Raw genomic sequence first — 134,559 nt, 5'->3', positions numbered from 1 at the left:
CAGTTTGAAATTGAAATATTTGTATTGGCATCTGATTAATTTTCGAAAGAATTCGGATAGTTTCCAAAGATAAGTTTTTTGAATACAGATTACCTTAAAGGAATACGGGGAAAAAAAAAAATCGGATACAGAGTTTTGACTATCCATTTACATCCCTACAAATGGGCCAATAGTTTCATTGAATCGTATCTAAAATTTTCAACAAGCCAGGTTCTTTAAGACAACTAATTAAATTGACATTCATATTAGTTTGTTGTCACCAAAATAATGATGTGAGAAGTTGTAATCTTCTTTTGACTGCCCCTTGTCTTAATGGAAGAGTAAAAAAGGGAAAATGTTGGGTATGCTAGCCCTTAGTGGTATACCATAAGCTAGCACTCTATGTATCTACCTCTCTCTCTCTCTCTCTCTCTCTCTTCTTCTCTTTGAGAGGTAAGGGAGTCATTTCAAATGGAGGAAGAGAGAAATAGACACATAGCTAGGTGCTAGTTTAAAGTATACCGCTAGCATGCACATCCCTCTCCGATTATTAAAAAAAAGAGTTTCAAAATAATTTGAAAATAAGTTATCATTATTTCATTAGGCATGTGAAAAAAATAAAAACCACGGAGCCAAATTAGGGTCAGAACATTTTTAAATTTTGTTGATCGATGAATAATTCTAAACAAAGTCATAGTCATTGCTTCCTGTAAATTTCAGGTGGGCATGCTCTTCTTCCTCCATAAGTAACTTCATTTTTATGTGGGTTCTCTCTCTGTCTCTCTCTCTTTTTCTCTAACCTGTGAGAGGAGATTTAGGAGATCTAGTTGTAAGTTTAGTAACTTCATGTAGAAAAGCAAACAAATTAATCGAGGAAGACCAATAATAGTTATCTGATCATTCAATTCCCAAAACCCTGTTGTGGGGGAGTCTGGATCCTCTACTTTCGTCTGTCCTTACGTCTATGTGCATTCTACACACCATGGGGCACGTAAAGATCATCATATCCCTGCCCGAGTACCTTGCTTGAGCAGGGGTAAAGCAATCTTTGCGTGTCTCATTGTGTAAAGGGCACACACGGAAATAGAGACAGGCAAAACTGAAGGATGTCGATTCGTTGTGGGGAGCAAGTCAGGGAGGAAAATCAAGAATTATTCCAAGTAAAATAATAATATTATATATATCTATGTATCAATTATCTCCATGACTCCATACCTATACCATCATCCTGTATCACGAGTTCGACTGAGCTTTCATGCATAAATTCCTGCACAGATTAAGCTTGGAATCCTGGACCGGCATCCATTACTTTACCTTTTTTTTAATTTTTTGGTAGAAGCAGCCATTACTTTACTTAAATTGCAGTTATAATATAATATGTTGACTTGACCATTTGATTCTAGACAGCTTTAAATGATCAAATCATATCGCATCTTTCCACAATCTTTGGATTTTAGACTTTTAGGCTCTCAAAGTCGTGAGAATATAAAGGAGCCAGCCCCACTAATAAGCCAAAGATATTTATTGGATGTAATGCAACAGGTAAGCTAGGAATGGGCTTCTCATGATCGGGGTATTGGGTTGCATGTTCATACACTGCAGATCGTCGGATATACACTACACACCATGTCGAGTTACAGAAGAATCCCATCCTCTCCAACCGCCTTTGTATTAGTATTCAACGCTCATAAAATTTATTTTGGAAATATTTGAAAATAATTTTCTGTGGCCAATATTATCTTCTAGATGATGATCCCTTAAACTTGGAATGGTATCAAGTGGCATGCCATATTTTAATAGTGCCAAAAAAATCTATAAATTAATGTCCTTACCCACTCCCTATCATAGCCGTGTATTGATTCATTAATATTGTTTTAAGGGTCAACACTCATAAAAGGACGGCATTTTACTTTAACTGGTCTTTTATCTGATCCTTATTTTCTTGTACTTGGTTCCTTATTGTGCACTAGAACTCTTCTTCTAATTATTTTTTTGAGACACATCAATTCTGTTGCAGGGCGTGGTTCCCAAATGTCCCAACTCCCATGTCCTTTGATTTAATAAAATTTTTCCATTTTGCTAAAGTCTTGTAGAAACCTCTCTCCCTTTTTGTTTTTTCATCTTAACAAGGTCTGCCCTATTTTTGTTTTTAAATTCTGCAACAAGGACAATCTCCCTAGTGAAATTAATTATTCTTTAGTTCTTTATGAGCAATATGGGATAGGAACTAAAAATATATTCAAATAAAATGAAAAAAAAAAAAAAACTCAAATTCTTTGTTCATACTTTTAAAATTTTGTCAGTGCTTAAAACCTTAAACTATCCAACTTGAGGATTTTCCTTTTTTGAATAAAAAAATTTTATTTTTCATCAAAAGAAATTTTTTTAATTGAAGATTAAAATGGAGGCAAACAAGCCTAAAGACAGACTAAAGGCAAAAAAAACTAAAACTAAAAAAAAGGGACTCAGTCCTAAAACAAATTGGTGAGGACAACATGTCATTCGCTCACTCAAGAGAAATAATAAAAAAAAATACTACAGGGGATCTGTGAGGCACACCGAGGGGATCCTTGTCCTATTCGTTCATCGGGAGATCTCAGCATATAAACTAGGCCGATCAAGAGCCACACAGGAGGCCAAAAGAGCCTCCTCCTCTGTCGAAAAAGGAGATGGAATTTTTTGCAACCCCACTCTTAACTCCTTTTTAACATGATGATTTTCTATCGCCGCTTCTACAGCCTTAACACCAAAATTTGCATTCCATTGACTTCGAGTTTTACTAATAACTGGAGTTACCATATGAAAACCCACACGATCACCTCAAACAAAGAGACTTATGTGGGAAAACACAGATGACTTTATTAATTAAAATAAAAGGTTAACTAACATGAACAAGTAGAGAAGAAAATCGCCGAGATGATCGAATCCATAAAAAACAAACACTTTTATTGTTCAAAGTTCTTGCGACAAGAACAAAGGGTACCATGATCACCAACCAGTCATACATTACATCCACATGCCCCATTATTTGCCCATTATTTCTCCATTATTTACAAAGTATACCCTTACCTTAACTATTTTATTTCTTTTTAGAAAACTCACCTCAGCAATCTATCTACCACACGACACGGAGGGGAAGGGAAAAAAAAAAAACTCCACTCGATCAACAAGCTATCTGATCCCTAAATTGAGAGATTTCTTCGAAGATGGGAAGTCTCTTGGATCTGAAAGGAGTCCAATCGCTCAAAATCTGGTCAAGACCTTCTGTAAATATTTCTTCTAAGTTCTGACCCAATTGAGTTGATAAAAACTCGGCCGACTGCAGCGATTCCAACTCATGCAACAATTCTTCTGCACGACTTCTTGATTTTGAATCTTCTAAACCAGTAATTCTACATTGCAGGACATCTTCAAGAACAAATCGAGCTTCATCATATCTCCCCTGTTTGATTAGGCATAGCCCCAAGTTGCAGGCCTTGTTTGCGTCTGGTTCGATCAACTGTGCTTTTCGATATACTACCTCTGCAGCCAGATAGTTCATTTGTTGCATGTAAGTCCAACCTAGATTGCCCTGCATTTCAATTATACCAATGCAAAATATTAGGTACTTGATCGATACGTCAAAAGTTTCAGAGCCGTTAAATAAAACTCTTTAATCTATCCCATGTTAAGCTGACCAAATCTGGCACCCATACAACTCCCCGTGGATAGGGGGACGGCTTACTTTTTTAGCTACAGGATATATTACATTTTCTACATATATGAAAGCTAATTTGGTTAGCATCCGCACGGGCCTAGATCATGCATCAAGTATGGGGTTGAAGATTAAAGAAATATAGTGTTTAAATCAAAAGATCACTGATGTTCTTCCATCCCCAACCAATTTCCCGTGGCCGTGGGAACTTATTAAAGATTTAGTTTATTTTTCTGATTTTTATCAGGATATCTGCTTTAACAAGCAAGGAGATTCTTTTTGTATAAGCAGTCAATCTGGCTCAACATGCCCAGACTAAAAATATTGTATATTTCTTATATTTTGGTTTTTTCTCATCAAAAAAGAAAAAGAAAAAGATTAGACTCAAATTGTCTTGGTGAGCTTGCCCAAAGATGGGTTACTCGAATTTCTAATGTTGGGATTTAGGTAGAACTATCCTTAAATATTTACTTTCGCGCGTGAAACCCAATAATCTTCTTTGAAAATTAAGATCTTTCCCAAGGGATTTTTCTCAAAACCGAAACCCAACAATTTCTTTGGGAAATTAAGATCTTCTCTAAAGAATTTTTCTCAAATCCACATCGGTAGCTCAATTTGAAGACTAATAGGTACTTGGGCACCGTCTCTTAACTTAAGGTTGTGACAGACTACGATGTGACAACCACACCTTGAACGATGAAGTCTGAGAAGATCTCCAGTACCTCCCGCTGGAGAGTACAAGTATCGTCCAAGGCCCTACAGGCTACAGGAACAGTCACATGGAATCCACAGTGGGACCACTCATAGGTGCCCAAGTTCTACCCCTTTTCGGCTATGATAAAATTTTGCAAATTTGAGAGTCTACACAGGATAGAAGTAGAAGAGTAGAAATTAATACGTACAAGTATCCTGGAAGTCTCTTGCTTGATGGAAACCTGGAACTTCCTTCCATGAGAGCGTGCAGTCTTGGTGGGTTTGCCATTAAAGGCCTCCCCTTGATATATAAGCCTAAGCTTCTGCTTTAACAAGTCAATCTGTTCATCTAATCTTCCACATTTCTGTCAAGATCGATTATTTTCATCAACAACTCATTAAATAAAACCTCTTAATTGGGAGTATTGTGAGGGATTATTGATTTAGATTTAATACCTTATATAAGTCGATTAGAACATTATCCAATGACTCCTGTGCTTGTCTGGAACAACGATTCCTAAAGGATTTAATGGCTTCAATGGCTTCTTCAGCTCTTTCTTGCTGTTTCATCACCACAGCCATGTCTTTGAGTGCACTATCTACTCTATCTCCTGCGTTAATTGCTTTCCAGAATAAAACTATCGCACCTTCTGGATCCTTCAAGACCAACTGCAAATTCCCAAAACACCAAACCATAATCAGTAAAGAAAAGGTCAAAAGTGAAACCGTCAAAGAGAGATGAGATCCGAAAACTGGGTGGGCATCGCTGAGTCACGACTCAATTTGCAGAATTGTATTTGAGTTGAGAAATTAAGAAAAGGAAATCTTGAAATGGAATTTCTGATGAAATTCTGTTGAAACAAACCAAACAGCAAATACAAAACCAACAGAAAACTTTCTCCTTAAACAAAATTAAAGCTTTCGAAAACCCAACTTATAACTAATCGAAACCAAGATAGAAAGTTTCGGAAACAGGAAAACTGTGTTTCTTTTCTTCCCAGATATCTCTAACGCAAGAAAATCGCTTTTGAAAAAGAAAAAGAAAAAAACCCCAGAAAACCATTTCAAGAGTAATCTAGATATTCCAAAACCAAAAATTGTAGATCAAACGCAGAAAGGCAAAAAAAAAAAAAGAAAATGAAACTTTTTCTTGTTATAGAGAGGACCTGAGCATATTTGGCGCGAACGTAAGGACTATCTCCGGAAGGAACCTTGTGGATAACATGGAAAGGGTCCTTATTCCCTCCTTTTCTTGAACTCATCTTCCTATTCCCGCCTCCACCTTGCATCAATGCCTCTGTTTCTCTTTAGTGGAATCGAAAGGGAGAGTTATTAGTGAGAACAAGAGGGGATTCTCTGAGATGATCAAAGAACTAAATAAAAGCTTTTACGTGGATAAGTAGACAAGAGAGCGATGTGAGAATGGAAGAAAATTATATATAAGGAAAAATCTTGGAAAGTGAACCTAGACACTATCCCGTCCCCCTTCTATTTCTCTTATCTCTCTCTGTCTTTCTCTGTTTTCGCTAACTATATAAATAGTTCCAGCAAAGTCGTCCTGGCTACCTGGGGCTTCCTATAATAAAATTCGCCCGCCACCATTTTGTCTTGACACGTATCTCTCCTACTTCAGAATTCAGCCTTTACAATTCTACGTTTTCTATATCGTTCCATACACTTGGGTTGTAATTGGTATGCATTCTTGGAATACATATTTCATGTTGATTTCGTATTCTTTGATTATAAACATAGTTGTTTTTGTCGTCTGAGAATGTAAAATTGATCTGAAATGCATTCCAAAAATGCATATAAAACGCAGCCGAATTCATGTATTAAAAAATTCATATAAACATATGGAGAAAAGATCTCTCCTTGATCTATGACTTAAATGACATAATCCCCTATAATACAAAGAGTATTTGAAATATTCTTCAAGAGGAACCGTTAGATTAAGCCACCAGTCAGATTCGATCTCTAGATAAACCCAAATTTTTCTTGATAGTTAAACCAATTTTATTAAAAAATAACGGAAAAAAAATAAATATGGGAAAGGGTTCCTAAAGAAGTAGCGTGGCTCATACGTCAGCACAGGGTCAATAGGAGTACTTGTGAAAGCATTCAAAAGGGTAGGATGGTCATTTCACTCCCTTTTTATGTTTGGATGTAATTGTCTTTCAAGGCTTTTTTTCCAAGAAAACATATGTGAGAGTGTTCTTTGTGGAGGACCGTAGAGATCACGTGCGTATAACAACCAATGAGAGTGTCCAAACTAACATCTTACGGATGAGATTTCGACCTTTCACAGGGGCGAAACAATAATTTCACCCACACTGTGTCTAAGCGTGGCCCTTATGTCTCCCACAGATAACTTTTCTCCAAACATATTTACACGACCACAGGGGAGGGATCCCTAACCTCCTGATAAGGACAGAACCTAAAGGAGGAAAAGGCCCCAAAGTCCAACATGTGCAAGAAACCAAACTAAGTTATGTAGAACAAATCTAGAAATGATGCGCATCATCAATCTTTGTGTTAACTTGGACGCTAAAACGGGCAGATTCAGTGGAGCCCATCTGGACCAAACATCCATGTTGATATTTGGCAGGAAGGATATGTAAGTTGTTTTTAAGTGTATCTAGACACCCTTCTAGATCCTATACACACGAGAAGTCGATCTAATGTCAGAAAATTTGGCAATAAGATCATTAATGTATTTTACCATTTTATTGGGAAAAAGAAAAAAAAAGGTAAGATTTTTTTTAATTGATCGGTGTATATATGCATTTAGCTCGTTCGAGTGAGCTCAGCACGTTCAGGGTGTATACAGTCGTTGAGCTATGCAACACACATTTCTAGGCATGCACTAAGATGTGTGCGGCACAGCTCAACCATTAGATGTCCCCTGGGCACGCCATCGATACTGGGCTCCCTGGAGAAGATCTTGATACTGTATATATTGAGAATTAGATTGAACTGATAAAGAGCCAATTCATATATATCCTAAATTAATAAGTCCAGCATGGGATGGTGGGTCAGACCATGACTATTAATGGATACTCTAATTCAAAGAGTTAGGTGATCGTCTGGGACTTTAATGTGAAATATTGCTAGCTGATAGTTTTGATACTAGGGGCCGGTTACCTAATCCTTCTTAATTATTCAATGATTAACAGTAAATCCTGATAAGTTCAATGTTTCGAGAGTTATTACATCAGTGATTACTTACTCAATCAAATCAAATAATAGAAGAGTGTACCTAGGTAGTGGTATTTACATAAAAATGCTCTCCAATGTATTGTGTTACCATACATATGATGTGGAACAAAGAAAATTTAAAAAAACCATTAGGGAAAGATAACGCTATCTAGTCATGCAGCGCACGCAGCCTCTGCACCCTGACACAGAGGCGTGCGAAATGACCATTGCACCTCTTGGAACCTTGAAAATGATCAAGAGTGCAGTGGTCATTTTGCGTGCCCCTATGTCAAGGAGTATGGGCTATTACATGTTCTCATATGGGAGAGAATCCAAGTTCCCATATTTGAGTTGATTCCAATCTCTTTTTATTTTTATTTTATTTTCTTTCCTTATCTCAAAGGGAGTCAATCCCACCTCTTGTATTCATTATAAAATCTCAATTCATTCTCAACATTCTAGATTTATTATGGTGTGTCTAGCACGACCGGGTGGCATTCTTTCTCTCTTATTATTATTATTATGCATATCATGTCATTGAACTTTTACTTATGGTACATGATGTAGAGAAGATTTTTGAAGAATTTGTGGATTCGCTAAATCGGTAGAAATCCACCGATTAGGTCAAAATTACTGATTTTTCAGCCAAATTCCGAGGACCATAACTTTTGAATTGGGTGAAGTTATGGGAGCCATAATACTAATATCCAAATGGAAGCCAATGCTCTACGACACTTTGACAATCCAAATGATGAGTCATGCGACTAGACTGGGGGCAAATTCGAACGTTTAAGGGGTGCACTAGGCCTCCAAAGTTTTGTTTGTGATTTAGAGATACTAGTTTCCTATTTTATTTTGGGGCAAAAGAATGCACGCAGAGGCATTGGTATGGATGCGATTTTCGATTTCACTAGGGGTTGAACGGTCTCTTTGCGCACAAAGATAATAATTTAATTGTATTTAGGCGCATGAACCACGCAAATCACGTGACCGGTTAGTGTTCCTTCTTTTTTTTTTTTTTTTTTTTTTTGATGAAAGTGTAATCACACAATTCACACACTAATCCCAAAAAGTTAGCCGACTTTTAGGACCGTGAAATGGTGGATATACACAACTCACACCCGATGTGGGACTAAACCCACGCACCCAACACAGCTTCTTTTTTTTAATTTTTTATGAAAGTGTAATCACACAAACCACAAACCAATCCCAAAAAGTGAATCAACATTTAGGACCATAGAAGGACGAATATACACAACACACACCACACTCACACACACCCGATGTGGGACTCAACCCACGCACCCAGTTAGTGTTCTTTTTCCCTTTATTTTATTTCCTGTTTTATTTCGTTTTTCTTGCTTTGTTAATTGTATGTAACCTTCTTATATAAATGTCATTTTGAAAGACATCTAAAAGTTTATGAACAAAATACATTCTATTTTCATTCCCTATAGCACCAAAAAAAAAGAAGACATAACCCTACAATTGTGAAAGAAAAATAAGTCGATTACAATTTCAATGTAACCAACTTATGCACAAATAAAAAAGAGCGAATAAAAGCTTAAGCAAACAAATGGATGCTACTTCACCAAATCTTTTTTAACTAAGTCAAAAAGTGATTCTTCTGAACCTTGTTCCAACGTTAATAAATTTATTTCATCAAAAAGATCTTACAATGTAAACATATCTTCTTGGATAAGAAAAATGCCTATTCCACACAAGGTACGTACGTGTTTGCCTTTTTGAGTCTTAGTGACTTTGTGAATATTTTTAAGTCTCCCATGCAATAAAATCTTTGTTACTGTTTGCTACTCGGTGAGGACTGAGGAGCTCAATAGACTTCCATTGTATGTATATGGTTGGTAATCCAAGATCAATAAATCTTTAGGGATTGAGTTTTTCTTAAGCCACGGTGAATGATAACAGAGCCTCAGATGCATGTGGAGGGGTATTTTGGAGAATATATTAAAAAATCTTATAGGGATTTGTGAATCCTAGGTGAACCTTCACTGCGTGGTGAAGGAAAACGTTATCCAAACTTTAAATTGTGAACAAAGAAACACATGTTTTGGGTAGAAGCCACTAGCTACCTAGTTCCCTAGCTCTTGCATTGCATTATATTTTGCTTATTAGTGAGGCATCTTAATTTGCATCTTTACTATGAGAGTTTATATTAGTCTAAACTCTAAAATTTAGAAGAAAAAAAAGAGAAGACGGTATTGTCTGGCACAACTGGGTGGCGTTCTTTCTCTCATGACCACCACACATGACCACCACACCTATCCCTGGTCATTTGAGAGAAGAACGCCACCTAATCGTGCCAGACATACCGCAAAATGACCACCGAATCCCTGATCATTTTTGAGGTTCCAAGGGATGCGTCAGTCATTAATTTCGCATGCCCCTCGCTTCTGAGTTCTCTTCCTCTTATTTATTTATTTCTATTTTCTCTGGAATCATGGTGAAGGGTCATTTGTAGGTGAGTGTGGGTTCAGCTAACTAAGGAGATTTTTTCCACACAATCGGGTGACTTTTAATTTATAGTAATAGTCCTTAAAGGAACTGAGAAAAAGAGCTTTAATTAAATAGTTAATTAATAGAATTTAATATTAAGCATTGAATCTTCAGTAGTTCTTTTTTTTTTTTTTTGGGATTTTACACACCCTTGTGAGTAATACAGAACTTCTATGGCGCGCTGCCTTGTACTGCACAAACACAGGGCCATGCACAATGGCCACCTTACCCCTTCTCTCATAATATTGTCTTTCTAGACAATTTATCCTTTGACTTGTCGTTCTACCATTGCCGGCATCTGGGAGGCTAGGCAATTATTGGGTGTTTCCAACTCCCATGACAATTGGATATTAATGCTGACCGTCCAAAGTCGAATAATTAATGAAAACACTCTAAACAATTGCATAGAATAGATCATGCGTGCTAGTGGATGCCAATCCAATGATAAAATGAATGCATGTGTCTGATATGGCATAGTATTGACCATGTCCAAATATGAGATCTATATATTACTAATCTTTTTTTTAAAGGGAAAAGAAAGCTGACCACATTAATCAAAAGAGTTTTGTTTTTATTTGATAATAATAAATTTTATTGCAAAATGGGGCAAGAGGAGCACAAGGCATCTTGATTACAAAGATCAAGCAACCAAGGAATAAGAACATCTGTAGAATATAATTGGGAAATCAGGTTTTGACTTGTGTGAATTACTCGAGTCAAGTCAAATCAACATGAAACTTTGTCAAGAGTCATGAAAACTCGCATAGGTTTAAAAAATGAACATACCAGGTTTTAGTCGATCCAAATTTCGTTGATTCAATATTTTTTAATTTCCCAAGTCATGAGAAACTCATCGAGCCTTTTTTTATTGGATCATATATTATTCATAGATCATAAATTTGACCAACAATCCCTTAAACAAAAACATAGAACTTGTATTCAATATCTTCAATATTACCCTTCTTGTGTTTTTTTTCTCCTTTTCACCGGTGAAGCAACCATAGCCTTAGTCCTTCCTCACTCTGAGAAGAAGAAGTAAGATATTAATTTTTTTTTTTTTAAAACACGACTCACCCTAATCAAGTTTGACTCGGCCAACCCTCACCAGGTTTTTGAAAAAGGAGAATCAACTAAAAAAACATAGTTTTCCAACTATGATATATAATAAATTATAATGTAGATATTTTCACCCCTAAATAATCTCATTCAATTATGTATAGAGATCTATGGGACGATTTTTTTTTATTTTCTATTTTTTGCAAGGTGAGGGAGGGGTAGGGCATACATAAGTTGTCCAAGACTACCTAACAACGTAGAGTATATTATAGTACATGGAATAAGGTATATTACAAGAGATGGGAGGAAGAGAGGGCTTGGGAGACGCATCTTAATGCATGCTGTGAAGATTGAAAAGTCGATCATTTGACCTCTTGGGAGCCTTCCAAGGTATTAGCAGGAGTACCAACCAATTGCACTAGCAATTGTCTTCTTATCATCAGATTTTTCTATACTAGAAATGGATTAATATGTAGCCATTTGGCCACTATGTTAGACTGCCTATATTCATAAATCACACAGATGGAAAACAAAAAATCCCAAATTTTTTTTTTGGGGTGCAATTCAAGGGCCGATTGGCCATAAGGCCCCACAAAGAGGCAAGGAGGAGACCTACAAGGGATCAAATATGGTACCCATAGGGCTCCACTTCTTGGAAAGCAAGTAAATGTGGACTTGGTGCCACTAAGGAGACTTGAACCACCGATCAAGCTCTTGACGCAGTTCTCCCAAAGGAGTGGCGAACCACCAAGGCAAATCCTGAATCGGCGAGCCAGTGATGCTGAGATGGTCAGAGTTAAACAACCAATATTTAATTGGAATTCATCAAGACCATAACAAAAAAATAAATTTGAGTCCTATGGAAATATTTGGTGAGATGAATGGATTTACAAGTAAACTTGGTCTTATAACCTATTCAAAAGACAAATATTTTATAAGTAAGCTTCATTTATTCTAGGGTAAAGTAATAGAAATAATCTTCAAAAAAAAATAAAATTCATATGCTAAAGATGAAACATAGAATACCAAAGATTGGAACATAGAAATTGGCACCAACAGTGGCATTAAGAATGAACAACAAAGGATAACAACGATTTACAAAAGAAAAAATGAAAGAGAATCCACAATACCATCTCTCTCCTCCACAGCCCTCTCTTAATTATTTGTAATTGTTGCCATTTAGTCACAATTGTGAAAGCAAATTCTATAAAGTATTGATTGTTATAGGAACTTGTTTCTTTAGAGATATCGGCGGAGCCTTGACTTAGTGCATGTAATTCAGGAGTCTCTTCTTTCTGTTTTTCTGGATGTATCTCGTATGAATTAGATAAGCGGTGTTGTGTGTAGGTGTATACTTCCCAAACATAGCCCCAGTTGGTGTTATTTCTTCCATAATTTTTATTAAAAGAAAACAAAAATATACAAACTCCCCCCTTTTTTTTTTGTTAATAAAAAAATTATTAAACCCAAAATAAAAAATATAAAAAAAAGAATTACACAACACCAAGCTCAGAAAACAGCATCGACAGAAAAAAAAAATCAGCACCAAAGGTGCGAAACAAGAAATAGCCTGAGAATTAACACGAGCTATGGGAGAAGGCATAGCAAAAAGACATGACTAGCTAGCCTGAGAAGAGAAGTTAGAGGGTTAAGAGGGGGAGTCTTCTAAGCAGTGTTTGGTATGCATTCCTAACATGCATTCTAAGTCGATTTCGCATTCTTGAATGACGAGACAACCCACTAAATTTAATGGGTTATCTCGTCTTCCAACCTTGTCATGACAAAAGATTAAAGCTCTAATGAAAGGTTGGAAGACGAGATAATCCATTAAAATCCTCTACAGTACCCGATGGGGTGGTAGTGCACATCCGACAGCACAGCAGAGGCCATGTGTGCCATGTGTGCCACGTGAGCTCTGCTGTGCCGTCGGATGTATACTATCGCCCGCCGGTATTGCAGAGGATCCTGATCCCTAAATTTCTTATGTTCTCAATGTAGAGATTACTGTTTTTCAATGATAAATAAAAACTTGTCACATCAAGCCTCCCCATTGATTAAATCATCATCCCATTTTACCACTCCTGGTAACAAGACCGTTTAATTTGATATTTTGGGTAAAAGTTTAATGCCCAAACATATAGACATTTATTTTAGTATAATATGCTCATATCAGCAGGACTTTTATTAGATATACAACTTGATCAGACTCAGTACGAATTGAATCGGGTTTAGTAAAATCGGCCTTGATCCAACTTTAAAGAGAGAGAGAGAGAGAGAGTGTATTGAACATTGAATATACCCTTGAGTTGTTGCAGACTAATGATCGTTGAAACTTCCTCTCTATGTCTGAACTCTGAAGTCTGTACCTGAAAGTCCTAAAGTCAACTTAAAAATTCAGGAAGTGGGAGTTTTTTTTTTTTTTTGTTTTTTTTTATTGGATGAGAAGAAAGCGAGAACTTGAAGATTCGAACACCTGACCTGAACACCTGACCTCCAACATCTTACAACTGCCAGCGCCATCTGAGCTACTCGCTCAGCCCCAAGTGGAGGTTAATTAGTTAAAAAAAAAATAAAGGTTATCAGGGATTAATGAATAAACAAAGAAGAAAAACAATTAAAAATAACTAATAACAAAACACAAGGGAGAGAGAGAAAGAGAAGAAAAAAATTGGTTTAGAGGACGTTGCCCGTATTGTTTCTGCCACACGTCTGTTGACAAACGTAATGGACAGCAACTGCTGTCCTAGTACAAGGATACGATCCGGACTCGTTCTATTTTTACTGTCGTCATAAATAATATTCAGCAATGGAAATCATTTTTACCATCGTGGTTATGGCAATTGACTATCCAATTGAGGTCGGTTGAGAGTTTTCAATGTGAAATGGCTATTCATACTTAGATGTTAATTTCTTCTTAGTTACTAATCCAATATGAGCTTAAGTCACATGCAATCTTAAGGTCTATGCTTTGAAAATATACAATGAAGTTTTTTATTATAATATAATAATGATCTTTCTTAAATCTTAAGATGTACTTATGAATTAAACAAGAAAATTTGTATAGCTCATTCTAGAAGCCTAGGGGACTTTACAGGTACAGGTTCCATATCTTTATAAACTTTGAAGTTTCAATCTCTTTGTAAATAAATCACCACCCGTTAGGGTATTATCTGAATGGAGATGGAAACACAACAGAAGAGGATCTCGTATGGATTTGGTTATAAGCTTTCACGAACTCGAACAATCTTCTTCAATCTCTAGATATCTTAAAAGGTTTTTCCATAAAGAATTCTACACTATAAATCTTTGGGATCACAGTATTTGTTGGAAAACTTTGAAGAGAAACTTAAAGGGCTTGAACATTATCTCCTATCTTAAAGGAGATAACCCCGCACCACCGAATCAGGTAGTATCCTCGATCGAATTAAGACACAAGGGGAAGATCACTCGTTGAACGACTGACCTCCAGTGGTTTATAGCAAGCATGTGGCTACCCTCCAAAGGGATACCGTCAAACCGGGTTCAATTAACACTCTCAAATTAGAAGGTACTTGTAACTTGGGGTAGCTAAAAGGCACTTGAATCTCTTTTTATTGCTTCTTTTTTTTTTTCAATGAGAGAACTACTCAAGTATGTAAAGAAGATTGGTCAAAAAAAACAAGCATTTTTGATGATTTGATAATGGCCGCTAATAACTTATCCCATGCGCCAAGCAAAAAGTTGGGAGAGACTTTTCTTTTGCAGATAGTCAAACCAGCTGTTTAACCTTACATAAAATAAAAAATGGCAACATATTTCTTTTGTTATGAATCTGAAAAGACACATTTTGTGTATTTTTGGTTAGTCAAAAAAGAATTGAAGCTTTATATATAGACTTTTACTCTACCATTAATGGTTGATAGGTATAGTCAAGATATTATAAGATTTTGAATCTGAACATAACTATTGGTTATGGAGAGTGGAATAATTGTTGTTTGCTCTTTGCGGCTTCTAGACAAGGTTTATTTCGTACTGTTTTCTGGTTGGTCAAGAAGAGGATTTAGGTTTTGCATCTGGGATACTGCTTGTGGCAGTTAAAAGGCATTTGAATTTCTTTTTATGTCAAGAAGATTTGGTAAAAAAAACAAGCATTTTTGATGATTTGATTGATAATTGCCGCTAATAACTTATCCCATGCGCCAAGCAAAAAAGTTGGGAGAGACTTTTCTTTTCCACTTCTCCTGCAGATGGTCAAACCGGCTGTTTAACCTTATATAACATCAAAAAATGGCAACATATTTCTATTGTTATGAATCTGAAAAGACACATTTTGTGTATTTTTGGTTAGTCAAAAAAGAATTGAAGCTTTATATATAGACTTTTATTCTACCATTAATGGTTGATAGGTATAGTCAAGATATTATAAGATTTTGAAAATCGCCCGCCACGATTTTGTCTTGACACGTATCTCTCCTACTTCAGAATTCACCTTTTACAATTCTACATTTTCTATATCGTTCTATACACTTGGACTGTATTTGGTAGACAGTCTTGGAATGTATTTTGATAAAAATAGTTATTTTTGTCATCGGAGAATGCGAAATCGACTTGAAATGTATTTCAAAAATACATATAAAACACAGCCGAATTCATGTATTAGAAAATTCATATAAACATATGGGGAAAAGATCTCTCCTTGATCTATGACCTAAATGACATAATTATTTCTCCTATAAAACAAAGAGTATTTGAAATATTTTTCAGAGGAACCGTTTGGTTAAGCCACCAGTCAAATTCTATGGATAAACCCAATTTTTTCTTGATAATTAAACCAACTTTATTAAAAAATAATGGGAAAGGGTTCCTACAGAAGTACCGTGGCTCATACGTCAGCATAGGGGTCAAGAGGAGTGCATGTGAAACCATAAAAAAAGGTGGGATTTCTACCTTTCATAAGGGGTAGGATGGTCATTTCACTCCCTTTTATGTTTGGGTGTAATTGTCTTTTACGTTTTTTTCCAAAAATATATGTGGGAGTGTTCTCTGTGGAAGATCGTAGGAGTCATGTGCGTACGATAGCCAATGAGAATGCCCACACTAACATCTTGGGAGTAAAATTTCCACCTTTCATTGAGGCGATGCGATCATTTCACCCACAGTGTGTCTAAGGGTGGCCCTTATGTCTCCCAAAGAGAACTTTTCTCCAAAAATATTTATACAACCACAGGGAGGGATCCCTACTCTCCTGATGAGGACAGAAACTAAAGGAGGAAAAGGACCCAATGGCCAACATGTGCAAGAAACCAAACTAAGTTATGTAGAACAAATCTAGAAATGATGCAGCATCATCAATCTTTGTGTTAACTTGGACGCTGAAACGGGCAGATTCAGTGGAGCCCATCTGGACCAAACATCTATGTTGATATTTGGCAGAAAGGATATGAAAGTTGTTTTTAAATGTATCTAGACACCCTTCTGGATCCTATACATACGAGGATTCGATCTAAATGTAAGAAAATTTGGCAATAAGATCATTAATGTATTTTACCATTTTATTGGGAAAAAGGGCAAAAAAAAAAAAAAGATTTTTTTAACTGATTTTTGTATATATGCACTTAGCTCGTCTTCAGGGGTTCAGGGTGCATCCAGCCGTTGGGTTGTGGCGTACACATTTCTAGACATACGCTGAGATGTATGTGACACAATTCAACTGCTAGATGCCCCTGAGCATGTCGTGGGTGCTGGGTTCCCTGGAGACGATCCTGATCCTGTATATATTGGGAATTAGATTGAACTGATAAAGAACCAATTCAGATATATCCTAAATTAATGAGTCCAGCATAGGATGGTGGGTCAGACCATGACTAATGGATACTCTACTCATTTCAAGATTTAATTCAAAGAGTTAAGTGATCATCTGGGACTTTAATGTGAAATATCGCTAGTTGATAGTTTTGAATTTTGATACTGGGGGCTACCTAATCCTTCTTAATTATTCAACGACTAACAGTAAATCCTGATAAGGTCAATGTTTCGAGAGTTATTACAATACTGATTACGAACTCAGTCAAATCAAATAGTAGAAGAGTGTACCTAGCTAGTGGTATTTACATAGAAACGTACTCAATGTACTGTGTAACCATGTAAATGATGTGGAACAAAGAAAATAAAAAAAATAGGGAAAGAGAACGCCACCTAGTCGCGCAGTGCACGCGGATTATTATCCTCTCCAACTCCTAGAGTGTGGCAGTGCTAGGTGGAGATGTTGATACCTGACAACTGCCATATCCAACGGTTCGAGCTCATTGATATGGATGGTTGGATGTATCACTGCCACACTTTAAGGAATTGGAGATGATAATTTTTCAGCACACGTAGCCCCTGCACCATGACACAGAGGCTTGCGAAATGACCGCCGCATCTCCTGAAATCTTGGAAATGATTAGGGATGCAGCAGTCATTTCGCATACCCCTATGTCAGGGAGTAGGGGCTATTACTCGTTCTCATATGGGAGAGAATCCTAGTTCCCATATTTGAGTTGATTCCAATCTCTTGTAGTTGAGATTGGGTCAATCTCTATTTATTTTTATTTTTATTTTATTTTCTTTCCTTATCTTTCCCACCTCATGTATTCATTATAAAATCTCAATTCATTCTCAATATTCTAGATTGATTATGGTGTCTGGCACGACCGGGTGGTATTCTTTCTCCCTTATTATTATTATTATTATTATTATGTCATTGAACTTTTACTTATGGAACATGATGTAGAGAAGATTTTTGAAGAATTTGTGGATCGGTTAAATCGGCAGAAATCCACCGATTAGGTCAAAATTACCGATTTTTCAGCCAAATTCCGAGGACCATAACTTTTGAATCAGGTGAAGTTATGGGAGCCATAATACTAGTATCCAAACGGAAGCCAATGCTCTACGACACTTTGACAATCCAAATGATTAGTCATGCGACTAGATTGGGGGCAAATTCAAACGTTTAAGGGGTGCACTAGGCCTCCAAAGTTTTGTTTGTGATTTAGATATATTAGTTTCCTATTTTATTTTGGGGCAAAAGAATGCACGCAGAGGCATTGGTTTGGATGCGATTTTTTATTTCACTAGGGGTTGAACGGTCTCTTTGCGCACAAAGACAATAATTTAATTGTATCTAGGCGCATGAACCACACAAATCACGTGACCGGTAAGTGTTCTTTTTTCTTTTTTTTTTTGATGAAAGTGTAATCACACAATCCACAAACCAATCCCAAAAACTTAGCCAACTTTTAGGACCGTGGAATGACGGATATACACAACACACACCCGATATGGGACTAAACCCATGCACCCAACACAGCTTTTTATTTTTATTTTTTTTGATGAAAGTGTAATCACACAAACCACAAACCAATCCCAAAAAGTGAATCGACATTTAGGACCATAGAATGACGAATATACACAACACACACCCGATGTGGGACTCAACCCACGCACCAAGTTAGTGTTCTTTTTCCCATTATTTTGTTTCCTATTTTATTTCATTTTTCTTGCTTTGTTGTATGTAACCTTCTTATATAAATGTCGTTTTGATAGACATCTAAAAGTTTATGAACAAAATACATTCTATTTTCCTTCCCTATAGCACCAAAAAAAAAAAAAAAAAGACATAACCCTACAATTGTGAAAGAAAAATAAGTCTGTCTGATTACAATTTCAATGGAACCAACTTATGCACAAATAAAAAAGAGCAAATAAAAACTTAAGCAAACAAATGGAAGCTACTTCACCAAATCTTTTGTAACTAGTCAAAAATTGATTCTTCTGGAACCTGGTTCCAACGTTAATAAATTTATTTTATCCAAATAAAAAAACTAGTCAAAAAGTGGACTTTGAAAGATCTTACAATGTAAACATATCTTCTTGATTAAGAACAGTGCAAAAATAGTGTCTAGTAAGAATCTTTCTATTCCACACAAGGTACGTACGTACGTGTTTGCCTTTTTGAGTCTTACTGACTTAGTGAATATTTTGAAGTCTCCCATGAAATAAAATCTTTGTTAGTGTTTGCTACTCGGTGAGGACTGAGGAGCTCAATAAACTTCCATTGTAAGGGATCGAGTTTTTCTGAAGTCACGGTGAATGATAACAGAGCCTCAAATGCATGCGGAGGGATATTTTGAAGAATATATTAAAAAATCTTATAGGGATTTGTGAATACTAGGATCATGTGGTGAATCTTCATTGCGTGGTGAAGGAAAACGTTATCCAAACTTTAAAATGTGAACGAAGAAACATATGTTTTGGATAGAGAAGCCCCTAGCTACCTACCTCTCTTGCATTGCATTATCTTTTGCTTATTAGTGAGGCTTCTTAATTTGCATCCTTACTATGAGAGTTTATATTAATCTAAATTCTAAAATAAATAAATAAAAAAGAGGGTATTGTCTGGCACAATTGGGTGGCGTTCTTTCTCCCATGACTACCACACGTATCCTTGGTCATTTGGGAGAAAGAACGCCCCATACCGTAAAATGACCATCACACCCTTGATCATTTTTTATGTTCCAAGGGATGCGTCGGTCATTAATTTCGCATGTCCCTCGCAACTGAATTCTCTTTCCCTTATTTATTTATTTCTATTTTCTCAAAAATCATGGAAAAGGGTCATTTGTAGGTGAGTGTGGGGTCCGCTAACTAGGGAGATTTTTTCCACCACAATGGGGGGACTTTTAATGTATAGTAGTGGTCCGTAAAGGAACAGAAAAAAAAAAAAAAAAAGCTTTAATTATATAGTTAATTAATAGGATTTAGAGCAAGTGGAAGGCTAGGCAAGTGGGAGCTAGGCTAGACAGTTATTGGGTGTTTGGCACTTGTCCAACTCCAATTACATTGATTGAAAACGTAAATGCTGGAATTCTCAACTTGATCTTATTGTTTTCTTATGAATAATATATATACAATAACCGTTCAAAGTTGAATAATTAATGAAAATACTCTAAACAATTGCATAGAATAGATCATGCGTGCTAATGGATGCCAATCCAATGATAAAATGAATGCATGTGTCTGAGATGGCATAGTATTGACCTTGTCCAAATATGAAATCTATTTATTACTATTTTTTTTTTAAGGGAAAGGAAAGCTGATCACATTAATCTGAAGAATTTTTTTTTTTTTTTTTTTTTTTGAAAAATAACGAATTTTATTGCAAAACGGGGCAAAAGGGCATGGGGCATCCTGATTACAAAAATCAAGCAGCCAAAGAGTAAGAACATATGTAAAATATAATTAGGAAATCAGGTTTTGATTTGTGTGAATTACTCGAGTCAAGTCAAATCAACATGAAACTTTGTCAAGAGTCATGAAAACTCACATAGGTTTAAAAAATGAACATACTAGGTTTTAGTCAGTCTGAATTTCACTGATTTAGTATTTTTTAACTTCCCAAGTCATGAGAAACTCATCGAGTTTTTTTTTATTGGATCATATACTATTCATAGATCATAAATTTGACCTGCAATTAAACAAAAACATAGAACTTGTATTTAATGTCTTCAATATTAGCCATCTTTTTTTTCTCCTTGTCACCTGTGAAGTGACGATAGCCTTAGTCCTTCCTCACTCCGAGAAGAAGTAGATATTAATTTAAAAAACAAAAAAAACATGACTCATAGGAGCCTTCCAAGGTATTAGCAAGAGTACCAACCAATTGCACTAGCAGTTGTCTTCTTTGCATCAGATTTTCAATACTAGAAATAGATTAATATGTAGCCATTTGACCACTATGTTAGACTGTCTATATTCATAGATCACAGCCAATATTGGTCAGAGCTAAACAACCAATATTTAATTGGAATTCATCAAGACCATAATCCCTAAAAATACAAATTTGAGTCCTAGGGAAATATTTGGTGAGATGAATGGATTTACAAGTAAACTTGGTCTTATAACCTATTCAAAGGATAAATATCTTATAAGTAAGCTTCATTTATTGTAGCGTAAAGTAATAGAGATAATCTTCAAAAAAAAAATAAAAATAAAAAATTCATATACTAAGGAGAGAATACCAAAGATTGGAACATAGAAATTGGCACCAATAGTGGTATTAAAGAAGAACAACAAAGGATAACAACGATTTACAAAAGAAAAAATGAAAGAGAATCCACAATACCCTCTCTCCTCCATCGAAATGTTAGTCAAACAACGGTCCAGGGATCAAATCATGGTTCCGTAGGGAAACCAATTATAAATCAATTAGCGTATTGCACGCCCTAGGTTATCCCATGGTGTCCCATGGGTGCCCCATTTTAATTTTAGGGTGTCCCATGGTTTTCCATGGGAACCCCGGTGCATCCCTATTAGGGTTTCTCTTTCCCTATTGCGTCCCATAAAATTAATTATCACAATAGGGACGGAGAAATTCGTCTCTAGTCCATCACATGGCAAGAGGGATCCATCCCATACTCGAATGCGCGGCGGAAATTAATCGATTCGAGTTTCTTTCGCATCTCATAAATATTAATAATCAATGAACAGAAAGAATTAATAAAGAACTACTAACCTGGTGAGCCTCAAGTGTTGCTCCTCCAATAGACAGTGATTCTTCCTCCAGTGAGCGCTCCAAGCAAACAGATCTGAACCTCCAAAGGTGCTACCAAGGTTCTACACGCCAATCCCAGATGCCCTCAAACTCCTCAGCACATATCTAATAGGGAAAGTATTAATTAGATTCTTTATTTAATTATTAATGGATAATTACAATTAGCACCAAATCCATTAATTAAATAAAGAGCCAATTAAATTAGCAAATTCTAAATAACTCCCTATATGATAATAATTTATCATATACAACCCCCCCCCACTAATCAACACCATCATTATGGAATCTAGGGCATGTACACATGTATTGCCAAACCCCAATCCATAGTACATGTCCATATAAGAGCGTCTGTGCATCCGATCGGGTCCCGCAAAACTCGATAAAACACTTTATTTGAAATAACTATAAATAATGTATCATTATATGTAAAATAAATTTTGCAAAACCATTTCCAAAATGGTATCGGATCCGGTTCCGATCCGATCATACACGATACCTCTCTATCTTGGTGTTCCCCAATAGGGCGGTGACCGTGCGTGTTGGATAACTCCTTCACTCACAAAGTGTTCACGTATTCCCGAACACCGGCTTTGACTCGCTTGAGTCTCAGTCATTGATGAACCAAAGAATGCGATCACACTTTGCGTGACGAGGTTCCCTCGTGTGCAGTGGTGTCGCGGTGACACATGTCTATCCCTTCCTACATCCGGCAGAATACATGAGGGAATCAACAAAGTAGATTCTTCGCCAATACACACATCAAACATGTGAGCACTCGCATTCGCACTCTCGACATCACATGTCTAGGCATACCCAATGCGATGACCATATGATAAGGGTGCCCACCCAAACCCTAGTCGTGACTACCATTTTAAGTATAACTTACGGACACATAATGCTCAAAAAATTTATATCGCATGTGACAATATTAAACTAAAATGTATAAATGTTCAATACAAAGGTGAAACGGGTTGAACCGGACCGAACCAGGTTTGATGGACACACACTTGTCCAACACGAAATGCCTCAGTCAAGGGAGGATGAAGGAAAACAGCCGTCTCTTAATTATTTGTAATTTTTGCCATTTAGTCACGATTGTGAAAGCAAATTCTATAAAGTATTCATTGTTATAGGAATTTATTTCATTAGAGATATCGGAGCCTTGACTTAGTGCATGTAATTCAGGAGTCTTTTCCTTTTGTTTTTCTAGATGTATCTCGTATGAATTAGCTAATCGATGTTGTGTGTAGGTATGCACTTCTTCCCAAACATAGCATCGATTGGCGTTCTTTCTTTCATAATTTTTATTAAGAAAAACAAAATCATACAAACTCCCCACTTTCTTTTGTTAATAAAAAAATTATTAAACCCAAAATAAAAAAATATTAAAAAAAAAAAAAGAATTACACAACACCAAGCTCAGAAAACAACATCAAAGGTGCGAAACAAGAAATAGCCTGAGAATTAACACGAGCTATGGGAGAAGGCACAGCAAAAAGACATGACTAGCTAGCTTGAGAAGAGAAGTTAGAGGGCTAAGAGGGGGAGTCTTCTAAGCAGTGTTTGGTATGCATTCCTAGCGTGCATTCTAAGTCGATTTCGCATTCTTGAATGACGAGACAACCCACTAAATTTAATGGGTTATCTCGTCTTCCAACCTTGTCATGACAAAAGATCAAAGCTCTAATGAAAGGTTGGAAGACGAGAAAACCCATTAAAATCCTCTACAGTACCCGACGGGGTGGCAGTGCACATCCGACGGCACATCAGAGGCCATGTGTGCCATGTGAGCTCTGCTGTGCCGTCGGATGTGTACTATTGCCCCGCCGGTATTGCAGAGGATCCTGGTCCCTAAATTTCTTATGTTCTCAATGTTGAGATTACTGTTTTTCAATCATAAACAAAAACTTGTCACGTCAAGTCTCCCCATTGATTAAATCATCATCCCATTTTGCCACTCCTGGTAACAAGACCGTTTAATTTGATATTCTCTTCTTGTTTTTTTTTTGGGTAAAAGTTTAATGCCCAAACATATAGACATTTATTTTAGTATAATATGCTCATATCAGCAGGACTTTTATTAGATATACAACTTGATCAGACTCAGTACGAGTTGAATCGGGTTTAGTAAAATCGGCCTTGATCCAACTTTAAAGAGAGAGAGAGAGTGTATTGAACATTGAATATACCCTTGAGTTGTTGCAGATTAAGGATCGTTGAAACTTCCTCTCTATGTCTGAACTCTGAAGTCTGTACCTGAAAGTCCTAAAGTCAACTTAAAATTTCAGGAAGTGGGAAGTTATTTTTATTTTTATTTTTTTCTTAGGTGGGAAGAAAGTGGGGACTTGAAGAATCGAACACCTGACCTCCAGCATCTTACAACTGCCAGCGCCATCTGAGCTAATCGCTCAGCCCCAAGTGGAGGTTAATTAGTTAAAAAAACAAATAAAGGTTATCAGGGATTGAATAAACAAAGAAGAAAAACAACTAAAAATAACTAATAATAAAAAACAAGGGAGAGAGAGAAAGAGAAATAAAAATTTGGTTTAGAGGAAGTTGCCCGTATTGTTTCTGCCACACGTTTGTTGACAAACGTAATGGACAGCAACTGCTGTCCTAATACAAGGATATGATCCGGACTCCTTCTATTTTTACTGTCGTCATAAATAATATTCAGCAATGGAAATCATTTTTACCGTCGTGGTTATGGCAATTGACTATCCAATTGAAGCCGGTTGAGAGTTTTCAATGTGAAATGGTTATTCATACTTAGATGTTAATTTCTTCTTAGTTACTAATCCAATATGAGCTTAAGTCACATGCAATCCTAAGGACTATGCTTTGAAAATATACAGGGAAGTTTTTTTATTATATAATAATGATCTTTCTTAAATCTTAAGAAGTACTTATGAATTAAACAAGAAAATTTGTATAGCTCATTCTAGAAGCCTAGGGGACTTTACAAGTGCAGCTTTCATATTCGCAAAAACTTTGGAGTTTCAATCTCTCTGTAAATATATCACCAACCATTAGGATGTCACCTGAATGGAGATGAGAACACAACGGGAGAGGATCTCGTACGGATTTGTTTACAAGTTTTCACGAACTCGAACAATCTTCTTCAATCTCTAGATATCTTAAAAGGCTTCTCCATAGAGAATTTCACACTGTAAATCTTTGAGATCATCGTATTAGCATAAGGATTAAGGGGGGTATTATTATGTTTTATATAATTCAACCCCCCCTCCCCTCCACCCCTGGCAATATCCTGATCGAATTACGTGTTCTCATATGGGAGAGAATCTAAGTTCCCATATTTGAGTTGATTCCAATCTCTTGTAGTTGAGATTGGGTCAATATCTTTTTATTTTTATTTTTATTTTATTTTCTTTCCTTATCTTGAGTCAATCCCACCTCTTGTATTCATTGTAAAATCTAAATTCATTGTCTACATTCTAGATTGATTATGGTGTGTCTAGCATGACTGGGTGGTGTTCTTTCTCCCCCATTACTTTATTATTATTATTATTATTATTATTATTATTATTATTATTATGTATATCATGTCATTGAGCTTTTACTTATGGTACATGATGTAGAGAAGATTTTTGAAGAATTTGTGGATCGTGCAGTAGTCAATGAAAGTACGTGCAGAGGCATTGGTTTGGATGCGATTTTTTATTTCACTAGGGGTTGAACGGTCTCTTTGCACACAAAGATATTAATTTAATTGTATCTAGGCCCATGAACCACGCAAATCACGTGACCGGTTAGTGTTCTTTTTTCTTTTTTTCTTTTTGATGAACGTGTAATCACACAATCCACACACCAATCCCAAAAAATTAACCGACTTCTAAGACCGTGGAATGATGGATATACACCACACACCCAATGTGGGACTAAACCCATGCACCCAACGCAGCTTTCTTTTCGACGAAACTGTAATCACACAAACCACACACCAATCTGAAAAGGTTAACCGATTTTTAGGACCTTGGAATGGCGAATATACACAACATACACCACACTCATACACCCAGTGTGGGACTAAACTCACACACCTCGGTTGGTGTTCTTTTTCCCTTAATTTTGTTTCCTGTTTTATTTCGTTTTTCCTTCTTTGTTCTATATATGTAATTTTGTTATATAAATGTCGTTTTGAAAGACATCTAGAAATTTTGTGCACAAAAAAAAAGGACATAACCCAGCCTACAAGTATAAACGAGAATAAGTCTATCGATCTGATTACAATTTCAATGTAACCAACTTATGCACAAATAAAAACTTAAGCAAACACATGGAAGCTAGCTACTTCTATTTTCTCTGGAATCATGGAGAAGGGTCATTTGTAGGTGAGTGTGGATTCAGCTAAGTAAGGAGATTTTTTCCACCACAATGGGGTGAGCTTTTTTTTTTTTTTTTTTTTTTTTTTTTTATGGTTGGGGGGGGGGGTGGATTTTACACGCCCTTGTAAGTGAGTTGTCTCATACTATTGTCTTTATTTCTCTACATTTTTCCTTTGACTTGTAGCTCTACCATTGCCGGCAATTGAGAGGCTAGGCAATTATTGGGTGTTTGTCCAATTCCTTGACAATTGGATATTAATGTTGATAGAAAACGTGAATGCTGAAATTTTCAGTTTGATCTTATTGATTTCTTATGAATAATATACATATAATGATCGTCCAAAGTTGAATAATTAATGAAAACGCTTTAAACAATTGCATAGAATAGATCATGCGTGCTAGTGGATGCCAATCAAATGATAAAATGAATGCATGTGTCTGAGATGGCATAGTATTGACCATGTCCAAATATGAGATCTATTTATTACTAATCATTTTTTTAAAGGGAAAAGAAAGCTGACCACATTAATCAAAAGAGTGTTGTTTTTTATTATAATAACAAATTTTATTGCAAAACGGGGCAAGAGGAGTATGGGGCGTCCTGATTATAAAGATAAAGCAGCTAAGGAGTAATAACATATGTAAAATATAGTTGGAAAATCAGGTTTTGACTTGGGTGAATTACCTAGGGTCAAGTCAAATCAACATGAAACTTTGTCAAGAGTTATGAAGACTCGCATAGGTTTAAAAAATGAACATACAAGGTTTGAGTTAATCCGAATTTTGTTGATTCGGTATTTTTTTAATTTCCCACGTCATGAGAAATTCATCGATTGGATCATATACTATTCATAGATCATAAATTTGACCAACAATCCCTTAAACAAAAACATAGAACTTGTATTCAATGTCTCCAATGTTAGCCTTCTTCTTCTTTTTTTTCTCCTTTTCACCTGTGAAGTAGTCATAGCCTTAATCCTTCCTCACTCTGAGAAGAAGAAGCTAGTAAGATATTAATTTTTTTTTTTTAAAAAAACACGACTCACCCTAACCAAGTTTGACTAAGCCAACTCACCAAGTTTTTGAAAAAGGAGAATTGTCTAAAAAACATAGTTTTCCAACTATGATATATAATAAAATTAATGTGGATATTTTCACCCCCTAAATAACCTCAATCAATTATGTATAGAAATCTATAAGACGATTTTATTAATTTTTTATTTTTTGCAAGGTGAGGGAGGGGTAGGGCAGACATAAGTTGTCCAAGACTACCTAACAACGTAGAGTACATTATAATACATGGAAGCGAAGATTGAAAAATCGATCATTTGACCTCTTGGGAGCCTTCCAAGGTATTAGCAGGAGTACCAACCAATTGCACTAGTAGTTGTCTTCTTAGGATCAGATTTTTCTATACTATAAATCCAACTTTTTTTTTTTGTGCAATTCAAGAGCCGATTGGCCATAGGGTCTCACAAAGAGGCAAGGAGAAGACCCATAAGGGATCAAATATGGTACCCATAGGGCTCCACTTCTTGAAATGCAAGTAAATGTGGACTTGGTGCAGCTAAGGAGACTTGAACCACTGATCAAGCTCTTGACGCAGTTCTCCCAAGGGAGTAGCCAACCACCAAGGCAAATCCTGAATCGACGGTCCAGCTCATTCACCATGAAAAGGTAAAGTGATACTAAAATGATCAGAGCTAAACAACCAATATTTAATTGGAATTCATCATGACCATAATAAAAATATAAATTTGAGTCCTAAGGAAATATTTGGTGAGATGAATGGGTTTACAAATAAACTTGGTCTTATAACCTATTCAAAGGACAAATATTTTATAAGTAAGCTTCATTTATTGTAGCATTAAGTAATAGAAATAATCTTCAAAAAAAAAAAAAATTCATATACTAAAGATGAAACATAGAATACCAAAGATTGGAACGTAGAAATTGGCACCAACAGTAGAACTAAGAATGAACAACAAAGGATAACAACGATTTACAAAAGAAAAAATGAAAGAGAATCCACAATACCCTCTCTCCTCCATCGAAATGCCTCAATCAAGGGAGGATGAAGGAAAACAGCCCTCTCTTAATTACTTGTAATTTTTGCCATTTAGTCACACGATTGTGAAAGTAAATTCTATAAAGTATTGATTGTTATAGGAAGTTGTTTCATTAGAGATATCGGAGCCTTGACTTAGTGCAAGTAATTCAGGAGTCTCTTCTTTCTGTTTTTCTAGATGTATCTCGTATGAATTAGGGTTTCTCTCAAGTATTCGTATTTAGTATTTGAGTCTTTATCGGAACGTTAATCGGTGTTGTGTGTAGGTGTGTACTTTTTCTTAAACATAGCACCGTTTGGCGTTCTTTCTCCCATAATTTTTATTTAAAAAAAAACAAAAACATACAAACTCCCCACTTTTTTTTGTTAATTAAAAAAAAATTTTTTAAAAAAAGAAGAATTACACAACACCAAGCTCAAAACAGCATCGACAAATAAAACATCAGCACCAAAGGTGCGAAACAAGAAATAGCCTGAGAATTGAAACGAGCTATGGGAGAAGGCACAACAAAAAGAGATGACTAGTTTTGGGTTGTATTGTTTTTGTTTCTAAGCCTCTTGTACGTTGTCCTTGAGGCCTAGTTCGATTGGCCTTGGCCTTTGCTTGTAAGTATTTTGTTCTTCTTTTCAATAAATTGATTCTACCTGTCAAAAAACAAAAAACAAAAAAGAGATGAGGGGGAGTCTTCTAAGCAATGTTTAGTATGCATTCCTGGCATGCATTCCAAGTCAATTTCGCATTCTCGGATGATAAAAATAGTTGTTTTTATCGTTCGAGAATATGAAAACAACCTAGAATGTATACCAAACACAGTTTTAATCTTTTGTCATGTACAAGGTTTGAAAACGATATAAGCCACTAAATTTCATATGTTCTCAATGTAGAGATTAATTTTTTTCAATGATAAACAAAAACTTGTTACATCAAGCCTCCCCATTGATTAAGTCATCATCCCTGATTGCCTTTATTTTCCTTGGTTAATTTTCTTTTATTTTTTTGGTGAAAAAAAAATGGAAACTCAGAGAGTCGAACATTTGACCACCAACATCTTACGACAAGACCTAAAGCTGGCAGCGCCATCTGAGCTAATCGCTCAGGCCCAAATGAGAGGTTAACTAATAAAAGAAAAAATAAAGGTAATCAGGGATTGAATAAACAAAGAAGAAAACCAACTAAAAATAACTAATAACAAAAAATGAGGGAGCAAGAAAGAGAAAAAAAAAAAGACTCGGTTTAGAGGAAGTTGCCCGTATTGTTTCTGCTACGAGTTTGGCAACAAACGTAGTGGACGGCAACTGCTGTCCGAGTACAAGGATATGATCCGGACTCGTTCTATTTTTACTGTCGCCATAAATAGTATTCAGCAATGGAAATCATTTTTATCGTCGCCTAAAAAATGAGTTTTCTTGTCGTTATGGCAATTGACTATCCAATTGAGGCCGGTTGAGAGTTTTCAATGTGAAATGGCTATTCATACTTAGATGTTAATTTCTTCTTAGTTACTAATCCAATATGAGCTTAAGTCACATGCAATCCTAAGGTCTATGCTTTGAAAATATACAATGAAGTTTTTTATTATAATATAATAATGATCTTTCTTAAATCTTAAGATGTACTTATGAATTAAACAAGAAAATTTGTATAGCTCATTCTAGAAGCCTAGGGGACTTTACAGGTACAGGTTCCATATCTTTATAAACTTTGAAGTTTCAATCTCTTTGTAAATAAATCACCACCCGTTAGGGTGTTATTTGAATGGAGATGAAAACACAACAGAAGAGGATCTCGTACGGATTTGGTTATAAGCTTTCACGAACTCGAACAATCTTCTTCAATCTCTAGATATCTTAAAAGGTTTCTCCATAGAGAATTCCACACTATAAATCTTTGGGATCATAGTATTAGCATTAGGATTAAAGGGGGCAATATTATGTCTTTATATAATTAACCCCCCTCACCCTAGGTAGTATCCTGATCGAATTAAGACACGGGGGGAAGATCACTCTAAGCGACTGACCTCCCAGGTGGTTTGCGCCAAACATGTGGCTGCCCTCTGGGGGGGGGGGCACCCCGACCCGGTCAAACCCGGGTTCAATTAACACTCTCAAATTAGAAGGTACTTGTAACTTGGGGTAGCTAAAAGGCACTTGAATTTCTTTTTATTGCCTTTTTTTTTTTTTTAATGAGAGAACTACTCAAGTATGTCAATGTCAAGAAGATTGGTCAAAAAAACAAGCATTTTTGATGATTTGATAATGGCCGCTAATAACTTATCCCATGCGCCAAGCAAAAAAGTTGGGAGAGACTTTTCTTTTGCAGATAGTCAAACCAGCTGTTTAACCTTACATAACATCAAAAATGGCAACATATTTCTTTTGTTATGAATCTGAAAAGACACATTTTGTGTATTTTTGGTTAGTCAAAAAAGAATTGAAGCTTTATATATAGACTTTTACTCTACCATTAATGGTTGATAGGTATAGTCAAGATATTATAAGATTTTGAATCTGAACATAACTATTGGTTATGGAGAGTGGAATAATTGTTGTTTGCTCTTTGCGGCTTCTAGACAAGGTTTATTTCGTACTGTTTTCTGGTTGGTCAAGAAGAGGATTTAGGTTTTGCATCTGGGATACCTAATTTGTCTCTCTCCTACTTGTACAATAGCTTTTTGGTCATATTCAATCCATGCATGGTTATCAGCTTCCCTTACATATTTAAAATCAAATCCATCTTTTGCATTAGTGGGTTGATTTCGGTAAAATTCATGTATTAGGTTTTGCTATAAATTTGTACCGAGGGTAACATTCGTTTTCTAAAATGCAATTTGAGAGAGATGCGAGGACAAACGACTGTAACCCTATTCTCCATTGATAGTGAAATAGATCTCATCTTTGTCAACCGATCTTTAGAGTCCTTTTTATGAACACTCAAGATCGGATTCTCCTCACTTTGGAAAGTCTTTGGATATGATTAGGACTCAGGATTCACATTCGATATGAACTACCATATTTACAAGATCTCTATCCCATGTAATCTCACATGTGATATGAATTACCTAAACTCTATTCCTTGTAATCCTCTCGTCACCGAATAGAGTTTCTCATGTAATCACCTATATAACTCTACATTGTAGAGAGATGGAATAAGATTGGAAAACCAACTTCACCATATTAACATGGTATCATAGAGCCTTTTTTTGTTCAAACATAGGCAATTTTAACGAACCACGTAAAGCCTTGTGTGCACTGTGTGAATGTTTGTTTGTGATATATTGGGTGGTATAAAAAGTCGGAAGGACAGAGGTCTTAATAGTTTCAAAACATTTTCTTAATTGAGTTCTTTACTGTATGAAGCCTGCTCCTTACCATTATCACCATTTGAAGACAGGCTTCATTCAGTAGTGACTAGTGACATTATCCTAGTCAGTCTCTATCATGCTCTCTCTCTGTCTCTCTCTCTCTCACCGATTGGATACCAAGGTTGAAGGAGAAGCTGGTGGAGGAGGAGGTGAGGAGGGAGGAGGCAAAAGAGGAGAGAGTGGAAGAAGTTGGCGAAGGAGGAGTTGAGAGGGGAGACGAGTGGGTGAAGAAGAAAATTGATGCTATACAAAGGGGTACTACTCAACCGTTATAATGTCCTGGCGGGCACTTTCTGACACTCAATCAGGGAGCAACCAGGCAGCACACTTAGGGTTGTAAACGGATCGGATTCGGTTCGAATAGTGCTATATCTGCATCCGCATCCGATTAGTTTTCGGACGGATTCGGATAGTGCTAAACAGATAAGGACACGGATACGGATCGAATATTTTATCCGTTTACATATAAATTTCGGATAGCTATAGACTATCCGTATCAGCATCCGTTTAGCTTTCGGACGGATTCGGATAGTGCTAAATGGATACGGACATGAATACGGAAACTGATTTCGACTATTCATTTACACCCCTAAGCACACTATCCCTCCACACGATCTGCTTGTAGTGGCCGCACATTATGTTAGCCACGCACATGTTAGCAGTTCTATTGTAGTGGCACTGCTTGTCAACCTAGAGAGCCCCTACCAACATGGCCAAGTAGATGCTGCCCTCAGCCAAGCCAGTTCACTTCTGTCTTCCACCCAGAGAGCCACTACCAACGTAGGCAAGAAGATATTGCGCTCAGCCCAGAAGCTGTTCCCTTCTCTCGTCAGCCCAGAAAATGTTCTCACCGTGGGCTATGGGGGATCATTGGAGTGGTGATCTGGCAGTCAGCCATGCCCATTGGCCAATTGCTTGTAGGACCCTGTTATGGGCTACAAGCGTCGCACATCTAAATTCCATCCCGCTCCCATACTTGCCCTCTATCTATGTTTGGAAGCCAGGAAAAGAAAACAACAGAAAAACTCAACAAATTTTGAATTTAAGGAGAGAAGCCCAGCCCTGCTGTTCCTCTATGATCTTCACAATACGAAGCTGTAGATATTCAAAGAAAACCAAGATTCTACTAGTATTAGATACATGGCTAATCAGCGAGTGATTTATCTCTTCTCTGTCCTTGGTCTGCTGGTTCATATTGATATTCCAATAGCCTTTTCTATTCATGCCATGCCAGGAATCCATTCGTCGATCTATTAACCACCTCTGAATAGCTTGATCTACCTGAGACCATGAAGGTTCCTCTCCAACCCAATTTTTTAACCACATCTGAAATACAGCAGGAGCTATCCATCCTAGCATCAACCTCCACCACTATAACATTCAGACCTAATGCTTCATACCTAAATTGTAGTTAGAAATGCTGAACAAATTAAATCTCCTGAAGGTACAAAGTAAACTGGCCTAAAATAAACCCAAACTGACACGGCACATTTGTACAGGTAAACCTTGCATTAGGAATAGGGGTTTCCAAAGCAAATACATACACTAAGAAAATGGGATAAATACAAGAGAGGATTCAGGAGGCGGTGAGAGATGAATTACAGAAATTGAGTAATCACTTGAGAATCAACAACCATAAAGCAAGCCAGCCCACAATCCATATCAAAAAAAAATATGAACAAAAACTGCTCCAATAACCCCTTGAGAATAAGCCACAGTTTGATGCTGGAAATACAGTCCTCGAATACTTTTCCCTATATACTCCTCCCTATAAACGCCAAGGCAAGAACTTAGCTAGAGTAAAACAAAACATGCCAACCCAACAACTAGAACTGATTGCCACCACCCCTCCAACGGCCACCCATACGTCCGCCACCCATACGTCCCCGGCCACGACCATAACCCCTGCCTCCACCTCTGCCTCTTTCATATCCAGCACCTGTGAACAGAACAAGCAGCTTGGATGAACAACCCAAATGAATGTATATACTATATATATGGGAGAGGGATAGATACGCCACTCGCACACCGCAGGCTAGCAAGCGGCACCAATGAGGGCGCAGGATGGGGCATCATACAGAAGAGGCAAGAGGGCAGCACATGGGTAATTTGTAACCTAACCTTTTTGCCTTATAACACACTTCTTACAATGAAGGTAAATCTGTCAGTTCAAATAGTACTCAAAAAACGTGCAATGATAATGACAGCTCTTAAAATCTGTCTTGAAGTTTTAGTTATATTACCCAACCAAAGGCGGGCACCATTTTACAAGAAATAACAGTCAATGAATGGGTATCACTGGCATAACAGTTAAACTGTTTTACCCTTTGTATTCAGTACATAAAGAGCCAAAAACACAGACCCCTTTCTCTGCTACCCACCTTTTCCTCCGCCGAAACAACCAACGAAGATGGAGACTCGCTTCTGGAATCAAGGCAGTCAACAGAGAACAGAGAGTCTGAGATGCATGACCACCTGACTCTGAAATGGCAACACCAGCAGGCAAATCTCTCTCACACAATTTTGAATCTTAGGGAAGCCATTGGAGAGGAGCTTAAAATCCCTCTGTGATCTTGAAATTAAAATATTTCTTTTTGATCTTTAGGATTGAAAAACTATGGTGGCTAGTGCTCAAGGGAATTGCAACATGGTAGTGCAGGGCAAGAGAACTGACTCGGTTTGGGAAAAAGATTTGAAGACTCCAAAGATGTCAAGCAAATAATCTCAGAGATCCTATCATGAAGAGATGTTCAAAATCCAAATATGCGAGTAAATTGTAAGTTGGATGATCTAAATTTCGCCTAAAAGTCTCCTTTCCAGTGTCTTCTCCACCAATGCATGGTCATCCACCCAATTAAGTTAAATAGAACGAGAGAAATTGATAGGACTTGTCGAAGCAACATATACAACATTGGCACATAAAATAGACAACTGGCATGAGACAATAACTGGGAAAAAGAAGAGAGAAGAGATGTGATAAGAGTTGATTATGTGAAAATTTTGAGAAAAAAACAGGGGACCCAGATCAGGGAACTCATCAGGATTGAACCACCTAGCCCTTCCATCAGATGTTTGTTCTTTGAAGCGGTTCCATGGGAGAGGGCAGCTATTGTATACTGACCGCGACATATGATACGTATGGCAAAGGTGGTAGCATACGTAGGCAGACATTGTTTTAAGTGATTGGTAATACCCAACCTCAATTTGGGTAGTTTAGTGGTTTTGATATGGGTGGGTATATAGGTAAGTGCAAACTTGATTTTCTGTAATCTGGTAATTTTCCCATTTGTTTTTCTGTCTCAAATGGGTTTCCCAAAAATTAGCTCTTATTAACAACTGGAAAAAACTCAAGACTTCCACAAGGGTTGCATTGATTATCACTTTGGAATATGATCACTTACCACGATAGCCCCAACCTCTGCCTCGTCCGCCACCTCGACCCCAATAGCCACCATTTTCTGTCCCCGCCCCCCCAAAAAAAATTTGAATTACTTTCACAGGAACAGAAAAGATGCAAGATAAATCCCACCCCAAAAATATACACAAGCATTATATAATACCTTGGGTGTTGTTCCCACCTTGACCCCAATAGCCACCATTTTCTGTCCCAAAAAAAAATTGAATTACTTCCACAGGAACAGAAAATATGCAACATAAATCCTGCCCAAAAAAAACAACACAAGCATTATATAATACCTTGGTTGTTGTTCCCACCTCGACCCCAATAGCCACCATTTTCTGTCCTCCAAAAAACATATGAATTACTTCCACAGGAACAAAAAAGATGCAAGATAAATCCTGGTCCAAAAAAACAAGCATTATATAATACCTTGGGTGTTGTTCCCATATCCACCTCTCCCCCAACCCCTTCCTCTCCCTCTACCACGTCCTCGTCCCCGGCCATATGAATCTATAAAAAGAATACAATAATCATGTTGAGAATTTTTAAAAGGAACATCCAAGGCAACATTCCTTACCCATAGCAGAAATATGACCTTCATTTGCACCACCGATTGGAGCAGGAGCTTGTTTTGGTTGTAGCTGCTGCTGTTGCTGATACTGCTGCTTTGGCTGCTCTGCATATGACGGAGCTTGATACCTGTTAACGCAAAAAACTGCCTTAAATTATTCAATCTTAAAGAACAAAAGTCCCTAATGAAATTCTCAGGTCAATTGGACAATATTATATACATCATTAGGACCAGCATAACAGAACATAGAGCATTACCCAGGAGAGTTTTTGTTTAGCTCCCTTGTTGACAAAGAGATTGAAATCATTGAAACATGACGAGTCATCTCCAAGCTGTAAATCACATTTATACCCAAATGAATCAGTATATTCATTGTATAAGGAGAGAGGCAAAAAATGGACAAGAGACATACGGTACAAGGCCTTCCTCAATAGGCTCCCAGACATCAGTTATACTTGTAGAGCTGATGGTAGTTTCTTGATGCAACCCTGGGATTCTCTTCTGTATTTGTATGTAAACAGTTAAGAGTATGAATCTGTAGAGAATTACAATAAAAGAGAAGAATATATCTTCTAAGGTAACTAGAAAAACCTTTATAATCTCAGCAATGGCCACCGTCTTGCTGATTGCCTGTCCCATTGCCTTCAAGACAATCTCTCTCACCCTTTTCTCCTGAATAAAGCATCATATTAATTATAAATAGTAGCAAACAACTTTGAAAGGGTATGGTACCATTACATCTACACAAATCATGACCAGTTTTCAAGGGTGGGTGGAGGGAGGGGAGGAATTGATGGTAATAAAATAATTCTATCCAGCACTAGGCACGAGAAGAATTGTAATCAGAATCTTGAAATTTTAGAAACAGAAGATAAAATGTTGAAATTACTAAAAATAATAAAAATAGAATTACATTAAATATTATTTTAATGTAAGGTTGCTCCAACGGTAAGGTTTCTCCATTACAACCCAGTGGGGGTTCGAGTCGGGAAACAGCCTCTCCAAAAAGTGGAGGTAAGGCTGCATACATTATGAGTCTATGACCCTCCCTAGACCCCGCAGTGGCGGGAGCCTCGTTCACTGGGTACGCCCTTTTATTAAATATTATTTTACTAGAAACAGTAAAAGTTGGGCTCACAAAATTTGTAATCAGTGACATAAATACTACAAGAAGTAAATTCAATTTTCACGATGAAAGTTTTGCAGAATCCATAGGCCTCTGGGTGAGCTACTAAAGGAGCTTCATTCCATCGATCCTTATTTTTTTCAAATGAAAATCAATGCAATCTTGAAGAGGCCAGGGTAGGCATTAGGCCACTTAAATTCCATCACTGAGACTCCTGCTTTATCCCTCTACACTCCACCCAACCCAGTACATTAATAGTGGAAAGACCATGAAACCATTGAAGGGACTTCCTCAACAGAGAAAACCCCTAGACACCATTTTTCACTGAAAAACTCCCTTGATGCTTGTATTCCTTCATGATGTGGAACCCAGGTCACAAACCCTATTTAGGTTCACCTTGGAACCACCCAAATGCATGATAGCCAATAGTAAGAAGATGATGGCAATCTCATAAATATTTCCGAGTTTGTAAAGGGGAGTGGCAGAGCTGTAAACAATCAGAATACTAAAGGACAACTTGGTAGTTAAATTAGTGTTGGGATAAGAATGGAAGTAGGATTTATAGTTTAGGGACAGGCTTGGAATGAAAGTTAAAATAAGGACTAAGGGGAATAAAGGGAGAAATAAGGGGTAATTATGGAAAGTGGAAGAATAAGATAAACTCACAATATAAGGTTGTCTTCAACCACACCATGGGAGAAGAACACAGTTCAGTCAGGGATGAGTTCGTAATTCAGGAACCTCACCCAACCCAATAGAAGGTTGAATCACCAACTAAACAAGGAGTGTTCAGTTCTGAAATCAGACCTGGCGGTAGAAGCAAGGCCAGATTTGATCTCAGTCAAATGGGTCAGGAAGATACAAATGAAGATGAAACTCTGGGGGCTTGAATCGCCCTTGCCCATGACCAGCGATTGATATTCCAAAAATAGAGGCTGAACAAAACAAACAAAACAATATTGAGAGAGATCAACTCTCTCTTTTATTAACCAATTGCAGTGAAAAAATAGATGATGCCAAGGAGAGGGAAAAGAATATGGAAACAGGAAGAGAAGAAGAAAAATGGAAAGAGGGAAGCAAGAAGAAGGGCTCGCAGGGGAAGGGGGAAGATTGGAGGAGAGAAGGAAGGCAGAACTGGCCAGCAGGCCCACACCACAGCAAACTAAACTTTTCAATTCATTCTTCAATAGTGGGCATTGAGTTACAAGCATACAAATAAGAAAAGAAAATATGATAATATGATATCCACATTCTAAGAAGCTACATCACCAACCAAATTCGCCGAGCTCCACTAGATAACTCTAAGAGTATTACAAATTGTTGGCCAAATTCGTTATCTTCAATGAGTTGCCTTCATGCCAAAGGGCACTTTGAGTATTAAATAATGCTTAAATAAAATGAAATCTTGAAACCACAGTTAACTTTTTGCAACAATACAACAAGAAAAATATTGATCCTTATTTCCCAAATCCAGCCACCCAAACAAATGGGTAGTATATGCTACGCATATGATGCTTAAATAAAAAATCCATAAATATGCTAGCCATACACCCACATTTAGAGATGTCAGGTGGATGACCCTCCCTCATATAGGGAAAGTTATCATCCAAGGCCATGGGGCCTTCCATACTTATAGTTGTTACTACCCTTCAATGTTTCACCTTCCTCCGATGTGGGACTTACTACTTGCATGAGGAACCAACAAAAAAGGTCGTCAAATCAGTTTGTCCTTGGCTCCCAACTCCATGTATGACCACCTCATAGCCTCATGTCATGTCCTCCCATCCATCCTCATCCATCCATGTACAGCTCATCCATCACACCTCTATCACTCCATGCATCACTCATCCATCCATGTATGGTCGGTCATCAATCACACCTCTATCACTCCATACATCACTCCATATCTCTCTTAGTCTAAGCTTTCTTAAAGTCAAAGTTAGGGTTGGGGAGCAACAATGCAAGACCCCCAAATTTCATTATAAAAATTCAATATCCACCATAGAAAATTAATCGAAGCTATGTTCCAAATCAATGTGGGCGTTAGTTACCTTAAATTTTCTTCTTTTTTATGCTTATTTATGCAGTTCAGGAGAACAAGAAGGCCAGCAGCAAACCATGCCATCAAACAGGACCAAGAATGGACTAATATGTTTAATTTTGATGTCCAATGTGTTATATGGGCCATGTGCTTAATATTTTTGGCTTTACTATTGTAATGGGCCAATTCTATAAAGCCCAAACATTGGGGGTTTAAGTCCTATACGAGATTAAGTAGTTAGTTTCAATTTTGTTAAAATTCTAGAATAGTTTCTATTTTGAAGAAGACTTTGTAAGAGATTCTCCCTACCATACATAGAGGTTTCTTATTTTGCTAATTCCATTTAAGTTTAGATAAAGAATAGAGGATCGAAACACTATGAACGAATGAACGATTTGAGAAACAATTTAGCCGTGAGCTGGTTTGAGTTCTGTGAGAGAAAGAGCAAGATTCTGTGAGATTCAAAACTGCTCCACTGGAGTTGGTGGGATTCATTCTCCACAGTTAGGTGAGAGAACTAACATATTCTTCCTTCTTTCCTCTTCTTTTGAAGGTCATTTCTATTACTCTCATTCATGCACATCAGTTACTATTCTATTTTGATCTTCTGATTATTATTTCTGTCCTCTACCTTTGTTGAGTTCTACTCAGTTCTATAGAACAGGTTCGAGTGTTGATAGTACCATCTTTCTCTCCCATTGATTCCACACATTGATGGCAGTCCTTGCATTCCCCTAAGTCCTGGGGCAGCAGTATTTCACTTTGATTTCTAAATTTTTTGCTAGTTTCTATTTTTGCAGATTCTTTATACAATCGACCAGAATTTCAGAAAGATCACCTATACTGTTTGTGTCCCATGAACCTACCTGTTGGGCAGAATCTGAAACCTATTTCTAGGTTAAACCAGATTCTATTACACATATTGCCCTTTTTTTGTCCCATATTTTTCAAATCTAAACATTTAAAACCCATACCATCCATTTTATTTTTTTGCCGCTCTCGGATTGGTTGACCGTATTTCTGACCATCCCGTTCACTTCTGAACGGTTTTAAACATGCCATACCGAACAAATCCTTTTTTTGTTTGCATTTTAACTACCTATGCATAGATCAGGCCAGCTCAATGCTGATGGGTGAACTTTAAAGCATCCATCAGCATAAATTAGGAAACCAACCATGTCAAAGGGGCAGCGATGTCACATCATCCCCAGAATCAAGGTCATTGGGAAGGGAAGATGAGAGGGACTAATAGAGGACCACTGTTTCTGGGGTTTATCTAACTGTTCACTTGGAGGTAGATAATATCCAAGTCTAGTACCTTAGGTGAGAATTGACAGCTCCATCCTTCTATTCCTTTCTCATTCAAAGATCCCCTTATATAAATCAGACTGTAATCTAGCCATCTAGGCACCCCTGAGGGAAAAGGGGGTAGGGGAGAAGTAGGGAGGATCTTGTCATATGCTTTGGACAGATTTCAAGATCTATCAAATTCAACAATGAACAGTCATACCAAGACCTTTCTTAATGAGTTCTTTGAACTAATTAACTTTATTTCATTGTCAAGCACATACATCCAGGGTTTTAAGCATAGGTGTAAATCCAATCGTACTGGCCAATACATACCGGTATGTATCGGTGAGTATCAATACGATACTTACTGAAACGATAATTATTTTAAAAAAAAAAACAATTTGTATCAACCAATACTGGCCATTACGGTCTGATACAGGACTGATAGAGGTAAAATACACTTGAAACGTCTCATTTAAACCTGTACAAAAAAATCATGTGAAGTACAAAACCAAGAGCAACCGAAGGCCTTGGAAATGTGTTTTTCTCTTTGATTTGTGTTGGTAGAAATCATCTAACGTAAAAATAACCCTAATCTTCACCATTTCAACAAGTTTTTGGGATTTGCAGTTGCTCAAATCACAGATCAAAAGAGATTTCGGCAAAGAAGATGTAAAGCTGCAAATCAATTTTTTTTCTTACTTTTTTTTCCTTCTTTTCATCAATAAAATAGGTAAAAATGACTCAATCATTGCATTAAGCTGATATATATTTACATATTGCATAACAAGGTGTTTTATGCTTCAAATTTGTATTTTATATGTATCAAAAGTACATACATGCATTTCTGGACCATTTCCATGTGTACTTTTTGTGTATCTTGCATCTCCCTGATACCGATACATAAATCCTTGCATATATCTTATTTGTCATCGTAACCAGAGTACCAGACTAGCCTCAACAAACTATTCATCATCAAATCTACTATGAAATATTTCCTCAATGCATCAAGCCATGTCTTTTCAGCTTTCCATCATCTTTCTTGACAACCTCAACACCTGACCAGAGCTCTAAACTTTACTGGACAAAACTAAAACACCAAACTTGAGTTTACTTAGTGTATTCGCGTTGCAGCAATTCAATCATCAATCAAATTCCGTCAATAAGGACTATCTGTTTTTCTATTTTCAAAACCTGAATGTACAACAATATCCAGCTTACAAAGCTCAACTGCAAAATCTCTGGAGTAATACCTCAAAAGATATTTCTTATACCATCTTTGCTGGGTTAAATAAGAACAAGTTATAACAATTGCACCATACCCTAACTTCCCACTGGAACAGGAAAGCACAGGAAGAAAATACTTGTACACCACACCATCATTTTAGACACTTTCAGCAGGTTTGGGTCAACATTCGACCACAATTTCAGGCCCATCATCTGGCTGGATTAGAGGATATCCAAACTTTATTTTCTGCCCTTTAGCTAGTTAAGCTGTTTCACTGTGGTGGTTTTAGAATCTTCTTCTGATTTATTTAGAATTCATCAGTCTCTAGGGAGTGTGATGAAGTAAAATGAGGTTCAGTGGAATGGAATAAAATGACACATTTTCCCATGCTCATGTATGGTTGTGCTAAGAAAACACAAGAAAATAAGTGAGACATAACCCTTTTAAAGGTTTCACACAACCTCACAAAAAACTAACCGTCTTTGTTATTTGGTCAGACTCACTTCTTGGGAAACTGAGAAAGTGGGTTAAGAAAGCACTATTCCAAACCAATAAACGGAAGTGTAGAGAAGTGATCAAAAACTTCTCACACTTTCCACTCTCTGGACAGCCAAACACAGCCTAAGGCTCTATTTGGTTGGAGGTTAAATATTGTTGAGTAACATAAAACATTTTAAGAAGAAGAGACTGATAGTATAATAGATAATATAACATTTTTAGATAAGTTGAAAATATGTAGTGAATTATTTCTAGTTCCAAATTTAAGTATCGAGTGCATCTGTTGAAATTATTAATTAATATACCTCGTGAGTTTCCAAATAGGAATATTCTCATTGTAACCAGCAGGCGTGGCCCGATTATGACAAAAAGGAAATTATGCATATGACGTCATGAAGTTTTAGTAATGGAGTGTAATACCTTTTCTGCCCCCTACATGTACGAATGAGGGCAATTCCAACTGGTTACAATCTCAGTGTAACCAACCGTGGTTACAGAGAGTAAACCCTCCCAAATAAGTTGAAATTATAGAAAGTTTATATTTATTTTCTGTTGTTTGAACTTCACAACATTCTATTACCAACCAGAAAGCCAAAACAAAAAAGAAGGAAAAGGAAAAATACCAAATTAGAGCAACAATAAACAATAATTGTGTAACTCAAAACACCAATGAGTGTATAACTAACTCGAAAACTTATTAAAGATAGTTACCAAGACTTTCAACCAGATTCCTCAGACTCTTGTAGAAAATATCGCACACGACATACTGATCTCTGTTTCAACCATCATCTGAAATATTACCATTTCCTGATAAGCAATGTTCTTCTGTTCTTAGAATAATTTTCTTTACACATACAACATTTGACACCCAACAGACGGAACCATGGAGAGAGAGAAAATGTTTTACCAATGCCAACAAAACACAGTAGCGCAGTGCAAAAAAATTGTGTGCAGACTGCAGATACAAAAAAAAAAAAAAAAAAAGAAGCCAACCCAACAAGAGAGAAAGAGAGAGAGTGGAACGCAAGGAAAAACCAAACATAAATAAGTAATAAACAGGCACATGCATGCATAAGTATTGATAGAGAAAGAGGGACAAAAGTAAAAAACCGTTTATTATAGCGAGAGTCGCGAGACTGAACAGAAAATACCCATCGATCAATCATAACAACGACATACAAGTGAACTAGAATGGATAATTTACAGTCTCTCCAAACCCATCAAACAGAGTGAAAATTACTAACAACAGTTGGAAAAAAAAAAGAGTTCAGAGATTTGTTCAGAGGAGAAGTGAGATATTACCTGAAGGAGACTAGTTGCATAGGTGATATAGTTCCTTATGAGGCCCTGTGTGGTGATTCGGATCTCGTTCTCGTTTATCGCCGACTCAGGCCTCGGTTTCTCGACTCTCTGATATCTATCCATGTCTTCCGATGGGGCACAGAGAAGGGGGGAGGAGGATAAGGAGGTGGAGAAGAAGGTAGTATAGATGGATTTCGGTTGTTTTTACAGTGCCGTTACAAGGCGATGTAGAAGACTACAGTTAAAGGGGAACCCTAAAACCCTAGCACCATTTCCCCCCACAAAAAGCTAAAACCCCAGATGGATTACGAGAAGCGTCACGAGATTAGGGCACATATTAAACCGGAACGGTGGAACCTCGCAGCAAAACTAACACAAACTGAGAAATGAGAGACCGTAAAACGATTTGCCACACATTTTCCTCCCTCAAGTAAATGACAATAATACCCTTTTCTTTGCTCTTACGTTTCTTTTTCTTTCCAACTTTATCCTTTTCGACAATTGCAACAATCCACAAAGTCCCTCCAGATGAACCTTTGGAATGCCTTGGAATGTGATACGCTAGCTTTAAAGGTAGCAAATCAGAAATCTTTTTTTTTTCTCTTTTTAAGGAAAAGGTGGCAAATCATTTGAGAGTTTCTAATAAGGTAAGAATAGCAAAACCTAATGCTATGTTTGGATGTCAATAAAAGAAAAAAAAAAATTTTAAGTTTTTTAATTTGAGGAGAAAGATAGACACATAAATCAGTCATTGTGTCATCATCATTTTTGTCTTATTATGTTTTTTTTTTTCTTTTCTTGGCATCCAAACATAGCCTAAGAGACCAAAAATCGTGTTAGGAGAGCAATAAGCATTATGCTAAGAGTGTATTTGGGTAAGCATATTGCACTTTTGCTTTTGAGTTTCCATATGCCAGTTTCTCAAAAGACGAAAAGCGCATGGTTTATGGGTTTTTCAAGCTTCTGCAAAAAGTATTCCAATTTTTACAATTCCACTTGTTGTAAACTTCTTAAATCCAATAACTTGGCTTTTAAGAAGCTTACCCAAACATGCACTACATTCCCTGCATGTTTGTTGCTTTTCTTTTTTAGTGTATTATGCATCCTTGGCTACGAGTTTTGTATCTCTATTATGTTGTTTTGTGCTTTGATTTTCCCTTTTGTTCTCTATTATACTTTATCTTTCTAGTTTCAATGTTTGCTATTTCCTTCCTTTCTCTTGATCATCTTAAGTTTTTTGGTAAAATCTTGATCATCTTAAGTTGTAATGTTACGAGCTTCACTCCCCCAACACTAAACAGGCTTTACAACATCATAATTTGAAGTCTCGTCCTGATTTTGTTTTTTCTATTTGAAACAAATATCCAAAATTTGGATGGAAAATCATCTTCAAGTTTTCTTATAAAATATAACTCCCTTGGTTTTGTCCCTAGTCATGATATATGGGGATTTGGGGGTGACTTATGGTGTTTAGGGTGCTCCAACACTAGTCCATCATGTGTATTTCTTGGTGTCTTATTAGTCTTTTATGTTCCTCCATCAATTGCTGATAGGGTGTCTTTTCTTGGGAGATCTACGCTAGTTTTTAGAGATCTTAACCATTCCTTTCGCACTGCCACACTTTAGGAATGGGTTTTTTACTAATTTCTCCTAAAATTACCCATGTATCCAAATACACCCCTACAATTTTACAAATGGCAAACTCCCCCTATTTTCAAAACATTGTAGCATTTTGGTCAAGTTCGTTAGTCTGGGACGTTAGACGTTAGTTTCAAGAAAACTAATGACCAAAATGCCCTTGTGACAAAAACCCAGCTATCAAAATTAAAGAGTAAAGTGACCAAATTGCCCTCATCTTCCCCAAATCGTTTAGGATTTGAAACTGAATCAAACCCTAAACTATTTGGGAAAAATGAACCCTAAAATCAAACCTCCAAAATTAAAGTTGCAATTTACTAGACCAATACATAGAATCAGATTCTTGTCCAAGTTATGATTTCTATTAGCCTTAGAACATATTTGTTGCTCTTGAGTTCTTCAATATTACACCAAGCAAAACACATACAAGTCTTAAGATCGACAATGATGTGCATAAAGCCATAACTTAAAGGAGCAGCGAATCAAATTACTCACTTGCTGATATTGTGCAGCGAATACACATCGGAGATGACGGGGCGCAAGAACCGAATACACAGGAGCGAGGAGGATTTTGGCCGGTGGAGGGTTTTGCATCGTCGAAAGTGGAGAAATATACGGTTTAGGGTTCTGCTGGGTGGCCATGGGATCTGATTGTTGAAGGTGAAATGGTAGAGAGAAATAAGAACCGTTCAAGTACATGAATTGAGAAGAACCAGAAGGGTTCACACCATGTATAGGAATAGCGTTTGAAGTCGAAGCAGATTTAGTCGCCATTACTAGAAAAAACTTCTTAGAACTCCAACAATCAAACACAAAATCAGAGCACACTGTTCATGCACAAGACAATAATCTGATTCTATGTATTGGTCTAGTAAATTGGAACTTTAATTTTGAAGGTTTGATTTTAGGGTTCATCTTCCCCTAATGGTTTAGGATTTGATTCAGTTTCAAACCCTAATGAGGGCAATTTGGTTATTTTACTCTTTAATTTTGATTGTTGGGTCTTTGTCACATGGCATTTTGATCATTAGATTCCTTGAAATTAACCTCTAACGTCCCAGACTAACAGACTGGATCAAGTGCTATAATGTTTTGAAAGTAGAAAGGAGTTTGCAATTTGTAAAATTGTAGGGGTACATTTAGGCAAATGGGCATTTTCAGGGGGCATTTGTAAAAATCCCTATTGGGGAGGATAAATGGATAATAATCCATAATTTTACACCCTTACAAAAAAAGGAAAAGGGCAACTCTGTTAGGCTTTTGCAGTTAAGTTGCTATTAGTTTTTTCATAATGACCAAATTGCCCTTAAGAAATTACAACCTTACCATAATACCCTTAAGGGGAAACCCCCAACTTAACCAAAAACAAATTGTACAGTCATCGTTTTCACCTCTTCAAGCTGTCGCTGGGCTGAACGGAGAAGACGCCGGAACAGCAGTAGCTGCTTTCCGAGGGTTCCTCATGAGTTCTTAGCGAAACAATTTGCAAGGACTTGGGTTGCTTCCTTCAGTGTTCATGAAGGGATTGGAAGAACACTCAAAGGTAGGGGCTTGAGTAAGGTCAGAAACGCTATTTGGGAGAAAACTGGTTTCCAGGATTAACGAGAAACTAGCAACAGAAAACAGAGACAGAGCAAAGAGAAGATCTTTTCCTTTTTGTTTTCATTTGATTTTTCCCCTTATTGGTTCCCCTGCTTAGTGAGTTCTTAGTCAGAGTTGAGTTAGTTGAGTGACATCTGTGAATGATCCGCCCAAGCAAACATCAAAAACCCAAAAGTGGAGGAAGAGGTTAATCACTAAGCAGGGGAACCAATAAGGGGAAAAATCAAATGAAAACAAAAAGACTTTGATAGAGAAAATTGAATTGTTGGATTTTTGTAATTTTTTTTTCTGGTTTAATTTCCATGGCTATTGTTGCGGAGAATGCGATTAGTTCGGATGATCAGTTCATCCATCATCATCATCACCGTTCTACTGCTATTCTTACTGTTGGTGATGTTGCTCCAAACTCTGATTCCAAATCTGAGTTTCAGAACGATGTGCGCAGGCTCGTTGATTTGCTATGGCGGATGGAATGCTATTGATTGAGATTGTAACTAGCGAAGCAAACTTGAATATTTTTTTTTCTGAAAATTTTTCTGGGTTTCTCTCTGACAGATTCCATTTCCGAGGGCAGCAGCAGTAGCAGCAGTAGCTGCTTTGTTTTTTCTCTAACTTTAACCCTAAGTAATTGAAATGAAAGAAGAAAACGAAAAAAACTACAAGTCCAAAGCCCACCCTTTGGCCTCTGTAAAGAAATTCCGGTGATGTAAGCTGATTGTAATGCGGCGATATCAACCCAAATTGTGGTGGTTTAGACCCGGGATATCTTCTCTAGAGGAGCGAATTTTTCCAGTAGGATTTCGATCGGATCAGACAAATACACGTTCTCTTCGAGTTTCCCCCTTCATTCCTTCTTCAATCGCCTGAAATGGAAGAAACAATCTTCTTTTTTAAGGATTCGATCGAAGTCTGTCTTGTCGGTGATTGGTAGCCTCCGTCGCTTATCCAATGATGACCTTGAAACCTTACGGCGGATTAGCGATACAGAGATATGATATGGAGAGATTCCGATCCTTTGATTAATCACCAATTGTAGTTTCTTGAAAGGAACCATCTGCTGATATACCTACCGGTGATGCTTCGGCCAATGCGTCGGGAGCCAGTGATGCTCCGGCAAAGTCTCCATGTACACCGGTTGCCGACTCACCGAATGCTGATTCACCTTCTGAGTCATGGAGATGAGAGGAGTGGTGAGGGGCTGCCGGCAGTGAGAGAGGGAGGCGTGAGATTGAAAATGCCGATCAAGTTAAAGTTAGGGTTTGGGGGAGGGGGTAGAATGTGATGGGTTCCCCACTGACTTCGAAGAGACAGTGGTGGTGATGAGGAAGTTCGATTTGGGAAGATGATGGAATCTTACTATTTTTTATTTAAATTATTGAGGGTAAAATTGACATTTTAATTTTTGGAGGTAACTTTGCTTAACGTCAGGGGGAAAATTGCCATTTTAACCAAATTTAGGGTGTATTTGCCTTTTCGAATAATTATAGGGGGGTGTCCGTGAAATTTGCCCAAAAAACAAAAACACATTTATAGAGAATGTCGGATTTATCGGGGTCAAGCCAATGCATCAGCCTAAGCCTGACTCTGCCCGACCTTGGCTTCAGAATCCTAATCTTCTCCCATCCTACAGGCTGAAAAGCTCACGCGGGCCTTAAAAATTTTCGGGTAGATTTCGTGGACGGCGAATACAATGCGCCCGATCATGCCACCGGGTAAGTGGGTAACGGTGGCGAGAGCGATAACGCGGGAGAAAGGGACGGATACGAAAATCTAAGAAGGAATTTGTAACCAAATCGTGAAAACGTTCCGAGTGTTTCCACTGCACCACATGAAGAAGCAACGTGTCTATCCCATGTCCTTCCTTTCTGGCTTGCTACTTTCACTTCCTTCTCCACAGAAGTCGAACCAAAATAGCCTTTCTTCTACTCGCTTTAGTTCTCGTCTCTGTTACTGAGAGGAGTAGTTTAATAGACTTCCGATTCCGCCATGGACGTAGCATCTCAGCTCGTCTACTGTGGAATGGCATTCTCTTATGCCCCTTCCTGTTCAAGGAAAAGCACAGTGTCTCACTTTAACTTTCCCGCCAGATTCAGGGCTCGTAAGCGAAGTGTTATTGTTTCTGTTGCCACTGAGCCTAAGCCCTCTGAAACTGGATCTTCTCGAGCTGTGCCGCCGAAGACGATCAATGGAGTCTCCACGGTAAGTCTAACTGAATTCAGCACTTAAATTGAAGATCTTAATTTCATAGTGTTGCTCTCTGTGTTAATGCACTGTTCTGTTGATTTTGGGGATTGGCAGAGGATTGGGGATGTTTCACAGGAGATTAGGAGAGTGAGAGCACAAATGGAAGAAAACGAACAGTTGGCAATACTCATGAAAGGTCTTCGTGGGCAGAATTTGAGGGACTCCCAATTTGCTGACAACAATATACAGCTTCGCCTGGTTGAGGTCCGTTGCTGATTTGTTTGTGTTTGTTCTTGAGTTTTGGTCCGTTTCCACTAGTTTACTCCCTGTTTTACTTCCTTTGTTCTGTATGTGGAGATTTGTACGGACATTCCCCGCTAAATTTGTTATAGAAAGATTTGGTGTTTTGTTTCTCTAAAGCTCTAACCTTAGTTTCTCGAGTACTTAAATAAAAAGAATCAGCATAGACATTTAAAAACTCTTTTTTTTTTTTGTGAATGAAAAAAGAACATGGGAGTGGATTATAGTCCTTCAGATGGTATAGTTTCTTTTTTCTTCTTCTTTATTAGCTCCGTCCGTCTACTGCATTCTTGGCTATGTAGTTGCTTGGTGCCTTTGTTTGATTAGTCCTTTAAGTGTTGGCATTGTTTCTGTTTTTGGCCTTTGTGAGTTTTGGGCATTTTGAATGGGTGATAAGTGGGCGTGATTACAGTCAGAGATTCAAGAGTGAGAAACAAGAGAAGACTTCTCGATGTCCAATTCATTGCTCAAAGAAAAACTATTATATAGGCATATAGCTTTGACGGCTAATGGCCTGTCCATATTGTTTTTATTTATCACATGGGAAGCTTCAAATTTAAATTTGCTTTTCTTTTCTTTGTCCCCACTCTGTCCAGGTGGAGGAAAGCAGCGAGTCTTTACCTTCGGTTTATGACCCTGTTACCATCTCCTCATACTGGGGAAAGCGTCCTCGTGCGGTAGCAACACGTATTGTCCAGTTACTGTCTGTTGCTGGCGGTTTTCTTTCTCGTATTGCGTGGGATGTGATAAACAAGAAGGTGAAAGAGGTGTGTATTTAAAGCTATACTTGTCTGCTTCAAACACCTTGCTGTATTCTTGCAAATTGTTGTTTCCTGGTTGATCCCCTTTTTCAAGGTGGAATTTCATCGCATTTAAAGTTCATCTTCTTGTGATTGAGATAATTTTTAAATTTTTTAAACCAACTGCATCAATCACTCCCTTGGTTGATATGTTCATCTTCTTTTCTTTTGTGCAACTCTGTTTGATGATTTTATCTTCTTTCTTCTGGAGTTACTTGGGAGTCCTATTAATTGGAGTACAAAGTACATCTGGTACCGTTTTGGAATATTAACTTGCTGCAAATTTGGTGTGGTTGGGTGGCTCTTGCACGTGCATTGTGATTGGCACCACTTGTAAATAACTCTTAAATAGTGGTGGTGGTCTCCTTATTCCTCTTCCCCTCCCCCCTTCAGGAGGTGTCTCTTCACCAGCATTCTCCTTAGTATTGAAATTTGCAGTATTCATCCATGAACCTATCAAAATGACACCTTGACAATTTCAACTGTAAAAACTTCTTTTTCATTCACCTCTTTGCTTCTTGTTTATCAGAATGAAGTTGCACGGGCCATTGAATTGCGGGAGATTGTAACCTCTTTGGGTCCAGCATATATAAAACTTGGGCAAGCATTGAGCATTCGGCCAGATATACTATCACCTGTAGCAATGATGGAACTGCAGAAGCTTTGTGATAAGGTAAAGTGATTAGATAGTTATGAAATCTGCTTCATATCTCTAGGTATGTTAATGATTGTCCTACTTTTGCATGGAATTTCATAACAAATCCTGAGGAGAAGCAAAAAATTACCGACTTGATTAGGGGAGACTTTCATGGACCTGAGTGCTTTTTCTACATTCAGCTATGAGGTTAGAGCTTGGGGCAATGCTGAACTGGAATTTATAATAGGACAACTGGACTAGTAGTTTCTTATGACACAAAAAATGATTCTTCTTGTCTTTGTCCTTTTGAGTCCGTTCTTTATTTCCAGTGGGTTCTCTCACTTTCTGCTGTCTCATTCTTAGTCTTTACTGTCATGCATCTCTTTCACCTGATTGAAGCTATTTTGATCCAATGTAAATGTTGTTATCTTGACCAACCAACAGATTGACAAGTAAAATGCATACTTACACTAACAAAGAATAGTTTAAAAGATTGATTTATCAGTAAATCATGCCATTAACAACTTGGACGTAGAGAGATCTATTAAAGGTATATGGGAAACATGGATTTGCTTATACAACTGTTTTGTAGTCTTACTTGGCACTCTGAAATTCCAATAGATCTATTGAAAGATTGGTTTATCAGTCAATCATGTATTCATGTGTTAACTTGAAAATAGAGAGATCTATTGAAAGCATATGGGAACTGGAAACAGCCTCTCTGCGAAAGCAGGGGTATTCTGCGTACATTATGAGTTATGATCCTCCCCAGACCCCGCAGTGGCGGGAGTCTTGTTCACTGGGTATGCCCTTTCTCTATTGAAAGCATATGGGAAAACAGGGACAATTGTTTTGTAGTCTTACTCTGGAATTCCAAAATTTTATGATCATAAAACCAATAATACAACATTTCTTGCTGTTATGGGCCCACATTGTACAAGAAGCTGCTTACAAAAATCACTTTGTAATGAATTCCAAAAGGACAGGAAAAACATGAACTTGTCTATTCTTGTTTTCCTAAGCATCTAACAGGTTGTCTTACTGGAAGTTGTGGCTGAAATATGCAGTTTTCTTATGATTCTTTTGCAATACTAGAGATCCAACTGTAAAGTTTCAAGCCAAGAGATTATTGTGAGTGGGCTCCCTGTACTGGTGTCTTCAATCAGAGTGACTGCTAGAACTTGTAGGGATATCCATGTAAAACCATTGTGTGCCAAATCAGGATACCTGCATATTCATAATTTTCTTGTAAGGAAATTCATGGAACTACAAAAATAATGTAAATTGATTTACTTTAGCAGTAAAATATAAGTCAATTTGTAAGGAGTTCAGAGCATTGACCCCATATCTCCAAATGCTCACTAATTATGGTATTAAGTACTTATAGCTTGTCATAAACATCCTGATTTCTGTCTTTTTTTTTTCTCCCTTCTTTGGCTGATTGAACTGTGCTTGGTGATATTTGAAGGTTCCTTCATTTCCAGATGATTTAGCTATGGCCCTTATAGAGGAGGAGCTTGGTAAACCTTGGCACCAAATCTATTCTGAACTTACTTCCTCCCCAATTGCTGCTGGTAATCTTCTGAACATTTCTCTTTTGTACTTGATTTTGTGATTCATTGAGCTGCTTTACCAATGGAAATTTAACTGTTTTCGCCATTGGTTTGGGATGTCTTTGTTCAGCATCTCTGGGTCAGGTATATAAAGGCCGTCTAATTGAGAATGGGGAATTAGTGGCTGTTAAAGTACAGCGGCCTTTTGTCCTAGAGACTGTAACCGTTGATTTGTTCGTCATCCGGAACTTGGGATTGTTTCTCCGGAAGTTTCCTCAGGTATTTATTTTTCTTCTTTTTTTCCCCTTTTGGAGGAAAGGGTAGTCTTTTCTTGAATTTTATGTCTAACAGTTACCTCCATTGTCTTCGTAGTAATAAACTGTAGCTTATTCCTCCCCCCCCCCCAAAAAAAAAAAAAAAAAGAAGGAATTTAAAAAGAAAATGGTTGCTGCTAATATGGTTTTCCTTTGTTTTTTTGGGTAGGCTTGTTGTCCTTATTTTCTCTCTCAAAATTTTCAGATCTCCATTGATGTTGTTGGGTTGGTGGATGAATGGGCAGCTCGTTTCTTTGAGGAACTTGATTATGTTAATGAAGGTGAAAATGGAACACGCTTTGCTGAAATGTTGAGAAAGGACCTTCCACAGGTTTGTTTGTTGGCATCTAAATGTGTTAATGCACTTGAATGTTGGATCTGTATTTTTCCTTTTATGTGGCAAAATGTTGAGAAACAAGGGTTTTGGGAGTTAGAATGTTGACTTAATATCTCGGGTTTGATAATGTGGACTTAACATCTTGGATTTGAAAGAACAATTAGAAAAGTTATAACTCTGAATTTGAAATGTATGACTGAGAAACTGAAAATTTCAAGAGGAAAGGAATGGTGTACGGTGTTCTTAGTGTTTTTTCTTGTTAAGGTGGTTTACCAAATGGACGAGTTATTAAATAAATTTAGGATAAGGATACGCTAACCCAGCAGAATAATTTATATTTAATTTCTCAACTGAAGTTCTTCAGTGCAAAATCTCCCTAGTTTATTTTTTCCTAAAATATTGTCCTAAAATCGATTATCAGGAAAATGTTCTGATATAAGAATGAAGTTTCTATGCTTGAATAAATCAATGCTTCACCATAAATAAAAACTCAAATCAACACAGCTGTATGCCTGTATCCAAACCACTTGTATTCTTCTGAAACAGTGAAATTTCAGGATTCTAGGTTAAAGGGTTTGGCTAAAGGTTTCTGAAGTCCATTGCCAATCGATGCATCCTCCCTTCTTTATCCTTGCATTGACCAGCATTGCAAAAAAACAATGTGGAGTTCTTATGCACACCTAAATATTTGACTAGTCAGAATAAACTCTGAACGATTAAAGATTTTGAGCAGATTTCCCCTTTGTCTGGATAACTTAGTTTTCTGTTTCTCTACTGAGACAATGTAGGCCTGGTACCTCCCATCTTTCAAGACGGTTTGATAGGTTTAGTTGATGTATTATGTGTTGGTGATTTTATTCATTATCTATTTTTGTCATCTGATGCTTCCATGAACTATTTTTTTTGCCAACTCATAATAAGGAGGATGTCATTTGTAATATGGTCAGAAAAAAGCATATATTGGGATTTTACTTCAAACAATATGTAGACACTGAATTTTGTCACCCCCCGGCAATGATGACAACTGGGCACGGACAGACATTGGTATCTCTCTCAAAGAAGGATTCTTGCCCCTACATTTGAGCCAAATCACCCTGACATCCTTAAAAATGACTTATAAGACCCTTTTACCAAAACCTGAAGGAGGTACTGCTCACCTTCCCCGACCACAGCAGTCCCGCTAGCCGGTTAGCGGGCCGAGGGGGCCTAGGAGGGCAGGCAGCCCCCCTGCTGGGGGTGTAGGGGGGGGGAGCCCCCCGACAGAAAATTTTATGGAGAGTCAAAAGGGAGAAAGAAACCAGAAAAACAAGCCTAATAGGCCCAAACTGGCCCAGAAAAGCTAAAAAATGCCTGGTGATGTCATGTCCAAAGCACGGCGTTGTGGAAAAGGATAGATGTCACCAAAGTGACGTCATCCACGGTGCCGTGAAGGCCTTCCACGGTGCCGTGGAGGACCATCACGGCGCCGTGATTTTGTGGGGTTCCTCTATAAATAGGAGGGTCCCCCTCCCCCATTTTGATGAAGATAGAGGGTGAGGGAGACCTTCCCAGTTCGTTTTCTCAGCCTTTTTGCTTTCTTTTAGGCCACTTTGAGTGATTTCAAGCAGTTTTCTTAAGTTATGGATAGATCCGTCGATTACCCCACTTGAGTGACTAGTGCTCCCATTCCAGTCAAGCCGTTATTCCGTCCGCATATGGATAAAGAAAACTACCTCTCCCAGCCGTTATTCTGTCTACATTCAGATAACGAGAATCCCTTATACAACTGTTACTCTGCCCGAAGTCTGAGTAACGATACCCATCTCATATAGTCCTTGCACTGTCCAACAGGAGAGAGGCAAGCCGATCATCCGTCTCCACCTAAGAGGGACATCGCATATTTTGCATTTGGTATTTTATTTCATTTCTTTTATTTCTTGACAGGTATTTGTCTCTTTTCTTTCTATTATTTTTGGCACAATGTAGACCATTAAAGTAGTTCACTTTAGTGTACATAGTAAATGATTTTGTCGTGTTTGATGCATCAAAATCAAGTCTTGCATGTTGGTATAGGACATATTATTAACGGAGAATTTTCGAAATCTTGCATCTAATAGAAATACCAGTTTAATCGGGCGAGATGGGGTGCTAATACCTTCCCACGCTCATAACTTGACCACTTACTCATAATCTCTGACCAGACCATATGGAATCACGTAGCCCTTTTCGCTAACCCCGAATGGGGCTACACCCATTGGGTCCTAGGCCCTAATCCTTGGTGGCGACTCCATTTCTATGAAGCATGATTCCAATCCCTCATAATGATGTATCAAAATGATACGCGATCCAATCCATGAAAGGCAAACCCTATCGCCATTAAGCCGAGGAAACCCCCTCACAAGGACCGCGGTACTTACACAATACATTGTAAAATATGCCAGAGATAAAGGAAAACTGCTACTCTGAAAAGTTCATAGAATTGTTTTCAATGGCTTGAATGTGATGTATCTTCCATGTTGATGTACTTCCATGAATTGAATAGATATTGGTGGAGTAGTTAAATACAGAAGAGGGGTAATATATTTCTGTTGTATATTTTGTACATACTTGCTGCTGTTTTTTTACCCTCCATTATAAGGGTATTTTTGTACTTGTATATAAATAAAAGGCTCAATTGGGTGAATTGATTAAGGAGATCACCCTCCAAACCTGTCTCTTATTTTTGGTTTTAGCAACAAGGGATTCCGTTCCAATACAACTGACACTGCTGTTAGCTTATCTCTTTTTTTTTTGTTTTTTTTGTTTTGGGGGGTGGAGGTGGGGGTGTTAAAGTCCAGTTAGAATTTTGGCTACACTATTGGCTTGTCTGAGTTGAATATGAGTGATTGGAAGTTGATAAGATTCCTTTGAAACCCTAACCAAATAACATGAGGCCAGGTCCAACTCTTTCCATCAATGGAATAGGTGAGGTTTGTGGTTTGTGCTTAGGATCCTTTATATGGGGTTAATAAAATCACTAGATCAAACACCCTTATGACTTGCTAGTGTGTTGAGTATAACAGACTGGGAATTTGAGACTTGCAGCTCTTCATGTATCACACCTTATTCTGATATCTGATTAACCACCATCCTTTGAAAATAGTCAACATATAAATAACAACTTGGAAACTTGTTGCAGTTCCCATTTTGGGATTCACATATTAAATTGCTGCAAACTCTTTCTTCGAGTGTCAAAATGATTGTGAACTGATGAGTAACATATAAATCCTCATTATGATATTAAAAGAATCAAAACATGTGCCACCCTTTTCTGATGGTAAAACAGCAGAGACCTATAACTGTATACTGCCTCACATGGAGGTGTTGGGTTGGGGTGGTAACAGGGTGGGGTTTTTCCTTGTGATACTATAGAAAAAAAGGTGTGCCAAAATTACTTTTGAGAAAAATAAACTTCTTTTACGATGAAACTTTTCAAGAAATACCCAAAAATATTTAGAATTTTTTTAACAATAATAAAAAGTTGAAACCTCAAATAAATTAATAGCTTGCTTTAATGTATGAGGATTTATTCTGGCATACGTGCAAAATTGCAGCAATGCTCTTGAGTGTTAAAAATCCTCTTTAAATAATTTCGGCATTTGAGAAAGAGAAATTAAAAATCCTGCAAAATTACCTTTAAGTACTGTCACGCCCCTATCCTAGACAAGGGATATAATATAATATAAGGGGTGACTAGGACGACGCGTGTCATCCCATTAAGCTACCAGGATCACTGACACAGTGTTCCAACGCACAGTCATAACCAATATTAAAGCCATATAATATCAGAGTGCAGAAAGGGAATATTACATTCCAAAATATCAATAGTTTTGTGGAAGCGTATAAAATCAAATAGTTATAGGATGTTCAAAGGCTAAATGATAAATACTGTAATTAATACATTTTCCAAGACCATCTAATAACTATCAACAAGGGTATAACAGTAAATGTTTATACATGGGCTTTAAGCCCTAAAATAACAAAAGAGGAACAAGTCCCAAGTATCCTCACGCCGTAGGCGCAATCGTCACAAGGACATCCGTCGCCATGTTCCTCAAACACAGCTTCCGGCTCCTCCGTACCTGCACCATAATCTAAAAAGTGTGTACACGAGGGGGTTAGCTCCACTGAACCAGTGAGGGGATGGGGATGCACAAACACACAATTCACATAGTCCAATGATGCATGCACATGTTAATTCCATTTTTCCACCTACCACACAACTAAGTCAGAGGTATATGCTACTGTGACAATTCGGGGAAGCACTGTGGGTCACTTCCATTCATCACCACAATGAATCCTCAATTGCCACCCGGGAGCCTACGCCGGACAATGCCACCAAAACATCCCAGTGGCAAGCCCCAATATAACCATCACTACCATGACTGGCTCTCTCTCACACCACAGAATCTGGGCTCTGGTTATCCAACACCTAAACCCTTGTTGGCAAGGGTCGTAGCATAAGGGTACAAAAGTCCTAGCCGCAAGTATACTACATGCAAATCCTATCGTCCCGAGAGGTATTCCGGGCGCATCAACTTTTCATCTGGTTTAGTGTCCGGGTACCAGCACGGCACGGCGCATACAGTTTAATATGACATTCAATCAAAGGTATTATATATGTATTCTGGGGTTCCGGCACCGGCATTCACCAACACCGTAACCCAATAAAGAATGGAAAGCAACCACATCATCATATCAATCAATATTTAAAAGTATGCAAAATGCACAATCATGCTTAATAAAATATACTAATAGCATGGTATATATGCAATTAATAATATCAAACCCAACAATAACCAAACCCACTCACTCTAGGTGTTATATCCCGAAGTTATGAGATGTCGCCGCGATTAAGTAACACGTTGCAAAAATGGGAGATTAAACCTAGTGAAAGAGTGAGAATAGGGTTAATTATGTCAAAGGGGAGGGTTCCCAAAAGGTCCCCCCCACAAATTACCTAAGTTGTAGATTTTAAAGGTAGGGTGGTTTTATGGGTGGTTTCATGCCCGAACCTAAAACCACATGTAAATCCAACCTTAACAGGGGCTTAAGAAGGGTTCTGCTAGGTGCGGTTTTATGGGTGGTTTCACCTCAGATATGAAACCGCACCTAAAACCAACTTTAACCGAGAGCTTCTTAAGAGGATGGTCTCAGGGTGGTTGCAGGGGCGGTTTCTCGTAGGTCTTAAAACCGCAGGTAAAACCACATGTCTCCAAACCCCAAAATCAAAAGATTTTTCACCAAGGCTTCCATTTCCAAGTAGATTAGAGGAAAGGAAACACCAAGAGAGCTTCCTCCTTGGCACATTAGGGTCCTAAGACCTCATTAGGCCTATGCATCCTAAGGATTCAACAAAGGGAAGCAAGGAGAACTTCATTTGGGGCATAATAGGGTAGAAACCCTAGGTCTTTCCATTGGGATGGGATTGGGAGCTTTGAGGTTAGCCAAAGGAGTAAGATAGCTCCACCATGATCATGGCCATGAGTTCACATCGATCCTTGGGTCTCAAAATAAGCCCTAGACCGATTCTCTCCCATCTCCCAACCCCAAAATCCAAAATAAAGAAGGAAGAAGGCCTTAAAGGCTTACCTTCCTCAAGGAAGTAGTACCCATGTTGAGGCTCCAAGAAGCAAGATCCTCAAGCCCCCTATCAAGCTCCTCCACACCTCTTCTCCTTTCTCTTCTTCCTCCACGTTTTAGGCTTGGTGAGAATAGTAAAGAGAAGTAAAAACCCTTTAGTCTATTTAAGGTAAGTGATGCTTTAGGGTCCATTTGGTTGGGTACTAATAGAATAAAACCCATTTTTGATCCAACAAGTCAAATGGGTCAAGTAGGTTGAATGGGTCAATCCAAGTTAAATGGGTCATTATGCCAAATGGGTACTTTAAGTTAAATGGGTCATCCAAGTTAAATGGGTATTTTAAGTTAAATAGGTCACCCATTAGTTCTAAATAGGAAAGAAGTCTATCAAAGGGGTCTATTAAAGGGTGGGGTCCACGTAATAATGGAACACAAGTCCCTCACACGTTTCTCGAGGTAAGTGGGACTCACAAATAAAATATTCCCAACTCAACTAAAATAGCTCGGGCGGTCCAAATCTCGACCCGTACTTCGAGGGCACAAAAGAAAAGGGTAAATAAATAAGTCAAGGGCTAGAACTTATTTCTCCATTGCTACGGTGCGTCACCCATGACCCCGAATAGTTTCCTCCACAGGCAAACCCATATCATGGTCAATAATTTTGTAGCTGGGTTCGACCATCATCAAGAATAGGTCACCAGCATACAAGGCAGCGGTATCTACACGTTATGAGGGAGAAATAATAATTAATTATGATCCGGGGTGCGGGTGTAACAAGTATAGTTACACATACTTATAGAATATTCTTGGTTCAGTACATATGGACCCAGGCTAGACCAAGTAAAAAATCACCGACTTAGCAAGCAGCTGTGATAAAGCCAACTGCAATTTGGCAGTTACAACCAGTTGAAATCTCAATCATTACCTAAAAACCATTGTTTTTAAAAATGGAACAGCTGTCAAACTGCTCAGACTTGAAGCCCAAGTCATGGCTGCCCCCAAATGGTTTGAGCGGATATGCAACAAATTTTTTTTGGGTGAATAAATAATTCATTACCAAAACCCTGAAACGAGGGGGGGGGGACAGGAAAAAGAGGGAGCCTATACATAACTCCTGGCTCTAAGAGGAAGGGTTAGGAGACTGGACTAGGGAAGCAAGTAAACCCTAGGAGACAACCATAGAACTAAAACTTGCAAGATCTCGGTTTTCCAAGGGGTTGAGATGAGACTTAATACGAGTTCTAAAAGTGTAATATCTTGGTCGAGATCTAGGGTCGACCCAGATCTCGACCCATCTTATCCTTTAAAAGTATCGTTACTCGACAGAACTCGAGATATCTCGATCGAGTTCTGTCTTGAACCTCTTTTCTTCCACTGTGAAGGGTGTGGGCTCATTTTACCTCCGGATTTCAAAGTAGAACCTGCCGGAGAGTTGATTCAGCTACACAATTGAAGGATTCAGCTACAAAATTGAAGGATTCATCTCAATTTTGAAGCATTTTCCGAAGGTAAAATGAGCTCACAGCCTTCACAGGGGTCAGGTTTTGGGCCCATATTCCCAGTCCCAAACCAGCCACACCCATACATGCCTCAATATGATAGTAGCAGTGGATCTCACGCCTCATGGCAACCGCCTCCCATGTATCCTAGGATAGGAGAAATGGCATATATTGATAACAATACTTATATGAATGCTGTGGCAAACTATGTCCAACACTACACCAGCACTATGACATGGGAATTCTATGTGGATAGTTTTGGGACTGAATTCATTAATCAATCACATTTTATGTAATGTAACATTGTTAAACAGATTGATGTATTGTACTCTTTAACATTTCTAATGCTTATTTAAGTTATTTTATATTAATTGAATGTTTTGATTGCTTTCTATTACTAAATTATGTGTAGAGCAGGGTATTTTAGTACGTCGTTGCCTACCAACCCAGGGTCCAAAGTGAAACTCATATTTGGATTTTGTTTTTGTAAAATCTGATAGCGCCATTGTGTTTAAATGGCCTAAAATAGGCTGAGTACCAAGTTTCAGACCCAAACTAGGTCTAAAACCCACCGAAACCAGGTTTCGAGTTGGAAATGCACTAACTCGGCCGAGATCTCGAGATATCTCGAGTCAACTCAGTTTTCCAAGGGGTCAAGTTCCGTGTTTCAGTTCTATGGTATCAACAACAAATCGATGATGCAACAAGTGAAGCTTGGAGCTAACATCAAAGGAGATGGCTTACCAAATCAATGTCTAAAAGAACGGGAGTTGGAGGTCCATCTTTGAAGATTGTGCTCCATCTAGATGTGGGAGATGGTGGCACCAACCACAAACTTGTCTGTAGTATCAGAAATAGAGGTACTTGAGAAGGTCATGTCCATCCAAAGCCACTCCTTAGAGACGTGGAGGATTATTCTGTCACTAGGCCAGCAGCTATTCAAGTTCTTTATCCAAACTGAGGCTGAGAAGGGACAAGAGAAGAAAAGGAGGTCAGTGTCCTCTTGACCATTTCAATAGAGAACACAAGATGGGGAAATAGGCATCTGTCTATGGAGGAGGAAGGACTGGGTGGGAGGCAGTGGGTAAGGGCTCTCCAAACTGTGAAGCTATGGTGGGGGATGTGACCCTTGAACCAAATAATCTTACGCCAAAGGATAGTGGGGGGCATTAATTCTAACAAAGTCCCAAGCTGAGGAAAACTACAAAGGCCATTATCGGAGGGGGGCTAGGAAACAGTTAGGCAAGGAGGAAGGGCTAGCCAGAAAGGGGGAGAAGGGGGGGGGGGAGGGAGGCCCAAACTGAGGAAAGGGCAGGGGAAGGGGAGAGGGACATACGAAGAGCCATGGGAGATGATGGAGGCAACAGAGGAGTGCTTATGAATACCGGAGGAATAAACCACCCTCACACCAATAGCAAAAAAGAGAATGCCCATAGGGTGCCAGTGATCAAGCCAGAGGGAAGTAGAGGTCCCATCAAAGATCCTAGAGACGATGGCCCTAAGAGCAATGGGTTAGAGGAGAAGGATTTTGTGCCAAATCCAGGAAGAGTCTGAGGACTGGGAGACCGTCCACAGTGAATCCTTCTTGAGGAGGCTCTAGTATACCTAATTGACCCAAATACTATCATATTTGGTTGTTATTTTCCAAATCAATTTGAGGATACCTGCAATGTTGGAATCCCTGATCCTTCTAAAGCCAAGGCATCCCTCATATTTGGGAAGACAAGTGGAGGCCCAACTAATAGAATGGAGGAATCTAGAGGTTTCGGCACCTTTTCCAGAGGAAAACACGCGTTAAAGATTTCAGGGCTTTGATGGTAGATTGAGGCAGCCCGAAGATACCACACCAATAAATGTAGGAGGATTGGAAAACAGATCTGATCAGCTCTAACCTCCCCGCATAAGAGAGAAGTTTAGTTTACCTTCCCAAAGTTGGAGCCTTTTATGGATCAGGTTAAGCATCAGGGTACAATAATGGCCAGTCAGCCTGGCGGGAATTAAGGGGAGCCCTAGGTATTTGACGGGGAGATGACCGGGGGAGAAGCCTTCTCTGCTTCAGAGACACCAAAAAGGAAGAGGTAGGTTTCTCTTTGGGCCAAATGCCATGCCCTGTTTCTGCGTAAATGACAGAGCCATGGAAGTTAAAACAATATGGTATTTGTGCTATATATGTTGGGCTGTGGTGTAAAAGAAGCCGTGGCATGGCGTTTAAAGTAATTATAAAATATCTCTTGTTTCAGAGCTTAGTTTCTAACTTCCTTGAAAGAACATTTTGAGAATTTCTCGCTTGAAATATCCATAATTTATGTATCAAATCTTGTCTGATCATCCTCTGGAACAGTCAAAATGATTTGATTGGTAGAAATGGGCGGTCTATTGACCAGTTAAGCTTCCAGCAATTCTAACCTTGGGATGGACCTTTGGCCCCAGCAGTTAACAGTCCAAATGAGTAGAAATAATCTGGTTATTGTGAAAATATTGCCTATAATGCTGACTGATGTGTAGAGGTGTCATTGGATGCTGGAAGGCAATTTAATATCGATCTTTTTGAAAGTAAACATAGGATAGGAATATTTAGCTTGTAAACTATGTGCATCTGTTGGTAATGTTCATGGGCCTCATGGCACAATTGTTTTCTGAATGTTTAGCATGTTTTAGGTCAATAACTTCTAAGGTCAGTAATTAGCACACTCATCATGTGAACTAGTCAACATATGGTGACGGAGGTGCCTGCGATCCTCTGTTTTAACATTGGATATGTCTAATACGGGTTTCACATGTGGAATGTTAGCTCCATAGACCTATCAATCATGGTATCCTCGATGACTATGTTAAGGTATTGTCATAGACATTATTAGTTCTGTAAAGCAACTGATCCAACATTGTGTCCCCAGGACCCCACCCCAGGCTCCCAGCTAAAGTATGGTGGGTAAGTGAATGCCTCTTAGATAAAACAATCCAGCCTGAATGCTATAATAGTATGAAAATTCTGTAACCAACCATTAGTAACCACAAGAGGGGAAATAACTGTGTTAGCAGTTGATTGTGAGTTCGCCTTGATTATTATTTTCTGGATTTTTTAAAAATGAGTGTGGCAATAAATATTATTCCAATGGAATAGTCTTTGCCAACTATAGACCTGTTAGGGTAAAAAGGGTTCTGTAACTTTCCTAACTCTTTAATGCCCTGGCAGCCCTGCAATGTCACCAGAGCACCTCTTCTGTAGCCAGTTTATTATTCTTCCTTCATCAAAGCTCCACTCTGAGTTAGCTCATCATTCAATGAAGTGCTAGATTGAGATCTCTAATGGAAGGAGATGTTCATGGTGGATATTAGGGAGCAAGCCTTCCACGTGAGATGGGATAGCCTCCAGGGATCTCTCATAATTGAAGAGACACATCCGGTAACAGTAGAAGAGTCTCCAACTTCTGATTGGGTACTCTCAGAAGGAGAAATAAACTGAGTCTGAACAAAGGGCCATGAGTCAGCTGTATTAATTCTCTCTCCAATAGGGCTCAGAGATACTTGCACCACATTCCTGTCATGATCTTTAAATGCAGTTTTTTCTCTAATTCCTTTACATGATCATATCTAAATTCTATTAAAGATATATTAACAGTGACTAGCGTTGTGCAAAATTTGTCATCTGATCTCGTACAAAGTGTAAGGATAGCTATGTGACTCTTCTTGAGAACTTTGATGTTTCAGGTTGTTATACATAAAACGTATGATAAATATACTTCAAGAAAGGTTCTTACAACGGAATGGATAGAAGGGGAGAAGTTATCCCAGAGTAAAGAAAGTGATGTTGGAGAACTGGTTAATGTGGGAGTTATATGCTACCTAAAACAGGTATACTATCATGCAAGCATTTTGATTCTCAAATTTTTTTTTTTGAGGTTACAGTTTTATTGGGTTTGTTCCACTTGTTCTGCACCCTATCCATGAATTTCCTTCCTTTAAAGAGAGAATTTTTGTTTCATCCCCTCATAATGTGGTTATTTGTAAGTGGGTGTTTGCATGATCAAAGCAAACAAAAAGAGAGATTTGGAACTAAGATCCCTTGAATTCCTTCCATGCAAAGGAAAGAGAGATCGGTTTTACCTATCAAAACAAGAAGAAAGAGACAAATGAGGGAAGAACAGCCAGCTGTAATGTAGAACAAGAACATAATGTTGACCAGTTAGAGAGAGAGAGAGCAATGAAATAACAGGCTTAATAAAAAGTCACAGACCTTTTGTCCATTCTATTTATAGGGGCCAAAATTCCATGTTTACAACCCCCCCCCCCCACAAAAAAAAAAAAAGCCTCATAGCACATTTAGTTTAAACAAACCAGTTTACCCTTTGCAGGGAATAAGGAGCCAAAGTTACATGTTTGCCCCAACTACTCTTGAAGTGACGAATGAGTTATATTGCTTGTTTGGATGGTTCAAAATGAAAACCCATCTTTTTTTTTTTGGGTGAAAACCCATCTTATAATATGCCAGGATTTCTTTTTCTCTTAATTCCCTTATTTACTAATTTTACTGCATTTATTTATTAATTAAATTTAAATATGCATGCCTCTGAGGCTGACGCTTCATTCAGGTTAACACAATTTACCCTTTGCAGGGAATAAGGAGCCAAAATTTTGTGTTTGCCTCACCCCTAAAAGTGGCAAATGTCTTATATTGCTCTTTATATACTAAAATCTGTTTTTCTTACTAACTTTATTGCATATTTATTAATTAAATATGCAATACGTATATCAACATTCATTGGATATGGTATTCTCTAGTATAATCTCAGTTCTTTGAGAAACTATAGAAAATGATAACTTAAAACGATGCAGAAACGAATAGAATGGGACTATGCACAATGAGACATAGGGATGGACTGGATCATCACGGACTTGACCAAATAAGCAACTGGATTCTACTTTTGCAACTGCAACTGAACCCAAAACTACTATTATCAATCATGCAAACCAGAAACTAAGAAAAGCAGTTCCAACTGGTTAGTATGTCAGTCCAAGACATTGGCACCTTATTTGGTTTTTAGTGAAAATGCCAAGGTCAAGTCTTATTTTCCTAAATGAAAGGATTATGCTTGACCTTCTTCCCTCCTGACTAACTTGTAGCTTCTCTCTCTCTCTCTCTCTCTCTAAAATGCATATGTTCTCATAGGGAAGGAAACTCGAGTGTGCACTTCTTATCTGTCTGTTGCTTGTTGGATTATTTCCAGTGTGAGAGAAATACATTAAACTGACGCCTTTTCCGTGCCTCACCCATCTTCACTACTTTTAGAGCACTTGAAATGCTACTAGTCATGATCTCATTGTCTACATCAGTGCTACTCAGTACACAATGCATGTAGCATTGACAATTTATTAGTTTTGTACTCTTTCCTATCCTTTAGTTAGCTTCTTTGGGGATGACCATGATATAAGCAGAACCTTCGTAATATTTTATTTTATCTGACATTATTGACTTGTCATCATTTGAATTTTCAGTTACTTGATACTGGCCTTTTCCACGCTGATCCACATCCTGGGAATTTGATCCGCACACCAGATGGGAAGTTGGCTATACTAGACTTCGGTAACAATCTACTCTGAATATGTGGTGAAGGATCATCTTGCCACATGGTTAGCAGCATTATACATGTAATCTTGATTGAGGTAGTTCTGTTCCAACTGTGGATTGGTCTTGGGCACAGTTGACAAAGTAACATGCCATAACTACTTCGAACCTAGGAAATTCAAAGTAGGATTATATGAAGATTTAACGGAACAATATAGCCACTTCCAAGTGTCACATACAGTGAAGAGCAAGTTTGAAAAATATCTTTTGATCTGAACCAATCATCATTTCCGCGAGGACCTTACATGTTAGATTTAACATGGGGTGCTGTTTGACACCGCCAATCCTCTTAGGATGGATCTTTTCTTTGGGAAGCTTACCTTTTCTTTTCTTCAGCATGTCAGAGTATCCTCAATCCAATGTTAAGAGCAAGTTTGTTATTAATAGATTGTGACTAAGTTGATGAATCTTTAAACATCTTCATTTTCAAGTCTACTTGCTGCTTGTGAACCAGTCAATCCAGTACCAGTTATTGAAATTAAATAAAAGAAGGAAGGAAAGAAAGAAAGAAAGAGAACATCTATTTGAACTTCCAGAAGAAGGTTCTGTGTTTACTGGACATAGAAGTGAAGAATAGGCGTTTTTAGAAATGATTGAAGACCTGCACTGTTTGCTGTTAGAAAGGGGGCTCTGGATTATTACTTATAAATTATTCAGAGCTGACTAGTTATTATTTTTTAAATGGGACGGTCAAATTAATTTTTTGTTTTCTAATCAGGGAGATCAATGCAATTTTCCTTGAAATCTCGACAAGCTATTTGAGATCTTTAAAATTCCGTACCAAGAGGGTATTTCACTAGTATATACTATATACCATACTGCAACAAATAAAACCATAGTTCGAAAACTCGCCGAAATTTCAGTGAAATTCGAATATCTCAGTAGTTTCGAAGTCACCGAGACGAAACGGTATGCGAAATATAAGACTGACATTGTTTCGACTGAAATATCCAAAATTTTGGTACTGTTTGTACTGTCTAGCCGAAACGACACAAACCAAGGTATAAATATTCCTCATTTTGCGTTCGACCAGAACCTGCTGTTACCGCATGTTTCAATCTGGAGAAGGGGAAAAGTGCTGGAAACTTGGATATTTTGCCACATCACCCCTCCAAACTACTGGAATACACTGTTGGGGGTTGCCACATCACTCCAAAAAGATCAATGGCTGGTTCTTCACATTACGGTGACCTATACCCTAGGATAGGTTACCTGCAATATGTAGATGAGACTGTTTACATGGCAACTGTGGAGGACTACTCTCGTTTCTTAGGTATGATCACAACAACAATATAGAAGGCCAATAATCACCAAGGCAGCAAGTGAAGAAGGCATCAACAAGAGAATATGGCTGGGCTGTGCTAATCACATCATCTAGGCAGTCGGCACGAGCTTAGCAGTGGCTGGGAGGGCCGACAGGGTACATGAACAAGCCTGCAGGGGGCCTAGCGAAGGCTGGGAGAGCCAACAGGGTCCAGCAAGGCACCGGCAGGGCTGGCGGGGCCTTTGGAGGCTGAGAGACACCAACAGGGTCAAATGAGGGGCCTTGCAGGGAGGGCGCAGGCAGGCGAAGGCCCTGGGAGGGCTGGAGAGGCAGGGGGCAGGCAGGTGGGGCCTTGGGAGGCCCTGGAAATCCCGATGTAGGCAGGCGGAGCCCCTGGAAAGTCTTGGAGTCACCGGCGCAGGCAGGGAAGGCCCCTGGAGGTTCGATGATAGCAGAGAGGGCCTGAGAGTCGTCAGTGATAGTAGGGGGAACCCCTGGAGGGTCCAGTAAAGGCAAGAAGAGCCCTGGGAGGGCTAGCAAGTGGCGGCAATAGTAGGGATGAACCTTGGAGGATCCGGTGAAGGTTGGTGGCAGGCCAGCAGGCAGGAGCTGACACGGGTGGCGCAAAAAGAGTCCTAGATGAGGGAGACATGGGCCGCGGGGGCGGCGGCGATGAGAAACAACATGGCAGCAACAGCGACAGGCAGTGGTTGGTGGTTGGTGGTCAGTGGTCAATGATGGTTAAACGTAGTGCGACACGCGCTATCACATGTTCAGTCAACCATGCTAAACCAAGAGGCCGAAGCCTCGGCAGCGGCGGCGAGAACCCTTTTGTAAAAGAAAAAGAAAAGGAGGATTCACTCTGATACCAAGTTGAGAAGAGAGGATTAGAGAAATAGATTGGCTTGTCAAAGAGACAAAGGCCACCACTTTATTTATAACTTGAGATAATTACAAATATGGAATGATTGTCTCAATCCTTATCTAGCACATTTAACATGTGCATAATGAACCTAGACACTACAATGTACCTAGATAAATTACACACTCCAACAAGAGAACCAAACCGGTAAGAGAACTGGGCTACACTTCAACAGTTCTGAATGATAAGTAGATTACGGGTTGTTGCTCAAAAGTACTTCAATGCAGATCAGAACACCCAAGGGATGAACTTAGGAAAAGATAAACACCAAAGACAGATATTGTCTCTAGAATCTAGATGATATAGAACCACAAGGAAACTAGGGAAAAGGGAATGCAACAGAGGCAAAGTTGAGTGGCCTAACCACAAACTGGTTTATTCTGACTTTAAAAGGGTGTACCCTGTGCATGAGGCTCCCACCACTGCGGGGTCTGGGGAGGGTCATAATGTACACAGCCTTACACCCGCTTCGCAGAGAGGGTGACTTTGCTTGGAAGAAATCAGTAAGGAGACATTCATCCTATGTCTAGTTGAGATAATCAGTGGACCATGGAACCATCGGAAAGTAGTGAAAAAGAATTAAATATTACTCATCATTCTTGTCTGTCAATTATCAGCATTCTTCACTCCCATGTTTCAAGTACCATGTTTTATTATATTGAAGATAGTAGGATAATATGTCTGCTTTCACATGCTTTTCGATACCAATGAGTTTTTTCTGTTCAATTGTGGATAGAACTCAGCCTAGTTAAATAATGCATTATTAGTATAGGATAATGCATTATTTTGTATATATTATGATCTTCATCTCTCACGAAAGTTACTTCAGCTCTTTCATGTCACATATGGGCATTTTTGTGCAACTTTTCATGTCCATCAACATCATGCGTTTAACTTTTACCTACTCATGACACTGTTGATCTTTTCTCCCTCGTTTTCATTGTTCTGCTAGGTGTCCATAAATACACCATTATGTACTCTGACGTTCTCCTTAGCATTTAAAGATGATTTTTGAATTTTCTAATGCATCTCACTGCTGCGACAGGTCTTGTGACAAAATTAACCGATGACCAGAAGTATGGGATGATTGAAGCAATTGCTCATCTTATTCATCGAGACTATGATGCTATAGTCAAAGATTTTGTCAAGCTCGAATTCATTCCAGAGGGGGTTAATTTAGAACCTATCTTGCCAGTTCTGGCCAAAGTTTTTGATCAGGCACTCGAGGGTGGTGGAGCCAAAAATATTAACTTCCAGGAGTTGGCATCAGATTTGGCCCAACTAACATTTGATTATCCATTTAGAATACCCCCTTATTTTGCTCTGATAATCAGAGCCATTGGGGTATTGGAAGGCATAGCTTTAGTGGGAAACCCTGAATTTGCCATCGTTGACGAAGCCTATCCATATATTGCGCAGGTATTGGTTTCTGTGGTCATGGCTGATATTATTAAAGCATCTTTTAGTCAGTTAGTCTCAGTGAAATTCTGTAGGAGGATGTGCTTTCCTGAGTAACTATTGTTGGGAGAATAGTCCCACATTGGTTACCCCTGAGACCTTCCATCCCTCCAGTCAATAGTTTGAGCTTTGGGGATGGATATTGACAACTATGATATTGTTGACTTACTTGACTCTCATTTTGGATGTTGTCTAAGTAAAAGAGTAACTGATAAACTTACTTAAAATAAGATAGAACAATATATTGAAGAGTAATTCATTCACTTCTTGTTCTTGAGATTGAGGTGCACTGACACTTTGCAACCGTGGATACATCTAAAATATCTATCTCAATTGTAGATAAAGACGATTGATTTCATTATTTTTTTTTAAATTGTCTATGAGAGCTGTCTTTTACACTTAAGAACATGCTAAGTATAGTTTACACTTCATGAACATCTTAGTATATGCTGTTAATTCTATTTGACTTTATTAGCTTTCAACTATAGTCACATCATGTTACGTTTGAATGGCATAATTTCAAAAGGAATTCAAGTTTGGACCATGAACAAACCTAACATCTTGTCTATAACTTGAACCTGTCATATTTCATAATCCCTATGGCCCGCATTTTGAACTTCAATTGATTACATGTAAATTTTTTTTTTTTTTCTATTTTTTTTTTCTATTGTGCTCGAAAACTCAGCTATGATCTTTTCATTAAGAAAATGTTGTATTTGAAATAACATTATATAAGGAAAAGAAGTTTGAACCATGTACAAAACCTAATTTGTTGACCATATTTTGTTAAATAGAGACACCACTTTCCTACTTATTTAACTTGAATCTGTGCATTACAAACATTTTCACTGTTCTCTATCAATATTATACCATGTCTAACACTCAGCTAGGACATCTTTCGTACAACCTTTTTTTTTTTTTTGTTGTTGCTATAGGTTCATCATTGAATATATTAAGAAGAAAGAAAAAGTAGAGTCTTAATGTCCAGGCATACCCGGACGGGATACAAAACTCTGGAAATCCCCAACTCCACCTTCGGCATGGCCATCAGCAGAGAGAAGGGAAAACCAGGATCAGATTGGGGATCCACCTTCGGCATGGCCATCAGCAGAAAACCCAACTCAATCATAAATGACATACAGATATCCAGTATCCTGTACAAAAGATCCCCAAACAAAATGAGAAACCCCCACCTGCGGCATTGCCATACAACCTTTGAATGAAACATATTTTTGCAAATTTATCTACACGTCTGTACAATGTTGAGCTGGCCCTTCTTTTTTTTCACTATAGTTGGGTGTGCTGGGATGCTGTTTGGGGTGTTCAGGAACATGTTGTACTGTTCCAGCTGTGTCCAGAGTGTTTTCCTGTTCTTAGGACATGTTTGGCTATATGCCAGTGCATGTGCTAATCTGCCTATTCCATGGAACAGTGACCATGCATCCAAAAGAGCCTGTGGTTATACTTGTCTAGATGTTAACAGTCTGTTTTGACCATATTTATGCCAAGTTCTTTCCATTGTTATCATAATATGTTGTCATCCTTTCAAAATCAGAGACTCCTGACAGATGAATCACCTCGTCTGAGGAATGCCTTACGTTACACAATATATGGAAAATCTGGAGTTTTTGATGCTGAAAGATTCATTGATGTCATGCAAGCCTTTGAGAATTTCATAACTGCAGCTAAAAGCGGAGGTGGAGAGAACCTGAACGGGAATATGGCTGGTCTAGGCCTTTTACAGAGTCAAACACAGTATATCCCTCCTGGATTTCTACCTACCACCTTGCAGCCAATTAAAACAAGAGCAGCCTTAGCCTTTCTGCTGTCTGACAAGGGGAATTTTTTCCGAGAATTTCTGCTGGATGAGGTATTTTAAAAAGTTTCCGCTGAATGCTGTACCATTTTCTTAGCTTCATTATTTTATTGAACGTAGAACAGTTAAGAGACCCGATTTTTCAACATCTTTGCAGCATTTACAAAATTTGGATAAATTTTTCTATACTTCAGTAAACTTCGGTCAACTTTTCACAGTTCTAATACAAACAATTGTCTAACATTTTGTTTAGTCCTTTTGACTATTAAGACTGAAATTCATGTCATCAAAGATCCAGTGAAAAAAAAAATACTAATTTGGAACTTTATTCAACACATGCTGATAAAATATATTATAAAATGCATTGAGGATTGTACTAGACACATCACTCGTACCAAAGTTGAAAAGACTATGATGCACACCCCCTGGTCATATTGAAGGTCTGATGGAGATAAAAATGGAATGCAACCAAGATCATATTTGTCTAGGTTGGTTTGCCAACATGTCTAGCCTTGATGTAATGGTGGTGTGATGGTTGGAATGAGAATTTTTTTTCAGGATTTTGTCGGGCTAGGAAAGGGTTTTCAATGAAGGGGACAAATCAGCAGGATCAAATTGTTACAACCACGTATCTCAAAAGCTTGAACTATTAAGGCAACGAATCAACAACAATGTATATCAACACCCCCAGCACATGCAGGTCTGTACGCACACGGTCCTGCATGTGGCACACACTTATGCGGAAACATCATCATGTGGTACTGAGGGAAGAATGTGTCGGGGAACCCTGTTGCACTTACCAGGGATCAAACACTCGACTTTCCTTGTATGATACCATGTTACAACCGCTTATCCCAAAAGCTCGAGCTGTTAAGTAAGGGCAACAACAATGTATATCAACATAAATACCTGAAAAAATTAACAAATTGCACAAAATATCAACATCATGATGGCGTTAAAGATGTAATCAAATCAATGTCATGTTGGTTTGATAGGGGTTTGTCGGTTTACCGGAGAAATTGACTTCTTCCACTAACACAAACAAAATAACCAATATACTTCCCGAAGTCAATGGTATGATGGATAAATCACGTCCAGGGAGAATCTGTAGATTTAACACCAAATGTGGTGGATGCATTTTGTAGCCACAAAATGGCCAAATTTCCCAGCATTTCAATGGTTTGATGGAGGTTAAGATAGGATTTGATCAAGTTCCTGTTGGTCTGGGGTCTCTTATTCATGTAAACAATCAAGTGACCTTGAGATACAGGTGTACCATGGACTGTTAGATGAGCAATGCAGAAAAGTTTAAGTCCAGAACATAAATTAATGTTGATATTTTCTTCCAAATGTGTTGCGACATGTTATCTTACTATTGTAGTGGTTTCTAGGTGTGTAGTGGTATGAAGTTTTATCTAAAAGCTCCATCGATTTCCTAGGTATCCATGGACTTCCAGTAATTTTTATGGGATTTATATGGACTTCCATAAAATTTCATAAAGTATTTCGACACACATATTGAAGCCAAAATTTAGAACCTCAAATACATAAGCACATATAGTAAGTGTTCTTTATCCATTGAGTATCTTTTTCCAATAATTTCTGTATATACTATAGTATATGTTTTTGGGAATTTTCAGTCATGATCCATTAAGTTCCATCGCTTAGTTTTTGTAATTAGCAGCATATACAACACTATAGCTGGATTCTATCAACGACAATTCTTATGATTGAGTGCTCTGTGTGTTTTAAATAGTACTACTTGTTACTTGTGTTGAAGTTGGGTCTGGTGGTAACAAACACCACTGGTCTTGTCGATACAATTAGATTTGGAGCACACTAAATCTTCTAACTTTTGGCTTTGCGGCATGTAAAACAGGTTGTGAAGGGAATTGATGCAGTTTCGCGAGAGCAATTGGTACAAATCATGGCAACCTTAAGAATTGGAAATTCAGCTCCAATTTTTACCATGGTTTCTGCATTTGGGCCATTTAAGCGTGAAGCACTTATTCCTACAATCACTGACGAGGACAGAGTTATATTGAACAATGTTCAAAAGGTTGTGGATTTCTTGTCAGCTGGAACTTTAAAATCAAAAACATTGGATCAGGTATGTGTAGGTTTTATGCCCATGCATTGGAATCCCTGTCAACAATAAACAATCATATGAAAGGCTTACTTTCCGTTTCTTATTTAGAAATTATTAATGTTTTTTTCTGGTACTTATTTATTGTGTGGAAGTTCGGTAGATAACTAGCTTAGCACATCAAATATGGTTATTGCATAACTCAATGATTTGTTGTTTTCATTGTTATTGTGAGTGTAAATGTAAAAGTCTATTAAGAACTTGAAATCAGTTTGGATGGCCTTGTCTTACCTAATTTTATATATGAATTGCCTGGAAGCTCTCTCAGTATAATTTTTATGTTTGCCGGAGAACAACTATTTGTACAAGGTCTTTCTCCTCATTTGTCATAAATAAGTTATATCATCTGAATCAGACAAGTTATATTATAAATTTAGGTGTATTGTCTGTTTTCTGCTAGTCTTATGTGGTTCATTTCATGTTGAACTTGAATACTTTAATGGAGAATGTTGAAAATGGATGGAAAACGGTAGGAATTCATGTATCTCATAAAGGGTATTGCTCTGTGCATATTGAAGGAAAAAGAACTAGTTTTGACTCTTGTCTTTCTTCATCTTAACTGAGAGTTGTCATTTGGAAATTGGATTCCATCCTTGAGTAAGCTTAGATTTTGACTTGGCTTGGACTGAAGTAGATTCTCATTCATTCCATTGTTGCCTTGTCGTCCTGGATTATTTCTATCTGGAAAACAATGGGGGATAGCTCTGAGATGGATTGAGCATCTACTGGGGAAACGTGAAATATCAATGTTCGTTCCGGAGCAGAAAATAGGTTTTTGTTGCATAGTTTTGGCCCCATTGTATTCTGCAATCCATCTTTTAAGCTTTTGATTTTCTTGGCTATGCAAAAACCTTACTCTTAGATCTATAATTAGTTAATATTGCATCTTCTTCTTTTGGTTTCGACTCCCAAACCAACTTTGCTCTATATATACTCATATTGGAGAATCAATATGATGTATGATCCATTGGTCTATCTTTAGTAATTTTATGCAGAAAGTGGATTATTTACCGAAGAATCTACTTTCTCATCTAAGTAGTAGCTTAATTTTCTATTTGTGAATTGGCAGGGTGTGGATTTTGCCCAGGTTGCTCAAGTGCTTCTTCCAGTGTTGCCAGGTATCTCAGCAACAGTTCTCCCTGAGGTGCTCAGTCGGTTATCTTCACGAGTGTTAGCACGCTTAATTCGGGATACATTTTTGTAATGCCTTTTACTCTTCAAGCTAATTAAATGTGCTTATAATAACTAATAAAAAATTGTTCCTATAATTGTCATTTGAATGGCTTGAAATGAAAAAGATAAGGCCTCCCCTGCATTTGTATAATTGGTTGAGGGAGGAAGGGAGGAAGGGAGGAAGAGAGGGGTTAAAAGCTGGGTCATGTACATATTTGTATATTACTGCTTGATTCCATTAATGAGTTTCAGGTTTTAGCTGGATTACTGGAATGACAATCTAACTGATTTCTAAAGTTCCATAAAAAATAAATAAAAAACTGATTTCTAGTGTTCTTATTTATAGTTAAAAAAGGATTTCCCAAGTTCTGTTTCTAATTGGTACAAGTCCTTTTTAGTTATTTATTTTTTTGGTGAAAATGCTGCGAGTCCATTACAGCAGTTGCAATATCTCCTAATTCACCAGTTAAAAATCTAAACATTATTGTAAATGTTACCTAAGAGATTCTTTAGGCCTCGCAGTCCAATTTCATTTGTCAGAAAAATATTTTTTATTTTGATCCCCCACCCAGCCCTGTTTTACTGGGTTCCCAATGGCCTTTTTAGGCACAAAGGAAGTGAATCCTAAGCTTCAGAGTCTAGTGGTTCAATAAGCCTACCCGATGACCTCCAGGCTTAAACCTTGAAGGTTGTAATTACCAAAAGGGAAAAGTCTGGGTATGCTATCGGTATACCGTGCTAGCACCTTATGTGTCTATATCTCTCTCTTTCTCCCTTTGAGGGGTAAAGGAATCTTTTCAAAGAGGGGAAGAGAATCCCTCTCCCTCACCAAAATATGCAATTTGAGAAACTTTTATCAAAGTGCATGCCCATAATATTATAAAGAGCAATTTGAGAAACTAATTTTTTAACCCCCCAAAAAAAAAATTAGTTAAAATGAGAATCCACATCAACAGTACTAGTCTTCAAAGAATGTCAACGGATATACAAAAATCAGTATTTGATCTGCGTTCGTATCCGTTTAGGAGAATCTGAATTTGTTCGAAAACTAATTAGATACAAATATGGTAATCCTCCTATCCGATCGATTATTATCTAATTCGTATAGAAATCTGACGGTAATGATTCTTTTTCTAGATTTTCTATTGGTTTATATATATTGTTTTATGCATTGCGATTCATGGAATCACATACCTATTAAAATAAATACAAGAAAAAATCTAAGACTAAGAAGAATAGGAGAAATGGTAGTTATTGATCTCAAGTCTCAACCCTAACCTTCATCAACAAAATGTTAAAGATGTCAACAGATAGGAGGATATTATCCAAATCCATCCAAATATAATCGGATACAAATATGATAATCCCACCATCTGACCGAATTCAATCCATTTACATTCTTAAGTCTTTTTTTTCCTTGAAAAAAAAAGGGTTATTCCAAATGCCCTTTGAAATGGCCAAACTTACCATTGCCCCCCTGAACTTTCACTAATTCCACATGCACTGTTGTTTTTCAAACTAAGAATCACTATAGTCCCTGCCGTTAGACACCGACGTTATAGTTATAACGGATCCCAATTTTTGAACTTTGATGGACCATTCAGCCCCTGAATTAGGTAAAATAACCAAAATGACTTTACCTGGAGGAAAAAAAAAAAAAAAAAAAACCTGCAACTCATTTAGGGTTTGGGGAAGATCAGTTTTTGAATCAGATGCCGGGAAATTGGAGTTTGAAGGGCAAAACCCTATTTTCAAAATCAAGAGATTCACGATGGAGAAACGAAACTGGGTCTGCAGATTCCATCTTCTTCCTCTCACACATTGAACCATCGAAAGTCCCCTTCCTCTCGTCTTCTTCTCTCAATGAACTGAAAACTCGATGTGAACATTGTTCATCCAGAGGCCTCTGGTTTCATTTGTGGCAAGATTTAGAGTGGCCCTAAGGTCGTGGAAATTGGAGTTATGAGGGGCAAATCTAGAGATTTGGCAGATTCGATATGGCAAACTCTTCCTCCATGTTTCTCAGATGCTGTCCACCTCCATGAACACGTACAGATTCTGATTTGGGCATTTCTTCAGCGAACAATTCTGCAAAACCTCAGAAACTTTGCAGGTATTCATTTCACCAATGGCAATCCAGATGGAACTCGAAGCGAATACTCCACATACTGAGATCCAAAATACTTCTTCAAGTAATACTCCTCATAGTTAATCTGTTCTGAGAAAAAGCGCCAAAGAACCAAAACAAAACCCACTGTACAAAATGGGTTGCAGAGCATCACTTGAGTACCCAATAGCCCATATAAAAAATTCACAGATTCCATGAGTGACCAATTTTTTATGGTTTCCACGACGGATTTTGATCATGTAGGTGAAGGCACGACCTGCTGTTAGAACCGCAAATTTGCGAATTACCTCACCAATCACCATGAGAACAAGACCAGTGTTGCTGATCCACCAGTATTCCTTCAACCCAGGAAGCAGAACGAGTTTACTGATTCTTCCTCCACCTTCAACACCAATAGATCTGTGGCGGTGGCACGTTACGTTGGGGAGGACAGTTATAGGAATTAAATTGCTTTAACTTGGATGATAAGTACCATTGTTCAAGAACTCATCTTCCCCAAACCCTCAACGATTTGGGGAAGATGGATTGCAGGTTTTTTTTTTTTTTTTTAAATTGTTTCAAATAAGATCATTTTGGTCATTTTATCCAATCCAAAGGCAGAATGATCCATCGAAGTTCAAAAACTGGGATCCGTTATGTTATAATCTGTGTCTAATGGCAGGGATTATGATACTTAGTTTAGAAAATAGGAGTGCACGGTGAAATTAATGAAAGTTCAGGGAAGCAACTATAAGTTTGACCATTTTCAGGGGACATTTGAAAATAACCCATAAAAAAAAACACAGTGCTAGTCTTCCCATTTTCATTAAAAGTGCTCTCTCTATTCAGTAAAACAGAAACCCTAGACAACAAACAAAGAAAAATACAAATTGAAGAGTTGTATCTTACACTTTCGAACACACGGAATGTTGGCTGTAAACCTGTGACTGAAACCCAGTGGGAAAGAATTGTTCATATAATACCCTTATTATACAAATGAAATGAAATTAAGACAAGGGGATCCAAATCCAAATTGGTGATTATAGCTGTTTGATCACTTGCTGACTAAGGGCATGTTTGGAAGCATGCTGTGGGCCATCCAGGAAAACCCAATTTTGCTTGGCTCTCTGGCCCCACAAATTAATTAAAATATCCAAAGCTCCAAACAATCCCCTAATCTCAGTTCTTCACTGAATGCGTTTCAGTCACTCATCTCCTCTCCGTCCTCTTCATACCTGAGAACATAATGGAGTGGAATCTGAGAACAGAAGCTGATGACCTTGTGAAACCGATTCACCGGTGCCGGCAAATCGGGTATCCTTTTCCAATTACATTTGCTCGAATCGCTGCTAATTTCGCAAACACAAGCCGGGTATATCTTGTGATGTTCTTCATTGAACACATAGATCAGATTCCCCAATCCCACACACTTCAAGCTCGCAAATTTCTCGTCTTCATCACTGTCAAACAAGCAATTCAGCAAGTCTTGAGGCATGATCGCAATCTCACTGAACTCTATCGTCTTCTCATCGACTCTATAGAGGTTAAACGAGGGACCTCTTGGGGTGTTGCAGAGACCCGCCAAGACAAGCTGGTCTTTACAGGCCAGCAAGAACGAGAACATTAACCCAGGTGGCCTCAGCGTCTGCACTTCGCTCCACAAGTGAAGCTTTAGATCGAAGGAGGATACGAAGCAGGAGTAGATGCCAAAGACGAATACTTTTCCTTTGAACAAAGCGGATGTGAGCCACTGAGACGAGTTGCCGGATCTGAACTCGGCCGGTAAGGGAGGGCAGAGCTCCCAAGTATCATTCTTCGGGTCGTAGATCTCGACGGCTAAGCGGTCCTCGATGTCTAATAGGCCACCGATGAATCTGACTCCGCCGACAACGATGAATCGAGAGAAACCCGAGTCGTCATCAAAGACGCCTACATGGGGATTACAGCGAGAGAAACTAAGCGGTGAGGTTTCGCGCCATGAACCGCAGAGGATGGGAGAGTAGCTGAAGCGAGAAGTGGTGGAGGAGGTGGTGGTGAAGAAGAAACCACCGGAACCGAGGAATGATTCCTCTTGGCAAGGAGAGGGGCAGAGGTTGGAAGGGAGGCGGATCCACTCGTCGGCTTCCGGGTCGAAGGCGAAAGCCTGGTTGTTCTTGATGAAGATGTTGTTCTGGCCAAAAAGGAAGAACCAGGGCTTCTTGATTGCAGAGACACGAGACGAGAATGAAGGGTTGGTGACAACGGAGCGCCAGAACTTGCAGACTGCACTGGCTCTCACTATGGATCGAATGGGAAGGTAGGAGAGGATCAACCCTGTTAAGTCTGAACCCAGATAACCCCAATCAGATGAGACCAAACAGGTTTGGGAATCGTTATCTTCCATTACTAAGAAACCCAGAAAGGAAGAACATATTCCCTCAAATCAAAGACGGATTTTCTAGCTTTTATGATCTAAGTTAGAAATTGGTTCAGTGTCAGAGGAATGAAATGAAAGGATTGGGAGGAGGGTCAGGGAGGGCGTTTAAAGCAGGTGGTCGATCGGGCATGGTGGGTGGATTCCAATGGCAAAAGCGAGGTGGAGACAGGAGACCAGTGTGGAGAAACTGCAACTAAGGGAACACTTTATATAGCTCAATCAGTGGAAACGTGACTAGGTTGATTTGGTTAATCCAAACCGTTGGGTTCACCTTTTATTGCATTCTTTCCCTCAATGGACGATGGGACTCATGTAAACTTTAATCTAAAAAGCATTTGTCTTGGTTTTTTTTTTTTTTGATAAAATTTGAAATGTGATCCATCGAGATTGATCAATATCGATACGATATCGATCCCATATTAATTTGTATCAAATATTTTATCTCTAAATTTTAATAAAATATGATTTATATTTATATTTTTACCCTTGATCACTATCCTTGGATTGGTATTGTATCGGTCTCTATTGATACCAAAACGAATGGACTGATACGATCAATCTAATACCAATTCCTTAAACCATGATCGAGACTATCCATTGTCTATCCAATGTCAAAATCTTTGCACCATTTTGCCATGTCATGCCATATGATTGAATTAGATGGATCACTAAAGAAAGCTTATCTACACTTAGACTATGAAGTGGTAAGTGTCCCTTCTTATGAAGGAAAGACAATTCATTTGGTTTGGAAGGAACATGCATAGAGAGGTGACTGGGGTCTACCAGTGGCAAGATATGATCCCTATATGATGGATTAAAATCCTCTACATTGCTGGCATCTTGCCGTGCACTGGAATGTAAGTTTGAGAGCTCGACATGTGGAAGAAGCTTAATCCAAAGGTGCGAGCTCAATGCAAGACAGTGTTTGTTTTCTTTCTTCCCGAGCTCAGCACCGTTGGATGTTACATCTTTTATGTGTTGAGCTCTCAAACCCGCATTGCAATGCACCCCAAAATTAAGACACTATTGTGGATTTTTTTTCCCTTCAATGATCCACCATGTTAATATAAGAGATGAGGTTTATTTACCCCAAAAAAGCAAAAGGATAAGATTTAAAGTGAAAGGATCTACCAAACATCGGTTATCAAGTGGTCCAATATGACTCTACCAAACATCATAATAAAATAAAGAGAAAAAAAAACATGAATCTATGAAAAATTCTACAAGTTGAAAATGTGAGGAAAAAATGCACAATAGAAGATGGCAAAAGTTATTGATTAAGAATTCCAATTTTGACATTAGACTAATATAGAATATCCTCTTCCCACGTAGCAATTTGGATTTGTTCAATTGGAGTTGGTATATAAGGTTGGTAGATTTTCTTTTTCTTTTGAAGAAGGTTGGTGGAGATTAGGTGGCAGGGTTATAGGAATTGGTATCAGATCGGCTACATTGGCCAATCCGTATTGTTATCAATTGACACCAATACCGATATCTGGCTGATATCGGATTGGTGGTATGGTACAATACGAATAGATAGTAAAATGGTTAAAATATAGTTTAGTACCAATATCTTTGAGGGTAAAAACATCTGATACAACCGATATTAATTGATACATATCAGTATCTGTTTTGGAACTAGCTGATACCTGATTTGATATCGTGCACTAAACCCATGTTAGGTAGAAAAACACCACTACTCATCTATTTTACTGGACCTATATATTTTTTGGTCTTTTTAGCTTTTGATTGAAAAATACTATTGTCTTTGACAAAAGTTTCTCCTAATAGGTAAATTAAGGGTTCATAAATTAAATGGCCCTCTCGCAGAGAAGCCATCTCCACTGTGGGATCTAAAAACAACCTCTCTACGAAAGCACGGGTAAGGTTGCGTGCACTGCATTCCTGATTCAGGGCCAGAAATTTCTAGCCCTGACCCGCCCTCAGGGCTAAATATCTCAACCCAGACCCTATTCAAACTCAGGACGGGTCCGGGCCGACAGGGCCAAACTTGCATCCCTATATACACCCATCCGACCAATAGAATCTTTTACGAGGAAGGAGTTGGAGAAAACATTAATTGAATCTGAAATGGATAAGACCTAAGTTTAATAAAGGATTATTGGTTAGGTAAGGTTTTGTTCATGTGGGGTCTCGAATTGATATTTTTTTTCTCCCTCTTTATCAACCGCACTAGTTGCCTGAGCTCACAAGTCCACCACTTTAAATGGTATGGATTAACCAAAAAAACAAAATTTTAAATGGTACGTGTTGGCATTTATGAAACATTAATGTAAATTTCGGCCATGATGGATAAACCTATGGTCCACATCTAGAAATTAATTGGAAAGTTTGGAACGTTACCGAGTTTGCCCTTGCATTTATCCATCCATATTTAATGCCAATGGCCATGGGACAACTCACAACCGTGCCTAGATGACTTGGCAATTCAACAAACCAAAAACAAAGACAGAAAGAAAAGAAAAAAAAAATCTTTAGAGGGCTTATTAGGGCTGTCAATTGGTCGGTTTGGTCCAATTTCGATATGGTATTAGAACAAATCAAAATCAAACCGTTAAGATAAAGTTCAATTTTGGTCTAGTTTGATTCGATCGTTGATCTAATTGACTTAATAGGCTCCTAATGGTCCATTATCGGATCGTTATTGGTTTGGTTTCGATTTCATATGTATATTAAAAATAATGAGCAAAACATGTTTTCTTTATAATGTTTTGGAAAAATGTCACGGACACCCCTTGTAAGTATACAATATATCATGCACACCCCAAACTTCAGAATAATATCACATACACCCCCTTACTTTATGATTTTATTTCAACTTAGTCCACTTCGTTAGGTCTGTATAGTTAAGTCACTGTTAATTCTTTTATAATGATAAAATTACCCTTATAATAGGGTGAACTTACTATAATACCCTTAATGGTAAAACCCCAAATTTACCCAAAAACAAAAAGGGTAAAATACACGTACCCCCTAAAATGCACCTAATATTCCTCACACCCCCCCCCCCCCAGGTTTTGACAAGTCCACGCGCACCTACTGCAAACTCCATGTACCACCCCTACTTTACCCCCCTAAAGCCATTTATGTCTACACCGTTAAGTTTTAGGCGTTAAGTGCTAAAAACTTGACCAAACTACCATTTCTTCTATTTTTTCTAAATTTGAAAAGACCTAATTGCCCTGATCAATTTGTTCATAATATGAAAAGACCTTTTTACCCTAATCCAATTTGAAAAGACCCTTTTACCTCCATTATTTGTTCTTAAGAACCTAATCCAACCTAATCACCAAAATGCCCTCATCTTCCCTAAAATCCATCTTTCATTTCTGAAACTTCTCTCAAAAAAGGCGTAATAAAGTATTTGGGTACATGTCTTATGGCCATATCCCAGTGGAGAAAAAGAAACAAGCTTGACGAGAAGACTGAGAAAGGTATATTATTGGTACATAGCACCCTGTCCAATGTCTATCACATGCAATTTAAGGACTGAGAAGCTCATGGTTAATCAAGATGTCAAGTTCGATGAGAATTTCGCGTGGAACTGGAAAAAAGGAAAAGTCGAAAAAAGTACTCCATGGTGCCTGAGACGCCCCAAAAGACTTTATCACGGTACCGTGTGGAGGAGGCGAATACAGAAGGTACATCTACAAGAACTCCATCTACATCACCAATATCATCATGCCAAGTCTCATCATCTACGCCCCAAAATGAGCGCTAACTGGTGTTGTGCTTCGACGTGTACCTGTGCCCAGGCACAATCGCACGTGAAATGACCAACGCACCCTCGATCCTTTTCGCCTTTCCAGGGTGTGCACCGGTCATTTTGGAGCAGTTATGCCTGGGTGCTGGTACATGCCAAGGCACAACACCGGTTAGCGTTCTTTCTCCCTTCAATATATCTATGTTACTCCTCTAGAGTGCTTTAAGAGATGAGGTTGGGGAATTTAAATAACATTACTGCCCTTACTTCCAAGCTTCCAAGATTCGTACACATGAAACAAGAAGGGAAAAGAGGGATTGTGTGATGATTCACATGACAAACGGTTGTTACGTGAATCATCACCCTAAAATTAATTAGGGAAGTAGTTTTCTGTCCGGGAGTGTAGCCTACGCCAGCACTCCCATGTGTCTATCTCTCTCCTCCTCAAAATAAGGGGCAGAAGTGTCTTTTCAAATAGGGAGGAGAGAGAAAGACTCATGGGAGTGCTGGCATAGGCCACACTCTCGGACAGAGAACTTTCTCCCAATTAATTATTAGATGTGAGCATAATTAGTAAATATACATGTATATTTTACATGTATTCGTATGTATATGTATTTAACATGTTTTTGATTTTTTTCAAAGATACAAATAATACACATCTTTTATAAAGACCCATATTAAACATGTAAATACGTTTGGTCCGCATAATATATATATTTAAAAAAAAAACCCATTAAATTAATCTTGCATTTCCAAAAAGAGGCCCAATAATCCTTCCTATTCTCTGTCAGTTATAGGGGTATTTTGGTAACTTTATATGTGCATGAATTTAAAGTTTTTATCATGTTATTCATTTTTCATCATGTGAAACATCTCCAACATATGACCGATGTAAACAAATCACCACCGGTTAGGGTGTTACCTGAACAGATATGGGAACACAGCGGAAGGATCTCGTATGGATTTGGTTATAAGCTTTACGAACTCGAACGATCTGCTTTAATCTCTAGATATCTTGAAAGGCTTCTCCACTGAGAACTCCATACCACAAATCCTTGGGAATAGATGGAATCACAAAGAGAACACATTAGTAACTTGGTGAACAAGACTGAGAGTGAGACAGAGATCTCAATGGTGCAAGAATACAATTAGGTTTTGGGGTTACTTGATTATATTTATATATAATTAGTCCCCACCTCTTCACAGTATCCCACTCCAAATAGGAATCACTGAGAGGGAAGAGACCTAAAGGGTAAAGGTCACCTCCTTAAGTGACCAACTGTTAGGTACTTGACCGATACGCCAAAAGCTCCGAAGCTGATGGAACGTGTTAAATCAAGCCCTTTAACCTATCCCATACTAGACTGACCCAATTTAGTGTCTGTATACTACAGTGGGCTTCATTAGACACATAACAGACCACCACGCTTTTGCAGCTGTCATCCTCGGAGGCTCTCACTCTAGCCAATTTTCACTCTGGCGGTAGGTAGCCCTTTCCAAGCAGCTCCACTCTGCTCTAGGGTTTTTGTCTAGTGGTAGGTAGCCCTCTCCTAGGTAGTCCTTTCCGTGACTCGAACTCATGACGTGGTGCCCAGCTCTAATACCAAATGTTAGGTACTTGATCGATACATCAAAAGCTCTGAAGCTAATGGAACGCGTTAAATCAAACCCTTTAACCTATCTCATACTAGGCTGACCCAATTTAGTGCCCATACACTAGAGTGGGTCTCATTAGGCACATAACACCAACCCAACTGGTCCAATTGGCTGCCCCATGGGTGAGCGCCAAACCTGAACCAGTTATGTATCCAAGTTCAACAACTGAGATCTAACCCTGACATTATTTTCTTTGTTTATGAAAACGCTCGGTATGTTATATTTACATGAGCAATGGTGTTTTTATAATTGTAGCATCTTACTAACCTTCCTCATGTGTTAGTTAGGAGTTATAACTTATAACAGTAGTTAGATACTACGGTTTTGCATATGTTTTCTTTCATTTTTGTTTTTTTGCCTTTCAATATATATAATAGCCCTTGCTTTGCAGCATAGCTGAATAGAGGTTAATTCATGTTTCTTTCCTTTTTAATTTTATCATCTAAACCATACTAAAATGACAAAAAAAATGTCAATATTAAGAAATGACACTGTTATCTTCATTGGAAAAAAAATTAAAATTGTATTACATACTAAAGGGACTTTAAAAAAAAAAAGAATAAAGAAAGGTGTTGATAAGAAAATCCCTATAACTTATGGGTGTTGCTCTGCGTAATCACGGTTAGTAACATCAAGATTGTGACCATAAGAAATTTGTTTCTTTCCACGTGTAAGGAGAGAGAGTAATCCGGTTTAAGAGCCTGGATTCGAACATAGAATAGACCTCCATCGATTGCAATTTGAATTAATTAAAATCGATCGGAACCCTAGAAATTAGAATTCTAAAGAAAAAACTAAGATTTTATATTTTTTAAAAATTTTTTTTATTCAATAAACTTGGGGATTTGGGTGAGAGAAAAGTTTCATTGATTTTTTGATATTTTATTGATTAAAAGGAAACAATGGAGAAAAATGAAGCAAATTAACAAGAATTATGGGTGATTCACCCGATTCCGATTCCTCAAACTATGACAATAATGATATGACAAAAAGTTGTGCATCGACATGTACCAAGCACGGTCAAGTACAGACCTTTGCCATTGGACTAAAGAGGAGGTCGAAACGATCAAACCCCTCCCTGTTTGACACATCATGATCTGCCCTTCCTTGTACGGCCTTGCATGAAAACCTCGCCCTAATGATATTATGAACCATAAAACTGAAAATTTCCAGCTCTTACAATCCAATCGGACTACATAATAGCCCTTTTGTCTTATTAGATCCACATTAAATTGTTACAAATTTTGTCTGATTACAAGGATAATAAACGGTAATTTATTAACTAGTTGACCACGTTCTTCTTGTTTTAAGAAAATATAAATAGAAGCCACAACCGTAGTGTGATTTAAATTGAATGTCTATAAATTACAAATCTATTATGAATGGAATATTCCTTCATCAATGGAATAGGCTATAAATTATTTCTAGCAACTATTAGCCAAAGCTATAGATCATAAGAGATCTTATTCTTAGCCACTGTGCATCCGTTAGAAATACTCAGAATAATTAATGGACTAGGGCTGCAACAGGGTCGGGTTAGGCCTAGTCTTTTAAAACCCTAGCCCAACCCTGAGTCCCCTTAGCTGGTCCCAAGCCCATCCCGGCCTTGACTCAGGGCCAAAAAAACTGACCCCGCCCTCAAGGTCGGGCTGGGCTGACCCTGCCCTCAAGGTCGGGCTGGGCTGACCCTGATTAGCCCTGATAGCTAAGTTGGAAAGGGAGATGCATGTGTTGGCTAGGTTGGGAAAGGGAGATGCATGGGCTGGCCAAGCTGGTTAGAAGAAGAACACAAAAAAAAAAAAAAAAAAGATTAGGAAAAAGAAGACAGGTTCGGGTCGGCCTCAGCCCGAGGCCTCAACCCTGACTCGGCTTGGCCTTGACTCAGGGCCAAAAATTCCCAACCCTGACCCACCTTTAGGGCCAAGGTATCTCAACCCAGACCCTGTTCAGGCTTAGGACGGGCTCGGGCCATCAGGGCCAAACTTGCATCCCTAAAGTGGACTATAGTATAGTCTTTCACTTGATGAAACTGCTAAGGAATATACCATGTTTGTATTATGCGTATCATGTTCTTATTACATCAGATACTACCTTCCATCTTTGTATACTTGTACTATATATGTATAATACATCTTCTTTTTTTGGGTAAAAGTACAATACCTCGCTTGACCTATTAGTATACATCCTCTCTTGTAAATATTCAGAAATACTAAATACAATATGATTCCAATACTTTTATCAAAGCAGGTTTTCACCATATCCACGTATCCACAGTATGTACTGCCATATGTGCAGGGAGTGTTGGGAGTTTAGTCCCACATCGACTATTAATTAGCCTGCAGTTGTAGGTATACATATGAGAATCCCTCCACCTACTAGTTTGAACTTTTGGGATGAAAACTTTACATTTGCTTACTATCTCTGGTTCAAAATATGGACATGGGATCATCTTCCATCAATTCTATCTGAAGCAAAATTAGTCGGAATTGACTGGAATTAGTTGAAACCCTAGAAACTTGAGAAGAACAAGCAAAGATTTCCCAAAATACGTTGGAGTTTTTTAATTCAATGAAAGAGGTGTAAGTTCATTAATTTTATATTATTTTACGAACTTAATGAGGAAAACAATAGCCAAAAAATGAAAAGATCAAACATGGTTCACCACTGATTTAAAAGAAATTTAAAAATCGACTAGAATATATGACGAGTGCCGGTGATTAATCCGATCTGATTCCGATTACTAAAACCGTGCTTACAGACTCCACAGTACAAACCAGTATATATTCAGGTTTGAGTTCAGTTTTGGCCATGAAAAATTGGATCCAAACGTGGTGGAATGCATATAGCTACCATTTACCCCCTTGGCTCTTCTCATCAACAAAGAATTGGGTCCTGTTGGAGTCTGCTCTCTCTCTCTCTCTCTGAAGATGTGACACTAAAAAAAAAGGAGCATGTCCCAGTGCACGAGGTTCCCCCACTACTGCAGGGTCTGAGAGGGATAAACGTACACAGCCTTCACCCCTGCTTCGCGGAGAGGCAGTAACCATGTTTCGAACCCACAACTAATAGGTCAAGCGCAAGGCTCTCCCACTGAAGACTTGACACTATACCTACCTACCTAAATTTTTTCATACTTGAAAGGAACATTAGCAAGGAAAAAAGGGAAGAACCCCAATGCACAGGAAAGGATGCAGTTTCTCACATAACACTCCAAGTAATATCACAAGGATTTGCACTCCTCTGATGGATTTTGGATTGAACTTAGATAGTTGGGGTGGGGTTCAGTACTTGTCATGAACTAGTAATCCAAATTGGAAGTTTCAAATTGAAGAAGAATTGGAAAGATTAGTATCATGCTTGTTAAAAGGTAGGATAAGGATAAAGATCAAAGAAGCCAATGAAAAACTGCACCAGAGCAAGAAAGTTGTACTTGATCATAACACAAACTCAAGGGCAGTTTTTCCTCCACAGAAGCAGTCTCAGTAGTTATTTTGATAGTCTAAACCTAAGTCATTGGTTTCCCAATTAGAATGATACTTACAGATATAGTCTTAATTTGCACTTAAAATTTAATATTTGATTGGATGTCTCTAATTAGGGTTTTGAACAAGATCTTCACTTTTGGCTTCAGGCACTTTTTGTTATCAAAAGGGTTATGGGTAAAAATTCTCTAAAGAGGAGCAAATTAATAACTTCCATAAACTTCTCATAGGAGAAAGTTACATGAATTGTTTGCCTGACTTCTCAAATTTTCTAAGACAATTTTGCATCAACCCTTCAAGCATCTCCTCCCCTCCCCTCCCCTCCCCTCCCCTCCCCTTTAAGGTTAGCTAATACATATTTCAAGACCAAGCAAGCAGACCAATTAAATGTAATTAAACCTGTCACCATGTTCATTAAAATGGATACTTTTAAGATCTTTAAATTGGCACTATATCTAATAATAATTTGATCCTGCAAAAAAAAATTACACTAAACATAGCCGTCGATCGGCGGCCAATTGACATTTTAACAATTACAATTGCTAGCTCTTTTAGCACCTTATGTTAATGTTACATGGCATCCTCATGTTGCACCTTCGAGAGAAGCTTTAATACTGTCATGAGACATCTTCTTTAGAAATTAAATTTTTGTGTTTTTGTTTCAGAGCTCTAGCACCACAACTGCATGATCAAGAAAAGGAAGAAGATAAGTAGATATTTAAGTGATTATAGTGAATTTGCTGTATCATGTGCTGGATAGATCATATAAAGAATACAAATTAAGTTAAAAGAGGATCTTACATTCTTCATCTGTGGTGATCCAATTTCCTCCTCTTCTAGATGTACATTGTTCATCACTGTCTTGGTTAGATGCTATTGCATCCTTGTTAGTACTTGAATCAGGAACTGAAACATTATGGGCTGCGGATTTGGTCACGAGCGGCTTGATCTGTGTTCGATCAGTTTTTGTAGAAGATGATGTGAATGAGAACCCAGAGTAAGCAGAGGAGGAGGTGGAACAGCTTCCAATATCCCATCTGAAGCTGATCTTGGGAGAACTTAAGCTTGAATCATCATCATGTGCTGCTTCTTTGAGTGCACCACGGGTTCGGAAGTACAAAAGCTTTAACATGGATATAAACATTATACATTGTCAGAATAAGTGGATTCATTGAAAGGATAATTGGAATAGAAGAGATGAAAAGGTATGATTGTTGGGTTCCACGCGAAAGCAATAATCCCACATCTGGACTTGAGCACTTTCTCCTTAATTACAGGCTTTTTAAGGGTGAGATCTACCAAAATCCCTTACAAGTGGTATCAGAGCTGAAGCGTAACAACTCCGGTGTGATGTGAATAACCCGATATGGATTACAAGGATTTCTTGAATGATGGGTAAGGAAGATTACCTTTCTACTGATGTACTTTCCACCCTTCTCAGCCTTTGCAGCAGCAGCCCATCTCAGCAACTCCTTCATTCTAGAGATAGCTTTGGCCTTATTCCCCTTGGGTTGATCTCTCTTCTCTGATGACTCATGTTGATCATTTGAATCAGATATTGGAAGAACCTTATTGCCTACATGGGCAACAACTAAATCCCCCTTGTGACCCATACACAATTCTTGAGAAAGCTCTTCTTCTTTTATGATCACTTCTTGTATCCAACACTTGCTCTTATGAAAGCTTCCAAGTATCTTCAGGTTTAGAGTACTATAAAAGCATCTCCTGAAATCCACACACTCCACTTCACCTTCAGATCTTTTCGATCTCCTATAACTTCCACTCCTTTTTTGCAGAACCAGATCCTTACAAACTGGTTTTTGGACTGTAAAGATCACATTAACATAGAAGAAGATCTATTATTAGTACTAATCTTTTAATTAAGTCAGTGTTAATTAAGAAGAGTGTAATCTATACCTGTTGAAGCTGTTTGTTTACTGTTGCTTGGATTGGTTTCTTTGGCTTGTTCTTCTTGGGCTACCTTGAAAAGCCATTGAAGGATATGTGATCACTAAGCATGTAAGCCATAATGGTGCAAATGCTATGAATTTGACAACTTGAACATGAGACATATATATATTATGAAGCTCTCACCTGCATACTTATTGGCTTGATGAGAGAATCTCTGCCTAGTTAATGTCAAGAAGACTGATGATTCTTGTGGTCAAAAGACAGCACACTAGTGATCTGTCTGTTCTGATTCTGTGCTAAAAGATTCCTGCCTACACTTATGGGGGTTTTTGAGAAGAAGACAGAATCTAACAGAGGTGGAGAGACAACCAGGCAGTGAGCATAAGAAGTTGGTTGGGGTTCTGATTTTTTCTGAGAATATGAGAATTTTATAGGGGTGACCATGTGGTGGGGGATATGAGAGTTTTAAGGATTTTATTAAGATTAGAGTTATGATAAAGCAGTGGTGTCATTTGTCTCTACCATACATTTAGTGGATCTGTTGAATCATCCTTCAGATGGTCCCAATTGATGGGTCACCAATGGATTAATGCACATGCCCCAAGACTGAATTGGGTTTGAATTGGGCCTCTCAACCAATTGGGTAGTTCTATATATGAATCACCTTTTAGTTTTAGTGGTGAGCAAAACTAGGAGAAGCCTTTACCAAAAAAAAAAAAAACTAGGAAAAGCCAAGTGGTGAACAAAACTAAGAGAAAATTAATAATTGAAATTTGAAACAAATATGTCAGCTTTGTTACTTCATTTGACTGAAAAGTTAGGAGCTGATTATCCAAATGAGAAGTTGACTTGGTTAGGGTTGAGGAACACATTGGTCCAAATGGGTCGGGCTATAGCTGGATATGTTTGGAGTTTGGACCGGCTGGTTCCAAAATCACTAATGTGAAATAGATTTACATTATTCACAATGCAAACATCAAGAAACACTAAGAAACGTAACTGATTTAAATAAGGATGACACAGGGATTTAATGTGGTTCACACATCAATTTGATGTGCTACATCTGTGGGTGAAGTTGCAAATGATTCACCATGTGATGGAAGAAATACAATGGATATCTCTTAAGAACACCCAAAACTCGCTGTAAGAACTCCCTCCCGCTAAAAAACCCTAATACTAAAATGCCCAAATCCCATTTCTTTTACATAACAAGACGATAAAACAAGGTAATACTCCTCCAAGTCAGGTCGATCCATTGGGTTGGGTCGTACCATACCACGGGGACTTCACCCCTGTACCCTCGTATGAGATGGGCTTCAGGCTTGGGTCTATCGGCTCAAGCCCTTCGCTACCATCACAGACCTCACAAACATTTTTCCTTTAGGTCGCCACAAAAAATGTTGAAGCGGGGCAAACTTCGAAATGGATACAAGAATTTAAGACACATATAACCCAATCAATGAAGAATAGGATTACAACCGCTTGTCCTCAAACCTCTCTCAGATTGCTTATAGAGAAAAAAACCCTTGTTATAAATCTATCCCATTGAGTTGCAACTCTGTTATGTGCCTAATGGGGCTCAATCTAGTGTATTAGTGCTAAATTGGGTCAGTTTAGTATCAGTAGGTTAAAGGGCTTGATTTAATGTGTTCCATCAGTTTTGGAGCTTTTGGCGTATCGATCAAGTACCTAACACTTGGGATCAGATTTGGACACCACGTCACGAGTTCGGGTCACGAAAATGGCTACCTAGAAGAGGGCTACTTGGAGTAGAGTGAAAGCTGTCAAGAAAAAGCTACTTGCTACCGGACAAAAACCCTGGGGTAGAGTGGTACTTGCTACCGGACAGAAACCCTCGGGTAGAGTGGAGCCGCTTGGAGAGGGCTACCTACCTCCAGAGTGAGAGCTGCCTAGAGTGAGAGTCGCCAATGACGATTGTTGCAGAAGCATGGTGGTTTGTTATGTGCCTAATGTGACTTGATCTAGTGTATGAGCGCTAGATTGGATCAACTTAGTGTGAGTTAAAAGGTTTGATTAAATACATTCCATCAGTTTTGAAGCTTTTGATGTATTGATGAAGTACCTAACATTCATTCAGGATGGAATCTAGACTGTGTTCAGTCGGAAACTGAACCGAATCATCGGCTGCGGGTTTGGATCGATCTGCTGGGTGGGTTGCCAATTTTATCCAAGAATTACCACCTTCATAAACACTAAAAACCACCCTAGCTTATTGTTTTGTTTTGTCTTTTAATGAGAACCCCCCAGCCCATCTTTTCGTGTGAAGTAAACCCTTTTGTTGCTAGAAGTCTCTTATAGTCAAAGCTGACCGACTCATAAAAGTTCAATTTGGTAGCTTTTTGTTTCTTTACTTGAGTAGTGAGTTTTTCTTTTAGTAAGAAGGAGGTAATCATCTCTCTCTCTCTCTCTCTCTCTCAAGCTGAGTATGAGCATGTGGAGGAGGAAATACTTAATGCCATGAAGAGGGTACTCTCTCTCTCTCTCTCTCTCTTAAGCTGAGCATGAGCATGTGGAGGAGGAGATACTTAATGCCATGAAGAGGGGTAGTGTAATGATCTCTCTCTCTCTCTATATATAAAGTTTACAGAGACAAATGCCAGTATACAATGTGATGGAGGTTTTGGGAGTCACATGGTTGATGGAGGGAAACCGTCATATGCTGCATCACAAGCAGGTGTTATAGTTCATATTATAATGAAGCAATAACAAAGCTAGGTACTAATTTTGTCTAGTTTAGCATGTGTTTGAGAAAATTCCCGAACCCCTCAGCTTTTTTTTTCCACAGGTTTTGAGGAGATCCAGGTGAGGTGAGGTGACGTGTCACTCTGTCTTCCAGTTCTGGAAAAAACACGGACGTGGCCTTGTTTGGGGCCTTTGGTCAAATTGAAGAGAAAACAATTGTTTTAATTAAGTACGTAGGAGAGAATCTAGGAGATATGTTTAGGGTTTTACCCTACTGGTATATGCTTATCCTCTCTCTCACTCACTCACAAGACAAGAGAGAACGTACTGTGATGCATGGGTTGGGGTTTATTATTATTTTCTCTTAGTGGTGAGATTCTTTTCCACGTTGTGTATCATCTCCCTCTGCTATATTAATGGGATTGTAGCTAGCTGGATTATTCTAGACAAATCCTTATTATTACATTCAACCACTGCAATGGAGATTGTTAAAAGTATTGATTCTCATTAATTTTGATCTCTCAATGTGAGAGTAAAAATATACACGCACAAGCCCTAGCCAAGAGTTATAAATAGATTAGGAAATTAAGGTATATCACATGTGATATAGTTTCTTAATAGAAGAAAATTACATAAGACTACATAAAATATAAAACAAGGTTTCCTAGTTTGAGAAGATCTCAATAATATCCAATACACCCCCTCAAGATGAAGGGCCAGCAAAGCAGACTTTTAGCTTGTCGCACATGAACTGAAACCGGGTCGTAGAGAGGGCCTTGGTAAGAACATCTGCAATCTGATCTGTAGTGAAGATAAACTGGACCTGAAGTTGATGGTTGGCAACACGTTCCCGTACAAAATGAAAATCAATCTCAATGTGTTTCGTGCGGGCATGAAACACAAGATTAGCTAATAGATAGGTAGCGCCAATATTATCGCACCATAACATAGGCGAACTACAGAGAGGAAAGCCCAACTCTCGAAACAGGGATTCCAATCAAATCAGTTCAGCCGTTGCATCTGCGAGTGCCTTGTACTTGGATTCAATAGAGGAACGAGCAACCGTTTTTTGTTTTCGAGATTGCCAAGAGATCAAATTACGACCGAGAAAAATAGCATATCCACTAGTGGAGCGACGATCTTAATCGTTACCTACCCAATCGGCATCAGAGAAAGCCTAAAGAGTGAGATTTAGAGAATGCTCAAGTAACAAACCGTGACTGCCGGTGTGTTTGAGATAACGCAAGATGCGTTTGACCAATGACCAATGATGCATAGTGGGAGAGTGCATAAACTAGCACACCCTGTTAACTGCAAATGCCACATCAGGGCGTGCGAGTGTGATGTACTGTAGTGCCCCAACAATAGAACAATAGCGTTTGGGGTCATCAAAGAGCGCACCCCCTGAATCCGAAGAGGAGGAAGAGGCTGCCATAGGAGTCAGTATAGGTTTGCACTCAGTCATACCAGCTCGGTGAAGTAAGTCACGAACATAGCGTGATTGAGAGAGAAGAAGGCCCTTGGAATGTGGAACGGCCTCAACCCCAAGAAAAAAATGTAGAGGACCCAAATCTTTGATGGAGAACTCACTTGCCAGTTGTTGTAACAGAGCTGTGACCTGGGAGGCAGTGTTATTAGTAACAATAATATCATCCACATAAATAAGCAAACAAATAACCACCGAACCTGACCGATAAAGGAATAGAGAGGGGTCGGTCTTGGAGGCTACAAAACCTAAACGAATCAAATACTGCGAGAGACGTTGGAACCAAGCCCGGGAGGTCTGCTTGAGACCGTATAATGAACGGTGAAGTTTGCACACATACTCTGGGTGAGCAGGATCTTCAAAACCTGGAGGTTGAGCCATGTAAACATCCTCGGATAACATACCATGAAGGAATGCGTTTTGCACATCTAGCTGGCAAAGTGACCAACCCTGAGATACTACAAGAGCAAGAATGGACCGAATGATTGTGGGTTTCACAACAGGGCTGAAAGTTTCAGAGAAGTCAAGGCCCTCTTGTTGATGAAAGCCCTTCGCAACCAACCTAGCCTTATAACGCTCCAGACTGCCATCAGCTTTACGTTTGATTCTCTAAACCCATTTGCAACCAACAAGATTTATATGGGGGGGGGGGGGAAAACCAGTGACCATGTGCCATTTTTAAGAAGGGCATTAAATTCATCGGACATGGCATGACGCCAAACAGAAAACTTGTGAGCTTGGGAAAAACAGGTTGGTTCTTTGGTTGGAGGGGTGTCAACAGCGAAGGCATGTGGCTAGGATTTAGAAGAGGGATGGGTACGAAGAGTAATAGTACGAGTGCGGTGAGGAGGGAATGGAGGGGCTGGAGGGGGAGGGGTTACAATAGGTAGAGTCGTGTAGAAGTCATGTAGAGGCCGGGTAGGGCGAGGGGGAGATAGAGAAGGAGACCGTGCTGGGGGAGAGGCTGTAGGGGTTGGAGGGAGAGCTGGTAAGGGAGCAATGCTCGATAATGGGGAGGTAACTAGGGGTGGCAATGGTAAGGGAGCTGGGGTCGGTAGTGGTAAGGGTGGGCAAGGTGGAGGGGAAAGTCGTGTAGGAATAGAACCCCATGGAGAAGATGGAGTAGCAGGAATAAGGGTAGGGGACGGGGCAGCAGCAATGGTTGCAAAAGGAAAGGAGCTCTCATCAAACCCAACATGGCATGCTATATACAGTAGATCACGGGAAATATCCAAGCACCAATAACCTACATGAGAAGGACTGTAGCCAAGAAATACACAGGGGGAGGAACGAAAGTCCATTGTATGACGATTGTATGGACGGAGATACGGAAAACAAAGACAACCAAAAACACGCAAAAAAAAAAAAATAGGAGGTTTATGGTGAAGGAGTTGGTATGGGGTAACCCTGTTAGACGTTTTGGAAGGCATGAGGTTAATTAAAAAATTAGCAGTGTTAAAGGCAAAATTTCAATAACACATAGGCACCGAAGAATGAACGAGGAGGGAGAGGCTAGTTTCAACACTGTGACGATGGCGCCTTTCCACAAACCCTTGTTGTTCATGGGTGTGAGGGCATGAAATTCGATGGGTGATACCAAGGTGTTGGAAATATTGGGGGAGAGAACGGTACTCCCCACCCCAATCCGTTTGAATGGCCTTTATTTTATAGGAAAATTGCATTTCTACTAGAGATTGAAATTTTTGAAAAGCACTAAGTACATCAGATTTGTTTAGAATATGATAAAACCAAATAAAATTAGTACTATCACCAACAAAAATTACAAAGTACTTGTGACCTTGAAACGACACTGTAGGAGAGGGTCCCCATACATCACTATGAATTAAATCCAAAGGAACAATGTTGCGAAAATGGGTTTCCCGAAATGACAAACTGCTAGACTTCCCTAACTGACAAGCAGGACAGACAGACTGCAACCATGTGGACTGACATGGGAGATTATTTTCTTTCAAAACAAAACGAAGAAGGGACTCATGGGGATGACCAAGTCGATGATGCCACCCATCGGTGGAGGTCCGTTCAGCAACATGGACTTGAGGAGAGGAAGCAGAGCGAGATGACAATGTATATAGTCCACCATTACTCGGTCCGGAGAGGAGAGTTGTCTTGGAGATGCGATCCTTGACAAGAAAATAACCAGGATGAAATTCAAAAAATACGTTATTATCACATGTAAACTGTTGAACAGAAAGAAGAGATTGAGAAATATCAGGAACATCTAAAATATTATTAAGATTAAAAGAACGAGAAGAAGAAAAACTAGGGAATGTGGAATGACCAATATGAGAGATGGAAAGGCCCTTACCATTGCCGACATGGAGCTGGTCCGAACCATTGTAGGGGTCGTAAGAGGACAAGGATTGGAGATCCGGGGTCACATGATGGATGGCACCGGTGTCCGGGTACCAGGTTAGGACAGTGGATGGGTGATAGGTGGGAGGGTAAGGAGGGGTAGGAAGGAGAGGGGGATTGGCATAGTGAGCTGCCGGGGTAGGGGAGGGATGTGTGGGAAAATATTGAGACATGGGTTGGGGGTAAGGTGAAGGTGTGGGGTTGCGGTAAAAACAGAAAGGGGCAGTGTGATTTGTGCGATGGCAATGGGTACAGTACAGGTTCCCCCTTGGCTGATAAGGGAAACGACCCCCACGGCCACTGGTAGAACGACCACCGCGGCCTCCACGTCCACCATGGCCAGAAGGGATGATACCTGAATCAGAACGGTTCACATTGTTGGCTGAAGGCGAGCTAGGTACAGGTACCTCGGCGAGACGCAACTTCTGAAAGGCGCGGATACTTTCATGGCTCAGTAGAAGGCCACTCAATTCTAAAAAAGAACGCGGTTCCAAAAGTTTGAGAATGGGCAAAACCACATCTTGGAGATCAGAGTGTAGGGAGCGCAGTACATAAACATTAAAATCTACAGGTGCAAGGGGTTTCCCTGCCGCAGTGAGTTCATCAGCAATGATCTTAGCACGTTGGAGGTAGGCAGTAACAGTTTCATCGTTGCCTTGTTGAAGATTTTGGAGACTCATATTGAGAGCCATCAGTCATGTGGTAGAGGCAGATCCAAAAGAACTCTGTAGTGCAGTCCAAATATCAAGAGAGGTATCCTTGTCGAGAACAATAGGATGGACCTCATCAGAGAGAGATGCAAGTAGAAGACTAGTGATAGCAGCATCTTGTGCAATCCAGTGGGAAGCCTCATTAGGATCAGAGGGACAAGGGGAGGAACCATCAACATAAGAGAACAAGCGTTGTCCTGTGAGATAGGCTGTGATCTGTTTGTGCCAAGAGAGAGAATTTTTTGAAGTTAATTTCAGAGAGACGAAGTGATGGGCATGAGAAAGGGAGGCGGTGGAGGAAGAAGAGAGAGAGGGGGAGGTAGAGGTGATGGTGCCATCACCGGTGGCCATTGCAAAAACAGGTGAACCGGTAATGCTAGGGCAGAAAAAAAAATTTAGAAGAAGAAGTAGAGAGTCTCGTGGGAGCTTAGGGCTCTAGATACCATGTTAGAAATATTGATTCTCATTAATTTTGGTCTCTCAGTGTGAGAGTAAATATACAAGCACAAACCCTAGCCAAGAGTTACTAATAGTTAGGAAAGGTATATCACATATGATATAGTTTCCTAATAGAAGAAGATTACATAAAATATAAAACAAGGTTTCCTAGTTTGAGAAGATCTCAATAATATCCAATAGAGATCATGAGATTGATAATCACTGTTTTAGTGGTTCATCTACAAAAAACTCACATTGGGAACCACGGTTTCGAGAATTAGATTGGAATGGACAGCCGACCCCTATTAAAAAAAACCAAATAGTCATGAATACTCTTTGATCTTTACTTATTGGGTAAGAGAACGCTAACCAGTTGTATAGCCCCTATATTAGCCTAGGGGCCGATGAGAGTATGCACATAGGCATTGGTTTGGATGAGATTTTTTTTATTTCACTGGGGCTTGAACGGTCTTTTCATGCGATCTTATTTCTGAACGCAGGAACCACATGACTAGTTAACGTTTTTTTCTCTTTCTTTTTTTTTTTTAATTCTTTTAATTAGTAAAATAGCATAAAAATCAATGAAACATAACTCTTGTAGTTAAAATACCCTCCTGAAAAAGCACAGATCTGTGGAAGTCTTTGCTTCTTCTTTTCGATTCCACTTTCAAGGGTTTTGGCTCATTCCAAATCGATATCGATCTGATTCAAATTGGAATAGATGGAGACCGATCCTTTCTCCAATTCCAAGTTATTTAATCTTATACAGAAGCCTCATTGCTGTTAGGGGGTCAAAGTCAAACTGAAACAGTTCTTGCACAACTCATATTGGTTTGTATTTGATATTTTCTATCTAGGAGAGAGAATGTTGCTTGGTTGCGTGCCCCTAGGTGAGCACGGGCCAATAGGAGTAAGTGTCAGACATCCAATATGAGGGGCGGGGTGGTCATTCACCACCCCTATGTCAGGGTGTAGGAGCATGCGATCAAGCAGTGTTCCTTATCTCTATATATTAGATCAGGTTTGGTATGCAAGAAAATTCCATGGACCCTACATAAGTTTTTTTAATGAATACAAAACCAAAAACAATGTATATCTGATTGTGACATTGCCAATCAAAGCAAGAAGGTCCCTCTTTCAATCCAAAACTAGATGTAGGGGTCCCAATCAGGATCTCATATGACAATATGCGCCACAGACTTGATCAGGAAGGGCAGACCAAAACATACAGGGAGAGAGAGGAATAGAGCAATGGATTTACAAGCAAATAGAAATTGGTTGATCTCTAATTTTTCCTTCTTTTAATCAATAAAAATAACAAAAATTCAATGAAACTTATCTCTTACAACTAGATCTACAAAGGTTCTAAAGCCAAAACTCCAAAAAATCCAATTTCTATGAAAATGATTGTTTTTTCTCCTCGATTTCATTTTCTAGGATTTAGACCGATTCAAATTGAAATCAGATTCTGAATTTTAAAACCTTGGAATAGAGCCTTCCTGGGGTGAAATAGGCCCAGCTCAACCCTGTGAAAATGAGATTGGCCTTGGAATCAGGAATCGGTTTGATCCAACTGAGAATACGAAGGCAATGATTAGGAATCGATCAATCTGATTCCGATTCATGCACCATCAATTAGGATCGATAGGAATCGGGATCGATATCAGTTGATTCCAATCCGGATCGGTGAAGGGTGATTCAAATCCTGATACTCGAGACCATGCTCTCAATGCAAATAGGGCAAGTCACATCTGTATAAGGACCCTTTCAGTAATCGTCATCACCTCCAATTCCTACCTGCTCCAATTCCCTCCAATCCCTCACATAGGAGTGGAAATGACCACCTTATCCATTGCCCGAACACACTGTCCAAGGTGGGGTAGGGTGGTCATTTCTGCTCCTATGTGAGGGATTGGAGGGAATTGGAGGGGGGCAACGAATTGGAGGTGATAAAAATTACCCTTTCAGCCAACGCTTGTCTTACTATTAAATTTAGTAGTGAATTTTGGGGGATGGGATAGTAACCAGAACAATTTCATTACAATCTTGAGCTGAAACAAACAAACTTTACAATTAGGGAATGTGTTCTCTATCCGGGAGGATGACCTACATCACTTTTTCTTATGTCTATTCCTCTCTACCTCCTATTCTCCCCTAATAGGAGGTAGAGATGTTGTTTCATATAGGAACGAAAGAGATAGACACATGGGAGTGTACTCCCGGACAAAATACCTTTCCCATTGCGAGGTCATAATGAACTCTCCCCCGCATACAAATACGAATCGTTATCCCCTCCAATTCGCTGCCCGCTCCAATTCCTCACATAGGAGCGAAAATGACCACCCTATCCCACCTTAGACAGTGAATTGGAGATGATAATTATTCATACAAATACCCGGACTATGCTTCCCACTGTTTTAGGAATTCTGTTCAAGTGCCAAAATCCATGAGTGAAGAGGTTCTCTCTTGATCATAGGAGAAGGAAAACTTGACCTTTAATCAATAAATTTTATAAAATTAAAATGAAAAAAAGAATGCTGCTTAGTCGTGTATTGTGTAGATTACTCCCCGAAATAGCCCTCCTGAACTGACTATCCCATCCCCTACAAAATAAAATATGTCTCCTGAGATGCACAGGGCCACGCAACCGGGCAGCATTCTTCTTGCTAAGATTGTTATTATACTCTTTTTAAGACAATTATTAGAAATGGTAGTAGCTGCATTGAATTTGGCCCAACCTATGGGTTTTGGGCATGGGCTCTGGAGTCTGGACAGATTTGTATGCAGTTCTATCATGAATTTACCTAATAAATCTGTTTCAATCCATCTGAGTTGACAGCATTAAGCCCTAATCTCCTTAAGTCACTATCCAGTGCATGTGGCAGACAATGGATGGGTTGATGTGATAGAAGAAACCAGCGCGGCAAATATGGTGGGTACCGGGTAGTCAATATCCCTACCCCTTTCCTAGGGCTCTTTGCCCCTCTCTCTCTCTCTCTGGGAGTTTCAAGATTAAGATTGATTGGACAGGCCGATTCGTATCGGTATTGGTGTCAATTCCTGGTCAATCTTGTATCAGTTGATTGGTATCATGGTTTTAGTTCATGATATCGGCAATTCGTAAAATCGATACGATATCGATATAGTATCGGTTTAAATCGGTTGTATCGAACAAAATTACCCCTAAATTTTTTTAAAAAAATGAGTTTTCTGACCATTTTATCTCTTATCTGTACCGTGTTACCGATACGATATCAGCACTACATCGGTATCAATGACTAGTAAAATTGGTACATATCGCCCGATACAAGCGATACGATACCAATACTTAGAATCATGATTGGTATGGATCAAGGGTAAAAGAGTACTAAAAATCTGATTTTTGAAGAAACACAAGGGAAGTTTGTCCGATCTAGATCGATATTGGATTGATATTAACCAAGACCGATACCGATTACTAAATCCTTGATCCAGGGCTGCCTCTCTCTCTCTCTGGGTATGTCAAGATTAATCGACTGGATGGATCTAAACTGGCCAAAGCCAATCCTGTCTATCAAGATCCAGGGCTGCCTCACTCTCTCTCTGGCTCTTCCAATTTTTGTATGGAAACTAGGGTTACAGTATGTTTTGATCAAATTCGATCAATTTCTCATCGATTATACAACAACAACAATAAACTTAACCTTATCCCAACTTAATGGGATTGGCTATATAGATTCAACAAAACCAAAGAAACTAAGGTCCGAACAAAAAGAGGGGAATAAAGAGATGAGAGGTGAAAAATGTAAAATGACAAATATAAAATGGGAAATAAAAAGAAAAACGAAAGATGAAAAGTGGAAGTTGAAAGTAAGAAGAAATGACACAGCCCTGCAAGATCCTTGCCCTCCAAAAGGCTCTATCTGAGGTCATGATGATCTTAATCGATTATGACCTAGATAAAAAACAATTAATACAGATCCAAATTCCAATTTCAAGCCTACTTTCTCTCTCTCTTTTACACACAAGAACATGCACACAAACACACAGAATCTTCCCACAAATTATGAATCCCATCCAATTGGTGATTGGTAGGGTGTTAATGGTTAGATTTTGATGTAAACAGTTCATTTCAGTGCAAAAATTTTTTTTTGGTAAAATCGAAATCAGATCGTTTAATAACTTTAATCAATTTTATTAGGTTTTTTATTTTTTTTTTTCAAACGACTTCTTTCTCTTTTAATTTTTTTTTATTGAAATAAATGTAAATTTAATATTGAATTGAATTAGTTATTGTTATATATATATATTTTTAGGATGGGCCCTTGGTGCAACGGTAGAGGTTGTTCCATTGTAAATCACATATTCTAGTCTAGAATCAGCTTATCTATGAACACAGGGATAAGACTGCGTATACTATGTACGGTATACACTGCTCCATTGTGGGTAACGATTTCGAGGTAAGTGAATTTCAATAAATGATTTCGATTTGATTTTTACACCTTTAGTGACAAGACACCAACACAGAAGAAGGAGAGATATATTAGATATTTTTTAGAATTGGGGAACTGTCCGCTCATTTTATTATTTCTGTACTCTCTTAGTTATGAACCTGCTGAGCATTTTGAACCCAAAACCTGGATCCCACACCTCCTGTGGGGCTGGGGCAGACCCATCAAATGGTTCCCAATTACTGTGTCGTAGGGGCCCCGATGGGAGGGGGGCCGGGGGGGGGGGACAAAATGATACTGACAAAGTTCCTTTTCCTCTGCGTCATATTGATAATTCTACTACTATGCCTCATGCATATTGCAGCTGGCAAATTTTGGAAGGAGCCATAAAGTCCACTCAATGAGCCCCACTAGTTGTGATTTGGGAAAGAAAAAGAAGAAGATAAGTGATAAAAGGCCAAATGTTTTCTGTGCTAGGGGTGCAGCTTATGACCAGACACATGGGGTAGATGAAATGATCATTCTGCCTTCCTAACACTCAACCCATGTATCTATCTGGGCGTACGCTACGTTGCGGCACAAAGAACATCAACCCACAAAAAAATATATCAAAGTTAAACGTGCCCATAAGACACTCAAAAAATTTAAGGGGAAAGGTAGAAAAGTTTTAAAGAGGAGAACCCTCATATCCTCTTTTTCTTTTTGTTTTTACCCAATTCAACTCACTAATGAGTACAAAGGCCAAAAGCAAGAGAAAGCAACTCATAGTGGGTTGGCGTGAACAAGATGTCCCTCTTTTCTTTCCTTCTTACCTTTTCTATCTCATCCTACCTTCCCTTGCATTACATACAAACTAATCCCTCCCTCAACCTGAACCCACTCCTCTCAAACATAAAGTCATAAAGCTTCTTTAATCATTTGCAAAATCCCTCTTCCCCTCAAGTTATTTATTGCTGTTTCATGTCCTTAATTAGTTTGTGGAAATGCCAGTTCCAAATCCATATGGTTCTATAGCTAGTCATGGCATGTTTGAATTTAGAAATAGAGGATATATAGAGAAGACATCAGAGAAGGTATAGTAGAAGGGGGTGTTTTAACCTTAATTATCTGCACTCCTGGCGGCGACGGCGGCGCAAAATAAGTGCACTGCACTAGTGTGCTCTTGTTATACACCAGCAAGGCACCCGAAGAACAGCAACGATACCATTAAGAACCTGTCTGATGCAGAGATCAATAAAGATGGGATCACCAACAATATAGATGTTAATAATCAAACAGAAGCTCTAGACAAGAGAAATGGTACTCAAGAACCTTGCTTTCTAACTCCTCCTCTTAAGAGTAATCTCAAAAAGACTACAGTGGTAGAGGAGAATCAACTGAGAATTAGGAGAAAAGTTAGTTGGCCTGATGCCCATGGACAAGATCTTGCTCAGGTTCTAGTGTATCAGTCAAGGTACCAACTATTTCTCCACCTCTTGCTCTGTTTATAAGATCTATGTGTGTGTGTGTGTGTGTGTGATTTTTCCTAGGTGTGCTAGGTGCATTCACTTGTAGAAAGTAGAAACCAAAGCAATGGAAGAACACTTTTTATATCTATCAATAAACTCTGAATGTAAGTTTGGAACTAATTATTGACCTTTCTCCTCAATCTTTCAAATGTTTTCAGTATATTGGAAGAAGGGGAGCTTGAGGGAGTGAAGAATTCTTGCATTTGTGCTATTCAATGAAACAAGCTGTTAAAAGGTATGAAGTCTCTCATTTCATAAGGATTAATGATCAAAACATTGCACACATATATCATCGATTTTGGTCTTTGAAATTTCAGTTCTTAATTGTGAAGATTAACTATATATGGGTTGTTAAACAGAAGTAACCAAAGCAGACTGGTGAGCTTGAGGCATAAGGAATCCAAGCCATTACATTCATGAAAGATGTACAACACAGATTTTGCATGTTTTAATGCAAATTGAGCTTCAAGCATGTCATCTGTTCATGTAACTTACAAAGAGAGATCACTTGTTTTGACTCCCAGAATCAGAGAATTGTTTCAAGATTGCATACTGTGTCCAATTTTAATTGTTTAGCTAGTACTGTTGAATCTCTGTTTATTCGATTTGAGGAATACTAATATGGAAGGTGATAAGATTCTCCCAGAATGTCCATCTCTGAACAAGGAAATGACTAGAAACTTGAGTTCATATTCATAGTCTACAATGTACTATTAGCTTGCTTGCATTTTAACAGTTATACTTGTTCTTAACATTATCATTTGGAAAAAAAATAATGGGTGAGAGAGAATTCTACCAAGACACAAAGTCATGGAGAAGTCGAAGAGTTTGTTGAGTACGAAAGAAAAATGAAAAGAATGTGTTAAAGTAAAGTTAAACATTAGATGAGATTTATATTTGATGGGAAAGAAATAAAAGAAGATGAACCCCCCTCGAAACATACTATTGACAAATTTGAGAAGTCATCACTTTTGAGATCAGAAATAGGCATCTAGCTGCTTCTTGGGACTTTCCTCTTATTTTTTCCACTCCCCTGGATTCTTGATGTATCATCTTTTTGATATTTTGTTTTTTCCCCTCCCCGTTTTTAATGTATCATTTTTTGGATTTGTTTCTTCAATGCTTTTGATGTAACAACCTCTTGATAGTTGTTTGGTCTCTCTTGTTTGGGGTCCCCCACCCCCCCTTTTGGGTAGCCAGTTTGGCTTCTTTGTTGTTCTTTGGTCTATGTAACTGATGAGGTTTCAGTTGAACGTGAGGCTTTTAACACTAGGTGGGTCATATTAGATTGGTATTATAGTAAAATTATTTCCCACACTCATATTATGCATAATTTAAGGGTTCATCCATCATTTGAGTGAGGCATAACTCATCTGTATATTGTTCTCCCCAATTACTTAACCACATGGTTTTCCTAAATGTCTCTCAGCTCCCTTGCCCCCACTCCTCACAAACACAAATACAGTTAATGATTACTTCTCATGAGGATACAGAACTCACACAGCTATGTTTGAAATGAGCATACTTGGGTTATTCATGTCATTTCAATTAGAATAGGGTTTTTTTTTTTTTTAATTAATTAAGTAATTAATTTTTTGGGGGTAAATTACACGTCACCCCCTGATTTTCAAACGAAACTCAAATCACCCTCTGATTTTTGAAAATACTCAAATATTGGCCTAGAATGCATACCAAACATAGCTGGGGGATAAGCCATGTATGCTCATTTCAAACATAGCTGTGTTTTATTTCTATATCTCCTAGACTGCAACATGTAGTATTAAGTGATCGATAGGAAATCTTTAGGCTGGGTTTGGTATGCATTCTAGGTCGATTTCGCATTCTCAGACAATAGATAAAAACAACTATTTTTATCATTTGAGAAAGAAAGATTGGCCTAGAATGCATACCAAACACAGCCTCAATAGATAACTTGTTATATTTTTAAGAAATTACACTAACCAAGGTTAGTTTTAACTTCAAGAATCCAGTGAATCCAAAGTAAGCATATTTTGTCTAGAAATTAACACCTTCTGGAATGGGAAGATGAAAGATGAATATGCTATGTAAGAATGTTCCAATTTGCAAGGTTGTGTTTCAAGGAGGGGCATTATTCGTTTTTTTTGCAAATTTTATTTTAAGGTTGTAGTCAAGTGGCTATCTTGGCAAATTCTTTCAAGTTTCATATTCCTAGTACTGGAATTGTGAGAAATGGGCAAAAAAGGGAAACCTGAATCATGCCTGATATTCAATAGGGGGTATTTAAGACATTTCCTAGTGGGAGCTAGTGTTCAAGCGGGCGTCACGGGAAACATAGACCCTTAACTTATTTACGCTCTGCTGAGTTGTAATATTAATAACTGATACCCAACCGCCACAAGTGCTCCCAGTACTGCAAAACTTCAATCCTCCAAAAGACAACAATTTTATTCTCCACTAAATGCATTCATTTTATGTGAGTTGATCTCAACCAAACTGAGAAATAATCGAATAAACAGGACCAGATATTTGACCTGCATCAATACCAACACACTAATCTATGTATGAACTATGTCCAAGCCTTTGGATGTTGCCGGACAATGGGGTTTTGCGGCGAAGGAGATCCTTTGACAAGCTACTCACAATTGCATCAACCACCTCATTCATTTTTCAGATGGATGAGAAACAGTTCTGTTTCTAATACCATCTACAATTCATCTACATTCTTTCAGTCCATTCTCAGCCGTGAGAGTATCCCCCCACACCAAAAATGGAGTAGAACCAGTCTGAACCAGGGGCAAATCTTTTGATGCAATTCCGCCTCAAGCCAGCAATGAATAAATACACAAATAAATACAATTTCAAGCCACCAGAAACACACACTTTCGCGATTGCAAACATAATTGAGAATACTTGGAACAAGAACTGAATCAGTATAACTAAATCAAAATAACAGTATATAAGAAGAGAAACCTAACATATTTTACAAAGCCGAGTCATGTATTGAAATAAATCGATTCTGAATTTTCTCTAACCAACATTGGCCTGTTGGATAACTGATTACACGGCTCTTCATCAAGCTTAGTGAAACCATGCATAACCTTTCTCAAATTTTCAGGCAATTCTGCACAGTATTGAAACAATCACAGTAAACTAGCCGTTAAAGTTGTTGAAAGAAAATCAGGAACACAACTTCCTGAAGTTAAGCAAGTGACCATGAACTATAGAATTACCAGAACTAGGCTCTGACCGTCATAGTTGATCTTCATTAGGCCTGGATCGTGTCAGCCTCCTACGTCTCCTTGGTACTGGTGGAACATCTTCACCAATATCACTAGCCAGGTTCCAGTCATCTTCGTCATCCTGCAGACCCAAGAGGTTCTCACCCCATAGATTACGGCGACTGGCTAGTGAGACAGATGAGCGACGATGCCTAGTCCAAGCCCTTGAAATGCCCCTCGGTTCCCCAACTGGGGCGATCATCTGAAATAGGAAGAACGTGGTCCACCATGGACCACTGCCTTCACTTGAGCTGCTTTCCCTGTCTACAGTGAGCCCATCTCCACTTTCAATAACATAATCCCCAAGGACGATGGCTCCTGGCATCGCTGAACGGATAGCGCTTACAATGTCACCATATTCTCGTTGATGCTCAAGGTTTCGCCAAGCTCTTTGTCTAGATGGGTCAGCATCAGAAGGTCGTGTTGTTGGGTGGACCCTCCTGGCATGCCTCCGAAGCTCCCTGTAGTTTCCAAAGAAAGAGCAGGACTCCCGAGAGCAGCTCCTGCGTTTGAGGTCAAGATACTGTCTAGCCTCCTTTACAATTTTCCAGCCACGTACAGTTCCTCGGCACAATGGACATTTCAAGTTCAAGCCTGGGTTTAATAAATTCCCTTCTTCAAAACCACTCCTCTCCCTTAATGTCTCAGCTTGATCCATCTCTACAATGTCATCAACTCGTATTTCTAGGTTCCTATCTGGTTCTTCACGGCTATTTACTCGAAGTTCCAGTGATCCAGTCGAAGTTCCTTCGTTATTTTCATCTGAACTATAATTTTCATGAACTTCATCTTCCAAGCCATTTCTCATTCTAGAACCTTCAAAGTTAGGTTCAGAACTTTCAAAGTTAGGTTCAGAACTATGCCCACGACGAGGGCTGAGACCAAGTCTTAAGCTGTCTCTATTTTCGGGTAAGGATGATCTAGACCATGAGGAGTTATTTCTAGGTTCAACCCTCAGCTTTTTAAACCGATCCAAACAATTTGAGTGCCTGTAACTGGTGTCACAGATGTAAGACCTGCAGCCCTTGTCATGCGAGCTGCAGATTAGGAGAACAGCATTGTGTGGATGGTCCATGCAGATTGGGCATGAAGCTTCATCCCATTCCTTGTGCAATGCACGGATATCTGTGACAGTGGATGTGCTCCCTTTCATATCTGTCATCTTGGCTGTACTGTATTAAGTTATTTGAAATATTAAACTTCTCAGAATACAGTTCTTTACAAATAGAAGATAATATGATGAGACAAATTATATGTGAAATGCAGTCATAACCGTGTACCGTTTACAGCAAAATAGTTTGCTGTACTACATAATCTACATGTCACCAAATATTTGCAATGAAAAATCTTGCATTCTCAGCATGCAGAATAAGAATGTTCAGATCGACCAACTGGGCTCATGACATGGACCAAAGAACAGAAACAGATGAACTCCCAGTCAGCTGGCTCCACGAAACAAGCCATGTTCATGGGGAAATCACCAACAGAGGAAAACAGGAAGAGTTTTGGGGAATTCCCTCACCATCCATAGGAAACCTTGTAGGTAAATAAAGTACCTGATCCTCACTACCCATACTACAGGTTTTTAAGAAGCTAGAAAGTATGAGAAACACATTACAGACATTGAGCACCTGATCAGCACCTAACATCAAACCATGTAGCGTATGTAATGACAATAGTATCAAAAGATACTAATGCCAGAGAATCCGATCCCTCTTTCTCTCTCTCTTTACAGTTTCATAGGCTACAAAAGAATTTATCATTTTTAACCCCAAATATATACTTTCTCCATCTACAAAACCTGAATATTAGATAAAACACTTTTCTCCTCAAATTCTGAAAGACTTCTCAACTTACACTTTCGTTGTTATTGTAACACCCGATAAGCATCTTTCCCAACATCCCTATGAATACCATTTAAATAAATAAGTACAATAACAACAGTAAGGTGAAATGTTACTAAGGAGGAATTCAATGGGATTCAAAGAAACTACTTCATGAGACACAGTCGCTGTTCTGCTAGCACACTCCCTGACATAAACCAAGCGGAATGCTCCCTCCAATGCTATTAAGGTGAACTACATGGTAGCGCTTCAAGGATCATGAGGGTACTATATTGTTGGTTTACTCTGAGCCAATTGGAGTATGTGATTTTATTTCTGCAGAGTTGAAGGTGGATACTGAAGGCCTAGATTTGCATTTTCCTATGGTTGTTCTAATGCGTTGATTGAGGGTGATAATGTGCAGGTCATGAAATGGTTGAATTGTGACTTTGGAGATAATCCTTCGAGACACGCATCTTATTTGGAGAACCAGTATCTTATACTGATTTTGTGAACCTTTGGTTAACTTGGAAGCTGAAATTGTTAAATGCTCTAGGTAATGAGTTAGCTAAAGCAGCGGGAAGGGGAGGGGGGACAAACTTCACTTTTATTTGGGGCACTAGGCTAGAGTGTGATTCTTCCTAGAAGTATGTAGTTGATGGACTGATCCTTCTTGTTGTTGTCGTCGTTGTTGCATTACGTAACTTTCTTTTCTCCTTAATAATTTTTTTTTTTACTTCTTAATTAATAAATAAATAGTTGGGATCCGCAGTTAAAGCTAAAATTCACCTATGAGCTGTTGAAAGTTCTATGGACCATAAAAAATATTGCAAATTCATATTTACCAATAAATGAGCTGAGTTTTTTTTGTTTTTTTTTTTTAATGTAAATATAAGAAGCTTTCAAAGTAAATATAATGCAACACTTGAGTATTCTTTTGTCTAGGTACATGATATAATTCATTGATATATCATCGTTTACTCTTTTCAGAATCCACAGGATCAGCAGAAAAATTATAGTAGTGTACACTGAAACCCATGACAAAAATCCTTGGCTAAGGATCTGGGTTGCATGTAGAAGGCAGCATTAAGAACTATCACAGCTCTACCCGAAAGACAAATAAATGAATATCATAATATTTATGCCCACTCTTCCCATACCCAGTGTGAATCTAACTGCACTTCATTTTTTTCTATTATATTTCACAAAAACCCAACTCTATTTAGACACGGGATTATAAGAAGAGAACACAATTGTTGTAAGGAAACAAAAGAGAACAAAATTATTGTAAGGAAACACTCTCCACTCTCCCCTCCCTTTTTCCCCTCCCTCTGTGAGCATGTGCCTCCTGACCTTCCAAAGTGTATTAATCAATGTAGCATAGCCTAGGGTTGTGGAATTCTAAGGCTGAGCTACAAGAGAATGGTAATGAGTAAAGGGTAGAATTGACTAGGGTTCTAGAAAACAGAAGAAATTAGAGAACATAAAGAAATCAGGTACTGTTTAGGAATTGTGAACAGTAACCAATGCTAGTATTTAGCGCAAACAAAATATTTAAGAAATTGGAAAAAAAAGTCTCATAGAAAAGAAGTTCAAGAAGAATTATTACCAGAATAACAACGAATTTACAGCAGAGAATTGAAGAGAAGAAAAAGAAGATACCCTAATCATAACTGAAACGTAAGCAGCAGAAACCACTTAAACAAACTCAAAATCTATATTCAATCTTAGGTAGCCATACGGCACAGTACATAAGCTTATATAAAACTCTCAAAATATGACTCCTACTACTACTAGAACTTGCCTAATCCTAATACAACTCAAACCACTATTTAATTGACCAATAATAAACTGAAAACAACATAAACCAATTCCTAAACTGACTCTGAATCAAAGACTAACTACAACTTCAGAAATCCTAATAACACCAAACAACTAATTAGACTTTCAAACTCCTAATGCTACTAGAAAAGGACTTAAAGTCCGTGTACACCCCTTGTACTAAATTTTTTGGGATTTAGAATGGAGCCCATTACAACAAAAAGCATTAAAAAAAGGCCAATAATCATCTAAAGACTAAAACAGGGTGATGCGATCCCAGGATTCAAAAACCCTATTGGGTTCACTATGGGCTCACCCAAATGTATATTTTTTTTGGATGAATAAATAAGTTCATTACCAAAAGGGAGAGAAAAAAGACAGGGGGCCCCGAAGGGAAGAAAGAAAAATAAGACAGCAAGCCCAAGCCTTAGGCAAGACCGGCTGGAGCAACTAAAGATACATTGGAGAGACCCCAGGGATCAACAATGAGCCTGTTCCTTGGGGTGTCTAAACACTGGGAGTGGGGAGCTAAAGCCTAGAGATAACTTTGCATTAATTTCAAAAGAAATGAAATCCCAAATATTTTGGTAAGAGCAAGAGTTGGAGGTCCATTTCCTGATATTGCGCTCCATCCAAATGTGGTTGAGGGCAGCACAAAAAGCCATCTTTCCGACCAAATCGCAAATAGAGGAACCAGCATAGGTCATATCAATCCAGATCCATTCTCTAGAGAAAGGGAGAATTCTTCTGCGGGCAGGCCAGCATTCTTAAAATTCCTTTCCAAATGGCAGCGGTAGTAGGGCAATCAAAGAAAAGATGATCCAAGTCTTCAAGATTGTGCCAACAAAGGCAGCAAGCAAGGGAGACTGAGATCTGGCGGCTGTAGAGAAAGGCCTGAGTTGGAAGTCAATTGGTGAAGACCCTCCAGGCTGTGAAGCAGTGACGAGGATTGTGATGCCTGAACCAAAGAAGATTATGCCAAGGAACCAACGGGCCTTTCAAACGAATGAGATTCTAGACTGCCTTGGAGGAGAAGGAGCTTGAGTTGTTTGACGACCAAGTAACACAGTCACATCTTGCCACTAGCCTTCTTGGAATGGAACGAAGCTCATTCCAAATAAGGTTAAGGGAGGGGGGAGCCCAGCCATTTTGATCAAGGATGTCAGCCAGCAAGGAGAGTGTTGAAACCCGAAGCATAAATGATTCTCGGAGTGACCAAGTGGAGAAGAATTCCCAATGGGTGTTAGTGATCCAACCAAAGGTAGGAAGAGAGACCATCACCAATCTTGGAGCGAATGACTTGAAGCACCAAGTGGCGGTTAGCAAGAATTTTACGCCAGACCTAAGAAGCATCCGACAAGGCTGAGGGAGTCCAGATTGAGTCCTGACGAAGGAGACCCGAGTATATCCAATCGACCTAAATACTTTTCTTCTTAAGAGGCAATCTGCCAGATAAGATTAATGATACCAGCATAATTCACTTCTTTAATTCTTCAAATGCCTAGACCACCTTCCTTTTTGAGGAGTGTTGGAATATGGGTATTACGTGTGACATGGGTCGATCCATGATATAAGATCGACCCATGGGGTGTTATTTCTATTTTAGTTATTTTCCCTTTCCTAGTTCTATTCTAGCTCTATTTAACTAGTTAGAGTTAGAGTTATATTTGGGCTGTGACACTGTTCACGTGAACAGTGTCATGAACAGTGTTTCCCTTTGTAATCTCTTTTATTATTATTATTATAAATAGAGAGCTTGACTGATCTCATTGATCAATCAAGCCATTCACTAATTTCTACATGGTATCAAAGCCTAAACTCGATATCTGAGAAATTAATTATGCTCTCCTCCATCGTCTCCCTCCACAATTGATCTCTCCTAGATCAACTAACCCATTACCCTAAAACCCTAAATCAACCGAGACCCTCCTCTCTTCCCTTCTCTCGTTTCCATTATTTCATGGGGACAATACTTTGAGGTGATCTAAATATGATCTAGTACTTGCCCTAGAGTTTACCTCCTTTACTTTATCCTATTTTATGATCTCCATGCACAGTGAGATCCATGATTGAAGACTGAAGCACTGCAGATTTTTTTTAGAAGACCTGCAGATTTATTTTTCTCGAAGATTGAAGACCTGCAGATTTATTTCTCTCGAAGACCTGCAGTATTTTTTTCTCCATGTTTGAAGACTGAAGCACTGCAGAATTTTTTTTAGAAGACCTGCATATGTTTTAAGACCTGAAAATTTTTTTCTCGAGACCTGCAGAATTTTTTTTTTCGAGACCTGCAAATCCATATTGTGCGAAGATCTGCAGACTCCTTTCCTCCTTTTTTTTGAAGACCTGCAGCTGTTTTAAAACACCTGCAGCAGTTTTTTATTGAAGACCTGCAATTTTTTGAAGACCTACAGCAGCTTTTTTGTTGAAGATCTGCAGATTTTTTTTTGCAAGAGTGTAGTATTTTTTTTGAAGCCCTGCAGATTTTTTTCTGTATTCAGATCTGCAGCTTCCCTTTGTTTGACAACATTGTAGTTGTTTCTTTATACAACCTGCAGAGTTTATTTTGAAGAACTACTGCCTATTGCAGAATATTCTGCAAATTCCTGCACTTCTCGGTTACTGAAGTTCTATCAGTATGCCTGATTCAACTGCATCCACTGCTACGACCAACACTGGCCAATCTTCTACACAAGGGACCCATCATGATTATCCCTCTTTTCTAGTCAGCCCGATATAGCTCGATGGCACTAATTATTTACTTTGGTCTACACAAATGTTTCTTTCCATTGATTCAAGGGGCTATAAGGGATATATATATGGTACCACTGTCAAACCAAGTGAAGCTGGTACATTACAAGACAAGTGGAGTTCCAGCAACTCTCTTGTTATGGCTTTTCTTCTCAGTGCAATGACTCCATCCATTGCCCGTGGCTATACACTACTTGATTCAGCCGCAAAAATTTGGAAAGCTGCTAACGGTACCTATTCCCAGGTAGGGAATGATGCACAAGTTTATGATATTCAACGAAAACTCCATGCAACCAAACAGGGAGAACTTACTTTATCTGAATACTACTGTAAACTCCGTAGCCTGTGGCAAGAGCTTTGACGATTATGATAACTTTCAGCTTGATTGTCCTTCTGATATTACCAAATTTCAGCTTAGGGAGGATAAATTCAGAGTATACACTTTCTTGACTAACCTTAATGTGGAATATGATCAGCTTCGGTCTCAAGTTCTGAGTCGTTCACCTTTTCCCACTTTGGAGCAAGCCTACTCTATGATACAATTGGAAGATACTCGTCGTTCCACCATGTTACCAACTACACAGCCAAAGAGATCTGCTTTAATTTCTTCTAGAGGTGGCTCTTCTAGTACTAGTACACGTTCCTTGTCTGAGAAGGAACCTCTTAAATGTACTCATTGTGGAAAGGAACGACATACTATGGATTTTTGCTGGAAGTTACATGGTCGGCCATCTGACTCTTCTGATGGTCATAGTGGTGGTCGTGGTCGAGGCCATGGCCGTGGTCATGGTGGCACACAGGCCCATCTTTCTGAAGCTACTAAAACAGCCCCTACTACCACACTTTCTGCAGAGGAACTTGCTGCCTTTCGTCGTATGATGACTACCTTCGCCTCTTCATCTGCACCTGCCTCTACCTCGACTGTGGTTCCCTCTTCTGAATCGAACCTTGTTTTCTCCAAACCAAGTATTTCTTTTGCTGGTCATTGTGCTTCGGCATTATCTCATCCTTAGATAATCGATTCCGGAGCCACTGACCACATGACTGGTCAATCCAATTTATTTTTTCGTTATTCTCCCTGTTCAGGCAAAGATAAAATTAAAATAGCCGATGGTTCTCTTTCCTCTGTCTCAGGGAAGGGAGTCATCCATTGTTCTCCTTCTTTATCTTTGTCCTCTGTTTTACATGTTCCTAAGTTAACTTCTAATTTGCTTTCTATCAGTAGTTTCACATCTGATCTCAATTGCAAAGTTATTTTTTATCCTTCACATTGTGTCTTTCAGGACTTGGGGACAGGGAGAACGATTGGACCTGGTAAAATGGGTGGTGGTCTCTACTTGCTTGACGATGATCTTATCTCTCATGCTGTTACTATGTCTGGCCAGGCTCTTACTGCTACTTCCGCTGAACATCATTTATCTGAATTGCACCGATGGCATCGTCGACTGGGCCATCCACCTTTAGGAACCTTAGATAAGATTTTTCCTGTTTTATTTCAGCATTGTAACCCTCACTCTTTATTATGTGAGGCTTGTGTTTTCGCAAAACAAACTCGTTCTGTTTATTCTAGCTCAAATAAAAGATGTTCTAAGCCTTTTTCTATGATTCATTCTGATGTCTGGGGTCCCTCACGTACCTCTTCTATTTCTGGCTTTAAGTGGTTTGTCACCTTTATTGATTGCCACACACGCACCACTTGGGTTTACTTAATGCGACACAAGAGTGAAGTTTTTTCCTGTTTTAAAGTCTTTTATAGCATGGTTCAAACTCAATTTCAAGCTACCATTCAAACTCTCAGGAGTGACAATGGTCGTGAATATTTCGATGGAGCCTTTCAATTATTTCTTGCTACTCAGGGTATTATTCATCAAACCAGTTGCGTTGACACTCCACCCCAAAATGGAGTGGCTGAACGTAAAAATAGATATCTTCTTGATGTAGCTCGCTCTATTATGTTTGAAATGCATGTTCCTTCTCATTTCTGAGGGGAGGCTGTTTTAACAGCTGCTTATCTTATCAATAGGATGCCCTCTCGGGTACTTGACTATAAATCTCCTCTTGATCTTTTAAAGGGGTCTTCTTCTTATATTATTCCTCCCAAAATTTTTGGGTGTGTTTGTTTTGTTTGAAACCACTATGCCCATGGCAAGCTTGATCCCCGCGGTCTCCGCTGTATTTTCATTGGTTATTCTCCCACCCAAAAGGGGTATAAATGTTATCATCCTACATCTCGTCGAGATTTTATTTCCATGGATGCCGTTTTTCATGAGGCTGTGGCTTTCTTTCCATCTTCGGCACCTCTTCACGGGGAGTCCATTCCTACTCTAGAAGAAGTGCCGATTCCCATTCCTCCTCTACATGAACCTATTGATGACTATCATGTACCTTTAGATAATGATGTTCAAGGGGAGCAAGCAGTACAGCCAAGAAAGATTTCACACAACAAGATTATCGAAAGAAAAAGGGCAACAACAGCCCACCACTGCAGCATTACCAGACCAAGAGTTGTCCTCTGACCCAGGTTCGAATGACACCTCCTCTGGTAATATTTCTAATCCTTTAGATGCTGCTACTTCTCCTATTACTTCTGATCCATCACTTGATCTACCCATTGCTCTTAGAAAGGGAAAAAGGTCTTGTACGCAACATCCAATATCACAGGTTGTTTCGTATGAATCTTTATCCCCATCATTTCATGCTTTTGTTTCCTCTTTATCCTCTGTTTCCATACCACAGACTTAGCAGGAGGCATTTTCAAATACTAGGTGGAAGGAGGCCATGATCGAAGAAATGCTAGCTCTAAAGAAGAGTGGTACATGGGATCTTGTCACACTTCCACCACAAAAGAAGACTGTTGGCTGCAAGTGGGTCTTTGTAATTAAACAAAAAGTCGATGGAACAGTTGATCGTTTTAAAGCAAGGCTGGTTGCTCGCGGATTTACTCGACATATGGGATAGATTATTTGGAGACTTTTGCACCTGTTGCCAAAATGAACACTATCAGGGTAATTCTCTCTTGTGCTGTGAACTTAGGATGGAGTCTACAGCAGCTTGATGTTAAAAATGCCTTCCTCCATGGTGAATTAGAGGAAGAGGTATATATGGATGTCCCTCCTGGGTTCTCATCTGCTACAACTCATGGCAAGGTTTGTAAACTTAAGCGTGCGTTGTATGGTCTGAAACAATCACCACGTGCATGGTTTGGTCATTTTCAGACAGCGATGTTGACATTTGGTTATAAACAAAGCAATGCAGATCACACTTTATTTATCAAGACATCGGGCAACATTATTACTCTCCTCCTAGTATATGTCGATGATATAATTGTAACTGGAAATATCCCTGCTGAAATTTCCAAGTTGAAGAATTATTTGGCCAAGGAATTTGAGATTAAGGATCTAGGCATACTTCGCTATTTTCTAGGGATTGAAGTGGCCCATTCTTCTCAAGGGCTGTTCTTATCTCAACGCAAGTATACTCTAGATCTTCTTTCTGAAACTGGCATGTTAGGCTGTTCTCCTGTGGATACTCCCATTGAGGCAAATGCTCGTTTCCGAGACACTGATGGTGAACCAGTGGACAAAGGGAGATATCAGAGGCTAGTTGGGCGACTAATTTATTTATCTCACACTAGGCCTGATATTGCCTATGCTGTGAGTCTTATCAGTCAATTTATGCATGATCCCCGGTCTAATCATCTAGAAGCAGTATTCAAGATTTTGAGATACTTGAAGTCGGCTCCTGGTAAAGGAGTATTATTCTCTCGTCATCATCATCTACAGATTGAGGCCTACACTGACTCAGATTGGGCTGGTTCCCATGATCGAAAATCCACCACAGGTTACTGTACATTTGTGGGTGGAAATTGTGTTACATGGCACAGCAAGAAGCAAACAGTGGTGGTCCGTTCTAGTGCAGAGGCTGAATTTAGAGTTATGGCTCTTGGTATTTGTGAACTATTGTGGCTCAAGACTTTGTTACAAGATTTGAGTATTCCTATTACTCTGCCTATGCGACTCTCTGCGCGACAAAATCAGCAATAAGCATTGCCCATAATCCAGTGCAGCATGATAGGACGAAACACATTGAAATTGATCGTCATTTTATCAAGGAGAATCTGGATAATGGGATGGTTTGTGTTCCTTGTGTGCATTCTGGGGAACAGTTGGCTGATGTGTTCACCAAAGGCTTAAGTGGAAAAGTTTTTCAACCTCTAGTCTGCAAGTTGGGCATGACTGATATCTACGCACCAACTTGAGGGGGAATGTTGGAATATGGGTATTTGGGTATTACGTGTGACATGGGTCGATCCATGATATAAGATCGACCCATGGGGTGTTATTTCTATTTTAGTTATTTTCCCTTTCCTAGTTCTATTCTAGCTCTATTTAACTAGTTAGAATTAGAGTTATATTTGGGCTGTGATACTGTTCACGTGAACAGTGTCGTGAACAGTGTTTCCCTTTGTAATCTCTTTTATTATTATTATTATAAATAGAGAGCTTGACTGATCTCATTGATCAATCAAGCCATTCACTAATTTCTACAGGGAGACACATGGCAGCCCAGCTAAGAGAATGGAGAAATCTTGAGGAATCATTGGCCTTCCAAAGAAAAGAAGCCATGAGGGATTCCAAGGACTTGATAATTGCTTGAGGGAAGCCATAAATGCCAAACCTAATAAATGTAGGACGACTCCAAAATTGATTTGATAAGAACCAATCTGCCTGCATAAGAGAGAAGCTTGCTTTTCCATAGTTGAAGCCTCTTCCGGATAAGGTCCAGTATAGGAGTGCAATGGTGAGCAGAGGGTCTTGCCGGAATCAAAGGAAGCCCCAAATATTTAACTGGCAATAGACCCTCAAGAAACCTAGATTTCTCAAGGAAAGCAATTTTGTCCATCTTTGAAACCCCAGCAAAGAACAATAGAGACTTTGAGGGATTGATGCGGAGACCTGAAAGCTCAAGGAAGCGCTGAAAACATAGCAAAATGGACTCAAGCGGGGCAATCGAGGCCTTAGAGAAAATCATCAAGTCATCAGCAAAAGCCAAATGAGTAAGATTGAGAGCTTTACACTTGGGTAACGGAGAAATGTGCATCTGATCAAGTGCTAAACTGGATTTCTCTGGAGAGAACTTCCATCGCCAAAGTAAACAAGGGGAAAGAGGACAAACTTGACGAATACCAACAAAAACTCCGAAGTATCCTGTCGGGCTACCATTAACCAAAACTGAGAACTTAGGAGAAGAGATACAAGAGCTAATCCAGTTGACAAACACCAAAGGAAACCCCATGATTAAGCAATAAAATCCCACCTTAGGGAATCAAAGGCCTTATGGATGTCAATCTTCATGAGAATGGAAGGAGCATGGTTTGTCCTGTCAAATCCTCTGACAATATCAAATTTTTTTTTTTTTTGGGTGAATTAAACATTCCTACTGCTTAAAAAAACGAAAACTTACAAACCAGTTCAGAGTTTGATATCCTAGCATGCGACGCTAGGGAGTGCTGGTGAAATCAGCCTTCTATATTGTTTCAATACAGTTACAGACTTAAAAGACGAAATTAAATATTTAATGTCAAACAGCAAATGGTAGTGCTCCCACGACCACAGGTTTTCCTCCTGGCAATTGATCCAACCCCATACCTCCAACGAGTCTGTCCATATAATGATTTCCCTGCAATCTCTCTTTAGTGCCTTTTTGATCCCTTCTTTAACTCCTCTGAGTTTTGTTTCCTGTGGTGATCCTGCAAAACCAGAGTTCATACACCAGTCCACAAGTTCATGGTTATAGAAAACAAAGGCTCCCCAACCTCCCTTCTTGGTGGTTGTTTCAAAACTGCCATCCGATACAATTAGAGCGCACTCATTTTTGGCCTGGTTAAGGTAAAATTCTAGGGGGGGGGGGTTTATCCTGATTGGGCTGGTTGTCCTCAAGGGAGGGTGCCGGCATGTTCAGGTTAGATCCATCATGATGAAGGATAGCACAGTCCCTTATCCAAGAAGCTATGTTATACATAAACGAATTGGGGGAGAACTCTTTCCCTTGAAAAACCACCTCATTTCGATTATGCCAAATGAAGTAGAGAGTTATTGCAGCCACTCCAAGAAAAGTGTTTACCTCGGTTTTGGAAAGGTTAGCAATTAGGCGATTAAAGGCATCAAGAATGTTGTCACCTTGGATATATTCAGTTCGCAGGCCAAGGGGCCTGGCAGCCCAGAGTCTCTTGGTGAATTTACAAGACAGAAAAAAGTGCCAAGAAGTTTCAGGTGCAGCCAAACACAAGGGACAAATAGTACAATCTGAGTTTAGCCATCTAAGGTTCCCTCTGGTGGAAACACCTTCGTGTGCAAATCTCCAAAGGAAGAGTTTAAACTTTGGATGGATTCCCAGCTTCCAAATTATGGTCCAGATTGGTGATCGCCCAAAGTCGGGATTGCTTTGAAATATCTGGCTGCAGCCTTTGTTGAGAAGGTCCCAGATTTAGTGAGGGGGGAGAAGAGTGCATCTGCATGAGATTGATTAGATAGAGGGATGGCTAGGATGCTTTTGGTAGTGGGAGCAAGAAAAAGTGATCGAATTAGGGGCGCATTCCAAGTACGGTTACAAATGAGCTCATTAACCCTGTTAAACCTAGGGTTGGGAGAGAGGAGTGGAAGGTCACCAGTGGTGCAGGGTGGAATCCAAGGGTCAGTCCATATGCTTATGTTTTCTCCCGATCCAACTCTCCATCTAACCATTTTCCTAAAAATGGGGAGAACCTTTCTTATACTGTTCCATGTCCAGGACCCATAAGATAGTTTGGCAATATCATTGCAAAGAAGGATGATGTCTGAAATATTCCTACCAGGAATGAAGGCCAATTGGTTGTCACTGACCAAGAGATCCACAACACTTTTGAATCTTCGAGCAAGAATCATGGCAATGAACTTGTAAAGCAGGTTGCAAAAAGCAATAGGCCTATAGTCATTCATAGCGTCCACACCTTCCTTTTTCAGGATAAGGCAAAGGAAAGTGTGATTGATACCTTTGATCTGACTAGGGCTGAAGAAATAGCTCTTGATGGCAGCAATAATGTCCATTTTGATGATATCCCAAGTAGCTAAGAAGAATCCCATACTAAAGCCATCAGGTCCCGGAGCACCATTCACCTTGAGAGAGTGAATAGCTTCCACAATTTCATCTTCTTTAGGAATGGTACATAAGGAAGCATAAAATTCAGGAGTAACGAACTTGTTGAGCAAGTGATCATGAATGGGGGCATGATCCCCCTGAGGGCCACTGAAAATGCCTTTGAAGTGCTAAACAGCCAAGTCTTTGATGTCCTTTACTGTAGCGGCAATAGAACCATCCAGGTGAGATAGCTGAACAATGGAGTTTGCATTAACTCTAGCTTTCACAGAACGATGAAAGAAGGCTGTATTTGAATCTCCCAAGTCCAACCACTTGATTCTAGGTTTTTGCTTAAGAAAACTTTCTTCCCTGCAAGCAAGGAGGAGAGCTCAATGGAACTCTCTCTCTTCTTCAGCAAGGGAACCATTAAGGAAATTTGACTGCAACCGAATATGAATGGAAGCGAGTCGCTCTTTGCAATCCGCTACTTGATGAGTAATGTTGCCAAAAGTATTGAGATTCCAGACTTTGAGAGCAGCCTTTACATTTTTTAGCTTTTTTGAGAATGCAATGAGAGGAGTAGAAAAGGCAAAAACAGGCTTGTCCCAAGCTTCTTGAACAACAGGCAAAAAGGTGGGATGAGAGGACCACATGTCAAAATATTTGAAAGGTTTAGGACCAAAAGAAGAGAAGGGTTGGATGGCTAGGGAGATGGGAGAGTGACCAGAGATGTCCGAGTTATCAAAGGTTGCATGAGATGAAGGGAAAGAAGCAAGCCACTCTTCATTGACAATCACTCTGTCAAGCTTACAAGCAATGCGATTGTTACCAGGCCTTTTGTTGCTCCAAGTAAGGGGAAAACCAGACCATCTAAAGTCATTTGCACCAATATCCTCAATACACTCATTGAAAGACTCCACAGCTTCCATATCTAAATGATCCCCACCTTGTTTTTCATTGCTGAATCTGACGACATTAAAATCTCCTCCCAATCCCCAAGGATGGGATACAGTTTGGATAGCAATGGAGTGAAGATCTGCCCATAGGGAAGTCCTTTGAGTAGGACAATTATGAGCATAAACCACATTGAAGTGGACGGAAAAATACAGAAAAATGTCCTAGGCAATCCGAAAAGCTAGCGTGCATGAATTGAGAGGAAGAGGAAATAAGGGAGATGGAAATTCTGCTGCAATCCCAAATGATCCATATTCGGCCATTTGGATGGTGAGAGTAGTTGGAGAGTAGAGACCAACCCAGAGCAATGGAGCTAAGAATTTTTGATGAATTTGTCTCTTTAATATGAGTTTCCAAAAGGAAGCAGAAACAAGAGCGAGAGGAGCGAATGCGAGCGCGAACGGCAGCATGCTTCGAGGGAGAATTCAGACCTCGAGTGTTCCAAATAATACCATGGATCATTGGGGAAGAGGGAGGAGAGGCATCGAAGACTCAATGAGCCTAGACAAAACAAACCGAGATCTGGTTTCATTGTGATGGAGACGCCAATAGGAGCAGCCAAGAGGGGTGACAAAAGTACAAGGAGGAGGAAGGAGCTTACAGGAAACCAGGGGGGTCGAGGAGATGAGGTTTTTTTTTGGGTGAATAAAAGAATTCATTAACAAAGAAGAAAGGGTCCCCAAAGGGGGAAGTACAAAAGCCCACGGCTAAGAAAGGCTTCAGCTAGAGGGAGTTGGAGCCGAAAAAGAAACATTTGAAAGGCCCCAGGAGACAACATTAAGTCTGTTCCTTGGGGTGTTAGAGCAAAAAGAGGGAGGGGCAGTCAATAATTTGGAGGAGATTTCAAAGGAAATGGAATCCCAAATCTGTTGAAAGGAATGAGAATTGCAGGTCCATTTCTTGATATTGCGCTCCATCCAAATATGGTTAAGGGCCGCACAGAAGGCCATCTTCCCCACAGTGTCGTAGATAGAGGGACCACCAAAGGTCATATCGACCCAAATCCATTCTCTAGAGAAAGTGAGAATCCTTCTATGGGAAGGCCAACACTTGGATAGAAGCCCTTTCCAGATGGCCCTGGAGGTAGGGCAGTCAAAAAATAGATGGGCCGAGTCTTCGATATTGTTCCAACAAAGGCAGCAAGCATTGGAAACCTGGATCTGGTGCCTACGAAGGAAAGCTTGCGTAGGAAGACAATCGGTAAAGACTCTCCAGGCAGTGAAGCAGTGGTGGGGGATGTGGTGCTTGAACCAAAGTAGTTTCCTCCAGATAGCCGTCGTACCTTTGAACCGGATAAGATTCCAAGCTCCCTTGGAAGAGAACTTCTGAGAGCTGTTTGCAGTCCAAGAGACACAGTCACCCCTAGAAGGCAGTCTTCTATGGATGGACCGAAGATCATTCCAAAAGAGCAAGCGGCAGGGAGGAAGTAGGGGGAGGGGCCCAATCATCTTGGTGGAGAATGTCTGCAACAAGAGCCAGCCTGTGGAGACCTTTAGCATAGATCGTCCTTGGGGTAACAAGGTAAAGTAATATTCCCTTAGGGTGCCAATTGTCCGGCCAAAGGGAAGTGGAGAGGCCGTTGCCAATGAGGGAGAGGATAGAACTTTGAACAAGATGACGAATCTCAAGGATCTTACGCCAAACCCAAGAAGCATCAGAGGAGGCAGAAGCAGTCCAAATGGAGTCTTGACGGAGAAGGCCCGAATAAATCCAATCAACCCAAATGCTCTTCTTTTTTTAGGCTATCTTCCAAATCAGCTTCATAATGCCAGGCAAGTTGACTTCTTTGATTCTTCTAATGCCCAGACCACCCTCCTTTTTTGGGAGGCACACAGAAGCCCATCTAATGGGGTGGAGGAACCTTGGCGAATCAGTCCCCTTCCATAGGAAAGCAGCAAACAGAGCTTCCAAAGACTTGATGGTTGCTTGCGGGAGCCCATAAATACCAGACCAATAGATGTATGAAGCCTCTAAGACAGATCTAATAAGAACCAGCCTGCCTGCGTAAGAGAGAAGCTTGCCTTTCCATAATTGAAGTCTTTTCCTAATAAGGTCCAACATGGGAGTGCAATGATGAGCAGAGAGCCTGGCTGGGATCAAAGGGAGGCCCAGATACTTGACCGGCAAATGACCCTCTTGGAATCCTGATTTCACTAGGAACTCCCTTTTGTCTGGATCAGGGATACCAGCAAAGAAGATAAGGGACTTGGCAGGGTTGATGCGAAGGCCCGAAATCTCATGAAATTGCTGCAGACAAAGCAAGATACACTCAAAAGAGGCGATGGAGGCCTTTGAAAATATCATCAAGTCATCGGCAAATGCAAGGTGGGTAAGCTTTAGAGCTTTGCACTTGGGCATAGGAGCAATGAGCTGCTGGTCTGTACAAATTTGAATATGTCTAGAGAGGACTTCCAGGGCCAAGGTGAACAAGTAAGGGTAGAGAGGACATCCCTGACGGATTCCCACAGTAGCACCAAAGTAACCCGCCGGACTGCCATTGATCAAGACTGAGAACTTTGGAGAGGAGATGCAATGACTAATCCAGTGAATAAAAGGCATAGGGAACCCCATCTTGAGCATAACTTGAGATATATAGTCCCACCTTAGAGAGTCAAAAGCCTTGTGAATGTCAATCTTCAAAAGAATGGAAGGGGTAGGATTCTTCCTGTCAAACCCTTTGACTATGTCATTGCACAGAAGAATATTGTCAGAGATGTTCCTGCCTGGAATAAAAGCTGATTGGTTATCACTGACGAGTAAATCCACCACACTCTTGAGTCTTCTGGCTAGGATCTTAGCAATAAACTTGTAGAGGATATTGCATAAGGCAATGGGCCGAAAGTCATTCATAGCCAAAGCACCTTCCTTTTTAGGGATAAGGCAAAGAAAAGTATAATTGACTCCTTTGATCTGGCTGGGATTAAAGAAGAAACTTTCAATGGCTGCAATGAGATCCACCTTGATGATGTCCCAGGTGGCAAGAAAAAATCCCATGCTGAAACCATCCGGCCCTGGAGCTCCGGACACCTTTAAGGAGTGTATGACTTCCAGAATCTCCTCTTCTTTTGGGATAGAGCTCAAGCCATCAATGTAGCTAGTAGGGATAAACTTGTTCAGCAGGTCGCTGCAGGGGAACATAATCCATCATAGGAGCATTGAATATACCTTTGAAGTGATGGACAGCCAAGTCCTTTATGTCCTTAACTGTGGTGGCAAGAGAGCCATCAGTGGAAGAGAGCTGAGTGATGAAGTTTGCATTGACATTGGCCTTAACTGAGCGGTGGAAGTAAGCAGAATTTGAATCTCCCAAGTCAAGCCATTTGATTCTAGATTTCTGCTTAAGGAAGCTCTCTTCCCTAGAGAGCAAAGTAGAGAGCTCAACAGTAAGATCTTTTTCAGTTTCAGCAAGGATGGTATTGTGCATGTCAGTCTGCAGCCGAACCTGTATGGAGGCAAGTCTCTCTTTGCAATCAGCAACTTGAAGAGAGATATCACCAAAGATGTTCTTATTCCAGCTCTTGAGGGCCTCCTTGACATTGCGGAGCTTCCTAGAGAAACCAATAAGGGGGGTTGTGACTTGTGAAGGCGAAAACAGGTTTGGACCAAGCCTCCAATACCGTGGGCAAGAAGGAAGGGTGGGAGGGCCACATGTCAAAATACTTGGAAGGGTTTGGGGCCAAAGGAAGTGTAAGGCTGAATGGCAAGGGCTATAGGGGAATGGTCCGAAATATCTGGGCTTTCAAAGGTGGCATGGGAGGAGGGAAAGGAGGTCAGCCAGGCTTCATTGACTAAAACCCTGTCGAGCTTACAAGAGATTTGGTGGATGCCAGCCCTTTTATTGCTCAAGGTTAGGGGGAAGCCCGTCCAACAAAGGTCATTGACACCTATATCATCAATACAATCATTGAAATTTTCCATAGCCTCCAAATCAAGCTGGTTACTACCCTGTTTTTCAGAGGTGAATCTGATGACATTGAAGTCACCCCCTAGGCCCCAAGGGAGAGACCCAATGCTGCTGGCAATGGAACGCAAGTCAGCCCAAAGAAGGGCTCTTTGAATGGGACAGTTGTGGGCATAGATAACAGAAAAGTAGAAGGAAGCATGGCCAAGACAATCCGAGAAACAGAGATGAATGAATTGGGAGGAGGAGGAAAGAAAGGAGATGGAGATTTTGCGAGGATCCCAGAGGATCCAAATACGCCCATTTGGGTGGGAAGAAAGCAACTCAGCCGGGTTAGGAGAATTTTAGATTGGAGGATAACCCGACCCAGATCCAGAAGTGGGAAAGAGAGGATCAGAGGAGGGAATAAGGAGACCCGACCCAAGGAGAGGAGCATCCAAGATAAAGCCAGGGGGTCACACATGGTACAGGAGTCTAAAGGAGGGGGGCACCAGGGAAGGGTGAACAAAGCCAGATCCCACAGATTGCTTAAAAAGACCTTGCGCAGACGAAGGCACAGAGAATGCCAAAGCACAGACGCTAGGAGCCAAAGGGAGGTTTTCTGGAGGGGCCAACGCCAACGATGCGTCGTCTCCACTTCCAGAGCTAGGAATGGAAAGTTCAGCAGCAGGGTTCTCAGCCATAAGGGACCTGCTCCGAGGTATAACCTCAAAATGGGTTTTTCAGGACAAGTCAGGATCTCTGAATCATCAGCAGGCGACAAAAGGCTGAAGCAATTCTAACAATCTCTCCAAGGCTGCTACTTCGATAGCGACAGGGCCTTGGAGGCCTCAGCCGGAAGCTTCTTTACCCAACGATTATTCCGGTGTCGGAACCTAGCTCTCGGCCTCCCTCAAGAAAGAGATCTATCAGAGGGAAGACGATGAGCATTCACCACGACTTCACCGCAGGGAGCTGAAGCTTCAGCAACAGTGAGGTTTAGGGCATCAATTTCCGTTGCCACACGAGCATTCACATCGACATCACCACAGGGAGCTAGAACTTCAGCAGCAGGGAGATTTGGGGCATCGTTTGCCTTTTCCATAGGAGTGCAGAGATGGGAGTCATGGCCAAACGCTTTGCACACCAAGCACTGCGGGGACTTCCAGTCATAGTGCACATCCTGCTCAAAGCAGAAAGCATCCCCTTCATTCACAGTGATGAAGGAAGGAAGAGGGTCATGTGCAAAGACTTCGACGCAGATCCTCGCAAAGGCCAAGCGATCCTTACGCATGGTTCGCACATCAGAGAACAAAGGCTTTCCCAGAACAAAGCCAATGGTACTGAGACCATCGGTACACCAGTAATGGAGCGGCAATCCAGGAAGAAAAATCCACAGAGGGATAGAGGAGAGGTCCACTCGTCTAAGCTGCAGCTGACGGTGCCATTGGCGCAAGAAAATTGGCTTCTTCCCCACCAGCCAGGGACCACCTTCGAGAGCACGAACCTTATCAAGAGAAGAGGAGAACTTGAAGATGAAAAATTCATTGTCAAGCAGATAGGTGTCCAAGGTTCCCTGAGGGCACCATTGCTTGGAAAGGGACAGCTTAACGATATGGAAGGGAGGGCGAGAGCCAAGAAATTTCCAACAAGATAATTCTCCCACAGCTTTGCTTCAGACTCAAGAAAATCAGCAAGGCAGAGAGCCACTTTCGAAGAGTCTACGGAAGTTGGGACGACAACAGTGGGCATACCACCATCCGAATAGATTTCTTCCCAACCAGAAGGTCTGATAGATTATTTTGTAAGGACAGCAACATTATACTTGGGAAGAGCCTGACCACTCAACATAGATTGGTAGTGATGGATAAGTACCTCATTACGCAGAATTGAAAAATAGGGGAGCTTAGTTGCCCTAAGATAAGCTGGTGGAGCTTAAAAAGAGAATCCTTGAATTCATTTACTGATAAAGTGGTTAAACAAGGAAAGTGAGGAAAGTGAGACTTTGAGGGAGACACTAATACGATGTGAAATGAGATAACTTATATAAAGAAGGTTGCTAAAGAGGTCCTAGGGGAATCGAAAGGAAACAGCCATGCCCTTAGGGAGACTTGGTGGTGGGATGAGGAGGTTCAAGGAACCATTAAGACTAAGAAAGCTAGTTTTAAGACATAGCAAAACAATGAGGTAGAGGATCTAAAAAGATATATATTTGCCAGAAATGAAGCTAAGATTGTGGGGAAAGCAAGGGTGTATAAACATGAAGTTCTTTATAACAATTTGAACACAAAGGAAAAGGAAAAAGCTATATATAAGACAGCTAGAACGAGAGAAAGGAAGAGTAGAGATTTCAACCATATTAGATATATTAAAAATGAAGATGGTAGAGTATTAGTAAGGGATGAGGACATTGAGCAAAAATGGTAATGTAGTCCTAGATTGGTAGGGGACCAACTAGGAGCCAGTAAACCAGGATCCGTTATGAACAGGTGAATTAGCTAGGTCAAAATAGGTTTCAGGGTGGTTTGGAGGATTAGGAGAAGAATGGGTATTGATGGGATGATTCTAACTTATTGTTCTTGCAAGGGCAGCTCAGTTGGTTAGAGGATCATGAAAAATTCTTGAGTCTTGATTTTGAAAATTAAAAGAGATCGTCAAAGAACTTGAAGGAGAGCTTCAAAAGAACCACCCGGGCTTCACACCGCAAGGTGTCAATCGGATCAAACACCAATTCCACCAGCCTTGATCAGACACAAGACAAAAATCTTCAATGTAGAAGAAGAGCAGCAAAAGCTTTCATTAATATCAAAATTCGTGTTCAATGCCCACCTTACAACCTTATATAAAAGACTCAAAAATAGACTCCTACTCTAAAAAGGAAAGGCCTAACCCAATCCTTAACCTACTAGGTAACTTAAACTAACTAGGAAACTAAAATACTAAAAGAAATAGACTCAAAACATGGCTGGACTTATAGAGTCCTAATCCAACCCAACTTCAATAATTATTAAATAGTCATATGACCACTTAAGTTGTCACATGACCACTTAACCAAATAAAAAGAAATCTACTACCTAATCCCGTATGTAACCTTACTACCCATATTTTAGGCCCATAAAAGTGGCATATTACATAGAAAACCCATGGGATCAAAGGCCCAACATGTATATTACCCAACCCTAGACTTATTCCTAATAAAAGAAGCCTAGTTTGGTGATAAATCTGCATCAGATGGAAAGAGTATTTCCACAGCCAACTAAATGAACTCATTCAGACTAATAGGGCCCCAAAAGATTGCAGTACTCATCTAGACACCACATGTCGTAGATATAAGTAAAATTAGGGTGTCTGAAGTTAAAGAAACTTTAAGAAAGATGAAAGTAGGGAAGGCTCCAGGCCCAAACAGGGTCCTAATAGAAGTATGGAAGAGCTTAGGAATTTGTGGTTTATCTTGGCTAACCAAGCAGTTTAATAAGATTATGAGCTCAAGAAAAATGTCAACTGAATGGAGGAGAAGCATAGTGGTCCCAATTTACAAAAATAAAGGTGATATTCAAAGCTGCAATAACTATAAAGGCATAAAACTAATGAATCATACTATAAAGTTATAGGAGAGGGTTACTGAAACCCACTTGAGAAAAGAAACTACTATTTCGGAGAACCAATTTGGTTTTACGCCAGAAAGATCCATGATGGAAGCTATTTTCTTACTCAAGAGACTCATGGAAAGATTTTGGGAGGGCAAGAAAGATCTCTATATGGTTTTTATCAACCTAGAAAAAGCATATGACAAAGACCCTAGAGAGTTAATCTGGCATAAACTAGAGAAGAGAAGGGTTTCAAGTAAATCTGTGGGCATAATTAAAGATATGTATGATGGTGTGATGACTAGCATAACAACTGTGGGGGGGGTCAAGGTAGTGAATTCCAAATTACAATTAGGTTACATCAAGGATTAGCCTTAAACCCTTATTTGTTTGTGCTTATCATGGATGATTTAACCCGAGACATTCAAGATGAGGTTTCTACATGTATGCTTTCTGCAGATATTATTGCTTTGATGGATGAGACAAAAGCAGCAATTAACGCCAAGTTGGAGTTGTGGAGATCAACCTTGGAATCAAATGGTTTGAAAATAAGTAGAACAAAGACAAAGTATATGGTGTGTACCTTTAGTTACACTAGGACGGTTAATAAGATGTGAAAATTGATGAGAGGGAGATTCCACAAAATGAATATTTTAGGTATCTGGGCTCAATCATATATAAAGAAGGTGATATAGATGATGATGCTGCTCATAGAATTAAAATGGGATGGTTGAAGGGGAGAGGTGCGTCCGGAGTGTTGTATTATCGACGTATTCTTTTAAAGCTTAAAGGAAAATTTTTTATCATACGACTGGCTATGATGTATGGTGCAAAATGTTGGGCAGTTAAGAAGCGTCAAATAGCTAAACCAAGTGTAGCGGAGATGAGGATGTTGAGATGAATCATGAATGTGTAACAAAACTAAGAAGGATAAAGTAAGGAATGACCATATTAGCTCTAATCTGGGAGTAGCTCCGACGCATGATAAGTTACAAGAAAATCGTTTGAGGTGGCATGGCCATGCGCAATGGAGGCCTTAGGATGCTCCATTATAGAGAAGTGATTTGATTCAAATTGAAGAAGCTAAAAGAGCTAGGGGTAGGCTTAAAACAAACATAGGAGAAGTGGTGAGGAAAGACATGCTTAGCTTAGGACTTGTATCATGTATGGCGTTGAATAGAGCTGATTGGAGAGCAAGGATCCATGTAGCCAATCCCATTTAGTTGGGATAAGGTTATGTTATTGTTGTTGTTGTAGTTGTTATTGTAGTACTATAAGAACCTAAACCAGATAGTAGGAAATGCAGACTGAAAATTCAGATATATGATGCAAAATATCTGAGACTTAACCTATTATCAAAACTATTTCTGGCTTTTCCTCCTCCCCTACCCTCCACAAGCACTTTCTCAAATAAGAACCTATGAAAAACAAATTCACTAAAAACACCTAGAAAACTTCGTTCAAAATCTCTCAGGCAACTCTTTTTTATGCCATTCCATATAGAATAAACTCAAATAACCTCCTCCCCCCTCTCTACCAAACATGGTAACATGCACAATGTTGGACAAAATGCAATGGTTGACCACACCAAAATTAAACAATGTTCAACTCAGCTGTTCCCATTACAAAGAAAAGAATCAATTTTAACAGATCAGCAACATAAATAAAAAATCTACAGCAACATAATAACAGGAAACTAAGCATATGTCTAACCACAAAAATTAAAATTTGTGCATCAAACAATCAGTCATACCAAATCAAGGCCACCCAGATAGAAATCTATAGCAATGAAAGGATGTTAATTTCCGACACAAAATTTCTTCAATAATATGGATACTCACCCAGAGAAAAAACTCTGAATCTTATTGCTTTACTTGTAGCTTCTGAATCCTTATGACACTAATCAGCTTGTTTATGTGAAAAGATTTAAATCTTGTTGGAGAAAATCCTATAGAATCCAAGTCCTCAAATAATGCTCCAAAGAATGTAACAAATCTTGAAGAAAATCCAGTCTAACAAATCTTGAAGAAAATACAGCCTTGGACTAAAGCATTAACCACTATCTCACGATCCACAAAGTCCCCAATGAATCCTAAAACCTGCACTTATACGGCGGAACAAAGATGATAGTCATGTACACATTATTCCAGTAACAGAAAAGCAAAGAATAATGTGATCAAATTTTGACCCAACAAAGAAATTGACAGAAAAACAAAAACCCTGACCCCTTGTGTACAGGCTCAATCTACTCTAAGAGCCAAAATTGGAACTGAAAAACAAGTTGCAATCCGATTGGGGTGGAATGAAATCAGCAGCTCCATTTCAAAAGTGTTTAATATAAGTCAAATAAAAACATAAATAAATTCAGAAAATATGCTGATTATGGTAACTTATTTTTAGAGAAAAAATATATTTAAAAATAAAACCCCAACTTCAGAGCTTATCACCCTTACCCAACATCTGATACCTATCAGAAAATCACCGATCTCATCAATTCACTTCAAGCAGGAGAAATTTTGAGAAGGGGGGGGGGGGGGGTAAGTCCCCATTTTCGTTTCAACAACTAAAAGATCTCCTTTACTACATATCAAATTAGATTAAGACAAACTGTTAGGTACTTAAGGAGGATATTTCCCCCACTGCGCCAAAACTGAAACTGCCTGAATCCCACACCAAAACTTATGGATCTATCTGTGGATCCCTGAACCAAACCTTAACAAGATGCTAATTTTTTTCTTTCCTTTTTCCACGGGTAACATGTTGTTATTTTCCCCCAACCAACGCAACGAATCCAGCCCCAAACCCTAAACCTAACCCTCACCTTGCCCGGATGCCTACCAATTCGATCAGAGAAAGAAACACAAAATCCCCAGTTAGAGAAGAGTCCAAAATCCATACTCAAAGCAACGACATAACCAGATCGAAATCGCCAAATAGATCTATAGAAAAAATTAAATGACAGATTCTAAAACAAGGAATTAATGGACCCGGTAATTAAATAATTAAAAACCTTAAAACCCATCAGAGATTTTAAGATTGAAGAAGGAAAAACAAAGTACGAATTTTACAATAATCGGAGAGGGAGAAAAACTTAGGAACCGCTGATGCAGAGTTCGTCCCCCCTTTGATTTCGGGAGGTGTTGTGGTAGATATCCACGTTTGTGTTTATTTTGAGTTTGACTATTAATCACAGGAGAATAAAACTTTTCTTTTCTTCTCTTCTCTTCTCTTCTCTTTGATTGGGAGAAAGAATGGAGATCAATCTTTTAGATTAAAGTTTTTCGCATGCGAGAGGTATTTATTCTTCCGCATCCAATTTATAGTATTACCCGGGAAATGAAAATCCACATCTTCAGCTTTGAGCGATCAGGAATCGTGACGGCAAGTACTTGAGCCGCTGGTGTGGAATTTAGCTCGTCTCCATGGAGCCCAGCACGCCCAAGGTGCTGCCAGCCGTTGGACTGTGCCACACACATCTCTAGGTCTGCGCCAAGATGTGTGCGTAAGGGTGTCAATTTGGGATCGGAACCGGGAACCGTCCCGTTAAAACCCGGTACCGGACCATCTCATTAGTAAATGGGACGGTACTGGTATCTGATTTTGGTACCGAATGATAAATGGGATGGGACGGTTCTAGGACGGGATTCCCAACGGTACCAGTACCGAAATACCAATTAGGTACCGGATGGTACCGAAACTACTAGTACCGTTTAAAAAGAAAGAGTATATAAGATTTTATTTATTTTTTTTTAAAAAGAAAGGTTATAACAATTACGACTCATTAGGGTTTCACTATTGCCGTAGCTTGAAGTCTCTCATCATAGAACCTACTACAGTGCGTCTCCCTCCTCCCTCGACCAACTACATCTACCAGGTTCTTCCTTTTTGCACTTCGTACTTTGTACCATACTACCATGTGACATGTGTGATAAATAGAGTTTTGTTTGTGAAAATCAAAAAGGAAACACAACGGAATTCTTCCATTTTGTAGGACTTTTCTAAATTTAAAAAAATGATAAGCTTATTACATATGATCTTAGGGAGTTTGAAGAAGTAAAACTATGATTTCATAATTTAAGTTGCTTTATAAAAAGTAGTAGACAACTTAGATTTCATGATAGTGAAAAAATTCCACAACACTAATAGACCCGCCTTGTTAAAAACAATTAAACTTCTTCTCCTTTTTTCTACAATGCCTAGAACCGTTTAAGAACCGGTATCATCCCATCCCGCAAGTAATCGGGACTGGGATCTAGGTTTGGTCCTATTAACTAAATGGGACGGTACTGGGATTGGCACTTTTGGTACCGATACCGGTACCGTCCCATCCCAAATACCGGGAACCATGCCAATTGACACCCTTATGTGTGCGGCACAGCTCAACCGCTGGATGCCTCCTGGCAGCACCCTGGGCGCTGAGCTCCCTGGAGACAATCTTGATCCGCTGCTATGGCCATGAACCACGTATCAACCTCGTACACGTGGCAAAGCGTGTCAAATTAGAACTAAGAACCGAAAACCGAATCCGGATCTAGACTGAATAACTGGAATCAAACCATATCAAATGGAATTTGGTTAAACTAAGGGTGTCAGTTTGGGACCAGAATTGGGAACCGTCCTGCTAAAACCCGGTATCGGACCGTACCATTAATAAACGGGATGGTACTGGGATCTAATTTTGGTACCGAATAATAAATGGGACGGGACGGTTCTGGGACAGGATTCCCAATAAGACTAGTATCGAATGGGACCAGAACTATCAATACCCTTTCAAATGGTATATTTCATGTTCTTTCGTTCAAGTTTTATGGTTGGAGTTTGATGTATTTGGGTGATATTTGCACTTAGTCATCGTATTTGGTTGATATTAGCACTAAAACTTATATGGGCTTGTTTATTTCATCCTTATTAATTCTTAGTCATCGTGTTGAGAAACTTATATGTGATTTGAAGAAGTAAAACCATGAAATTCAATTCATCATGGTTTCATATTCTAAATTACTTTCAAAAGTAAGGAAAGCCATAGATTTCATAATAGTGAAAAGATCCACAACTTCTAACGAAAAAAAAAAAAGAGAAGAAAAGATCCACAACACTACTAATTAAACCATCTCATTAGAAACCATTAAAGTTCTCCCTTTTACCTACCAGGCTTAGCACTGTTTAGGAACCGGTACCGTCCCGTCCCATTAATAATCTGGACCGGGACCTAGATTTGGTCTCGTTAACTAAATGGGACGGTACTGGGATTGGCACCTTTGGTACTGGTACCGGTACAGACCCGTCCCGAATACCAGGAATCGTCCCATTTGACACCCTTAGGTTAAACATCTGAGACTGGAATGCAGGAACCGAGCTTGGTTCGTTTTGGATTTGGTTCCAACATAGGAACCAAATTTAGGTACCAGAACCAAACCGAATTTGGGTATCAAGTTATTTAGTATATTAATTAATTATGATTGTAATATATTATAATACACTATAATAATAATAATATATTATAGCATCGGGCTCCTCTACGGCACAAGGTTGCATCATACATCTTGTGGCACAGCACCAGAGCTCGCCACATGGACGAGCTCTCCTTTGAATGACGTAGATCAAGTTGGACGAGCTGAGTGTGGTGCACATGCGATGGACAAGAGGATTTCTTAATTTTGGCATCCGGATTTTCAGCTTGATCCGTGTTGTCTAAAGGGGAGCTCGTCTACGTGGTGAGCTTTGGTGCCGCGCCACAAGATTTATGGCACACTCCTGCGCCGTAGAGGAGCCCGATGCTATATTATTGGGCAAGAGTTCTCTATGGAGGAGTGTGGCCCTTGCATGCACGTGCGAGGGCCAATGGGAGCGCACATGATGGCATCAATAGGGCGGTCATTACGTCTTTTCATGGGGGATGGAGTGGTCATTTCATCCCCCTCTGTGTGCGCAAGGCGCATACTCCCCCGTAGAGAACTTTCTCCTTATATATCTTTTTAGGGCAAGAGATCTCTACTTGGTCGCATGGTCTCTACACAAGCGTCTGGGCCAATGGGGGAGCACGCCTACCCAGGGGGCTGAGGCGTCATTTGAAAACTTAACTTGCACAAGCCTACAGCCCAAGAGGGGATTTTATATATAAAGGAGGAGAGAGGAGAAGGGACCACCTTTTTGGAGCCTCTCTCTCCCTCTCCCTCTCTCTCATGTGTGTGTGAGGCTAGAGAAATATAGGGTTTTGTGAAGCCCTTGTGTGATTTATTGTCATCTTTCATATTGAACCTATTGAAAGCTTCAAGGAGTTGAATGGTTTAATCACATCTGTTGCTCGGGTTGCAGAAGAACTATTATCTGGCAGAAGAACTATTATCTGGAGGAAGAGCTTCGATTTCGGCTCTAAGGTAATCCAAAGATTATTCCCTCTTGTAAATTTATTCTGTTCTCTTGAATCTAAATGGAAAAGTTTGCCTCGTCGATCCGAATCTGTTGCATTATTGAGACAATTCTAGCACCTAGAACCCAGAGGAATCGAGCTATCTATGTCTACTCACTTAAGGTTCCTTTTTTTTTCAACTAGTATACAAAGGTACTAATTGCTTGTTGATTGTTAATTAAATGTCATATTTTGGGTGAAAAAT

At 39.2% G+C, this 134,559-nt stretch overlaps 7 protein-coding genes and 1 long non-coding RNA gene across 25 annotated transcripts; 2 read left to right on the top strand and 6 right to left on the bottom strand.

The window, feature by feature from the left end:
• Positions 1 to 3,134: 3,134 nt before the first annotated feature.
• LOC122656252 (protein SULFUR DEFICIENCY-INDUCED 1-like) lies at positions 3,135 to 5,655 on the bottom strand. Its single transcript, XM_043850735.1, has 4 exons — positions 5,533 to 5,655; positions 4,823 to 5,035; positions 4,576 to 4,731; positions 3,135 to 3,550 (listed from the first exon to the last, which is right to left on the bottom strand). The coding sequence occupies exons 1-4, from the start codon at positions 5,653 to 5,655 to the stop codon at positions 3,143 to 3,145; spliced, it is 900 nt and encodes a 299-aa protein (XP_043706670.1). The 3' UTR covers positions 3,135 to 3,142.
• Positions 5,656 to 32,973: 27,318 nt separating this feature from the next.
• Positions 32,974 to 43,323, bottom strand: LOC122656965 (ribonuclease P protein subunit p25-like protein). Of its 11 annotated transcripts, none has more exons than XM_043851670.1 (10): positions 42,940 to 43,323; positions 36,046 to 36,126; positions 35,867 to 35,955; positions 35,712 to 35,786; positions 35,461 to 35,582; positions 35,313 to 35,393; positions 35,180 to 35,221; positions 35,044 to 35,085; positions 34,885 to 34,941; positions 32,974 to 33,422 (listed from the first exon to the last, which is right to left on the bottom strand). In XM_043851670.1, exons 1-10 carry the CDS (start codon positions 43,060 to 43,062, stop codon positions 33,310 to 33,312), a joined length of 825 nt encoding a protein of 274 aa, XP_043707605.1. In that variant the 5' UTR covers positions 43,063 to 43,323; the 3' UTR covers positions 32,974 to 33,309. The 11 variants fall into 11 exon arrangements, with proteins under 11 accessions (XP_043707605.1, XP_043707607.1, XP_043707606.1 ...); XM_043851672.1 differs by having other exon boundaries at positions 35,044 to 35,063; positions 35,179 to 35,206; XM_043851671.1 differs by having other exon boundaries at positions 35,479 to 35,582.
• Positions 43,324 to 47,989: 4,666 nt separating this feature from the next.
• On the top strand, positions 47,990 to 74,082 carry LOC122656140 (uncharacterized protein sll0005-like). The gene is made up of 13 exons (XM_043850591.1): positions 47,990 to 48,378; positions 48,478 to 48,627; positions 49,260 to 49,430; positions 49,993 to 50,136; positions 51,569 to 51,674; positions 51,784 to 51,932; positions 52,173 to 52,298; positions 63,113 to 63,256; positions 64,898 to 64,985; positions 68,259 to 68,632; positions 70,227 to 70,541; positions 72,367 to 72,597; positions 73,703 to 74,082. Exons 1-13 carry the CDS (start codon positions 48,166 to 48,168, stop codon positions 73,835 to 73,837), a joined length of 2,346 nt encoding a protein of 781 aa, XP_043706526.1. The 5' UTR covers positions 47,990 to 48,165; the 3' UTR covers positions 73,838 to 74,082.
• A 3,015-nt stretch (positions 74,083 to 77,097) lies between these two features.
• Positions 77,098 to 81,277, bottom strand: LOC122653575 (F-box/kelch-repeat protein At3g24760-like). Its single transcript, XM_043847448.1, has 2 exons — positions 81,267 to 81,277; positions 77,098 to 78,306 (listed from the first exon to the last, which is right to left on the bottom strand). Exon 2 carries the CDS (start codon positions 78,294 to 78,296, stop codon positions 77,115 to 77,117), a length of 1,182 nt encoding a protein of 393 aa, XP_043703383.1. The 5' UTR covers positions 78,297 to 78,306; positions 81,267 to 81,277; the 3' UTR covers positions 77,098 to 77,114.
• Positions 81,278 to 87,809: 6,532 nt separating this feature from the next.
• On the bottom strand, positions 87,810 to 89,187 carry LOC122656568. The gene is made up of 4 exons (XM_043851148.1): positions 89,112 to 89,187; positions 88,604 to 89,019; positions 87,996 to 88,317; positions 87,810 to 87,875 (listed from the first exon to the last, which is right to left on the bottom strand). The coding sequence occupies exons 2-4, from the start codon at positions 88,805 to 88,807 to the stop codon at positions 87,856 to 87,858; spliced, it is 546 nt and encodes a 181-aa protein (XP_043707083.1). The 5' UTR covers positions 88,808 to 89,019; positions 89,112 to 89,187; the 3' UTR covers positions 87,810 to 87,855.
• Positions 89,188 to 102,543: 13,356 nt separating this feature from the next.
• LOC122656164 lies at positions 102,544 to 103,315 on the top strand. Of its 3 annotated transcripts, none has more exons than XR_006332055.1 (3): positions 102,544 to 102,698; positions 102,912 to 102,988; positions 103,113 to 103,315. It is a non-coding gene; the product is annotated as an uncharacterized LOC122656164 (long non-coding RNA). The 3 variants fall into 3 exon arrangements; XR_006332056.1 differs by having other exon boundaries at positions 103,086 to 103,315; XR_006332054.1 differs by having other exon boundaries at positions 103,071 to 103,315.
• Positions 103,316 to 105,691: 2,376 nt separating this feature from the next.
• Positions 105,692 to 131,154, bottom strand: LOC122654637. 6 transcript variants are annotated; one of them, XM_043848824.1, is made up of 4 exons: positions 131,014 to 131,154; positions 129,787 to 130,044; positions 105,966 to 107,185; positions 105,692 to 105,885 (listed from the first exon to the last, which is right to left on the bottom strand). In XM_043848824.1, the coding sequence occupies exon 3, from the start codon at positions 107,173 to 107,175 to the stop codon at positions 105,985 to 105,987; it is 1,191 nt and encodes a 396-aa protein (XP_043704759.1). In that variant the 5' UTR covers positions 107,176 to 107,185; positions 129,787 to 130,044; positions 131,014 to 131,154; the 3' UTR covers positions 105,692 to 105,885; positions 105,966 to 105,984. The 6 variants fall into 6 exon arrangements, with proteins under 6 accessions (XP_043704759.1, XP_043704757.1, XP_043704758.1 ...); XM_043848822.1 differs by having other exon boundaries at positions 105,692 to 105,856; XM_043848823.1 differs by having other exon boundaries at positions 105,692 to 105,856; positions 105,966 to 107,180.
• Positions 123,573 to 125,062, bottom strand: LOC122655477. Its single transcript, XM_043849669.1, has 2 exons — positions 124,929 to 125,062; positions 123,573 to 124,026 (listed from the first exon to the last, which is right to left on the bottom strand). Exons 1-2 carry the CDS (start codon positions 125,060 to 125,062, stop codon positions 123,573 to 123,575), a joined length of 588 nt encoding a protein of 195 aa, XP_043705604.1.
• Positions 131,155 to 134,559: the final 3,405 nt, after the last annotated feature.

The sequence above is a fragment of the Telopea speciosissima genome, chromosome 3, assembly GCF_018873765.1.
Source record: "Telopea speciosissima isolate NSW1024214 ecotype Mountain lineage chromosome 3, Tspe_v1, whole genome shotgun sequence".
NCBI lineage: Eukaryota > Viridiplantae > Streptophyta > Magnoliopsida > Proteales > Proteaceae > Telopea > Telopea speciosissima.
The sequence above is the reverse complement of the archived record's forward strand: the minus strand, read 5'-3'. Positions and strand labels throughout refer to the sequence as shown.

Bases quoted from the DNA above. Each gene is read 5' to 3' on its own strand.
- LOC122655477 (XM_043849669.1), bottom strand. From the start codon at position 125,062: ATGGCTGAGAACCCTGCTGCTGAACTTTCCATTCCTAGCTCTGGAAGT. The intron at 124,027-124,928 runs GTCTGCGCAAGG...TGGTTTCTCTAG, and splicing joins TTGGCATTCTCTGTGCCTTC to GAAGCTCCGCAATGTCAAGG.
- LOC122656568 (XM_043851148.1), bottom strand. From the start codon at position 88,807: ATGGGTCACAAGGGGGATTTAGTTGTTGCCCATGTAGGCAATAAGGTT. The intron at 88,318-88,603 runs GTAATCTTCCTT...TCCATGTTAAAG, and splicing joins GAAAGTACATCAGTAGAAAG to CTTTTGTACTTCCGAACCCG. The intron at 87,876-87,995 runs GTAAGATCCTCT...TTGATCATGCAG, and splicing joins GATCACCACAGATGAAGAAT to TTGTGGTGCTAGAGCTCTGA.
- LOC122656252 (XM_043850735.1), bottom strand. From the start codon at position 5,655: ATGCAAGGTGGAGGCGGGAATAGGAAGATGAGTTCAAGAAAAGGAGGG. The intron at 5,036-5,532 runs GTCCTCTCTATA...GGGAATTTGCAG, and splicing joins TTCGCGCCAAATATGCTCAG to TTGGTCTTGAAGGATCCAGA. The intron at 4,732-4,822 runs GTATTAAATCTA...CGATCTTGACAG, and splicing joins TTCTAATCGACTTATATAAG to AAATGTGGAAGATTAGATGA.
- LOC122654637 (XM_043848824.1), bottom strand. From the start codon at position 107,175: ATGACAGATATGAAAGGGAGCACATCCACTGTCACAGATATCCGTGCA.
- LOC122653575 (XM_043847448.1), bottom strand. From the start codon at position 78,296: ATGGAAGATAACGATTCCCAAACCTGTTTGGTCTCATCTGATTGGGGT.
- LOC122656965 (XM_043851670.1), bottom strand. From the start codon at position 43,062: ATGGATAGATATCAGAGAGTCGAGAAACCGAGGCCTGAGTCGGCGATA. The intron at 35,956-36,045 runs GTTTTTCTAGTT...ATACAAATACAG, and splicing joins CCATTGCTGAGATTATAAAG to AAGAGAATCCCAGGGTTGCA. The intron at 35,583-35,711 runs GTAATGCTCTAT...TTGCGTTAACAG, and splicing joins CTAAACAAAAACTCTCCTGG to GTATCAAGCTCCGTCATATG.
- LOC122656140 (XM_043850591.1), top strand. From the start codon at position 48,166: ATGGACGTAGCATCTCAGCTCGTCTACTGTGGAATGGCATTCTCTTAT. The intron at 48,379-48,477 runs GTAAGTCTAACT...GGGGATTGGCAG, and splicing joins CGATCAATGGAGTCTCCACG to AGGATTGGGGATGTTTCACA. The intron at 63,257-64,897 runs GTATACTATCAT...TTGAATTTTCAG, and splicing joins TTATATGCTACCTAAAACAG to TTACTTGATACTGGCCTTTT.